General features: G+C 43.0%; 1 protein-coding gene across 1 annotated transcript; it reads left to right on the top strand.

The window, feature by feature from the left end:
* Positions 1-48,270: 48,270 nt before the first annotated feature.
* Positions 48,271-132,720, top strand: MAP1B (microtubule associated protein 1B). The gene is made up of 7 exons (XM_066615252.1): positions 48,271-48,448; positions 60,191-60,292; positions 111,721-111,803; positions 118,137-118,277; positions 120,662-126,938; positions 129,766-130,004; positions 132,565-132,720. Exons 1-7 carry the CDS (start codon positions 48,271-48,273, stop codon positions 132,718-132,720), a joined length of 7,176 nt encoding a protein of 2,391 aa, XP_066471349.1.
* Positions 132,721-144,179: the final 11,459 nt, after the last annotated feature.

Raw genomic sequence — 144,179 nt, 5'->3', positions numbered from 1 at the left:
TCCTGAAAATTTATAGTGCCCCTTTTAGATCAATGTAAGCTTGCCCTAGAGTTCACAGGCGATTCAGTGTCCAAAATGAAGAGACTGAACAAGGTTTTTCACTAGTGGCAAAGCAAAGCCCCTACAAATAAATGTCAAACCCAAGTCATAGCTTGACATAAGGAATGCATTGCTCTTTACTTTGGAAGTTTTTCCAGAAAGCTTTGAAAAGAACTTACTTTTATGTAAAGCTCTTTGCTTGTAAAGAATGCACATTGATGCTGTGAACTTGAGGGACTCACTACTACAAAGTAACAATAACAATCCTTGTTATTTTATAAGAAGGCATAAAACAAGGTACCTTTGACTACACTCAACCTACACTCACTACACTCCTCGTATCTATAGCAGAGTGCTGTTGTTTCACAGTCTGTTAATCAGTGTCCTTATTTACCTATTCAAGCCTTTCTTTCTTTTAACAAGGCCATTAAGGTACTTTACATTTATAGAATTTCTCTTGACTACTGGTATTTGATTACTCTTACTTGATTAGGTAGTAACCACTAGCCCATTTGCCACCTGAAACATTTTGCCCTTTGCATAAATGTTAATATCTGCAGGAATAACTATGCTAGTGATTAAAAGATATATTTTTGTGCAGGATATAATATAAACTTGGCCCTAAAATTCTTTACATAGTTTTACATTCTTGACTATACTCCTGTACATACAGGAATATCATAGTTTATGATGAGTCAAAATCAACATTCTGCAACTCAGAATTTATTACTAAAAAAAGAATACTGTATTTGGGATGAGAAGTAGATTATATCTTATTCAACTAACAGCACAATCCTAGGCATGCCTACTCAAAAGTAAGTCCCATTGAGCTTCCTGGAACTTACTCCCAGGTAAGTGTGATTTCGATTGCAACCTAAGTGCCATCCACAGAAGGTTTGTAATATTTCCTATAGTGCAGCAGTTGAAATTTTGCAGGTATTGCATAGCATGTTTCCTAGCTCTGAGCTGTGGTTCTCTTTCCCATTATGGGACACCAATTATGTTTTGCCTATGCATGTGATGTGGTGTGGTGTCTGTGCATGTGTAAATCAGCCTAAAAAAAGAATAGAGTCCTTCCAGAAAAGAAGTTTCTCTTTGTATCTATTTAACAGCCCAACCCTATGGACCTGTAGTGCTAGTGAAACAAGCATTCCTTCTGTGCTACCAGATTTCCAGCTACTGCAAAAGTGCTCCTGGCAGCACGCAGTGCACTCCCTGAGCGCTGGTTCACTGGTTTGCATTGCTGGTTCACTGGCCACTCAGGAATGGGAATGGGACAAAACTAGGTGAGATGGGGGAGGAATGGGGGGGGGAAGAGGCTGCAGGACAGGATGGATCCAGCAGCAATAGTCCATGTTGGATTGTATCCCCTCTGGCAACAGCCTCCCCACCCCCTTTCTTTCCTCTGACATACACCAGCAAAATTGCTGGCACAAGTCCAAGGAGACCCATTGCAGAACAGGACGTGTACAGAGGGATAAGGGGATTTAAATCCCCTTTCCCTTCCAAAGCCTCCTGATCCTCTCCCCCGCCCCCCGCCACTGGATACCATGTGTGCCTTTTGGACATGGCTGCCCCAGCAGGGGTGGTGGTGGTGGTGAGGATAAGATTGGGCTGTTAATAAGGAATAGTCATAAAAACTTAAGAACATAAGAACAACCCCTCTGGATCAGGCCATAGGCCCATCTAGTCCAGCTTCCTGTATCTCACAGTGGCCCCACCAAATGCCCCAGGGAGCACACCTGATAACAAGAGACCTGCATCCTGGTGCCCTCCCTTGCATCTGACATAGCCATTTCTAAAATCAGGAGGTTGCACATACACATCATGGCTTGTAACCCATAACAGATTTTCCTGCAGAAACTTGTCCAATTCCCTTTTAAAGGCATCCAGGCCAGATGCCGCCACCACATCCTATGGCAAGGAGTTCCACAGACTAACCACATGCTGAGTAAAGAAATATTTTCTTTTGTCTGTCCTAACTCTCCCAACACTCAATTTTAGTGGATCTTGAAATAAGGAGCACATGAAGTGCATCAAACTTTTGATGAATCATTAAACAGAATAATACTTTGGAGAGAGCAAGGTGGTGCAAGATGGTTCTCTTCTGCTGATGGCCTGGGTATCCACAGCATGAGATTGCACTGGCAAGTCTGCTGAAAACAGTGACAGCCCATATACCCCGTGAGAACCCTTCCCAAAATGCCACCTCTGGACATGTGATTATGACTTCATCATAGGTTGCAGAGCTCTACTGTATAGAGCTCAGAAGGAAGGTGTGAGGCTGCTTGGCTGCACATCTTAGGGCGCAATCCTATAGTTGACTTGGGTCAGCCCAAGTCCCTTGGGTTGGCCCAGGAGGGTCGCAAACATGCTGTAAAGCACGTTTGCATCTCCATGGGAGGGAGCAGTGTCAGTGCATCTAGATGGGCAAAGCGCGGAGGCTGACATAAGCCTCTGTGGCAGCTTTCCCACAGCCGCTTGTGTCAGCGTGCCTGCGCCAACACAAGCAGCAAAGATAGGTGTGGGGGATGGGGAGGAAGAGGGAAGGAGGGCAGGGGGAGGATGGGTGATGGGCGGCCCCGGTGTTGGACATGCAGGGAACTGGAGGTGGGACTGGGACCTGGCAGTTATGCCAGATCCCAACCCCCATCCCCAGGGAGAACGGAGCGGCTTCAAGCCACTCCGCTCTCTTCGGTCTTGCGCTACCTCCAGAGGTGGCGCAGGTCGAAGGAGACCCATTGGGGCCAGCAGCCCTTACCCAGGGGTAAGGGGAAGAGTTTCCCCTTGCCTCAGGCTGAGCCGCTGCTGCCAATGAACCTGTGTTGGATGCAGCACAAGCCTCATGGCTTGCCTGCTTCAGCACAGGCTTGGATCGCACCCTTAGAGGGAACAATGGTGGCAACAGATACCCAGGAAGTTCCCTTTATACAGAGTCAAACCATTGGTTCACTAGCTCAGTACTGGCTATGCTGATTGGCAGAGGCTTTCCGGAGTTTCAGACAGTGGTCTTTCTGAAAGAGAAATAACAAATGCTTCCATCCTAAACATAAATGGAAGTGAGCCCATGGGGAATGGCTCTTTATACCAATGGTCTCTTATCATCATCAATCTATATAAGAAAGAAAAGTGCCTTTCCATCAAGTAATCACAGGAGTCCAGCAATGAAAGGGTTTCACCTTGTTGGGAGAATACTTGATCCCCCTTGCCTGCTCTGGCACCATCTATGGATGAGAACTATTTTTTCTTTTTAGAAAGATAATAAAACAAAAGATGTTGCTTAAAACGCATGATGAGAGTGTGTCAAAGATGCTGGTAGGAGTGGTGCCTCTATCCTCCATATCCTTTCATCAGGTGCTGACACATTATATCTGACTTCTCATTTAAGGAACAGGATAATGCTGAGTTTTGCTTCTGACACTCTCTTTAAAAGGCAGCAATCCTATGTACATGATTTATCTGGGAGGATGCCCCACTGAATTCAGTGGAACTTGCTTCTGAGCCAACATACATAGGTTCAAGATATGGGACACTGTCTTGTTCCAAAGCACCTCTCTAGCTAGAGAGAAAGTTTACATGTTCTAGCCTATTTTTAAACAACTGAAGTACAGATGCAATGTTTACTTGGCTCTAATGCCAAACCAATCTGAATCATCCCTTTCTACTGAGAGTCTCCCTACAAATGCATTCATTCTCCGCAGATATGATGTTAGAGAAGCAAGTCTGATACAAACACAAATGGACAGCGTTCGACCCACCGTGGCGGCGACAACGGAGAGCAGAAGTTGGCAATGCAGTATAAATATTGCTCTGGAACTAACAAAGTTTTTCAACTAGCTCCGTTGAACAAATCATGAAAGAAAGATTATGCTGGGCAACCAACCTCGGCTGTATTAACAGGGCTTCATGACCACAATGGAATAGGTTTCTGCTTGCAAGGGACATATTTCATCTCTTTGCCTTCCAGGGACAGCCCTAAAGCTGCCCCTATGTTTCCCCACTCAGTTTCCCCGATGAGGCTGTAAGTGATATGACATGTCAAAAGGGAAAATGAAGTAATTTGGGGGGGGGGGGGAGAAGAGGGGCAAGGTTAACCTAGTGATTAATTCAGTGGGAAGGACCTGAAAGCTTGCTGGCTAATATCACTGTCAAAACCATATTTATGGCTTTTGAAATGTAAGCACATTAAGAACTGCAGCTGAATTCAGTTGGAATATTCAGGTCAGATCTATATGTATATCAAGTGCATATTTTGGACCAGATCCAGCACATTAAATCTCGGTGCACATAAGAGGGTTTTTTTTTTTCCCCTGACCAACAGCCTACCCTAATGGCATTGGAAGATGCTATTTAAAGCCCTCAAGTTGCAAAATCAGCTTTTGATAGTATGTACACATGGATTATATGGCTGCTGTTTTGAACAGAGAGTAAAATGCCCTACTAAACACCAGAAGAGAGAGGATTTAAAAGTTCCTCCCTGCTGCGCAAGTCTTCTGAGGTAGACTGCAGCCCCTGATGCCACATTTTAAAAATAAACATGGCAGAACATGCAACCTAGTGTCACATGAAGTTGGCCCATCAGGATTTTGTTCAAACTCTGCTCTTCATATGAGTTGAGTGTGCTTGAAAACCTCCCACAGTTGCGGTGCTTTTCAAAGGACCACTATCCTCACCTGCCTCCCCACCCACCTGGCATTTCCCTGACCTGTAATGAAGATGCTGAGGAAAGATGGACTCAACAGGCAGACAGAAATATACACCTTTTCCACATTATTAGTTTTCTTCATGGACAGCATTTATTTCCAGCTCAATAGAAATCAGTTCGACTGCATGCCAGTTGCTCCTTACCTAGAAGCCCAGCCTGGAATGTGTGGGATGGCTATAGAATACTCTGGGGTGGTGGGGGGGGGGAAGGGAGTAAGGCACTTTGCACATGCTTAGAGGCACTCCCTTTTTATATTCCTTTGTATGCTCCAAAGCTAAGCCCTGATGCTCCAACAGCTTCCCAGGTTTAAACTTAATGCAGATGATAACAGCACTGTTATGAATTAAAACTGCAAAAGCAGTTTGCGGTGCTGATTGCTATAAGCAAGGGTGTATTTACTACAGGTTGTCATATTATTACATCTTATTTTAAAGCCTGTAAAAATAAGCAGACAATATTGAATGTTACAATTATCTTATAAGTTTATGAAATCGATACAGTGATATCCACTTCCTCTGTTTTGAAGCAGCCTTTCCCAATAATTGTTAGCCTTTCCCAATAACTGTCTGGGTATCGCACCACTGCTATCTGTAAACTCAGTCTGTCTGTGAATTTCCTGCTGGCTTGTGATTCCTTTTCACAAATTTATCTCAGCATCTGTTTGCTTATGCAAAAATTAACATAACTGTTTGTTAATTAACAAATGAAAGATGATTATGTTCTTATGTTCTTATGAATAGACATTGATGCACAAGGGCAAAGGTTTGCAGGTTACTGTGAATATCTAAAGCCGTCTTGATTTTATGTGCCCGTATCAACACTTGTGGTGTGGGATTTATTGTCTGATCAGATTAAATGATATTGAGATAATTTCAAGTATCATAAAGCAAGGCACATAAAACTCAATATTTGCCACACCAATGGTGATAGTACCTGAACAAAGCATATGGGATGTGACTTTTCATGGGTTTGGAAATCTTTAGTTTTTAATTGTACCCAATGGAGTTAACCATAGCAATTTTAGAATTTTTTTAAAAAGTATTTTCACACATTGCACAGTTGATCAGTGGCAAACTCTGCTACTTACAGTACTGAATTTAAAAGACAGAAATGTTATTCACTATATCCTAAATTCAGTGTTTAAATGGTTTAATTGGGACATTCTATGGCCGCCATGGTAATTTGTTCTGAGAAATTTTTAAAACCCATAGAGTTAAATACATATTTAATAATGAATTAATCCTTCACATTATACCTAACCTGTGCTGACCACACTGACTGAGCTCAATGGCAACTGTTTCTGAGTAAACTTGCATAGGGTTTCACTGTAACTTCTCATTTGGTAAATGGGTTGTTAGCATTTACTCACAGTTCAGTTGATACCTATGTACGAGCCCACCTTCCATGCTCATGATATACACCACAAGGCTGGGTGTCACTTGCAATTGCGTCCATGGAATTCATGCATAGTTGGAGCAGGATAGCCACAGAATCATTAGCAGCACCATGGCAAGTAACCACGACTGTAATTGCAACCACTGAATGAGTGAATGAAAGTTCTGATTTCCTTTTTTACCTATTGGTGCATTTGTGCAAGACAGAAATCACCCTTTCACAATTCATTACTATATTGCAGCGATTCTCAAAACTTTTTAGCACCAGGACCCACTTTTTAGAATGGCAATCTGTCTGGGACCTATCAGAAGTTATGTCAGAAGTGATGTCATAGCTGGATGTGACAACATCAAACAGGAAAATTTTTTATCACACTTATACAACAAAATCAAATCAATTAAGGGTGCGATCCTAACCCCTTATGTCAGTGCTTTCCAGCACATGGGACATGTGCTGCATCCTGCACTTGGGTGGCACTCACGGAGCCCTCCTCAAAGTAAGGGAATGTTTGTTCCCTTACCTCAGAGCTGCACTGCCCTTAGTGCTGGAAAGCACTGACATAAGGGGTTAGGACTGCACCCTAAGTAAATAAATTAAAAATTTACAATAAGTTAAAAAATTTATTTAAAATAAAGAACACTCCTAACCCTTCCAAGCAGTTGCTGGTTTTAAAGAAATTCCCCAAACATACTGAAGTCTACAGTCCAATCCACACTGACTCAGGAATAAGCCCCACTGACTATAATTGTTAAAAGCATATACATAGTAACCTGCTGAAAGGACAGATCTGTAACAGATCTGTAAATTTCCCCAAATTGAGTCACATATTATGGTTGCATCAAGTCTAATATACTAAAAATAAAAATATGTATTAAATGAAAGGGGACCCACCTGAAATTGGCTCATGACCCACTTAGTGGGTCCCAACCCACAGTTTGAGAAACACTGCTATATTGCCCTTTCCAAAAGCCACAGGGATGGCAGAGTGATCCATTTCTAGCTACATGTTTCTACTTGTAAGAAGCATCATAGGGCGCAATCCTAACTGCGCAGGTTAATCTTAATGCTGCGCAATCCTAATCTTAATGCTGCGCAGGCGGGCGGGCGGGCAGGAGACGGGACTGGGATCTGGCATTCTCCATCCCAGGGAGAATGGAGCGGTTTCAAGTTACTCCACTCTCCTCGGACTTGTGCCACCTCAGGAGGTGGTGCAAGTCCAAGGAGACACATAGGTGCCAGCAGCCCTTACCCGGGGGTAAGGGGGAAAGTTTCCCCTTGCCTCTGGCTAAGCCGCTGCTAGCCACAGTCCTGCGCTGGATACAGCGCAAGCCTCCTGGCTTGCCTGTTCCAGTGCATGTTAGGATTGTGTCCTTAATTAAATATTAAATGTATACTCTGGCACACGTTTTTTAAATCCTTCAGTGTTCTGCATTATACTGCCAAAGGGTTAACTTTGTCACTCCCCTGCTTTTCTGAATTTTTTATTTGGCTGCAAATATGTGGTATAGCTTCTCTCACCATCTGGCAGGACATTATGACCAGGTTGCTATGTAATGACCTGCAGAGCATGATAAATTTACTGCTTGGTAAATGGACATCTGAATTCACCCCAACAGCCATCTTGTTCAAGTTCACCCAGCAGCAGTAAATTACCACTTGATAAAAGGGCAACAATGTTCCTCTTGCTAACAAGACAGATTTAAATTCTAAATGTGGTCAAAAGATTAATGACATTACAGGCAAAAATCTCACATGTATTTACTGCACTCCTTGCAGAACAAGGCCCTTTATAGGTATCTGCAACTGAAAACTTAATTAGCTATTTTTGTTGTAGTGCTGCCTAAACGTTGCCATGAGTTTAAATAATGATCATAATTAACTTGCAAGGTAAGGAAGATAATATCATCTGAGGGATATGCTTACATATTGGAAAAAACAATTCCTTGCAAAGTACTTCATAGTGCAGAAGAGTTAGCAACAATGTCATTAGAGGTGAAGCTGGAGCCACAAGCTTGAAAGTGACCTCATCCGTAATGCTTTTAGCCAAAAACTTATTTTAAGCAATACATTTGCAAAAGCTATTTTAAGATAAGCTACTCTCTTCCTGTCTTCTTGTTTACTGCTGTATAATGCATTATAGCTTTGTTTTATGAAAATAACACTGATAATAGTCAAAATTAATTAACAGGCTTATGGTTCAATCCTGACATGTGGCTTCACCGCCTGAACTATCATTCAGGTGGCTGTTGACAATTTACAACTTCATGAAAGCCGCTCTGGACATGCACAGAGCCATGTGCTTCCAGGCCAGTGCAGCAGATGGTGGGGAGGACCCTGGATGTGGCAGTGGCATAGAGGAGCCCTGCCGATGCGGAGAAGTCAGTGGGGTTGGAGGAACAGGGCGGAGATGGGGGGGTCAAAGCAGAACAGGGGTGAGCTGGGAGGAGCTGGAGGTGGGAGGGGTGGCACTTCGCATGAATGACTTGCAACGGATGCTATCCCAGACTGAGCCAACATCTCCCCTATGTCTCCTTAGACTTGCGCTGCTAAAGAATTGGCACAGGTCCAAGGAGACCCATTGGTGGTTGAGGGGCTTATGGAAAAGGAAAATATTTTCCCTCTCACCTCCCTATTGCCCCACCACCACAGCATGCAGCACAACATGTTTTGGTGTGGCTGCATGCTATGGTGGGGAAAAAGATAGGATTGGGCAGTCAATTCATCAAAACCAGAAATGATTTCTGAGCTCTCTCATGCTCCTCTTTAAATGTTTTTGAAGATGAGTGAATTGAAAGCATCTTAAAATAGAGGCTTTATAATTTTGCTCAATAATGTCTGTTTACAAGCACCTCTGGAACCACACGAGGATTAGAACTCACAGTACCAAGTGGATCTGCTTATATGTCAAACACAGGATGATATTGATTATATTATATTGATCTGAGGTGGTCTGAAAGAGACGTGGTGAATACAATAACTATGCACTTAAAAGAAGCTGAGTAATGATAACCCCTTAAAGATTAATGAAAGAGGTGGGTATCCTGACGGATATCAGAGACAGCATCAGGGGTTGGCCAGGTTGGCACTGACCCAGGGCCCATACCCACCAAAGGGCCTGCCTAATTGGCCAACTCCTCAACCTTCAGCACCAGGCACAATCAGAGCACCCAATTCACTATTGGGGGAGGTGACATGGAGGACCCACTGCAGCACTTTGCCTCAGGGCCCCCCAGGAATTGGTGCTGGATCTGGAAAAGACAAAGGAGCCATTTGGTCAAATACATCAAGCAGATCATTTCTTATTTGAAAAACATTATGCTCTCTTCATTGCACCTTTGTAAGTTGATGTAATCCGTGAACTTGCATGTACCTGGTATATCTGGTTTTCATCTGGTTGCTGTGCCTTGTGGGTTCACTAAATATTTTAAGGCTTATGTGACACTTAATGGCCACATGTCTAACTGAATTGTAGACATGCGCAAGAACTGAATTGCACACACCTTACCCTAATCAGTATCATTCAATGGAATGGAGGAATTGGAAGGGAAATAGAAGATAAAATCTCTGTCTCTACGATTGGCAGCCCTGCTTGATATGACGGACACACTTGATTAATGTGTAGCAGTTATTTGCACATATGATCCTCATCCAGCTAGGGTTGGCCTCGTTGGTCTATAGTAAATCAGTTCAAGTGCTTTTTTATTTTTTGCTCCGTGGTACATACAGTAGTATCAGAAATGGATCATGATTTGAACTAATTAAAATTGCTAATATAAATTATTTATAAGAGCATCGTACTCACTCTTAATGTACATCCAGAAAATGCTTTACAGGAATCTAATAATTAAAGATTAAGGAGCTGTAGCTGTATTCATTTAGTAATTTCAAATGAACATGTTCAGTCTGTCTCTCCCCTCCTCACCAACACTCTACCGCTTCTCTTTCCCTTGGGACTGTATGAGCAAAGGCATATCTAGGGCAGATCCTGAGGGGCACATGCACCAAGTGCCACGCCAGGGGAGGTGAAGACTGCCCCCAGACTCTGCCCAGTCACCTCAGGATACTATAGGCTGCACCACACTTCCTGCCAACATCTTCCCAACATCTTCCTCCCAACATCTTCCTCCCAACCACACTTCCTTCCTGGGAGAAGGTGCACAAAGCCAGGCAATGACGACGTTGTGTGATGTCATGATGTCACCACCCCAGGTGCTGGGGAGAGGCGTTATGCCTCTGCATATGAGGCAGTTATTACCATCCAATTCACCTTCTGCTTCCCTCACAACAGCCGCATGTTTTCTTAACTGATCCTTTTGCCTCCACACTTCTTTGAATTCTGTGACATCACCGCTCTCAAGCCAATGGCTGGAGGGAAGGAATTTGCAAGCAAGTAGCCAGATTTTATCCAGTCTATATCTATGACCTTCACACAAACTTGTACTTCATCATTAATATGATTCACAAAAATGCAATATTATTGTTATTTAAATGTACCCAATGCTCTCCCATTGTCATTCTGAAGGGATTGCTTAAAATAATAATAATTTTCAAAGCAATATAAAAATTCTCCCACAGTACAAACACCATGAGATTACGTAAAAAGAAAAGCCTTGAAAAGCTACCCGGTACAAACCAGTCAACTGGCTTAGCTAGTATGTCCTTGAGTCCTTTTGTTGCTGTTGATTGATAGAGTGGTCTGCTGACAGTTTCTTCCAAAGTTAACATTAATTTCTAACATCAAGAAAATCAATCAGGGATGGCAAAACTACCAGGTCCTGAAGTCTTGAAAAAATATTTACATTGAAGAGCCCAATCTCCAGCCTATTGAAAGTCTGGTTTTGGTATACTTTCTTGTAATATATTTTAATTTTTGTACGCCATTCCGGCTTTTATTGGAAAGGCAAGGAATGAACCCTGAAAAGAGAACGTGAAAAATAGAGCTTTTTAAAAAAAAATCTGGTTCTTACATTCATACAGAACTTTTGGGTTATTACAGCTGCTCAGAGAAGTTTCCTTATCGGGGTCCTGATTTCATATTGTATATCTAAGGGCGCAATCCTTACCCTTTATGTCAGTGCTGGCAATGCAGCTCTGAGGTAAGGGAACAAACATTCCCTCCATGAGGCCTCCGTGAGTGACATCCAACTGCAGGATGCAGCACATGTCCCATTGGCACCGCTATGCCAGTGCTAGAAAGCATTGACATAAGGGGTTAGGATTGTGCCCTAAAGGTCCATTCTAGCACCACAATGCTTTAAAGCAAAAGACTTATCTCAGGCTGGGTCCCAGTGACTCTGTCTCACACATAAAACGGACAAAGTAACACAATTATTGATATATCATATTTCCACAACATATCCAAACATGAAACTTTCTATGTACATCCTGATATTATAAGTCTGAAAATTGGAGTTTTGCTTTCTTAAAAAAAATGAAAACTCTCAGGACATAAAGTCTGCCTCATAACATTGGTCAGAACTACAGCCAGGGCAAACCAACCCAGAAATGTGACACTCGAAATTGAACCAGACCAGGAAAAGGCAGGATGAGTCAGGAATGTAAATCAAAAAATTGAAAAAGCCCTACATGTGTGAGACATTCTCCTTCATAGTTGCCAACAAGCCTTGTACTGTTTTCTGTGGCAGCCAGAAACATATCTTAAACTTGTAGAATTCAAGATGTATTAATGCAGCATTTCTCAAACTGTGGGTTGGGACACACATGACCCAATTTCTGGTGGGTCCTAAGGCACATCCAATGAAAACATGGGTGATCAGTGACGTAGCTAGCGAGGGGTGGGAGAGCGGTCCGCCCAAGGTACCAGCCTTGGGGGGGGGGGTGTGACACCATAAGTGACCAAAATAGGGGTTAGGAATAATACCATCATGCTATATACCATTGGATGTGGAATTTACAGCAAAATGCAATTTTAAAAATTGGAGTGAAATATCTCAATTCTATCAAAAATCACAAGAACACAAGAACAGCCCCACTGGATCAGGCCATAGGCCCATCTAGTCCAGCTTCCTGTATCTCACAGTGGCCCACCAAATGCCCCAGGGAGCACACCAGATATCTACAAGAGACCTCATCCTGGTGCCCTCCAGTCATGACCAAGAAACCAGAAAACAAAAATGCATGGAGCTCTATGGAAAGTGAAACTGAGCCATACCACGTGTTTACTTGTGAGCAGGCAAACTTGCCTTAGTCCTTCAGAAAGGGCAAGCTGAGGGGAATCCAACAACACCAGAATGGTCCCAATCTGATAAATGCAGCCCCCACAAAACACCTGAGAAGGAAGTCCCTCCCTCCAAGCTGACGAATGTATTGAGCCCTATGGAAACCGAAACTAAGCGTTACTCGTGAGTAAGCAAACGTGCCTTGGCTCATCATCAGGTCAAGCAAAGGGGAATGCGAAGCCACCAGAGTGGTCCCAATCTGATGAATGTGGAGCTCAACAAATGCTCCAGAAGGCAGTCCTCCCCCCCTCCACAAAAGAATAAAACAGAGACTTGAGGTGGTAAGGTGAATTTTTTCTATTTTAGACTCGTAAAGTCAGGTGAGTCCTGACAGTGATATGTCTGAAATATAAGAACTTAAATTGAACTGGATACTGTGTAGGGCTGAAAATCTCGCCAATTTTTTTGTTGGGGAGGTGTTATTGCAGGCAGGCTACAGAGAATATTCACTTGGTGGAACAGGGATGGCTTCCCCTTATTTAATTATTTGTTTTCCTTTCATTTAATTATTTATAATTATTTATTTTAATTTGCTTGATAATGCTACTTCCAGCCATGACATCACTTGAAAAATTAATTATGTAATATGGGGTCACAAAAATTTATAGGCCCCGGATATCAAAGGACCTAGCAACTCCACTGTGGGTGATGGAAAGTTCAGATAACTACCATATTTTTCACTCCATAAGACGCACTTTTCCCCCCCCAAAAAGTGGGGGGGGGGAAGTGTGTGCGTCTTATGGAGCGAATACTGCAAAGCTGCAGGCGTTCTCAGGGCAGCAGAGCCTCCTTGGCAGGTGCTTTTGCCCCTGACCAGGGTCCTGCCTGCCTGCTCAATGGTAATGCAAATGTAATGCTTAGTGACAATGCACTTGCAGAAAAATACTGCAGTACCTCATTCTATCAGTGCAAGGATGATAAAGCAGAAAAGGCTAGCATATAAAATTCCTTTTAAACTAGAGGTAGTAAAATATGCTAAGGAGCATGGAAACAGAGCAGCGGAGAGACATATTTTATTACACTATTTGGTTCAGAATATTTTTTTTCCTGTTTTCCTCCTCTAAAAACTAGGTGCGTCTTATGGTCAGGTGCGTCTTATAGAGCGAAAAATACAGTAAATGCCTCAAGCCCTGCTGCTATTCAAAAATCAGATAGCTGCTAACTGCCTTGCAAAGAGCTGAGCTCCAGAAGTTTGCAAGCTTGTGAAAATATAGGGAGATAAATGCTTGAGGCCCAAATCCTAACCCACTTTCCAGCACTGACATAGTGATACCAATGGGACATATGCTGCATCCTGCACTTGAAAGGCACTCACGGAAGACTCCTCAAAGTATGGGAATGCTTGTTTCATTACCTAGGAGCTGCATTGTCCTTATGTCGGTGCTAGAAAGTGGGATAGGATTGCACCCTGAGTGTCTTTTTTCTGGGTTTCCCCCCCCCCCCCAAGCCAATGAAAAATATTGGGGGCAGGTGAAGATTGGGTCACTAAATTATGCTCCTCAAGCCTTGAAACTATTCATTAGGGCTGCCTCATTACAAGAAATGGATCGAGGATTTTGCAGATATAGGTATTGGCAACCTTCAGTCTCGAAAGACTATGGTATCGCGCTCTGAAAGGTGGTTCTGGCACAGCGTCTAGTGTGGCTGAAAAGGCCAATCCGGGAGTGACAATCCCTTCCACACCGGGAGCAAGTGCAGTCTGTCCCTGGTCTATCTCCCTGGCTATGGGCCTTCCTTCTTTGCCTCTTAGCCTCAGACTGTTGGCAAAGTGTTTCTTCAAACTGGGAAAGGCCATGCTACACAGCCTGCCTCCAAGCAGGCTGCTCAGAGGCCAGGGTTTCCCACCTGTTGAGGTCCACTCCTAAGGCCTTCAGATCCCTCTTGCAGATGTCCTTGTATCGCAGCTGTGGTCTACCTGTAGGGCGCTTTCCTTGCACGAGTTCTCCATAGAGGAGATCCTTTGGGATCCGGCCATCATCCATTCTCACGACATGACCAAGCCAACGCAGGCGTCTCTGTTTCAGCAGTGAATACATGCTAGGGATTCCAGCACGTTCCAGGACTGTGTTGTTTGGAACTTTGTCCTGCCAGGTGATGCCGAGGATGCGTCGGAGGCAGCGCATGTGGAAAGCGCTCAGTTTCCTCTCCTGTTGTGAGCGAAGAGTCCATGACTCGCTGCAGTACAGAAGTGTACTCAGGACGCAAGCTCTGTAGACCTGGATCTTGGTATGTTCCGTCAGCTTCTTGTTAGACCAGACTCTCTTTGTGAGTCTGGAAAACGTGGTAGCTGCTTTACCGATGCGCTTGTTTAGCTCGGTATCGAGAGAATGTGTGTCGGAGATCGTTGAGCCAAGGTACACAAAGTCATGGACAACCTCCAGTTCATGCTCAGAGATTGTAATGCAGGGAGGTGAGTCCACATCCTGAACCATGACCTGTGTTTTCTTCAGGCTGATTGTCAGTCCAAAATCTTGGCAGGCCTTGCTAAAACGATCCATGAGCTGCTGGAGATCTTTGGCAGAGTGGGTAGTGACAGCTGCATCGTCGGCAAAGAGGAAGTCGCGCAGACATTTCAGCTGGACTTTGGATTTTGCTCTCAGTCTGGAGAGGTTGAAGAGCTTTCCGTCTGATCTGGTCCGGAGATAGATGCCTTCTGTTGCAGTTCCAAAGGCCTGCTTCAGCAGGACAGCGAAGAAAATTCCAAACAAGGTTGGTGCAAGAACACAGCCCTGCTTCACTCCGCTTCGGATGTCAAAAGGGTCTGATGTGGAGCCATCGAAGACAACAGTGCCCTTCATGTCCTTGTGGAAAGATCTGATGATGCTGAGGAGCCTGGGTGGACATCCAATCTTGGGGAGAATCTTGAAGAGGCCGTCTCTGCTGACCAGGTCGAAAGCCTTTGTGAGATCTATGAAGGCTATAAAGAGTGGCTGTCGTTGTTCCCTGCATTTCTCCTGCAGTTGTCTAAGGGAGAATACCATATCAGTGGTGGACCTGTTGGCTCGGAATCCACACTGCGATTCTGGATAGACGCTCTCTGCAAGTACCTGGAGCCTCTTTAGTACAACTCGGGCAAACAGCTTTCCTACAACGCTAAGGAGAGAGATGCCGCGGTAGTTGTTGCAGTCACCCCTGTCACCTTTGTTCTTGTACAGCGTGATGATGTTTGCATCCCTCATGTCTTGAGGTACTCCACCTTCTCTCCAGCAGAGACAGAGGATTTCATGCAGCTCAGTGACTATGATCTCTTTGCAGCATTTTAGGACTTCAGCAGGGATGCTGTCTTTTCCAGGTGCCTTGCCAAAGGCAAGGGAGTCCAGGGCCACGTGAAGTTCTTCTAGGGTTGGTTCACTGTCAAGCTCTTCCAGCACAGGCAGGCACTCAATGTTGTTCAGTGCTTCTTCGGTGACTACATTTTCTCTGGAATATAGCTCAGAGTAGTGCTGCACCCAGCGTTCCATCTGCTGCGCCTGATCCTGGATGACCTCGCCTGTGGCAGACTTCAGAGGGGCAATTTTCTTCTGTGTTGGACCTGTTTATCTGTTTATCTGGACCTGTTTATCTGTTGGACCTGTTTATCTGTGTTTATTTGCAGATAAATAAACAGATAAATAAGCAAATAAATAAAATATTACTTGTAAATAATTAAATAAATAAAAATATTATTTCTTTCTAGATCACTTTTTGTAAAGACTTGCAAAGTTAGGTGGGTCTTGGTAGAGTGTCATTTTAAAATGTGGGTCTCGGTGCATAAAAGTTTGAGAAGCACTGTATTGATGAATATGGGGGCTACTTGTGGGGGCACCCACACTTGAGGAACATTTTCTGGGACAGTAGGAGAGAGAGAACCAGGTTGATTGGGCCTGTTTTTCTCAGTGTGTCTAAAATCAAACTTTTTATAGCATGTTCTAGAAAGAATGCTTATGCCTCAATCCTAAGTGCTCCTGCCTTCACCCAAAGTCACCCCAGAATTTTCTTTACTTTTCCTTTTTCAAGAGTGGTATCTGAGGATTCACAGTACCTTTGGGGCGGATGGTTCAGAATGGAACCTCTACAGATGCACAGGTATACCTGTAAATACTTTACATCCCCAGTTTCCCATTTCAGTCTAGTAGGTTCTGTTCTGGTCTGAATCACTTTTGTTTAGACTCAGGGTCCAATTCTATCCAATTTTCCAGTGCCGGTGCAGCTGTGCCAATGGGGCATGCACTGCATCTTGTGGTGGGCAGGCAATCATAGAGGCCTCCTTAAGGTATGGAAACTTTTGTTCCCTTACCTTGGGGCTGCATTGCAGCTGTTGGTGCTGGAAAATTGGATAGGACTGGGCCCTCAGTTAAGAGGCCTCCATTTTAATGTACATCATTTATCAAGAGTATTCCGGACAAACTGTAGAAGCCCTATGCAGAGCATTGAAATGGAGCTTCTCCAGTTGGCCACACTGAAGCCTAACTATGCTTAAGTTAAGTCCACAGTCAGGGAATTAGAGGACAGGTCCTCTCGTGGATTGAGAACTGGTTGGAGGCCAGGAAGCAGAGAGTGGGTGTCAATGGACAATTTTCACAATGGAGAGAGGTGAAAAGCGGTGTGCCCCAAGGATCTGTCCTGGGACCGGTGCTTTTCAACCTCTTCATAAATGACCTGGAGACAGGGTTGAGCAGTGAAGTGGCTAAGTTTGCAGACGACACCAAACTTTTCCGAGTGGTAAAGACCAGAAGTGATTGTGAGGAGCTCCAGAAGGATCTCTCCAGACTGGCAGAATGGGCAGCAGAATGGCAGATGCGCTTCAATGTCAGTAAGTGTAAAGTCATGCACATTGGGGCAAAAAATCAAAACTTTAGATATAGGCTGATGGGTTCTGAGCTGTCTGTGACAGATCAGGAGAGAGATCTTGGAGTGGTGGTGGACAGGTCGATGAAAGTGTTGACCCAATGTGCGGCGGCAGTGAAGAAGGCCAATTCTATGCTTGGGATCATTAGGAAGGGTATTGAGAACAAAACGGCTAATATTATAATGCCGTTGTACAAATCGATGGTAAGGCCACACCTGGAGTATTGTGTCCAGTTCTGGTCGCCGCATCTCAAAAAAGACATAGTGGAAATGGAAAAGGTGCAAAAGAGAGCGACTAAGATGATTACGGGGCTGGGGCACCTTCCTTATGAGGAAAGGCTACGGCGTTTGGGCCTCTTCGGCCTAGAAAAGAGACGCTTGAGGGGGGACATGATTGAGACATACAAAATTATGCAGGGGATGGACAGAGTGGATAGGGAGATGCTCTTTACACTCTCACATAATACCAGAACCAGGGGACATCCACTAAAATTGAGTGTTGGGCGGGTTAGGACAGACAAAAGAAAATATTTCTTTACTCAGCGCGTGGTCGGTCTGTGGAACTCCTTGCCACAGGATGTGGTGCTGGCGTCTAGCCTAGATGCCTTTAAAAGGGGATTGGACGAGTTTCTGGAGGAAAAATCCATTATGGGGTACAAGCCATGATGTGTATGCGCAACCTCCTGATTTTAGGAATGGGTTAAGTCAGAATGCCAGATGTAGGGGAGAGCACCAGGATGAGGTCTCTTGTTATCTGGTGTGCTCCCTGGGGCATTTGGTGGGCCGCTGTGAGATACAGGAAGCTGGACTAGATGGGCCTATGGCCTGATCCAGTGGGGCTGTTCTTATGTTCTTATGTTCTTAAGTTTTCATAGCAGCTCCCCCCTGCCTGCCAAGAGTGAGGCATTGCCTTGCTTCCTTTCTTCCACAGAATTCACTGAGAAATGGCGCTGTGTCTTGATGAATATCCTTGCTTCTCACTTCACCCATGGCTTTCTCTAGAGCCAACAGGCTTTCTGGCTGAATCATGTCTTCACCTGACACTTACTGGATCTCTGATCTGGTATTTCCTTATTTCTCTCTGGCACTAGGCCTTTTGCCTTTCTGTCTCTACTTGCAGTTCCATGCCAAAGAAAAGGATCTTTCTCTGTCTGCAACAGTAGCAGCAAAAGGGCTGCTTCCCCTGAAGCACAATTTCGAGCAGTCCATAGTAACCCACCAACAAATACTTTCCTCCAAAGGTAAATACATATAGCAGGGGTTTTTTTTGGGGGGGGGGGGTGGGCTTGTTGTCAAGGCTGCAGTGTTGGAAGAAGGAAAGATTATCCCCTTCCCCCACTCCCCAGTGGCTCCCAGCTGATCTGCCCCTGACTGCAATAATGCCTGAGAAATCTATGCATTTAATGTAACATATACTTCAGTCCAAGGGAACAAGGTCAGCCATGACAGGTGGAGCTGTTGGTACTTCCATCCTCTTCCTAAGCACTTCTCCAGCTTCTTAGGATGTAAATCACATTAATCTGAAGAAAGACCTATACTCTTCAATGCAGGTGCTATATTTCTCAGTAGAACACCCTTTCTAATATTAAACCATTAAATATTTCATTAACTATTTCATTATTTACAATGTAAATAATGTTTACATTGGGTTGTTTTTCTCAGCAAGATTGCCTGCATGACAATGCTCATGCTGTTGCTTTCATGTCTTCATAATGTCATGCTTTCAAGCATTGTAAAGGTGTGGTGGCTGTTTCCAAAGAACATTAGAATCCATCTAAGAATCCATCTAAGCATCCATCTAAGCAGAACTTTATTTTAAATAAATACAAATTTGAAATGGCCTTTAAAGAAAAAACAATTTCAAGAATAAAGGGTCTTCTGCTATCTGCAAATAGCATAGCACAGGGGTGACAAACATAAGGCCAGGGGGCTGGATGTGGCCCACAGAAGTTTTTTATCAGGCCCTTGGGCTCTCAGCTGCTGAGCAATGCTGAGGTGGCACTGCTGAAAGGGCAGCCCACATGAAAATTGGGTTCTCCCATGTCTTGAAAGATGAAGATTTGTGTGTTTTCTCTTCTGTGATTTGCAGCTAATTAGTTCCTAAGTGAGAAAAGGTGCTTATTTTTGGTTATGACCTGTTTAATGACATCACTTCCTGCCTAATGACATCACTTTTGGCCCGCAGCAGGCATCATGAATGCTATTCGACCCTTGGTATGAAACAAGTCTCACACCCCTGGCATAGCACATCCAGGACCAAATAGTAGCTTAACTCTTCTTCCAGAATGACCAATAGCCCAATTCTATGCCTATCTACTCAGAAGTAAGTCCCATTAGAGTCAATGGGGCTTACTCCCAGGAAAGTGTGGATAGGATTGAGCAGTGAGGGAGGAAGGGGGAGAAAGAGAGAATAGTTTTTGTCTATTCCCCACTTGCCACACTCGTAAGACTTTTGTTTTATAAACCACTCTCTGATCTACCCTGTCCATTTCTTGTCTTTTTCTTTCTAAAATGGAAAGCCTCTTTACAGTTTCCCATCTGTAAAGCCTTAATAAAAGTGATCTGACTCACACAGTGCTGGGAGGGTGAGTAAGGTAAAGCTGCAACTTATTTGGCTAATAGTGGCAATATTTTATAGCTTATCACCACATTTCTGGGAGTTCATATTTGTGTGTGTGTGTTGCAGGATGAAATGAACACACTGCTGCCTCTGACAAGAGCCCTGACTTGTGTGCACCGCAGAGATACTTTTCTTGCAGCCTAGCTGGTTTTAGCTTTGCTTTATCATCACCGCTGAGCTTCCAGTTGGATGGAATCCTTGAGATAAAAGCCTGGGAACTTCTAGAGGAGGATCAGATTTGGCAGCAACTGCTAACAGTATAAAGCCTTCCTGGCCAGTGTGCTGCTGGGTAATCAAGCTGAAAATGTCTTCAAAGAGTAGTGTTACAGTGATTGTCTTTCTCAGACACCTGCAGAGTTAAAGTTTTACATTAGCCCTGGAGGCCAGAACTGTGGCACAGCAATGCTGTGAGGATGTAGGTGTCTTTGTTAACCCTCCCAGCCACTTCATGCTACCAAACAGACCAAGCATTCCATTTCTTTTCTTAATTGCAACTGTGGATTAAAATGGAAGATGTAGCTTCTGGGTCATTTATCCTCTGAAGACAGACTGCTTGTTAATTCAGGGGGGGGGGGGAATACCAGAAATAGAAAGCTCACCTCTGAACCATCAATCTCCTGCATAATATCCAGAGCAAAGGCCTGCTGAACTGCAAGCAAAGTTAGGGGCAGTTCGAAGTTTGTGACTTGCCTTTGAAAAGAGTAGAATCAAATGAAAGAGAACAAAAGCCTGGCCAAATAGTACTGGGTTTCCTTTGCAATACCCTTCTGAGCCAAGAGGGCTATAATATTGATCTTGCAATATAGACTGTGCCCTATATGTGAAATATGTTTTTCAGCATGCAGCAATTTGCAGAAGGAAATTCTGTGAAATATGTGTTCTCTGAGGCAGCTTTATAAATAGTAGGCCTGGAGCCGTAACTAGGGTGGAGCCTTAGGGTGGTCACTTGCCCGAACTAGGGTGGTCACTTGCCCTGGGTGTTACACCAAGCAGGGGCACATGACTGCCCCTGGGTTCCACCCTAGTCATGGAGGAGGTGCTGGCAGCTTTGTGTACCCTGTTCCTTCTCCTGTGGAGGCTCCCAGCCAACAGAACACACAAAGCCACCACAGCATGCGCCTCTTCCAGGGAGAACCCAGAAATGACTGCCCTGCACCACAAGCAGTGCAAGGCAGTTACTTCCAGGTTCTCCCTGGAGGCACTAGCAGCTTCATGTGTTCCATTCCTTCTCCTGTGGAGGCTCAGCTGTGTGAGGCTGGGATAGTAATTGTCCTCTCCTCCAGAAATTAACATCACAATGTCACGTGATTTAGTCACAACGTCACGTGACTAAACGGAACCTCCATGTTCATGTCTACTTTTGGATGTCTGTTTCTGGGAGGGAGCATGGGAGGAATGGGCAATTGCCTTCAAGCCCAGAGCTAAGAGTAAACTCAGGGGGTTACTTTTTGTTGGCAACCTTCAGTCTCAAAAGACTATGGTATTGCACTCTGAATGGTGGTTCTGGAACAGCGTCTAGTGTGGCTGAAAAGGCTGATTCGGGAGTGACAATCCCTTCCACACTGGGAGCAAGTGCAGTCTGTCCCTGGTCTGTCTCCCTGGCTATGGGCCTTCCTTCTTTGCCTCTTTGCCTCAGACTGTTGGCCAAGTGTCTCTTCAAACTGGGAAAGGCCATGCTGCACAGCCTGCCTCCAAGTGGGCTGCTCAGAGGCCAGGGTTTCCCACCTGTTGAGGTCCACTCCTAAGGCCTTCAGATCCCTCTTGCAGATGTCCTTGTATCGCAGCTGTGGTCTATCTGTAGGGCGCTTTCCTTGCACGAGTTCTCCATAGAGGAGATCCTTTGGGATCCGGCCATCATCCATTCTCACGACATGACCGAGCCAACGCAGGCATCTCTGTTTCAGCACTGCGTACATGCTAGGGATTCCAGCTCGTTCCAGGACTGCGTTGTTTGGAACTTTGTCCTGCCAGGTGACAGGTGCCAGGGTGTTAGCACCCATAATATTGGAAACAAAACAGACCAACTCAAAAATCAAGTAGTGATTTCTATATACTGTATTTGGGGACACCTTAGTTCATCCATAAATGTGTAAATAAAAAAAATTACAAAAAACCTCAAAACGGTCCTATTAAATTTGAGCATGCTCAGTAGCCCTCGAGAGCCAAAGAATGCTGAAAGTGTCCATTAAAAAAAAAAGAAAACCAAAACAAACGAAAGCAGAACATGGGGGAGGGGAGAAGGAATTAGGTTGTTGGATCCTTTAATAGCTTATAGCATCCTGGAGGTGAGCATTAGGGTTGGGGAAATGCAATATTTTGTTACAGGTCCCACTTGTATTCCCATAATAGGAATTATAACATTACTTGTTTCAAACATTTATTAAACTAAAACATTATTGATTAGTTAGAAATAAACCATGTCCTTCTAAGGACAAAATGGGCAAAAAATTGTTATGTTAGCACTCAGCAAAATGACCAAGTGTAGCCAATCAAACTGCTGTTAAATATATTGTCTTATTTCCCATTTTATTATGACTCAGTGATTCTTAAAATTCTATTGCTTGTTTTTGCTTCAAATCATGCACACAGAGTTACCCATCTCAGAGACATCTAATAGCTGAGATATTATTGAGCATGGAGTCATACCTGAGTTAATGGCAGTTTATCATCAGAAATAATAATGTATCTTTAATCTGTGGGATGATTTTCTTATGAGAGTTTTGAAAATACATTTAACCTTTAAGGTGTGCTGCTGGTATATGCATAAAATTAGAAAAATACTTAGATATTGATGGGCATCTAGGGTTCAATTACATATTATATAGATTAATGAGTCAATATTTGGAGAATGTTTTGCAGTATATCAACACAAAAACCAAAGCCCCATTTCCTCTTTAGGCTTCGCAGGTGTGGAGCACTCTCAGCACGACAGATACACTACTGACTTTGCAGAAATTGTAGTGTAATGGATTTTACTGTTACAAGCTCTCTTTTCATTCTAATATGACTTACAAATCTATCATAACTACTTACGTGGGAGTTAGAAACTCATAACTCCTTGTGAGGCAATTCAACAATGCCATCCTGCTAGCCACTGTGTCCCATGTTCCCTTGCACCATGGAAGGTCCATTCCAGCCCGGGAGGTCTACTCAAACCTGCACCAGCGATATCACTGGCGCAAGTCTATTTGAACCCTTGAAGGTGGATTGAGTGCAGGAAGGGACTTAGAAAAATTTGGTGAAATTGTCAAGTTTTGTGGAACGTACCATATATTAAATTATGACAATGATGTGCATGATGATCTCTTTTTCAGGGGAGTGAGCTTACTCTATGTGCAGGAGTGAGCCCTATCTGAGGGCTGAAGGGAGAGAAATAGGCACCTTCCCTGAATTTTCAACTTTCTGCATCCCTGAGGTAAAGGCCAAAGAGAAGCCTAGTCAATTCACACCGTCAGTTGCTACAGCAGCCATTTTCAACCAATGTGCCATGGCACACTAGTGTGCCACAAGCGGTCCATAGGTGTGCCACAGGAATTTGAGGGAGGTCCTTTATTAGTAGGGCCAATGGGAGATGTGCCCCTTCCATTGGCAGCATGGTATGCCGTGTCAATTGTCAAAAACCTGATGGTGTGCCTTGACCATTTTAGTGCCTTGTCAGTGTGCCGTGAGATGAAAAAGGTTGAAAATCACTGTCCTACAGTTCATTCTTTACTTTTCCAGGGGCCACCCAAGATCTGCTTGCCCTGAGAAGATGGCAAAGGAAGAGAGCTCCCAAGATAGGGAAAACACTTAAATACCTGGCAGTATATAAGTATATCCTTACCTGATGGAGAGCAACATGTCTCACAAGATTTTGGGGAAGAGAATGCACACGTGACTATCTGGCCAATTAGGTCCAGCCTAAGACCTCCTAATGCCTGAGGCAGCATTGGCAAATGCTGCCCCTCCAATGATGTGCCAGTCTCTGCTCCTTCCATTCTCCAATGTTCTAGCTCAGCACTTACATTTGAGCAGACCAGTCCATTGGTTTATCTCAATGAGAAAATGCATTTTAATCTGCATTGTAGCTCACTTTAAATTCACAGTGCAAAAGTCACTAGGGCAACTATTATAATCCTGAGCTGTAATGGATCTTCAATGTTGTCTTATTGGGATACAATGTTGTCTTATCTTCCTTTCTGGTCATTACATTGCCTCTGGAAATGTTTATACTAGTTGTAGCCCTGTTCTGTATCATGCATCATTCTGTATCATGGGGCTGGTGACTCCCTGGCAGCTCAAGAGGCAGAAGCAGCAAGCTCCCAGACAATCTTGCAAGACCTCAGGACCAAAAGGCTGACCACACTCAAGGCCATGAGAACCAAGGGATTGAGGAGGAACGACAAAATGGTGAAGGGAGGCAACTCAAGTGCCGGAGGAGACATCCACAGAGTCCAGGCATCAGGGCATCTGCTGGGTGCCACCACAAAAATGTCCAGCAATATTAGCCTAGAGTCCATCACTGCCTGAAGCACAACTGAGCAATACCTCTTGCATTTTAGGTAATTGTTGATCAGGCACATGATAGGAATGGGGCTTCCTTCCAGGGCACCAATGCAATTCATGAATCCTTTTGAGCAAAACCTTTCGATGACAGAGTATCACTCAGCCCAATGACCAGTCCAAGCATGGTCTCCATGATTGCCTTGCAAATCTCTGCAAAGACAGTGGAAGCTGTAGAAATGCCAACCACGTACAATACTGACAGTGTCCTGTTCCCAGCATCTGACACCAGTCTAAAAATAGCATGATGACTTATTTTTCAGAAGTAATCGGCTCCCACATAAGATTGGACTCCCAAGTAAGTTGTGCCCTTACCTTGTTTTTGATTCCTATAAGGGTAGATCAAGACATCCAGTGATAGCATCTCCACATTGTCCCAGTCCTCATGCACAGCAGTTTCCCACCAAAGGGTGCCACAGGGCAGTACCCAAGCAGTTTTGAGCAGAAGTTCATCGACTGGTCCATGCATTGAACATTTTGATTTTCCATCTCTGTGACTGCCCTCATTACTGCCACCACCTTCCGATGGCAAGCCAAGTGGGCATCCATGCACTGTCACATAGAAAGATTGCAGGAGTTGCAGCAGGACAGGATGGACAATGCAACTGCCATCTCCTGTTCTGCACCACCACCCTCTGTTGTGGTGACTGTGGCAGCCAGAATTGATCCAAGCTGCTCCAAATATGTACAAAGCATTGTGTGGTTTGGCAGCAAAATCTGGTGCAGGAAGTCTGCTAGGCAATCTATGATGGAAGCTCTTGCAAAGCTCCAGCGTGGGGAGGTCAACAGAATACATGCAGATCCAGCAGTGCTGGCACTCTGCTGAGACACTTGGTAGACCTGGAATTGTGGTGCCCCCAAAAAGCAATCTGTTACGCATGCTGGCAAATGCATGCCCAATAAGCAGGCTGAAGGTGCCCGCAAGGGGGGCTTGGGACATTTTTTTCTCAAACAACAAATTCATACAAAATTGATATATGTAGAATGTTAATATTTCACTCATTTCTCCTCCCTTTGCTCATGTTTCCCATTGTCTTGTTTCAGTTCCCAAAACTGAAAGTATGGGGAAGGAAGCAGAGGGGCACTTGACTGACTGGCTTCCATTGAGCATGAATGAATTGTGCTAGGGCATAGGAATTGATTGTTTGCATGGCTACCCAACAGCTTCTTTCTTTAAATCAACCTTAAATCAAAATTGAAAGTTAGCACCTAAGGGAGGTACATAGGGCTACTCTGAGCAGGAGCAGAGTCCTACTTGTGAGTAAGAGCAGAGTCCTACTCGTGAGTAAGAGCCCAAGGGTCAGGCATTTAAATCAAAGTTGAAAGTTAGCTGCACCTAAGGTAGCACTTAATCGAAGGAAGGGAGGAGGTTAAAGTGGAAAGCAGGTTTTTTCTACTTGTTTAAATTAAACCTATACTTAACCCAGGTTAAATCTAATCTAAGTTAGAACATAACCTAAACAGGTCAGTAAATTGGGACACAGGATCTAGAGAGCAATAAATAATTAAACAAACCCAAATAAAAACTAGCTTGAGGTTACAAAAAAACAGTCCAGCCTAAGAGAACAGAACTAGGAGGGAAAGGACCTAGGAAGGGCCAATTCCCAACCCATTAAGAGCCCCATTAGGCTAATCCAAGCAGTCCATTCAGGAGCCTGCAGAGTAGGTCACGCCCATCAGCAGCCATTTGCCTTCCTGAGCTTTTGTAAACTCACCTGGGAAGGCCAGCCCCCTTTCAATCAGGAAGGAAGGAGGGGGGAGGAGCCAGCCAGGAGTATAAAGCTAGGCAGGCCATCGTGTGAGGCTCTCTGCAGACGCGTGTGGCCTCTGGGAACCCAGTGCCTTGGGAACTAAGTGCCAGGTAAGGCACAAGAGTTTAGCATCTGGGTGAGTTCAGCAGCAGGGCAAGGAGGCCAGGGCCCCATACGCTGCCCTTCCTCTTCCCTTGAGAAGAGGGCTGCTATCCAGTGTACGGTTTTTAAAAGGACCCCTAAATAAAACAACAACAACAACAACAACAAAAAAGCTATGCAGTCAGACAGCCAGCAGCAGGGTGGGGGCTATCCAGTGTTCTGCATCGAGTGCCACATGTATGATTATATGCCTCTGGGGCATAAGTCATGGGTGTGTCCTCGATGCAAGGAGCTCCAGGCTCTCAGGGAACGCGTCCGCTCCCTTGAAGCCTTGGTGGCCGACCTGGAGAAGCGCAGGCAGCCAGAGGAGGACCGTGGGGAGACTTCTGGGGACGATCAGGCTTCGTCCCAACCTCAGGTGTGCAGCTCCTCGGCTGCCCGGGTGGGAAGTCTCAGGACTGGAGGACGTCATCCTGGAGAGGAGGGAAACAATCCCCTAGGGGGGATCCCTTCTCCAGGGGATGGGCCCGTATCCGAGCGCACTCGGGATACTCCTCGGCGGGAGGGGGGTCGGGGGCTTCTTGTAGTGGGGGATTCGATTATTAGAAACATAGAGAGGGGGGTTTGCGACGGATGTGAGGACCGCATGGTGACTTGCCTGCCTGGTGCGAAGGTTGCGGACATCACTTCTCGTCTAGACAGGCTGGTAGACAGTGCTGGGGGAGAGGTAGCGGCTGTGGTGCATGTCGGCACCAACGATGTGGGCAAGTGTAGCTGGGAGGTCCTGGAGGCCAAATTTAGGCTTTTAGGCAGGAAGCTGAAAGCCAGGACCTCTAAGGTAGCGTTCTCTGAAGTGCTACCTGTTCCGCGCGCAGGGCCAGCTAGGCAGGCGGAGATCAGGGATCTCAATGCGTGGATGAGACGGTGGTGTAGGGAGGAGGGGTTTAGATTCGTTAGGCACTGGGGAACGTTTTGGGACAAGCGGGGCCTGTACAAGAGGGACGGGCTCCATTTGAACCAGAATGGAACCAGACTGCTGGCGCATAACATTAAAAAGGTGGCAGAGCAGCTTTTAAACTGATCCCTGGGGGAAGGCCGACAGGAGCCAAGGGGCATCCGGTTCGGGACTCCTCATCCCTATGGGATGAGGATGGGGAGGTTAGAGAACAACAAGACAAAGGCAGGGTAGGAGAAGAAATTGGGAAAGGTAGGGTGATGGGATGTGATAGACGGTTTGGCACAATGAGAGGATGCGGGGACAAAGGAGCGAATAAGCAGCCCATCCTGGGGCATTCCGTGTATAAATGCTTTTATGCGAATGCCCGAAGTCTACGAGCAAAGGTGGGAGAACTGGAATGTCTGGTGACAAGGGAAAATATTGACATAGTGGGCATAACGGAAACCTGGTGGAATGCGGAGAATCAGTGGGATACCGCAATCCCGGGCTATAAACTCTACAGGAGGGACAGGCAGGGGCGTGTTGGAGGTGGGGTGGCCCTTTATGTTAAGGAAGGGATAGAATCCAGCAAAGTAGAGATTGAAGGTGGGTCCGACTCCACCGTAGAATCTCTGTGGGTTAAATTACCAGGCTTGTGCAGCGATGTAATACTGGGGGAGTGCTATCGTCCTCCAGACCAGAAATCTGATGGGGACCTTGAAATGAGGAAACAGATCAGGGAGGTGACAAGGAGGGACAGGGTTGTAATCATGGGGGACTTCAATTATCCTCATATTGACTGGGTCAATTTGTGTTCTGGTCACGATAAGGAAACCGGATTTCTTGACGTGCTAAATGACTGTGGCTTAGATCAGCTAGTCACGGAGCCCACCAGAGGACAGGTGACTCTGGATTTAATTTTGTGCGGTACGCAGGACCTGGTTAGAGATGTAAACGTTACTGAGCCATTGGGGAATAGTGATCATGCTGCGATCCGTTTTGACGTGCACGTTGGGGGAAGAATACCAGGCAAATCTCTAACAAAAACCCTTGACTTCCGACGGGCGGACTTCCCTCAAATGAGGAGGCTGGTTAGAAGGAGGTTGAAAGGGAGGGTAAAAAGAGTCCAGTCTCTCCAGAGTGCATGGAGGCTGCTTAAAACGACAGTAATTTCGTTTTCGAGGCCCAGCAGAGGTGTATACCGCAAAGAAAGAAGGGTTCCACTAAATCCAGGAGAGTGCCCGCATGGCTAACCAGCCAAGTTAGAGAGGCTGTGAAGGGCAAGGAAGCTTCCGTTCGTAAATGGAAGTCTTGCCCTAATGAAGAGAATAAAAAGGAACATAAACTGTGGCAAAAGAAATGTAAGAAGGTGATAGGGGAGGCCAAGCGAGACTATGAGGAACGCATGGCCAGCAACATTAAGGGGAATAATAAAAGCTTCTTCAAATATGTTAGAAGCAGGAAACCCGCCAGAGAAGCGGTTGGCCCTCTGGATGGTGAGGGAGGGAAAGGGGAGATAAAAGGAGACTTAGAGATGGCAGAGAAATTAAATGAGTTCTTTGCATCTGTCTTCACGGCAGAAGACCTCGGGCAGATACCGCTGCCCGAACAGCCCCTCCTGACCGAGGAGTTAAGTCAGATAGAGGTTAAAAGATAAGATGTTTCAGACCTCATTGATAAATTAAAGATCAATAAGTCACCGGGCCCTGATGGCATACACCCAAGAGTTATTAAGGAATTGAAGAATGAAGTTGCAGATCTCTTGACTAAGGTATGCAACTTGTCCCTCAAAACGGCCACAGTGCCAGAAGATTGGAGGATAGCAAATGTCACGCCTATTTTTAAAAAGGGAAAGAGGGGGGACCCTGGAAACTATAGGCCGGTCAGCCTAACATCCATACCGGGTAAGATGGTGGAATGCCTCATCAAAGATAGGATCTCAAAACACATAGACGAACAGGCCTTGCTGAGGGAGAGTCAGCATGGCTTCTGTAAGGGTAAGTCTTGCCTCACGAACCTTATAGAATTCTCTGAAAAGGTCAACAGGCATGTGGATGCAGGAGAACCCGTGGACATTATATATCTGGACTTTCAGAAGGCGTTTGACATGGTCCCTCACCAAAGGCTACTGAAAAAACTCCACAGTCAGGGAATTAGAGGACAGGTCCTCTCGTGGATTGAGAACTGGTTGGAGGCCAGGAAGCAGAGAGTGGGTGTCAATGGGCAATTTTCACAATGGAGAGAGGTGAAAAGCGGTGTGCCCCAAGGATCTGGCCTGGGACCGGTGCTTTTCAACCTCTTCATAAATGACCTGGAGACAGGGTTGAGCAGTGAAGTGGCTAAGTTTGCAGACGACACCAAACTTTTCCGAGTGGTAAAGACCAGAAGTGATTGTGAGGAGCTCCAGAAGGATCTCTCCAGACTGGCAGAATGGGCAGCAAAATGGCAGATGCGCTTCAATGTCAGTAAGTGTAAAGTCATGCACATTGGGGCAAAAAATCAAAACTTTAGATATAGGCTGATGGGTTCTGAGCTGTCTGTGACAGATCAGGAGAGAGATCTTGGGGTGGTGGTGGACAGGTCGATGAAAGTGTCGACCCAATGTGCGGTGGCAGTGAAGAAGGCCAATTCTATGCTTGGGATCATTAGGAAGGGTATTGAGAACAAAACGGCTAGTATTATAATGCCGTTGTACAAATCGATGGTAAGGCCACACCTGGAGTACTGTGTCCAGTTCTGGTCGCCGCATCTCAAAAAAGACATAGTGGAAATGGAAAAGGTGCAAAAGAGAGCGACTAAGATGATTACGGGGCTGGGGCACCTTCCTTATGAGGAAAGGCTACGGCGTTTGGGCCTCTTCAGCCTAGAAAAGAGACGCCTGAGGGGGGACATGATTGAGACATACAAAATTATGTAGGGGATGGACAGAGTGGATAGGGAGATGCTCTTTACACTCTCACATAATACCAGAACCAGGGGACATCCACTAAAATTGAGTGTTGGGCGGGTTAGGACAGACAAAAGAAAATATTTCTTTACTCAGCGCGTGGTCGGTCTGTGGAACTCCTTGCCACAGGATGTGGTGCTGGCGTCTAGCCTAGACGCCTTTAAAAGAGGATTGGACGAGTTTCTGGAGGAAAAATCCATTATGGGGTACAAGCCATGATGTGTATGCGCAACCTCCTGATTTTAGGAATGGGTTAAGTCAGAATGCCAGATGTAGGGGAGAGCACCAGGATGAGGTCTCTTGTTACCTGGTGTGCTCCCTGGGGCATTTGGTGGGCCGCTGTGAGATACAGGAAGCTGGACTAGATGGGCCTATGGCCTGATCCAGTGGGGCTGTTCTTATGTTCTTATGTTCTTATGTTCCTTGGTTCCAACTGGGGAAGTTGCCCTGGGTGACCACCCAGTCAATTAAACCACAGTGAATTGGGAATCTCACTTCTTGAAAGCAGCAAGAAAAGCCCTTTTTCACTTTCTTGGTTAAAGAACAGAACTTAACAACAATTTTAAAAACTCCCCTGGTAAGGTTGGAGCAACGAGTCACATGATATGCCTGCACTACAAAGTTTTCTAATCTCAGAAAGGCAAGTCCTGGGGTGGGGGAGGACTCTCATACCTTTTGGTGAGCAATTGCTGCTGGGATACTTGGAGACATAGGAAGTCTGCCTAAGGCTGACTGGAGGTATTGAGAACAAAACAGCTAATATTATAATGCCATTATACAAATCGATGGTAAGGCCACACCTGGAGTATTGTGTCCAGTTCTGGTCAACACATCTCAAAAAAGATATAGTGGAAATGGAAAAGGTGCAAAAGAGAGCAACTAAGATGATTCCTGGGCTGGGGCACCTTCCTTATGAGGAAAGGCTATGGCGTTTGGGCCTCTTCAGCCTAGAAAAGAGACGCCTGAGGGGGGACATGATTGAGACATACAAAATTATGCAGGGGATGGACAGAGTGGATAGGGAGATGCTCTTTACACTCTCACAAAACACCAGAACCAGGGGACATCCACTAAAATTGAAAGGGTTAGGACAGACAAAAGAAAATATTTCTTTACTCAGCGTGTGGTTGGTCTGTGGAACTCCTTGCCACAGGATGTAATGATGGCATCTGGCCTGGATGCCTTTAAAAGGGGATTGGACATGTTTCTGGAGGTAAAATCCATTATGGGTTACAAGCCATGATGTGTATGTGCAACCTCCTGATTTTAGAAATGGGCTATATCAGAATGCCAGTGCAAGGGAGGGCACCAGGATGCAGGTCTCTTGTTATCTGGTGTGCTCCCTGGGGCATTTGGTGGGCCACTGTGAGATACAGGAAGTTGGACTAGATGGGCCTATGGCCTGATCCATTTGGGCTGTTCTTATGTTCCTATGTTCAGATGAGGAAATTGCATGGTTTTTCAATTAATAAACCTCCAGGTTGGAGTGGATCTGTGGTTGCAAATCCTACAGGTGTTGAAACTCATGAGTGTGTTCATGGATGTAATTTCCCATGAATATCTGCCTATCTGGTGCAGGCCTAATGCTAGGCAGGGTTGTGTCTCATAAGCTGTCTTAGCTGTTTATTGTTCTTACTTTGCCTCTAGCAATGCAATTCTATCTTGTGCTGGAACAGGCAGGCCTGAGGCCCGTGCTATATCCAGCATAAGACAGGGGCCCAAAGTGGCTAAGCTGGAGGTAAGGGGAAACTCTTCCCTTTACCCCTGGGTAAGCCACTACAGCCCCAATGGGTCTCCTCAGACTTACACTACCTCTGGGGATGGCATAAGTCCGAAGAAAGCGGAGTGGCTTGCAACTGCTCTGCACTGCTCGGCAATGGGGGCTAGGATCCGGCATATCTGCTGGGTCCCAGCCCCACCTCCTGCTCCCCGCCTGCCCTCCTGCTTTGGGACCACCTTCCACCTGCCCCCCCCGCCCTGAAATGCCTCCCTCCTGTCTCCTCCCCACCTCCTTTCCGCCCATCCCAGAGCCTTACGTTGGCCAAGCTCTGCTGATACAAAGCTCCCTGTCTGAGTCAGGAGGCTGGATTCAGCCTCTGCAGGCTGGCACACATCTCTGCTCCGGCCCAGCCAAATCTAGAAGAGGTGCAAACATGATTTACAGCACATTTGCAACCCTCCTGGCCTGGGCAAGGGACTTGTGCTGGCCCAAGGGCAAGCTAGGATTGTGCCCTAACCTCTACGACGTGTTTTGCCTAGTTGCAAGTACTGTTGGGGAAAAAAAGAGCTAGAAATACATATACAATGGAGATGTAGTCCTAGGCAATCACTATCTGCTCTCCAACTGGGAAGCAGGAATACCTTACATTTCACTGAATGTTGATTATACAAGTGTAAAAGGTGTACGCGCACATTTTTGGTGTGCTGGTTAGTCCCACTGGGATTGAGTTGGGGCTGGGGGTGGGGCCAGAGGTAACTGAATGGCCGTGCTTTTCTGAGCTCTTGAAAGCTCTTGGGAAAGCATGCTATTTCCTGCCGAAAAAACCGTGGGTCTGATGAGATCCGAGGATCTGTGATCAGGAGAGATTCGATCCAACAGATGGTGTATGGTTTCGGAGAGGAAGGGTCCAGCCAGGGGCTGTTTTTTCTCCAAGGGAACCCAGCCATAAGTGTCAGTGTTGGTGAGGATTCATGTTGAAACTAAGCTGAAGGCCCCAAGCAGGGAAGGGTGTTGGAAGAATTAAGTGAGTGTTGTTCTACTGTGTTGTTCTGACTGGCATTGATCGATTGATTAATTGACTGCCTGATTAAGCTTTCGCCCGAGGGAAGAAGGAGGGGCAGGTCTTCCCCATCTGGGAAGAGGAAGAGGGGGGAGGCTTTCTCCGCTCATTTGTTTACTTGTGTGAGAAGAAGCTTTGGAGGAGACCTGCTGAGCTTGTTATGGAAATATGAGAGCATAACTCTAACTTTACAAATCTAAAACTTGTTGGATTACAAATTACTCATTTTGGAATATAAACTTTGCTTTGAAACATTCAGTTTCGTTTTCCTGTGGAGATCTTGGAGTGCCTGTGGAGAGGGCTGGAGATCTTCATTTCTTGTTTTGCAAAAGCTGTTTCATTGTTTTGAATTCCTTGGACTATCTCTTGGAACAGAATGTGGTTGATATAGCAACAAACATAAGCAATAGAACCAAGATAACAGAATAAGAAGAGTAGAACATCGCTGACATCTAGTGGATTTAAAAAGACATTGCAAGGATAAGAACAGGACTTGACAAGTGAAGTAAGGAGGAAGATACCCTGAGAACATCTAGTGGCATTAAAACAACATTGTAAGGCAAAGGTTTATTTGATTTAAAATTTCCCTGTGTTGGTTTTTATGGGTGAACAGTTGAATTTTTTTGATGATGTGATGTATGGGTAACTGATAGTGATATATGTGATAACAGATATTTGAGTTTTACAGGAAAAAAGATATAAGAAGGAAGAAAAAGGATGACAGGAAAAGGAGCAAAAGTTAGGGGTTCTCCCGCCCTGGAGTCAAACTTGGGAAAACTAACACAAGAGGAAATGAAAGGGAAAGATTGGAAGCAGACATTACAAGACAATATAGAAAAATTAGTGATGATGGGACAGCAGCACACAAATCAATTTTTGCAGGTTGAAGCTAGTCTGGATGTTTTAACTACACAACTAAATGATCTTAGTGTGCAACTGAAAGCCGTTAAAGATCAAGCAGATGAGAATACACAAAAGGTTAGAAAATTAGAAAAAAAAGACAACAAAAGATCAGTCTAGAATACTGGAAATAGAACAAAACCAATATGATGGAGAGGCAACTTTAATGGAAATTCAGATGGAGAGTGTAGCTCGAGTGGTGAGAATACAAAATGTACCAGAACAGAAAGGGGAAGATACACAACGTCTGACTGGTGATTTAATATCAGAGTGGATCAACACGCCAACAAAGAAGATACTCATGGATCTGGATTCAGCGAGAAGAGTGAGCACTTTCTATCTAGGAAAACATGAACTACCAAGAGAAATCCATGTGAAATTCATCAGAACTTTTTACAAAGATAAAATATTGAAGATCTCACAGGAAAAGGAATGGATGGTGGAGGGTAGCAAAGTGAAAATTCTGAGACATGTCCCATGGAGAATGAGAAAGAAGAGAAAAGAATATGAAGAGCTAGTAAAATTTTTAAGAGGAAAGCAAATACAATATAAATGGCTTCTCCCAGAAGGTATGTTTTTCAATTCCAGTCACAAAGATATAATATAAATTCAACAATGAAAGCAGAAAATTTTTTGAGAACAGTGATGAAAGGTGAGACGAGAAATGAAGAAAATGAGGAAGAGGAATTGAGAAGAAAAGAACTAGAAAGTGTAGAAATGGAGCTGGAAGAAAAGAAATCAGATGATTCAGACAATTGAGGAATCAAAGAAGGAAGAAACTAGAGGGGCAAGGAGGCACTCACCAATAGCAACAAGAAGACAAAAAGAGAAGGTGAATAGAAAAAAGAAACATGACAGTTAAGGCAGGATGGAGTATTTACTCTGTCAACATAAATGGCTTAAATTCACCTCAAAAATGAAAGAAAGCCTTCAATTGCAAAAGTTATTTGCTTAATATTATCTTAGATATTATAGACAAAGAAATATTGTATAATAAAGATATTATAAAGAAAACGATGTGTATTTAGTTATTATGATATTAACTGCTATAAGGATTTTATATGCTAGATGCTGGAAAGTTATTAAAATTCCAACAAAGATGAATTAATAGAGAAAATAATGAATGTGGCGGAAATGGATAGGCTTACAGAGACTTTGGATCAACAGCATAAACCGACACAGATAGAGCAATGCAGATCATTTTATGCTTGGTTGAAAATGAAGTTGTAGATGTATAAGATAGGGCATTTAGGTGAATATATTGTATACATGATATATTATACAAGACATGATATGATAGATAAATGATATTAAGAGGCTAAGTTAGAAGAATAAGATTAGAAGATATGTATTGATTGATTAGATATATGATTGCCTGCAACCTGCAACAACGGTGTGTGTGTGTGTGTTGTATTGTTATGTGTTTATTTATATTTGTTGTTTGTTTTTATTTTGGAAAATAATAAAAAATAAATTTTAAAAAAAGAATTGAGTTGAGGGTACATTCATAGCCCCATCCAATTCTGGGTTTATGGTGGTGAATCTTGTGACAGTGCAAATGCTGTGCTGCTGTCATGCATTCTGGTACCACCAGTGCAAATGGCAGGAGGCCCTGTGCACATGACAAAGGCTTGCATATGCCTCACCAGAGCAGGTAAGCGAATGGCGGGGCAGTTTAGGGGTGGACAGTGGGCAGTTTGGAGCAGGGAGGGCCAGTTGGGGAGGAGAAGGGGAGAATCTTGACAGTAGCAGTGCATGCTGAGATTCTATCCCCATTTCTCTGCCCTGAACTGTCCCCTGAGCCTCCTTGGACTTACACCATCTAAATAACTGGTATAAATCCAAGGAGATCTGCATGGAGGCCAGGCAGCCTACAAGGAAGTAGGTTAAAATTTTTATTTACTTCCCTTGTGCCATTTAATTGCCTCCCCATAGCATGGAGCATGTATTCCATCAGCTGCACTGCGTGCTATGGGCAGACAGGGGCAGGATTGGGCCCCCAGTCAAGTAAACATAATTGCAATGTATATAGATTGCACAATGAATACCACTGATTGAAAGCAGTTAGTCAGTATGGCTAGCTGCAGCTACTTTAATCCCGTAGCTACTGCAAACAGTCCATTTTCTCCTGGTCATTGACATCAGCTATAGCTATAACTTTAATGAGCTAGAACAAAAGTTGGATAATGTGATATAGAAATACATTGTTGGAGTAATGCCTAGGGCTACTGAATACTGCATAATTGGATGCAATTAGAAGTTAGAAAAGAGGAACAGTAGTTCTTCTAGCTCATACTTTCCCTTCATCTCTCATAACAGAAACTTTTTAACTTCTATTCTGAACTCTTGTAAACTCAGCTTGTCAAAATCTTTGTTTATTTTTTAAAGAAAACGTGTTAATTTATGGGAACCAGATTTTGCAGAAAGTCTTAATTACTTATTCCATTTTGGAAAGCTTCAGGAGACATACACTATGGGATCATAGACAGTGGAGCACAGTGATTCTGTTTATTCCCTAACATCTCCAGGTAGTACTGGGAAAGACCCCTACCTTAAACCCCTGGAGAATCACTGCCAGTCAGTGTAGCACATACTGAATTAGATGGCCCAATTGGCTGACTGTTTAAGAGAGCTTATACTTATGATGCCTGAGAACTGATGGCCAGATGAGGTTAATTGCCTTTGGCTCTGCTTATGGCCATCAACTCTTCCCATCCATCCTTAATTCACAAGCATACCCTCGATTGTTCTGCTCTAAATCAATACCAGTTTTGTCATTAAGCAGATGAGTACCAAGCAAAGGTGGCTAAGAAATGGTAATTGTGGTGTTGCAAAACAAATGAGGTTGTTCTTTTTGATCCATTTTTATAGTGAAATAATTCCTCTGGCTGGTTTTCAGAAATTGGCTTTGGGACTAACCTGTTTTGGCATTTTGTCTTCAAATTTAACACCCCATCCTCTGAACAGGCTAACCATTACTGTTGATTGTTAGCAAGTTTGAGAAACAAAGTAGGACACAGTGATCCTATCCTGACTGCTACCTTTCTTTTTGAATGAGAACCCTCCCTTCTAAACTTACCCTAACTTCTGGACATCATCATTCAGCACAAACTGTTCATTCCAGAGATCTCTGAACAGTCATCCTTGCATATCATCAGGTGCAAACTGATTGATAATGTATACAAGAATCTGTGCATTAGGATAGTAATTCCAGACTGAACAAGATCTCTTTCTGAAATCAGGCAAAAGGAGACTTAGGGCCCAATCCTATACTTATGGAGTGCCAGTGCTGGATCGCGTAAACATGCCATAAAGCAAATTTATGGAATCCGAAGAGTAGTGAGCACAGGCACAGGACCCAGTGCTGCCAGGAGGAGGCCCTGCCATTGCTGGGGGGTAAGTGAGACCCCTGGGTGGTAGTGTGGCCTCTAGGGGTGGGGGGATGGCATAATGAGGAGGAAACAAGGGTGGGGCAGGGGGAGGAACCAGGACAGAGGAGAGTGGAACCAGTGGAGCTCTGCTTCCCCAGATCCTAAAGTCCATGTTGGGTTGGAAGGCCCGACATGCAGGCTCACATGTCTGCGCTGGCAAAATAGCTGGTGCAGATGTGAAGAGACCCATTGCTGGGGGTGGGGCTTTCCTTGGGGAAGGGGACAAAAGTCTTTCCCCAAGGAGATTTCTGGCAGCTTCCTGGTGCCCGCTGGATACATTGGTAGCCACTTTGGTGCCGCTACTCCAGCAGGTGCTGGAAAGCATACGACTGGACTGTTACCTTCTCAACACCTTACACTCAGGGATTGTTTCCCAAGATACTGCAGTAGGGAAGGTGGGTGGAAAAGTTCACTTGCACAACAGTCCTTCTGAGTCCTTCGGATCACACATCTCCATATCCAATTCATGAATAGCTTTTTCTTATAAGCCTCTGGAATAGTCTTGCAAAATCAATGGTGCTTTCCACCTGGACAATTGTCTTCTAAGGCTGTCATTCTTGCTTAGAAGCAATACTTGCTCAGCAGGTTCTAATCTTGCCCTGGCTCCTAGTCAGGTATCCCTCTTAGAGTCATATTCAGTAATATGGAATCTACTCTATACATTCATACCGAAATGTTTTCCATCACTTGGACTACTTCAGGGCCCATTGCAACTATTTGCATACCAGGTTGTCTGAAATTTTGTTCATCCCTCCAGCCTTGAGTAGGTCCTCCAGTATGTGAATTCCTTGTATCTTTTGCAATTCATTTTGGACACTTATGGCTTGCCTGAAGTAGTTGCAAAACAAACAATTCTCATGTGTCACTGCTACTCCCTCCCAAAAATACAGCTGCTGGACAAATAGTTGTACTTCTTTATAATAATAATGTGTCCTTCCTTCCTCAGGCCTAACATGCAAACTATGGTCTTTTCTGTGCACCACTTCATTTATCACACTTGTATACCGCCCTCCCTCCAAGGAGCTCAGGGTAATGTACATGGTCTCTTCCCTCCTTTTGTCCTCACAACAACCCTGTGAGATACCGAGAGATAGTGACTGGCCTGTGGTCACCCAGGAAGCTTCATGGCTGAGCAGGGACGTGAACCTGGATCTTCCAGGTCTAGGTCCAATTCCCAAACCACTAGTACACCATTCTCACTCTCTTTAGCAAGACAGCAAAATATTTCACTGACATTCGAAACAGTCAGCCCTCTGCTAGTGGGCAAAGATAAAAGATCAAAGTAGGGCAGTGGTTCCCAAACCTTTTAGCACAGGGAACCACTTTTTTTAAATGACCATCTATTAGGACCTACCTAGCTTTATGAGACTTATGGCACAATCCTAATCAGGTCTACTCAGATGTAAGTCCTATTGTGTTCAATGAGATTTACTCCCAGGAAAGTGAGGTTAGGATTGCAGCCTAAAAATTTTTTTAAGTTACAACTCATGTAAGAAAATTAATAGTTGCCCAGTTCTGTTTATTTTCTCTTCTGTTTCTTTTCTTACATGAGTTATAACTTAACAATAATTTTAAGATTTTTTTAAAATTCTGCCTCCACCACCCCCTTTTATCTGCCCCACTGCTTCTTCTGCAGGGGAGGCCTAGATGCCTTTAAAAGATTTATGGAGGAAAAATCTTTTGGAGGTCAGAGGCAGAGCATGCTGGGAACAAGCAGGTGGCAGAAGCATGGAGGCAGGTGTAGGAGGGCAGGACACTCCAGAATTACTACACTGCCACTGTCTCTTCTTAGCCCATCCTGCTACTTATTTAATCAAGGCTGTGCAAGCATGCTTGGAGCCCAATCTGTGCTGATGTAATGGCTGGAGAGTCGAGGAGGAGGGCACCTGGGCATGCAAACTAAACAAACAAAACAAAAAAAGAGGGTGGAAACTTAGGGTTCTTGTTCAAGGCACCACTTCAACTTGGGCCACATCTGCATCTAGGACTAGACACCAGGCTACCCTTAGGAGCTGTGGGTCTCAATGCAAAACATTTTTGCATGGGGCCCCCACACCCACAAGGCCCTCCTACCCACTAAGATGAGTAGCAATGGCTAGGCACCCAGTAGTAGCGTCACCACTAACTGCTTCTTTGGGGGGGGGGGATTTCAAGCCAATTAGACCCAGGGGCAGGTGGGAGGGAGGGCTCACCATGCTCTCCCTGCAGTGACTTGGTATGGAAGATTCCATGCCCTAGCTTCAGCTGCTGAGCAAGGTGATGGCTGCAGCTGTGGGCTGTCCATTTGACGCCTCCAGAGGGTGTGGAGCCCCTCTGGGAGCAGAGCCCAATTTGGCCAAGTTGGTCAAATTGTCCTAAGGCCAGCCCTGACTGGACATGCCTTAATTCAAATAGTTTCTCAGACATGAATCTCTTTGTGACCAGTCATTATTTCTCAGTCTAAACTAGCCAGTAGTGGAAAGAACCATACATACTACCAGGGTCTCTTGAAGAAAGAGTATAAGAAAAATGTAATAAAACCTGAGTTGTTTGATCTTTGATGGCTCTTTCACACATACAAATTGTTGAGGTCTGAAACCTGAGAAATCCCTCAGGTCTTGTTCACAGGAGGAAAGTTACAGGCACCCTACCTGATGTAGCCTGTTGGTGCTCCATGTATCTAAGTGGCAGGTGATGGTGCAAACCCTGTGCACCTGAGTTTGGGCGTGGCCCAAGCTCGGATGCAGAGGTCCCCTGATTGGTACACCAGATATGTTTGACGTATAAAGCAGGCCTGCAAACCAATTCTTTTCGGGCATAGGAGATGGTGGAGCCAGACGTGAGCTTTTGTCTGTTTGACCGGCTATGTTGCATCATACAGCTATGTTGCTGTAAATATCTCCTGTAAATATCCATTGGTGGTGGATCCCAGCCTTCTGTCTGGAGTGGTTATTTGCAACGGTCGTGCCTCCAGTGGGACAGCCTTGAGTACCGGCTTCATGGTTTTGCTGCGCAGCCGTTTATTTTGCTCTGCTGGAAGCTCCTACACTCCCCATCAACCTGATATAGCAGACATGTGTGTGTGTGAATGGAACCTGAGATGTCATATTCATTCCATTCAAGAATGCCAAATTCTTGTCAAATAAATACCTAGATTTAATAAACCAAAACAGTATTAAAAGCACAGGGGAAAACACAGGCAAGATTTAGGGTACAAGCCTATTCATGTCTTCTCAAAAGTAAATCTCATTGTGGGGCTTATTCCCAGGAAAGTGTGCATAGGATTGCAACTTGAGACATTTTTAATATGCTGTTGCAAATCAGCAGATTTGCTTCTTCTTAACAGTAAAAGGATGTATTTATATTGGTGGAATTGCCCCCGGCATCAGACATAGGCTTTATTTGCCTCATCACTTCTGCTTTGTATTCATGACCCACTGGTGTTGTTCCTTCAGGTCTTGCTATCATAACAAACTTCAGCTTTTGCCTCAGACATTCAGTGTTTTCTTGTTTGCTTGCTTTTTTCCCCCTGCCTTTCTTTTGTTTCTAGAAATAAACTAGCCAGTCTAGGGCACTGAAAGTTTACCAGCCAGCCCATAATTATGGTACTGAATGGAATTCTTTATGTGAGGATGAGCTCTTGGCTGAATTGTATCACAGAGAGCTATACTGTATAAATATAGTGCTCCGGAACATCTTCCCCAGAGCTCAAATATGTCATTTGGCGTCTGGCTCTGAAAATCAGTGAAGTCGCTGCCATCCATAAGAGTTCCCAAAATCAGGTATGCTGTGATCTAAACTGAACTCCAATCCCTTGGGGAGGGATTTTTGAAGGTCAGTTGCAAAACTAAGAATTCCAAGGAAGTGTGAATGACCAAATGTATTGGAAGTGATTGCTTGTCCAACAGTGAACATGAATGGTGCACAAGGCAACGAATGATGAAACTTCACATCTATTTCTTGACTTCAGCCTGACTTTTGATATTGGGACTTGAGCAAATCACTGAAGCTTCCCTCTTTTAAAAAGGATTCTGGGTTGTTCCTTCCAAATAACTACCAGATTAACTCATTTCCATTTAGACTTCCTTAAGAGTTTTCTCCTCTAAGAGCACATTCACCCAAGTATCTGACGCACAGCTTGACAGCGAAGTTAAGTTCTGTTTGATTCGCAAGTCAAAGAGAATAAAATCTCCCAAGTTAGACTTGTTCATGTTTTAATGCTGAGAATGCAAGAGGCAGGAGGGGATTTTGCTGGTCACAGTCAATATATCCACTGGACACACACAGGACTGCACATCCTGGTTGCAGATCTCGAAGGGAATTATAAATTCTACTTCTGCTATTCTGCTGAATTTTTTTTCACTGCTTTGTGAACTACTCTTGTTGAAAAACGTTCTATTAGTATTCTTGATGATGATGATGGCGATGGTAATAACAGCAACAATAACAACCTTGAAGAGCACATGAACAGCATAGGGCCACAGAAAGTACTATCAATCACCTGCAAAAAGTAGCATTACTGGGTCCAGCTTACATTTTGCAATGGTATTTATAGGATAAAAACCAGGCATCCCAGGTCCTTGGGAAGGACTCGATGCCTGGATAAAACGAACCAGTCAATAACACCTACCTGACTGTGCAAAAATCTCATACTAATGTAAACCATGAGACTCATGATGGAAAAAAGGATATATGTGACAAATAAATAAATGGGTGGTCTTTTACAGAAATTATCTGTTACTTTTATGTATTGCATGGTATAATTTAATAGCAGTATTTTAATATTTATTGGTTTAAATTTATTTGTTTATGCAGCACTATCAGTGTACTGTACATGGCATTTTACCCAGAGGAAAAAAGTCAGATCCTCGCCCTGAATGCATACATTCTAGATATTGACAGGAGGGGAACAACAGTGGGAGGGATAGGGATGGATGTGCAGGTGAACGGGGGAAGCTTATGTTATTCGGTCAGGTACACATACAGCTCAATCCTAACCAACATGAATGCTGCTGGGACTATTGTTTCAACAACAGAACATGCTTTACAGCATCTTGAATGTTCTGGAGCCACATGCTTCTGGGCCACTGCTGCAGTGGATAGGATGGACCCCATGTGTGGTGGCGACAAAGAGGAGCCCTACTGATGTTGGTAAGTTGGTGTGGTGGGCTGAACAGGGGGGTGGAAGGTTGATCAGGAGAGGGCTGGGAGTGTATCAGAATTGGGAGGGGTGGTACTTGGCTTCGAGCAACTTGTCCTGCCCTATATGGAGCCAGCTGACACATCCCCTTTCTCTCCTTGGACTTGTGCCCATTTAAAGAACTGGCACAGGTCTGAGGAGACCCACTGGCAATCAAGGCGCTTGTGAAGCAGTAGAGGAAAATATTTTCCCTTACCTCTCCTAAGCCTCCTGATCAGCCCCCCCCCCCATAACATACAGTGCAGCATGTTTTTTTGCATGGCTGCATGCTATGGTTACAGTGACAGTAAGGAATGTGAATATTTTATATATTTGACAGCCCAATCCTAGTTGCCTGAGTGCTGAACGGCCACTTGGCCTCCACTATATCCATCATAGGTTGGAAGGAGGCTGGATGTCTCCTTGGGGTAAGGGGTATTTTCCCCTTATGCCAAGTAATGATCCAGCCTGCCTTATGGGACTACTTGGATCTGTACTTGCTAAATAGCAGGTGCAAGTCTGAACAGCCCCATGTAAAGCTGGGAGGCCCGGGACAGGGATTAGGATATAGTGGAAGCCTGTTCCACCATCCCACACACCTCCTGTGCCTGATCTGCCCCAATTCCACCCAGAAACCACCCTGTTTCAGAACCACCACCCCCGTCTGCCTCCCTGCATATCTTCTGCCTCCCTGCCTCCCTCCCTCTCTTCTTTACATCCGCCAGTAGCCACTGTAGTAGATGCAGCATCAGCGGGATGGTGCAGGCCTCCCCACCAGCACTGCTTGCTTTCCAGGTGTGAGCATCCTTTACAGCATGTTCACGACACCCTTGGCTGGTGGAGTGGCTGCTGCGCTAGCAGAGTGGTAAGTTAGGATTGTGCTCTGAATTTTTCTATATTGTGTGTGTGTGTGTTGTGTGTGTTTATTTTATTGTGTACATTACTCTCACTTGAAAAGCCCAGTACTGTTGCAAACTTATACAAAATTTGCGCTGAGGAATAAATTCCCCTTCCTCTGAGTTGTGCTGCAACCCAGCCAAACCCTGCAACCCAGGGCTCTGTATGCAGTGCTGGCCAGCCAGCCTGCTCCAGGGCAGGTTAGGATTGGGCTGCCCATCACATATGAAAGCCACCTTGAGGCTGTTTACTGCAAAAAGCAAGATAGAAATTTTCTAAATAAATAAATGCAAAGAGAAATGGATTGCATTCAAAGCAATATTTTTACTCCACTCACCACCATTATGTATGCACATAATGCAAAATCTGTAATTATATAGTTAGATAATATATGGGGTTTGCTTTCTTTCTCAAACACTTTTTCAAGTTCCAAAAGTTTGAGAGACACTGTTCCTAATTATATAGTATCCAATTGCAAATATCAAGTTACATAAACTAAAAATTGAAACAGATGCATGTAATCCCCTTTTTCAGTGTCTTGTTACTACACAGACCTTGTTGTAGGTTCTTTGAGAGCCTACTAATGGATCTGGAAGCAATTGAACATAAAATTAATAGACTTGATTTCAAATACCACTTCTTCTCTGGATTCATTTTGCAGCTTTGGGAAATACATTATTAACAATTGTATGTATGTAAGTATGTATGTATGTATGTATAAAGATTTCTGTATGTATGTATGTATATTTAAAGATTTCTACCTCTACCTTCCACCAAGATAAACCTCCAGAGTGGCTTTCAATCCATTTTAAACAAAAGAAGATATTAAAACAGTAGATCCCCAACTGGTGGGTTGTGACCCACCAACCTGGGAAGCACTGGCCTATGCCCCTTTAAGGGGTGGGCAGGGAGGGAAGGCAGTGATTTGACCTCAAGGATCACACTGCTGCTGGGAACACAAGGGGTGTTTCCCTACCTTTAATGAGCAGCACTGGCATCTGGGGAATGCAGGGAGCCTCACAGATGCCTCCATAGGACTCCCTAAGCCCCAGTATGAAAAAAAGCAATTGGAACCCACTTTTGGTTTTTTATCCCAAACCCAGAACTGGGTTCTGATTGCTTTTGTTCAGTTACTGAGGTTTGGGGAGCCCTGTGGAGGCGTCCCTGCGGAGGCATACTCGTGTAGGCCTGCAGATACTGGTGCTGCTTGTAAAATGTAAGAAAATCCTTACAGACAAGTTCATTATAAAATGCATTTTATTGATTATTGAAATTCAAAATTTAATGATGATGTACATTCACATCGATTATTCTCTCTTCTTTAGAATTTTGTTTTTATATAAACTTGTTTTGGCTGTGTTATATTACATGTATTTTGTGTACTTTCTTTTCTTTTATAATAATAATGATGATGATGATGATGATGATGAAGGTTTGGCAACACCAGTATTTCTGAGGCAAATGGCTCATCTTTTAGCTGATTATTTTTAGCTGCAACTGTAAGCCACATGTTCTGGTTGCTGCCAACCAAATGCCATAATGCCTTAATAAGCAAAATATCATATTAGAATAAGCAAAATATTAATAATAAATCACTGGAAGCCAGTGACTAAAATAAAACATTGTACTGCACAGACAATACAACAAACACAAGGAAAAAATATATAAAAAGCATTCCAGTTATCAACACAATTGGCATCAAGAGTTGATTACCTTGGGCAGCTGCTAAAGGATCACTGCTGATCTTTGAGACCACCTCTACCCATAGGCACAGTGGTAGCAGAATGACTCTCTTGAACCCCACTCAAGTAGAATGGAACCCATGGAGAACAGTTTGCTGAGGCCCTTCTGAAATGTGGAGCTGTCCCTACTTGCAGGTTGAATTCAAGGTATTGATATTGACCTTTACAACCTCAACAGTCTAGGGCCTGCATGTCTCAGAAAATGCCTCCTTCATATGACCTTCCCTTTTGTCAAGATCCCCTAGTGATTTGCTGTCTGATCCAGGTTTGATGGCCATAAGGAACACATTATTTCTGGCATTCTTTCCTTTTGATCTCTCTTCTTTAAGATATTCCAGCAGTCTTCCCATGCTATTTTTTAGGAAGCACTTAAAAAGCCTTTTTAGTCTCTCATGCCTTAGGAGGAAGACAGGAGTTATTGTATATCAAATATCTTGGCCAGTCTTGGCATCTTGGTTCCTGGTTCTCAAACATGTGTGTTTATCTCTGTTAGTAGGCACTGTTACCATGGTGAGCACAAATCCATTCCAGATAAATCTTTCCCTGATTTGGTTGTGCAAAGAAAGAGATAGTGCCAAAATTCCCATTCGCAAGCCATTATCAACATTGTTCAATTGCCTGTTCTGCCACAGACACTAAAGAGGGCTCACCTCAGTAAAATACTGAAAAAGTATCACTAAAATGACAGCCCTAAAACACAAAATATCACATCCAATGCTGAAATACTTTATTTATTGAAACAATTTATATCCCACTTTTCCTCTAAGTAATTAGAGCACTCAAGGCAGAATACAATATAGTAAAATACATTATAATAACAAAATATAAAGTATAATAACCATAACATAATCATAAAAAGTAGTTCAATAAAACATTACAAAATATTCAGCTAATAATAATAATGAAGAGAGAGAGAGAGAGAGAGAGAGACCAGCCACTGGCATAGATGCCATGCTGGGGTGAAGAGGGACAGTTCCTCTTCCCCTGCTAATTATAAAACATTGCTGCAGCAGCAGCAGCAATAACATCAATAAATACCCTAACGCAGCTACCACAAGACTCAAAAAGCAACTGACAGCCCAATCCTAAAGGTACTGCAGCTGCCAGGGGTACCAGTGCCAAAGCGGCAAAGCAGCTACAGCAGCATCCAGCGGCTCCTTGGCAGCTGCTGGAGGTCTTCTCAGGGGAAGCCCCAAGCCCCGCAGTGGGGATTGTCAAGTATGTGCCCGCTATTTTGCTGGTGCAGACTTGAGAGACTCTGCAATCTTAACCACACTTTCCTGAGAGTAAGCCCCACTGAACAAAATAGGACTTACATCTGAGTAGACCTGGTTAGGATTGTGCCTTTCATGTCTTTATGCCAATAAAGGTCTTACTGACTAAGGGTGCAATCCTAACTCTTTATGTCAGTGCTTTCCAGTGCTGGCATAGCAGTGCCAATGGGACATGTGCTGCATCCTGCAGTTGGGTGTCACTCACGGAGGGCTCTTCAAAGTAAGGGAATGTTTGTTCCCTGACCTCAGAGCTGCATTGCCCTTATGTCAGTGCTGGAAAGCACTGACATAAAGGGTTAGGATTGCGCCCTAACTGACTGACTCCATGTCAGGCCTTCTAGGGGACGACCATCCAAGGTGATGGGTTTCGAAATGGCTAGAGATGGCCTTTCTACTGTTGCTGCAGCTGCTGCTGCTGCTCTGCTACTACCACTACCAATAACACTGGTAAAGAGTTCTATGAGTGGAGGGCAATAGCAAGGCCCACTGCTGATGTTCAGCAGTTGGAAGGGTGGGCAGTGTCTGCTTGTCAGTGAGCTGGCTGGGGAACAAATACTGCACCCTGGAAGATGACAGCCTGAGGAATGAGTTTCCACTGGGCTGAGGATGGTTGTTCTGCTGTCTCCACAGCTGCTCTTCTTGGCTTCCCCCCAGCACAAGATGGAAAGCAGTGGCAAGGCCCTCCACCAATGCCCAGCTGCTGGGGGGTTCATCACTGTGTGGCTCAGCAGCTACCATCAAGCAGAGCAATTTTCAAATTCCAGTTGAAATACAAATGTTTTCACTTGTAACATGAAACCAGATAAAGTTGGCATAGATGAGCCTTCTCCCACCCCATGCTGCAGTGTCCAACTGGGAGTACCGGAAGCTGCCAGTTGGCCACGCTCGAGTTGTCACTCCCCACCTCTTTCTTGACAGGTGCCCTCCAAGTTCTTTTGCAATGTCACACAGAGGATGCACACAGCTCAGCTGCATGCGGTCCTAGAAGTGCACCTCTCCTGTCCCCTGTAACATTGCAAAGGGCCTTGGGGGCACACCTGTGGGAGTGTGCAGTGCAGCTGTTTGGGGCAGGGCTGTATTTGTCCTTGGAGTAGTTATGTTTCCCACCTGAGATGAGGTAGGGCTCACCAGTCGGTGCAGCACAGATGGGGCTTTGGGTTTCACTCTGACAAGTCCTTGCCAGGGATGTGTGGTGGGTGGGGAGGCAGGTGAGGCAGAGCCTCCCCACCCTCCCACTCCATGCGTGGGTTGTGGGTGCTTGGGTGCCTCACATGGAAGCAATGCTTTTCAAAGGACCCCGGTGGGGAGGCTCTGCCTCACCTGCCTCCCCACCCACCACACATCCCCAGTTCTGGCATTTTTGAGAAACCAAACCCAAGCCACAGCAGGGCTAGCAGGAGAAGATGCAGTCACCCATTTTATGTTCCTGGGTTAACAAAGGGATCCCTGATGGCAAATAAAGGCAAGGCAATATGGCAGAGGGGGAGATAAAAGAAGGCCAGCAGCCCCACTCCACCCAGAGCTCTCCCTTCAGTGCCAGCAAAGAGTGGCTTGCCTGGCCTTCTCTTGGCTGGGCGGGCTGCAACTAGGGGGCCTGCGGCTAGGCCGTGCATGCCCCTTGTGGGGCATTGTTAGCCCACCTCGTCCTTTCTGCTTCCGGAGGGCGAAGCTGGGAATGATTTGCTGCAGATGACATCAGCTCCATGTGGCGGATGGATGCTGGCAAAGCAGCAGCGCAGCAGCGCGCGTGGCTGAGGCTGCGCCTGGTCTCCTCCTCCTGCCAGGTCCCAGCCCTGCACCGTCTCGGTATAAAAGCGCCGCCGCCTCCCCGCCCGCCTTCACTCCCTCGCCCAGCTGTCTGGAGCCTGGTGGTGCCTCTCCGCTCTGCCCAGGGAGGCGCCTTTGGAACTAAAGCTTCCCCTCCTTTCGCTGCCCGCGGGGAGAAGAGCAGAGGAGGCGCCCAGGAGGAGCGGGGCTTGCCAGGATGGCCACGGTGGTGCTCGAGGCGGACACGGAGCCCGCCTGCAGCCTGCCCAGCGCGGTGCCCCCCTCGCCCAGTCTGTCGCACCGCTTCCTGGACAGCAAGTTCTATCTGCTGGTCGTTATAGGCGAGCTGGTCACCGAGGAGCACCTGAGGAGGGCGATCGCGAATATAGAGCGAGGTAAGGGCTGCAGTCCTCGATTTCCGGGGAGTAAGCCCCATTGACTATCATAGGGCTTGCTTCTGAGTAGTCATGCCTAGGATGGGGCTCTAAGGCTGCAATCGTATCCACACTGACCTGGGAGTAAGCCCCATTGACTATAATGGGACTTGCTTCTGAGGAGACACGCCTAGGATGGGGCTCTAAGGCTGCAATGCTATCCTCACTTTCCTGGGCGTAAGCTCCATTGACTATAATGGGACTTGCTTCTGAGGAGACACGCCTAGGATGGGACTCTAAGGCGGCTGCTCGCATCCCTTTCCCTCCCTCCGCCCCCTTCTCCATCAGTATCCCTGAGAAGAGTCCCTCCCGCTTCCACTGGCTGGCGGTGGGAAGGGCGCAAGGCACTGGAGGCGACCTACAGGTTGCACAAAAGTCCTTCCCCGTCATCTCCTGTGGTGTCTTTCTCCGCCAGCCAAGCCAATGACTCTGCATAACCTTGGCACAACCTCCTCCTCCCCGCCAGCTGGTCATTGTCTCTTTGATATGACATTCATGTGGAAGAACTGTGCTGCCTTCTCACCTGGCTACCGAGAAGGCGGAAAAAAAGGGAGATCTGATGCAACCACTCCCTTTTCCCCCTCTTTGTGTGTGTGTGTTGGGAGGAGGACCCTCGCCTAGAGCTGCAGTACCAGACTTGGCAGCAGTCTCCACTCAGCCCCAGCTCTGTGGCCAGCCCTGATGTCTCCTTTTCAGAGGCTCACTCACTTCTTGGAAGTTGCATTGCGCACAGAATAAAGGAGACGCTGCAGCTGGACTCGCTGAAGGGTGTGTTTTCCTCCCCGCCTGGCTGCAGTTCTCCAAGTGCGTGGAAGACATGGCTCCCTTCGAATCAAAGGCTTTGTTTAGTGGGATGCGGTGCGAGCCGTGGCTGAAACCACTCTGAGATCCAGGGCAAAGTTGATTAATTCCCCCCCCCCCACTGTGGTTGGGCGGGGGGGGGGCGTGTGCAGTGATGCTCTGTGACCTCTCATCGCTTGTAACCTTCCCAGATTGCAAACCTAGCCATACTTTCCTGGGAGTAAGTCCCATTGAACACAATGGGACTTGCTTCTGAGTAGACAATGCATAGGATTGTACCTTAGACTGCCAAGCACGTAGGAGAGAAGGGAGAAGAGAGGAGAGGGAGAAACTGCAGTCACAAAAGTGGGATGGGGAGGGAGGGTCCAAGGGAGTTGGAACCATCTGTCTAGAATGCTGAGACCGGCATCTGGAGAGCTACAGGGCTCTAAGGCGCCTGCAGTAGTAACCGAGAGGCTCTTTGGCTTCAGCACACAAAGGTCTGCAGTTGGCTGTTGGCATTTTGCTGCGCCAAGAAGCACAAGAACGCATCACTCCCTATGCAGCTGATCAGGGGTTTGCTCCGCTCTTTCCTATGAGTCATTCCTATTCTCCCTCCCTGATCTCAGTGCAGACCCCCCCCCCCAAACCCCCCATCTGGCTCAGAGCAGAGATCATCTTGGCTTTTTTTGCAGTGCCTCTTTTTCCTTCCTCGCCTCTTGGTGCTGCTGCTGGTGAGTCTGCCCAGAGATACCGGCTTGTGGGCGTGGTGCAGTCCGCAGTGCGGTCCCTATGGCAGCCCACAGCGGACAAAGGGCGTTAACACAAGCAAGGAGAAAAAGAAAATTGCATTAAATATCCCTTTGCAATCAGTTTGCCTTTGCTCCCTGGAAATGGAAGGCAAAAAGATCTGGAGAGCTCCCGTGCTGCAGAATGCGCCGCTTCTGATGAAACAGGCAGTGGCTTCCTTTGTCTCCAACTTTAAAGCATATGTGATTTGGGTTTGCTTCAGGAACATTGAAGCAAAATGGAAACTTTGCAAGAGATTTTTTTTTCTCAAAAAAAAATCTGCAATAGCAGTAGTTTTGGCTATGACGTATTAAGCACTTAAATTTTGCCATTGCCTAGCTGCAGATAACTACTATTGCAGGTGAATTGGCTAACTTAGCCAATTTATTCTAGAAAAGTTACAAATACTTCTCAGTGGGAGGTAACAAATGGATTTCGTAAATATAATGCTGTGTTCATCAGACTGTGTTCCTTCAGACTGTGGCAGTCTGAAGAATGCTAATGTGCAACACAAGTGTCATAAATGCTGGCTATTGTGATTATTAAAAGGTGTAAGTCATAGATGTTATACAAGTAGGCTTTAAAACTTAACTTTATGAACAAATGCATTTTGTTGCAAGAGGGTTATGGCTTCATTGGAAAAAGTAAGAGATTTCAGGAATCTGCCATTGTCAGACAACCCTTAAGAAGTGTCTGGATTACATTCTGGTATTTAGGTGTGGTTCAGCAGATGGAGGACTTAAATTAAGTCTTTGTTGCTTTACTTGCTATATATGGTTCTAATTTTTAGTTTCTTTGTGCATTTCTTCTTGTAACTATGTTTTAGTGTAGGCAGGGCTACTTGTTCTGGTAGTTACTAGTTTTATAATGCTCCTGTTTGTGTTCTTCATTGTAGGGTTCCTGAAAACTGGTGGGGCTGACAATGTTTGCTTTAGACTCCTCTGATGTTGGGTTTTATCTAAAGTTTTTAGGTTAAGCCTGGGATTTTACTTACTTACTTTTTTTACTTAAAGTTATGAATAATTATTATCTTATATGGATGTGGTTTATGCCCTCAAGGCAGCTGATGTCATCCTTTTTTCAGAAGAAATAAAAGTTCAAGTCTGAGAATTTTTTCTCGCTACATTATATTTTGGTTATTTCTTTGACTGTAGTTACTTAGAAACAATGTCAACTTCTAAATTTTGGATTAGAAACAGGCAGTGGTAGACAATATCATTAGAGGTTTAGGGTGCAATCCAGCACCAACATAAGGGCAATGCAGCTCTGAGGTAAGGGAACAAACATTCCCGTACTTTGAGGAGGCCTCCATGAGTGACACCCAACTGCAGAATGCAGCACACTTTCCATTGGCACCGCTATGCCAGTGCTGGAAAGCACTGACATAAGGGGTTTGGATTTCGCCCTCAGGTTGCAATCCTAACCATACTTTCCTGAGAGTAAGCCCCATTGAACAAAATAGGACTTACTTCTGAGTAGGCCTGGTTAGGATTGTGCCCTCAGTGACTTGGCATATTAGTGGTTCAGTCCTGAACATGGATTGAAGAAGTATGTAGACTCCCTTGAATTATGAGTTCTCAACGAGGCCTTCAACAGTTCACAATTTATAGTACCTTCCCTGTACTCTTTACTCTTGGTTTTGGTCCTTGATCACCACCATTGATAACACTGGATTTATGATATCACTGCATAGAAATTGAAGAAGGCCTCATGATGAATTACTAAAGGTTTATCCTGAATGGGTGAAGATTGGTTTTCTTTAAAAGTTATTAAGAGGAGTCTTGAGGTTGCAGTCTTATCTAGTGTGGTGTTAAGTGCCCATCTTTTTTTAAAACCTATTTATATTAAAACACCAATCATCTAGCTCTCCTTCAGTACTTTAAAGGATGACTCTTGGATTTGTATGAAACTCAAGGTTTGTGGGTGTGCCCAGATTGCTAAGGGACAGCCTGCTGTCAGAATTACCCCTCACACAAGGAATAAACATTCCTATCTCAATTGGTCACTCACATCAGTGACAAAATGTATAGTGTTTTGTATTTTTACAGTCTTTAAAACACTCCCCCCCCCCTTATCTGTGAGTTTTATGTTGTGTTTCAGTCAGAACTGCTGAATCATGGAGCTGCATTGTGGAGATGGACTTGTGTAGGATTGTTAATGTTTTGTTTCAAAGCCATGGATTTGGCTAGGATCCATGCTGAAAGATCTCATTTGCTTCAAGAGAATTGTGTACTATATCGTGATGGGTTTTTATTATTATATACTTGTTCTTAAGAAGCCACCTGTGACGTTTTTGAATTTGACTACCAAATCCCTTATAAACTCATAGCCCACATCCAAATGACTATGTTTCTGGAAAGGCTCGACTTATCAGAAGCTGATATTGCTTACATTTCTGCCTGTACAGAAGCTAATGTCATTTCTTTGTTTCATCATTCGTGATCAATGCAAGCTTGTCTCTTCAAGAACACACAAGCACATATATGTCAGTTCTGCCTTGACTGATTCTGAATATATTAGCTGTATGATTGTTGCTCAGTCGGTTATGATAACTTGAAGTCATGAAACATGAATCTTGTTACATTTATCTCACAAATTCCTAACATACTGTAGGAGCAATGAGTTCAGAGGTGACATTCAAAGTGAAAATCCATAGCCCAAGACCATATGGTTTGAGGACTTATCTTTCAGTTGCTTTTCTGAAGTTAAACAGTTATGAATCTGATTAGTGCCTGAATAAGAACCCCCTGGGAACCTCATGGCTACTGACTTCAGTTCCATCATGGATGAAAGGTGGCATATAAAAAAGCTGTTTGTTCTAAATGAAGCAACTATATTGGGTCTGACCTGCCTGTCTCAGATGGAGCAAAGGAATGCTGGGAAGTAATCCATTTCCCTTTCATCTTTGGCTGTATTTGGTTCAGACTCCAGGATCTAGGCGTGGCTGTGTAAATGACCTTGACAACTGCATTCTTTTATGTTGCTGTGTGAAGGATTTCATTCTAAGAGCTTTGATAACTGTGTAGGATTGCAGCCTTATTTTAATATGTTTCAAACTTTAACAATAATGTTCAATTTTTATGAAGAACTTTGGAACATTTTAGATAAACCTGTTCAATTACAGGTGTGCGCCACTTGATGACAGGGATATGTTCTTTGATCCCTGTTATGCAATTATGTCATAAAGCAAACATTCAGCCCAATCTAGTGCCCTTGTGTAAACAGACACTCCTGCCAGACACTTGCTGGCTGCACTGGCTACTGGAGATAGATTGTCTCTTCTTTGCATTAAGAGCCTCTTTGTTGTGTAAACAGACACTCTGCTGCAGGCTATGGGAGATATGACTGCCTCATTAAGAGTCTCATTGTTGTGTTTTGACCACTGTCCTATGTGTGGTCCGTCATTAAGCGGAAGGTCATTAAGTGGGGCATGCTTGTATTGTCAAGAATAGGTACCCCATCTGTATTAATGACTTAAGGGGCAATGTGAAAAATTATCAAGACAACTTCCAAGACTTTTTTTTGACTAATTTAACTGCTGCAGAAGGAGCAGGGAACTGTAACTGGCATCAGTTGAGCAAAGTGTTTTTTGGAGTGGCTGTATTTAATTGCCTACTAAAAAAAATTACTCCCAAGAATCACATTAATGGCACAGTCCTATTTGGGCCTTTTGTCACTAGAACACTTGTTGACTGTTTCAAAAGGTGATATGCAAGTCAGCATGGCCTGGCTGCTGCAGCAAGCAAAAAGTGACTGGCTCAGGGCCCCAGTGGACCAAGGACACCTGCCAGCATCAGTAAGTAAGTGCAGGTAGTGGGAGGAGAAATGGGGCAGGAAAGGGGAAGAACAGGGCAGCAATGGGAGTGGGAAGAAGGGTGGATCAGGGCTGGCAAGAGGGCAGCATTCATGCTCCCTCTTCCTAGCCTTGAACCCCTGACCTGGGTCAGCATAGGCTTGTGCCAGCTGTAGAGCTAATGCAAATTGTGCACTAGTGGGCCTGTGTGGGCTTCCTCTGGGGCAAGGGAACAAATATTCCCTTACGCGAAGGAGGCCTCCAGAGGTCAAAACTCTCCCACAGGATTCAGCATGCGCCATGTTGGCACAGCTGCATTGCTGCGCAGGAAGCTAAGCAGGATTAGGCTGTCGGAGGGAAAGCAACTGAACATTATTTTTTCAAATGATATTTCATTTAATTTACAAGCATGCCAAGTTCAAACTAATCTTAAATGCTTGAAGTTCAGATGGTTCTTGCAGAACCTTTAAATGTTCTGTGTGATTCACTAGGGCAGTGGTTCTCACACATTTAGCACTGGGACCCCCTTTTTGGAATGAGTGTCAGGACCCACCGGAAGTGATGTCATGACCAGAAATGACATCATCAAGCAGGAAAATTTTTAACAATTGTAGGCTGCAATCCTACCCACACTTACCCAGGAATAAGTTCCATTTACTATCGTTGTTAAAAGCATATACATAGTAGCCTGTTAAAAGTACAGGTCTATTTCTCAAATGCAATCGCATACCATTGTATAATCAAGTACATATATATTAAAAATAAAATATTGAAATGTATGGGGACCCACCTGAAATTGGCTCACGACCCACCTAGTGGGTCCTGATCCACAGTTTGAGAAACACTGCACTAGGGCCATGAGGATCTCAAACTACAACATGGTTTTTTTTTTTGGGGGGGGGGGAGTAAGGTGTAACAAAGTCTTAGTCCTAAAGTGTGGGATATGTATTGCTGAGGAAAGTGGAAGGACTTGGGCTACAGTCCTGTATTTTCCTGGGAGTAAGCTTCACTAGACACAATGGAACTTACTTCTGAGTAGGCATGCCTCAGCTTGTGCTGCTAATGTTCCAATTAGAGTGGGAACTCCTGTTGATACTGTGCAGTTATATTTGAGAATGGGTCTGCCCTTTGACTTAGCCACTCCCTCTTCCCAAATGAGATAGACCAAAGTTGCACTCCTGTTCATGGTTACCTAGAAGTAAACCTCACTGAATATGTATGGTATAAATATGGTTATATCAAAACTTAGTCTGAGTGAAAGGAAGCTCAGAGGAACTTTCTGTCCTTTCCACCCCACAGCTACCCCCTGCATCCACTCAAAAAAACCTACTGAGGGTCAGGTGGGTGGGTGTGGCATGGGTACAGGAGGAGTGACCAAAATCAAGTGAAGTATCTGTCAGCAGCCTCCACTTACAGAAGGTTCCTTTGCCCAGTTTGAGTGCATTCTCTCAAATCTCTACCCTATCCGAATTCTAGAATGTTTTCCAAGCTTCAGGAAAGAGTCCTTTCTGAGGATACAGGTGGGAAGGGGGTGGAAAGGTTTGTACCCAACCCACAGTCTCTTCAGTTCTTTTCTTTCTCCTTTTATGTCAGCCGGTTTGGCCATTTGGAGATTGTGGGCAATCAGTGCCACTAAAACAGCTGCCACTGTATCCAGTGTGGGCAGAGAGGCTGCCAGAGGTCTCCTTGGAGTAAAGGAACATTTGTTCCTTATCCTGTGTTACATTCCAGCAGCTGCTATGCATTTACAGATCTGCACCAGCTCAGTTCCTGGCACAGGACCAAGAAGACCTGGGATAGGATCTGATGGCAGCCTCTGTTGCCATTTCCACTCCCCTCCTGTGTCTAAATTTCCCACAGGCCGCTCTCCCCGCCTTCCCCTTTTCTCCCCCATGCTTCAGAACGCCTTCCCTCTGCTGAGCACTGTACTTACCCCATCCAGTGGCTCCTCCCTCTCGCACTGGTGGGAGAAGCCAGTGCCTGCCTGCACCAGGCTAAGTGCCAGTAACAACTACTGCTGGGCCATTGCAAAGTGCTTTATGGCACTTTTGTGACAGCCGTCACTGTGCAAGAGCTGCGCTGCAGCCTGGTAGAATCAAGTACTCTGAAAATACTCTCCTACATGAACATTCTCCAGATCATTCTCTTCAGAGCCCACTGAGAAATTCCTGAAGAATTTCATTTCATGCATCTGATGAAATGGGTCTTTATGCAGAAATAAATTGGTGCTGCAAGAGTGTTTGCTGAACAGACTAAGGGCGCAATCCTAATCAACTTTCCAGCACTGACATAGCTGTGCCAATGTGGTGCACACTGCATTCTGCAATGGGGAGGCAGTCAAGGAGGCCTTCTCAAGATAAGAGCACGTTTGTTACCTTACCTTGAGGCTGCATAGCAGCTAGAATGTTGCTGAAAAGTTGATTAGGATTGCGTCTTAAGGTAGCTACCCGTCTGGAAGTTCTAACTTTCTTATATACCTGAGTTTTGTTTAAACTCTTGCCATCTGAAAAAAGGCAGCTGACCTTTTGAAATATGACATGGCAACTAGTGTGAACTTGTTTTTAAAATATCTGTATTTACTCTGCCATGTAGAACAATTCCTTGAAGGCTTTTTACTTAAAAACAATGCCAAGACTGCCCATGTTCATTACATCTATTTAACATATAGTATTTGTGACTTGTAAAGTTACATATCACAGAGAAGCTTTTGTCAAACAAATGATAAACTTCTTACAAATAGGATACTTCAGTCCGAATTTTTTTCAGTGCAGCGTACTCAAAATAATGGGAAATGTCAGGGTGCTGTTTTCAGAATTTTTCTTTAAAAAGACTTCATGCATAACTCTCCAAACACACTCCCATAGTCCAATTTGTTTATATACTCACCTCATGTTAATGGCTGCAAGTTGTGAGCTGAAATCTAACAGCTATCTTAGAGCCCTTAGTAGTAGGGAAACCCATTCAATAATGATGTGTACTGGTGATGGTGAAAGGCCACAGAGAGCAAAGAATGTGAATTCTCAACTATACAGACTTGGCATAAGGTTCCCAAACAAAGGCTATGGAGCATTGTTGGATTGCCTTCATTAAAAGTTCAAGAATTGGGGGTAGTCAGCTGGACGCCTCCATTAAAATACAAGCTATTTTGGCCAACAGACACTTACAATGAGACTGCAGATCAAAAGAAAGCTCAGAATGAAATGGTAAATTGGTGCATTGGCATACTTATTATTACTATTTACAGAGTTTTGGTGCATACCTCTTTATGCAGCTGCAGATGCATAACATTGGCAGTTCCGAGTATCCTCTTGAGGAAGGAACTGAATAACAATATCTTCTTGTGATATCTGGGTAGCTAAAGGAGTAGGATCTCAATTCATGGGAATAATAAATGAAAGAGGGTGACAGTGAGAGAGACCATGATTGGTGTTGCTGCTTTAACCATCATTTCAAGCACTGTACAATAGTTTCAGAGTAGATGAAAATAATCTACAGCTTGGATTTGCACAGTTTTAGCACTTTTCCTGTGTGAAGAAGTGGAGATTCTAATGGGAAGCGCAATCTAAACCGCCCTCCTGAGCCAGCACAAGTCCATTATACCTTCTCTCAACTGTTGCAAAAGTGCTGTAAAGCATGTTCGCAGTGACTTAGTAGTAGGATAGGCCAGCAACTGGACATGCACTGGCCTCACAGAGCCAGCCCTGCAGCTGTAGGTGGTAGGTTTGTGATGCCTAGGCAGACAGGCACAGAGTGTGGGAGAGGGTGGTGGGAAGGAGCAATGGGGGCAGGGGACAAGGAGGGCAGCCTGGGGGTGGATTGGGACTGGGAGGGGGTGGGACCGGACACAGCAGTGCAGGCCAGATCATAACTCCCATCCCTGGCCCAAGTGGCATTACTCGGGCCACTTGAATTTGTGCCTGCGAAATTGCAGATGCAGATTCGTGTAGCCCCATTGGGCTGCCTGGGGTATTTCTTGGGGTAAGGGGAAGGAAATCCCATTACTCCAGGTTGTGCCCCAGCCTGTATCAAGCGCACTGCATTGGATACAATGCAGGCTGGTGAGCCTGTCTGTTCCAGTGCTGGTTAGGATTGTGTCCTTAAGATAATAAGGGTGAATGAAAAATTTGGGGCGGATTCTGCTTGAGACAGAATGTCCCAAGTCCAAAGTATTTCAGTGTAAAACAGAGGTTTGTATAAAAAAAATTATTTGTCTTTGCTATCCATTCAGTGTTAAGAAAATTGTTTTCATATTTTATGTTTTTACCAAAAAAAATCCCTAAATATTTATTGAAATTTTAACTTCTAAAAATAAAGTGTGGCTAAAGTATTATAGGCAGGGAATATTTTGAATTTTCTGGTTGCAATGCTTAATGATTTCTAAAAAATGATAGGTACCGTGTTTCCCCGAAAATAAGACACTGTTTTATATTTTTTTTGGCTCAAAAAAAAACAAAACACACTAGATCTTATTTTTGGGGTAGGTCTTATTTTTTTTAATGTACAACAATCCACAGTCATTCACGTACAAAAATATACCTTACAAAAATATTCCCTCAGCACCCAGGAGGATGCCTGTCTTCTCAGAAGTCACTTCCTTTATAGTTAATGGAAAACTGGCTTGCTGCTTCCCACCTCAGCTCCTCCTCAGCATCCTCTGCCCAAGGCAGCACAGCAGGCGCTTTCTAGGTGGTGCACACGGGAGATGCCTGCCTGACTACTCAGAAGTCAGTCCCTTTATAGTTAATGGGACTTACTCCCTGGAACGTCTGGAGACCCTCAGAGCCCAGTAGGCAGGGTTGCCTCGCTCGCTGCTTCCCGCCTCAGCTCCTCCTCAGCATCCTCTGCCCAAGGCAGCACAGCAGGCGCTTTCTAGGTGGTGCACGCGGGAGATGCCTGCCTGACTACTCAGAAGTCAGTCCCTTTATAGTTAATGGGACTTACTCCCTGGAACGTCTGGAGACCCTCAGAGCCCAGTAGGCAGGGTTGCCTCGCTCGCTGCTTCCCGCCTCAGCTCCTCCTCAGTGTCCTCTACCCAAGGCAGCACAGCAGGAGCTTTCTAGGTGGCGCGTGGGAGTGCATTGTTCCTGGTCACGTTGTCCACCCACCCTGCCCAAGGACCCCTCCCGCCGCCCCCCTCCTGGCCCTGATCACTACTAGTTCTTATTTTTTGGGGTAGGTCTTATATTTCAGCAATTCTCAAAAAACACACTAGGTTTTATTTTCGGGATGGGTCTTATTTTTGGGGAAACACGGTAACTATGTTGCAAATTGATTTAAGAATACAGGCGTGTACCCCTTAACAACCTTCTGGCAAGCAACAGGTTGCATATGTGCTGGCTGCTGCTAGTCAAGAGGTCACACCCCCAAGCTGAGGGGAGTTCCACTCCTCTCACCTACAGAGGCTTTTTTGAGCCTCCCAGAGGCAGCATGCATGTGTGCGCTGCCTTTGCAAGGCTCTGAATGCCCCAATCGTGCAAGAGACACAATTTTCAGATTCCCAGAAGTTGCATTTCTTGCGTGATTCCAGCATTTTTAGGCTTGCAGAGGCTGTGCAAGAAAAGTCTCACATAGTGTTAAGCTCCGCTTGACGTCAGGGATGCTGGTCTGCATCCCTGTTGTTAAGTGGCACACTACTGTATATGTTAGTTGGCTTGCCATAAGTATATTATAATGAAACTATTCTAATAATTGAACAGTAAAAACTTCTGAAAGAAGTGCTTACAAGGGCTGAAGCCTGTCAAATCTGTTGTCTCAAAAGCAGTAAATGGTCTAATATTATCCCCCACCTGTGTGCAGGATACAGGACTACCAGAGTAGTGGGTACTGTATCCTGTGCACCAGCAGGGGATCAGGCTGGCCATGAGAGGTAAGAAAAGAAAAACTTTATGTACCTCCCTGGCCACTGCCTGGTTCCCCTATGGGACTCATCAGATCTGAGCCAGCTCTTTTGCTGGAGCACGTCAGGCCTGGGATTGGGGGTTTGGTGGACATCAGTGCCACTGCAGTTTGCCCTGTCCCACCTCTGTTCTGCCCCACCACTGAGAACCCTGCTGATGGCCAGTCTGTGGTGCTGCTGATGCTAGTCAAGAGGTCTGTGGTGTTTAGGCCTTTGCACTGACAGGAATGTTGCACAGACCACAAGAGTGGCTCCAGCATTGGCAGACCTTGTTGTATGGTGGCATACCTTGAGGATATCACTGAGCCCTAAGAATATTTAACATATTGACAAATCAGGCAACAAAGCTTTTTAAAAAAATCTGTGGCTAGTTTGTAGAATCTAAGAATTTGTATTACTGTACTATCTTTTTCAAAAATCACAAGTTCTTCTATTTTCCTTCTAGGAATCCGATCATGGGACACAAACCTAATTGAATGCAACTTGGATCAAGAACTTAAACTTTTTGTGTCTCGTCACTCAGCTCGATTCTCTCCTGATGTTAGAGGTGAGGCTTGTTTTACTGACTTTATTGGCACTTGGCATACGTAAAATGTAAAATGGCCATTGGCATGGTGATTTAACTTTAGTCTGTTCAATAGATGTGTTTTCTTAGTGGAAAAATAAACCTTAGAGATCACAATTTGTTAATGTTATATTTTTTCCTTTCTTTTTTTCCAGTTTCTTTATCTTTTTTGTTTTGATGTCGATCTGTCCAATGTTACTGTTATGTCTATATAATTTTATCCTTTTTTGCCAAACGAAAAATGTGCATGAATGCAGACTGTTTTCTCTTCTCTAGTAAATACTGGGAAAAAGTCAATGTATGTGCATATATTACTGAATATTTAGAATAATTTGTGGTTAACAATGGAATTCTAAATATATATTATCTTGGAAAGGAAGGTGACAGTGGAAAATATAATCAAATATGTATGGTTCAGGATCACAGCGAAAGGCTGTAATTCTAAACATGCTTATGAGGAACTAAGTCCTATTGGACTCGGTGGGAATTAATTCTCAGGATAAGTCCTGTGAGTCAGGCAGTGAATCTAGTAAGTTACTGTGCAGCATATTGTACTCTAAATACGATTCAGTTCTGGAAGCAATTCATTTTCACAGTTCTGCATTTTCCCTATATATTCCTTTTGCAATAAAAGCATAAATAAGAGGTGGTGGAAGTTATTTTTTTAGGTGCTGTAGCTCCCTTTTCCATATATTAGTTAAAGCTGAAGTACTTGCAGCCCAATTTTACCTAACATCCCATGTGGCAATGCAGCTGTGCTAGCATGAGCTATGCTGTATCCTGCAGCAGGTTTTTGGCTGCTGGAAGTTTCATTAAGGAAAGGGTCCCTCACTACAGGGTAAGCACCAGCTGTGGATCAACTCAGACCTGTGTCAGTGATATTACTGGTCTAAGGCCAAGTTGATCTGTGCAGGTGGTTCAGGCCAGAGAAAGGGATTTGGATTCGGCACACGCTGCTGCCAAACCTGCCCACCCCACCCTGTCTCCTCCCCATTACACCTTCCCCCATCCCTTTTGACTCCTGCCCTCCCCTTGCCCATTCTACCCCTGCACAGGGCTTACCTGCTCTGGCAGACCTCTGTTGCTGCACAGGTGAATGTGGGAAGGCTGGGGCGCTGGCTGCTCTTACAGAACATATGTTCGGCTGCCGCTTCCCTTATTCAGGATTGGGCCATTGGACTAAGTATTGTAGCCTAACTGGCTTATTGATGGGCATAAATGTTTGAAAAAGCATGTAGTACCATGACAACCATTGTTGTTTTATCTGTGCCTTGAGAATTCAGGATGCATTATAGAAATTTTATATGAAATGGAAAAATCTATGCATCTTCAGAAAATGAAATAGTTATGAAACTATTCTGAGCGTCCCTGGAGGTCCCAATGAGGGCAGAAAGGTGGAATAAAATAATTATATATTTAATACTTAAATAAAATTACTAATTTTTTGACCAAGATCCAAAGAACCACACAAATAGTTTTGCACGACTTTGTGTTAGTGTACCTTGGGGACAAACAAGAACAAACATATTGTTCAAACATATGGAAATATATTCTGGAGGAGTGAGTAAACCCAAAAAGGAGGGTCAGTCTTGGGTTAATTGTTTGAAGAACTGCTGGCTGGACTTTCTGGAGACTACCATTTTTGAATGGTTGCTTCTGTACAAAAAGAGACCCTTTTTAGAGCAAGTAAAACATGAAACATTGCAGCAGAAACAGTAATTGGTGTGTTCAAGCTCTTCCAAATTTAGAAAAATGTAATGGTTTTGATTATTTGTTCCTTGGCTTATTTAAAAGATCAAAACAAGCTAAGTATGCATAGTCACCTAAATGGTTATTCGCTGCAAGTACAGAAGACTGTTTACAGTATAGTGCATCATGTGCATTATACAGAGTTGTTTACATTCTTTCTGCTGTACTGAGAGTACTTGGATGAGGGAGGCTAGGGAAGACTTTACAAGGGACTTGGTATAAAACTTGAGTAATCATGATTTTTCCAGTATCAGTGCAACATTCTTGTAACCAGATCCTGAACATTTGGACAACTTAATTTTATCTGCAACATCATTGCAAAGCCACTCTCTTCTGGCATAACACAGATTTGTGGAAGAACAGATTTTAAGATTAGGAATGGGTAACCAAATGGACTTGATCAAAGCTCTGTGGGACCTCTGACACAATGGGAGATTAGTGTACAAAGAGGTTGTCTTCTTTTCTGACACGGGAGAATTATTTTTATTTATTTATTTAAATATATTTCTAACCCTCCTGTAAAAGACAATATAATAATTATTTTAATGATATTGTTATTTTTCATGTGATTTTGATACTAACTACCCCGAGAGCTGATGGGGCAGGGGTGATGGGGCAGGGAGCAGGGCGAACTGAACCTGGGAAGGGGACATGTTTGGTGTCAGTGGTGTCCATCAAATTCAAACACTTCTCCTGGGTTCTATCAGCCTTCATGGATCCACTCAGACTTGTGCCACTGATATCACTGTTGCAGGTTCAAATAGACTCACTGAGCAGGCAGTGGCTTATCCCAGGACAAGGAAACAAATATTCCCTTGACCTGAAGTGAAGTCCTGAGGCCGAAACCCCCCCCCCCCACAGGATGCAGCGGGTGCCACGTTGGCACTGCTGCTTCACTGTATGGAGAGTTATGATGGATTGGGCTGCTTGAAATGTCTGTACTAGCTAGGTGCTAACATTAACTAGGTGTGACAGTTCAGGTGCTAGGGGACCAACAAAGGAGGTGTGTACATTTACTGTAAACAGGAAGATAGGAGATGTGATATTGAGAGATCCACTTCAAGTTTTATATGTACCCTTTACATGCTAGAATCTGGAAGAATCCCAACCCAGGTTTTATTAAAAGTTTAGTCCCCTTAAATACAGGCCTCATGTCTATTACTTATTTGCTACCCATATTCTCACAATAAAACAATATTTTTTATTGTGAATGCTTCTCTTGTTTCTTCCTAGATCCCTGCAAAATCTTACAGTGGGTAGTAAGAGGTTACTGCAACATTGAGCTGCAGCAAGATAAATATATTTTTCCCCATTTCAAATATGCAACTGCTTCAGCAAATCAGAAGAGCAGTCTGTAGGTTTATAAGGCTAGGATCATATATTTCCTTACATGGGAGTAAGCCCTGTTTAACTCAGTAGGAGTTCTGAGTCAACATATATACAGAACTGAAATGTAAGCTGTTTAATGGAGAAACTGTTGTACCTAGAACAACTTCAAGCATAGCTTGACATGTTTCTGAATTATTTCCCCTTCTAGTTCAATACTTGCTGCTCTTAGGGAGAAAGAAAATTGAGACAAAGAGGCAAAAGTTTGATTCATTTAGCTGACTCATGCAGATGGATCCTTGCTTAGTTTTCCCCGTGGAGACGCTGCTGTTGGCAACAGTGTCATAGCATCTCTGTCTTGCTGCATAGCAACAATGAGGGAGGGAATATAAATGTCTTAAAAGGTCCTTGGTTTGTAGGCAGAAACCCTGTGATTTCATAAAGAATAATTAACTGTACTTGTAAAAAGAATTGGATAGATCAACAAGGAGTCAACTAAAATTCCTTTTTGTATACAGAAGCAGAAATATTAATTGCTACAATTGATGGAAGTCAAGTTATTTGTTTTCATTGACTCAGGATTGTTACAAAACCTCATACATTTCCAGAATGGAACATGCTTTTGTGTGGGGAAAAAGCATGAAATCCATGAGACAGGTTCACAGGTATCTTTATCATTCTATGTTCATATAATGAATTATGTGTAGAAAATGTATAACACTTCAAACTACTGCCATGTGGCTCTCTTATATAAAAAAAAATCACCTTCACAAAGTCTGCCATGTAAAACAAAAAAAGGAATAAGAGGACAATTGAAATATATGCTAATATATAGTGGTAGTATGCTTGTGGTGTGACTTTTCTTTTTTATTTTAAAATGCTTTGACCGAAAGACCTTTGCCCTAAATATTTATGCTGCTATATCTGCTTTTGATGCTAGTGCAATGTCAGTGTGATACTGATGTGTGGTATTGCATTAAAATGCCTGCTGGAATACCTCCTGTATCCAAAGACGTTTGTAAGGTTTTCTTGAATTTTATCATGTTAAGAACTCTCCTTTTGAAATAACCTGTCTTTTCACTGGCCATTGGAAGGCAAGCAATAATGGAGCCAGGCAGGACTTTCCAGAGTCATGGTGCCATGACCAAAAAGACTGACCAAGAGGTAGTAAGAAGCAGTATAATAGCACATACCACCACAAAGGCTTCACATCCAAGTTCTTAATGACATAAGCCCTGATCCTGAACTGACTAGCTTTAAATCAGCACCACCCTGAAGAACAGTGTCACTTCTCCTGTGTTCTTCAGTTGCTTGGGGAACTTGGAATTATTTCAGTTTTCTCCTCTATCAACTATAATGTATCAAACCTGAGTGAATATTTCAGCTATATTCTTTGACAATTTTCCGTTAGATGCATATAAACTGTCTGAAAGATATAATGGAGAGCATAAAAACCCATTTTCTCTAATGTGTCTGCAGACAGGATTTAGCAATCAGCTAATTTAATATTACTCATAATCATTTGTCCTAGTCTTTTGAATTTTTAAAGTCTTCATTGTCAATTGTAAGCTGCAGAGCTCAAATTCAGTGAAGTTCATTAGACTTAAAAAGATTTAAATAGTCTTCAGTAGGTAATAAGGTTTTGCATATTTAGTGTTTTTAGGAGTTCACAATTGTCATTCTTCTGTCATTCAGCATCTTTTGTTTAAATTGTACTTTGTTTTTTTTGACAAACAAAATATAGTAGTTAACTAAAGAATAAACCTTTTGAAAAATTCCAAAACCTAAACAGAATTTAGTTATTTGTTTATCTAGTATAGCAATCATGACTTGTCTCTTTGGGACTGAATCACAGTGTGATCCTAAAATTGCATATAGGGTTTGTGGCTGCCCATTTGTATTCATAAAGAAACCCTAGTGGGAATGGTTTCTTTGCCCCTAACAACTCCCCTCTCCCCATTAAACCCTGTAATTACATCAAGAATTATAATTTGTCTTTGGCTTCAGTGGGATAATGTCATTGGATGTCAAGTTGGGGATTATCAAGTGGAAGGAGAATCTGCTGCCACTGTCACTTTATGTTAAATAGGAGAATCTGATTGTATTCATCTCATAATAATTCAAAGGGCTACAAGCATTTACTGAATATGTTAATAAGAGTGCATAGATAATAACCCGTTACCACCAATTACAGGCAAGGCAAGAGATGCATAGAATTTCTATAAAATCATTAATTTGATGAATAAGAATACCAGTGTTTTGTCCATTACACTTCAAGATGCAGTCTGAGGGTGAATTACTGTAACTAATGCTTAAAAGATGGGACCTCATTTGTCTCCCACTGTATAACTGAGTAAATAAACTGAATACAAGACAAGTGTTGCAAATCTTCAACAGATCTAATAAATAATGGCTCAGGATGAAACTACATGTTATGTGAAATATATAACATGCCCCCACTATTTTTCTTTCTGTTTTTCAAAACTGTACACCAGAGAGAGGTCGCAAAATGATGTAGAATGGCAATGGGGGGTAGGGGGTCTTTGCTCCTGTAGTAGCCCCCTCATTAGCAACTAAAATTAACATGTAAGCTAAAGGATAAGAACAAGTTCGACTTTTCTACCTGTCCATCTCAATTTTGTAATCATAGTGATGCTTAAACTTCTTTCCTTGAGGAATGAGTTGGAGAGGAATTTTACCACCATCATAGTTCTGTCACATTTCAATGATTGTGTATGTGCAACCTCCTGATTTTAGAAATGGGTTATGTCAGAATGCCAGATGCAGGGGAGGGCACCAGGATGAGGTCTCTTGTTATCTGGTGTGCTCCCTGGGGCATTTGGTGGGCCGCTGTGAGATACAGGAAGCTGGACTAGATGGGCCTATGGCCTGATCCAGTGGGGCTGTTCTTATGTTCTTATGTTCTTATTGTACTACTTTGGAAAACAAAAAGAGCATATTAAAGGCCAAACTACATGTTTCATGAAACACATAAGAGTGAAGCAAACTTCCTCAAGTAGGAGCTTCATATTAAAAGCTCTAGTCATGTTAAATGAAATAAATTATCAATAAATATTTATCTTGCCCTTCAGTTCAGGAACCTGTCTCAAGGCAGCTAACTGCATCAGAATAAAATACAGCCAACTGCAGAATGAAAACAAGACACGACGTTACTGCTGCTTCTCCCTCTCCAGTATTCATCCCCCGCCCCATCTCAATGATTGCTTCTGTTCTTCTCTATAGCAAGTTACAGCAATTATCTCCTTCTCCACCTGCCTCCTTCTTTTAGTTCTGTTGTGACTGAAGGAGGAGGGATGGAGATGAAGGCAATTAATTATTGCATGCTTACCACATGTGTAGTATGGACAGCTCCCATAATGAAGTATTTGAAGGCTGTAACTTGTTTGGCCTTCCTGACAAATAACTATCTGCAGATGCTGCTATTTGTTGCTAAATGGAAAATAGAGAGAGAGAGAGAGAGAGAGAGAGAGAGAGAGACACTCAACACTAGCTGGCTTTTTGTCAGTTGCATAGCATTTGAATGACTTTCAGCTTTGTGCCTTAAATATTTAGATTAGCTTCAGCTGAGGTTAAAGGTAATAACTCTATTGCATAGAGTCATGCTTTGTATGAAATTTAAAATCATTTATATTCTCTGTTTTCACTTATTTGTTGGCAACTAAAATGAGTATGTATACTAAAGAATGTGTCAAACTTTCCTACCTCATCTTCTCAGTTTTAAAACATTATGATAAAATACTTGAAATGTTTTCCTTGAGGAATGAGATAGAAAATGTGGTCTCCTTTAGTCCCCTTTCTCTAAACTTAAAAAAAGTCCTTGAAAAAATCCTTCTAAATTTCTTAGGGTCCAAACCTGTGGTGTCAGTGCCAGCCCAGTGCCAAGTGTAGCAAACACTCTGTAAGGCTCGCCTGTAACGCTTACCACTGGGCGGGCGCTAGCTAGTGTGAGCCTGTACTGAGCCAGTATTGAGCAGAAGCTGGTAGCATGTCGCCTGGAGCTCTGGGCAAGTACGCGGCAGCAGAGTGGCAAGTTGCGGTGGGGGGAGGCATTCTGGGATGGGGGAAAGGCAAGGTGGGGCAGAAGGGGGTGGACAGCAGCTGTACTGCCATATCCTAACCCCCCTTCTGGCCTGGGAGACCTGACATGAGTCTGCTTGATTCTGTGCCTGCTCAGTAGTGGTCACAGGTCCGAGGAGACCCATCAGGGTGGGGTAAGGGAGTATAAGATCCCTTTCTCCCTCACTAGAGATATTCAAGTAGAGGCTCAACAAGCACCTGTTGGAGATGCTCCAAGAGGATTTCCTGCCTAAAGCAGGGGGTTGGACTAGATGATCTATTAGGTCCCTTCCAACTCTATGATTCTAGACCTAGTGCTGCTGCCCAGTCCAATGGGATGCAGCGGTCACCATTTTGTTGTCGCTGACGTCCTGGGCTCTGGGAAACCTAGGACTGGGCTGCCCATCATTTTGTCTGTCTTTTCTGCACTTTTGCTTTGATATGTCCATCTCATAAAGGATATCAACCAGAAACATACACAGTAGTACAAATGTGGCTGTGTAGATCAATATAAAAGCTTAATATGTTTGGCCATTTTTGTCTGTTGCATTTATGAATTGCATACCCACTAAAAGTGTCCTTGAAAAATACAATAAAAATTACTTCTGCTTTGTAACCAACAGATGGCATTGGGAAAAAAACAATTTGTTACTCACAAATATTCCTTAATAAAGTCAAAATTCTTTTCCTATTCACATCACTGCAAATTTTAACTATTTAACAATTTCTTCCAATCTTACAAAAATGTAGGTGGCTAACAAGTCACTTGCAATGCTTCAGTCATTAAATATTGCCCAAAACAGACTTTTTGAAACCTAGAAATTGTACAAAACCCACACCATCTACAATACCTAAACTGGCCTCCTATAAAACTATTTTTACACTTTTCCAATTATCTCCAGTAATTAAGGTTTATTCCAGTAGATGACTCAGAAGGAGGGGAATTGAAAAGGTCTGGCCCTAAATCCTAGTCGGTATTGCCTCTTGTTCTCACCGAGTTTGTTCAAGCCTCTCCATTAGCTGTTACAGAATATGTGAACTTGTCTGGAGAGAGAGCCAGTGCATTGTAATATTGAGGAGCCCGGGAGCCCAGGGCCTGCCTTGGCTAATATCTTGCTCTACCACCTGTGGTAGGCGATAGGGCAATACAGCTGATTTGGCATTAGTGGCCAGATAGAACAGAGATGATTTGGGGGTGGGGAAGCTAAATTAACTCTTTTGTCAGGGTTACATCATTTCCTGGCAGGCTCTAGACTTTCTTTTCTTTTGGACCTCCATGGGGTAGGAGTGGGCTTTTAGGAAGTCCTACCCTGGAGACTGATGGATCCTGAAGGATTCCTGAATGCCCTGGGGAAGTTGCCATGACTGGCAGTTCTGCCAAAGCCTTGGTTGAGGAAATGACTAAGCGATTGTATTAATTGTTACAAGATGCCCTCTTTTCAGCCAAAGCTTCTTGGTTTTCTGAGGAGTTGAAGGTAATAAAACATGGGATGACGGCTAGAATGATGTTGAATATGAATGAAATGCATGATGAATCTGACAGAACACAAGTTAGTTCATTCTATGGTAGTAAATAAATTATGCTTCTCTGCTCTGCATCATCCAGGGCCTCTGAGAGGAATTTTTTTGGGGGTACAAAGTTTCTTTTGGGCCCCTTTGCAATGGGGGAGGGGTGAGACAGAGTGGTGACCGGAAAGCAGAATAGGGGCAAGGAGGGGCAAAACAGGGGGGAGGGTAGAGACAGCTGGAAAAGTATTTGGAGCCCAGGTCTACCAACCCATGTGGCATCAGTAGTGTCCCCAGCACCCCCAGTCATGGTAATGTCCCCAGCATCCCATGCAGACAACCAAGTTTGAGTAGATAAGAAAATGTAAGATCTCAGGAAATTTCTGGGCCCCCTCCTTTGGCTCCAGGGCCCCCCTTTTGACCCTGGGCCCGGGTACAAATTACCCCCTTTACCCCCCTCCCCTTGGTCCTGGCGCCAGCCAGTGGTGTTGTCTTGAGGGTGGCCTCTTGAAGATGGGCCTTGTACATCTTGCCACATAAGGAGGTGAGGAGGAACCATTGCTAGCCCATTGTGAAATTTGTGAGGCACTTTACTGACAAAATTACTCTGACAAAGTTTTGTCAGTAAATAGTAAACTACTGGCAAAATTATTCAGATCTCTTCTGACTGGCATTCAAACAAATTCTTGGGCGAGAACTTTGAAACAGATTGTGGTGAGGGTCATGTTGAAAAAATTCACATACAGTTCTGCTCGTTTGCATAATCACAGGCTCATATTGAATTGATATGGGAGGTCAGCCTGTAGGGTAGTATTTTTCCAAAAAGATCAGTTTTACAGTCTGAGAGTCTTCCAGAATCCAGCCCTGTCTTTGAATGGTCAGATGGTTGCTATGGCCAGGAATGCTTTTTGCCAGATTTTGACTTGTACACCAACTGAACCATTTTCTGTGGAAGACAGATGTGACTAGTGCAAGTTATGCCTTAACCTGCACTCCAGTACACACTTTCATGTCAGTAAGCCCCACTGAATAAAATGGAACTTCCTTCAGATTAGATATTCTTAGGGCTGCACTGTTAGTTATAGCTAGATTGGACTAGAGCAATGTGCTCTGTGTGGGTCATCCAGGTCAGTCTGGTATACTTGTGGAGCTGCTGGCCATTTCTGATGGTGGATTGCCATGTGCCATGATGTGACATTTGTGCCATTGTGGGTCCATTTACGACAGCGAATCACTAGATCCACTGATGTAAGTGGCCCATAGGATTGGGCCATAAGTGGCTTTGCAATGCAGCTATAAGCGTTGGGCAGCCTAATCCTAACTAGTGCTGTCGCAGCAGGGCCGCATGACCACCACTGTATCCAGCGCTTTTCAGGAGCAAGCTGGAGGTCTGCTTGGGGTAAGGAGTTATATTTTTCCTAGTCTGCAGGCACAAGTTCAAGCAGCCCTGTGTAAAGCCAGCAGGAATGGGACAAGGGTTAGATACAGCAGAGGCCTGCTCTGCCGATCCCACCCCCTCCCAGGCCTAATCTGCCCCCATTCTGCCCTCCCCACCCAGAAATGCCCCTCTTTTCCACCCTCCTGTTGCCCCTCTGCAACCCAGTGCAATCCTTACCTTGTGGGTGGCCATCCTTGTGGATGTAGCATTGGTTGGGTGGTGGAGGTCTTCCCGCTGATGCTGCTTACTCTCATGGTGCTGCCCTTGGCTGGTGCAGCAGCTGCTGCACTGGTGGACAGGCAAGTTACGATTGTGCTGTTAGAATCTGAAATGTGCAAAACAAATTCTGTGATGAATCATGGGCTACTGTCTACTAAAGTTTCACTTTGCAAAGGAATTGTATGCTTTAAAGTGCTGCCATGTCTTTCTAAAAATATGAGGTTTGTTGTTTTTGGAATCTGTTTGCGACCCTTATAACTAGAAGTGCTTTCAGGATAAAAGTTAGAACCATACGGAGACAAAATTAGATGTATATTCTGATTAAACCTCAGCCTTTGACTTAGTACGTGGGGTCACCTACAACTCCTGGGGTGAGGAGATTGACTAGCATTTGCCTTTTGTCACGTCTAATTCACCACCCCCCACCTAGCATTGCTGCACATCATGTTGCAGAGGGTTAATTAGAAGACTCTGAAGCTGAAGTTGTAGAGGTTGATTTAAATTCCATCTGTGTGGATTATGATGTCGTGGGGTGTATGCAGACAGAGTTCCCATGCATATCTTTCAAATGACATGTGACTTGAAGGCACATCACAATCTGGCAGATCTGCTAGGCCTTATAGTGCTGGCTCACACAGTCCTATTAGCACAATTTAATTAGGCAAGAAAGGGTACTGTATTTCTACCAGACAAGCCGATACGATAAATCAATATTTATTGCAAAGGTTCTTTCAAGTAAAATCTGTGCCTTGCTAAACAGGTTTTCTCATTTTTCAAATCCCTAACAATTAAGCATTCTTTGTTCAAAGCCTAGTATTAGAAAGGATTTACTTTGATGGATTAGATTGTCCTCTTGGTTTCTTTTCTTATGTCATGCTGCTTTAGTGTAGCATTTAAGCATGGGTAAAACCAGTGTTGTATTTACAGTTTTATCAAGAGTGGAAACATTGAAATGTTAAGAAAATGAAGAAAACTTTCCTTGTGAGACAGACATACAATAATTGGGTAGGTCATCGTTTTTATGTAGCTTGATTCCATTGCTCAGAAGTTATCACAGCTGAAATGATACAGTTAATATAGTATGTACTTCCAGAAGTCTGAAGGGTATTGTATATGATTCTGTATGGGGTATCTGCTTTGGAAAACAGCTTTGCAGTTGTTTTACCATAGCTAACATATGTATTACTGGACATTCCTATCTCATACTTGATTGCTTAAGAAAAAGGATGGCACTACATATCAGTACAGGTTGTGCATCAGTGGATCTGGTTTGGTCCCACCTGAGCCTTCTAGAAGCAACCAGAGGATAGTTCCTGTCCCCCTGGATGGCTTTCTGAAGCCCATAGAGGCTGTGGACAACACCCGTGGACTTCAGAATGTGGCTGTGGACTTCAGAATGGCCTTTTCAGCCAAAAAAACACACCTTCCGGTTTCCCGCACAGCCTCTGTGGGTTTCAGAAAGCTTGCCAGAGGGGACTAGAGTGCAACTTGGGTCCTCTTTGGAGGGCTTAAGGGACCAAAGATCACAGATTTGATTATCCACAATTTTTGGTATCTGTGGGGAACCAAGAACAGGTCCTGCATGGATACCGAGGCCCCACCTGTAGTCAACTTGCACTCTGAAATGCTTGGCTGCTACACAATCCGAAGAAAGGAAGTTACAAGGAAGAACTGGCAGGTGGATGGACAAGATGTTTAACTCTTTCACACCTGCTCCTTATCTTTGCAACTTCCCCCAGCTGTTCCTCCTCTCCAAGCTGGGGTTCCAGGCTGGTATTTTGTCATCTGTGTGCATAGATGAAATGACTACAGAGTCTTGTCTTTGTGTGACTCTTGATTACACATCAGGAGTTAAATCAGGATGAAAGTATTTAAGTGTGGCTCTCTTAGCAACCCCACTGAATTGAACTGAGATTGTGTAGGAGCAATTGTTTGGGGATTTATGCCATGATTCAATAGAAACTATTGCACACCAGTAATTATGCCCCTTCAAAATTGCATGCTTCTCATTTCTAATAATTTTTGATACTCGTGTGCATATTCACATTTTTGTTGCTGTTCTTCTCAATGCAATTTTGTTCAATCCTGCTCAGCTTTTGTTTGTGCACGCTGTTGCTTGATCCAATTGGCTTTGGTGATCCACATGATTTTGTCAATGATGTCATGATGCTATTCTGACTCGATGACACCATGGCTGCTTGTTAATGAGATCACTTGGGTTACCTCAGCAAATTTGATACAATCATTGTTTTTCTTCTCCTTGTAAGACTTCAGTTTAATGCCACCACTCGTCTGCCAAACTGTATCATAAACCACTGACTTAAATGTTTAGATTCAGAAAAAATAAAAATGACTGCAGTATCTTTTGTGAGGAAGCTCCCAATGGAAATACTGGATAGTTGCTATCTTACTATATTACTTTTCTGAAAATAAAGCACCACCAGAAGCTTTCTAAGCCCCACTGTATAACCCCAACCCAATAACATGAAACACACAGTTGCCTTTTTTTTTTTTTGACGGAGCATTAGAGTTTCCTTGTAAAAATCAGCATTCACCAGTCATTCATCAGAGTGACTTTTTTCCCCTCCTGACTGATGGTGATCTTAAAAGCTTACAGAATATAATTTTTTTTCCTAAGTAGGTTTATAATCTCCCCAGTGCTGGCACCTTGTCAATCTGATGGGATATAGTTTATGAAACTAATTACACAGTGTATGTATAAATCTGCAAAGGGTGGGTTGCACACACAAAATCACACTTCTTATGTGTGCCGCCATTTAATCAAACCTGATTATTTCTTAGCAAGATTGAAACCTTTTCTCCAAGAAACATCTGAGTATTTCTGTCATTTTGGGGCAAAAGTGGCAAAGGCTGAAAAAAGATTGGATTATAATACTGTTTCTGATCATGTTGACATAGTATTTATTTATTTATTATAATAGTGATATATTTTTGATAGTTTATTTTTTAAATAAACACTCAAAGCAAATGGTTTTTTAAATAAACACAATCTAGAATAAATATCATCCATACGTAAATCCAAAAAGCAATCACATAAATTACAATCAATGTGAAAAGCAGAAGACAAAGAAAAATGTCTTTACAAAGCATCTGTATGCTAATTTGAGCTGGCCTGATGGGCTTCATTGTGAAGCGGATTATAAAGTTAAATGCAGCCACTCTTAAAACCCTGTGCCATGTTTCAGATGTTATGCAAACATACAGGAAGGACACAGGATCCCATGAACCTGATCTCCGTGTATTCATTGTAAGATCTGAAGAAAACCTGTGACTTATAACGGTAGACAAACCATGAGAAATTGCAAACCCTGAAAAAATAGGGTTCCTGGTTATGTGGAGGTCTCTTTTAGACTTTATAATGAACATGAGATGAATAGGCATTCACAGTTTTGCTTCATGTAGAGAGAGGCTTTAGAGCAAGCTTTCTTCATCAGTTTTTAAAACTTGGCAAGAAACTTTTCCACAGATAATAACACTTTGGATGCCTAAGGATCGCTTTGTCCCTATGGATGCCAAATATTTCTTGGTATCTGTGGGACCTTTTTATCCACGGGTTTGGAACCCATGGATTTGACTCAACACAGATTCTGAACCCATGCTTGAGGGCCCCACCTCAGCTCCCAGACATGACTAGAAGCACTTTCCAATTGTGTCTGGGAGGCTTTTTGAGGCCCGTGGAGGCCAAGCATGGCTTATCTGGGATTCAGAACACCTCCATACCAACCAGAAGGTGCTTCCAGTTGTGTCTGGGGGTCAGGTGAAGGCCCCAATCCATGGATTCGGTTATCCACAGGTTTTGGCATCTTTGGGGGTTCTGGGAACAGAACCCCCACAGTTGCCAAGAGCTGACTATATTTTTATAATAGTTCTCTACATCACCCAAACATGCATAAAATAACTTAATTCTTCTGCATAGATGTCAGTGCACACCATGCGTGGAGTTGACAGAATGGCTAGTGGTGGTTGAAAGGTGACAAAGGGATTGTTGTAGTCATGCCTTTTCTCTGCCATTTTAATGATGCATTTCATATTTGAAGTAGTTCTGTATTAAACATGTGATTTTTCTTTTAGTCAAATCCTGTTTAGCCAACCCATTTTAAGAGTACTTGTATTATGCTACAGGGATAGCAAGTACTTACTATACAATTAGAATAAATTTATTGTACCTCAGCATGGCACTTAGGACTGTGAATTTTAAAAACGCCCAAAGGCTTAAATTCAGATTAAAGCAGCTCCCCTACTTTTTGAAATATTGCTTTTTCCGTTAAAATAAACTAATAATGATAATTTGAGACCCACAGCAACTTGCCCGTTTTCTGTCAGGCCTCAGAGGTTTCTGACTGGTATTTGTAATACATAGCTTTGCATTTTTAAACCCAGTTATATGTTTTTACAATTTTCTGAACAATTTTCATCTTTGAAGAAAAATGTATTTTGAGTGTCACTTTTTGCGCCCTGAACAGGGCTTTACTCTGCACCGGTTAAATAGCTGGTACAGTCAAGTAATTGCATTGCGGGACTTCTTACCTTACCCAGGGGACTGGGACAAATGTCCCCTTCTTCCAAGGAGAGGTTGGTTGCCGGTGATGGCTGTCCAGCATCTGTAGGATGCAGCAAGAGCTATTTTGGAGTTGCTGCAGCCCTGGGCACCAGGCAGCTCAGGATTGGGCTGTAAAGCCCCAGAAATGGCTCAGCTACCTTGGTACCAGCAGGACACTTGCATATTCTTCTATCCTGAGGGAGATAATCTTCAATATCACCCATTATGTTGGCCTTATCTGTTAATTGAACTCCTGGGAATGGAATGAATATGAACTGGGGCTTCTGTGATATCTTGAGGTAAGCTTTTACCTTGGCTCACTTGGAAAATTTGTCAACTATCACATAATCTCTTGGTATACTTGGAACATTCTTATTCATAAAGTCCAAGAAATTTCACCATCTAGACATCTATAACTTAGAAAACTTAAAGGGCAATTCAAATTGATAGGAGAATGGAAGCCTCAGTGAATTAAGGAATTGGAGAGGCATTTGAGAACATCTGTTGTATGTCTTTTTTGTGTGTCTTTAGTCAACTTCTGTCTGGATATGCTTAGATGAAAATTCACACAAGTTATCCTGAAAATTCTCCCACATCTTCAACCCCTGGCATTGCTGTAGCAAACAAAGCAAAACTGCAGCGGATATTGCATGGTAATTTCACTGATGCTCTCTCAGCCTTTAGTGCAGGATTTTTCAGTCTCTCAAGGAAATATTCATTTAAAACCTTAAAATACTGCCAGGAAATGTTGTTATGGCTAAATGTGGTATCTGAATGTACCTAACCTGTTTTGATGCATTTTTGTTACACTAGGACAATGGTTGTCAAAATTTTCAGAGGCCCTAGAAGCTGCTGTCTGATTTATAAATGCAAGGGGGATTGCTATAATGACGATTGGGCAGCAGTGCTCCCCGCAAGTTGCAACAACAGTATTTATATACTGCTTTTCAACCAAAAAGTTCACATTGCGGTTTACAGAGAAAAATCAAATAACTAATGGCTCCCTGTCCCAAAAGGGCTAGCCTAATCTGCCCTGTCATTCACAAACCATTAAAAGTCGGGTCATGATCCACTGGTGGATGCTGGACCCACAGTTTATAAACTGCTGCACTAGGATATTGTTTCCTAAATAAGAGATGCATTGTGGCAAAATACTCAGAAATCGTATTTTTGATATACAGTATGTGTTAGTTAATGATGAGGATACATACCCCGAAGCCTGTTGTTAACTGATGGTGTCACTATACAAATGAGCCTGGGAGTCCCTCTGAGAATGCTCTGAAAACTGCCCTGCCTCAGCCACTCACAAGCCTGAAATGCTGCTCCCTGGTGGCTCCTGGTTGCTCCACTGTGCACTTGGAAGTGCTGGCTGCTTCACCGGCTGGAAATCACCCCAGCAGGCATTGCTCAGGGTCCTCTGATGGGCTGGTTAACAAGCCAGAATGCTGCCCACCAGTGTACCAAGAGGGTTGCACCAAATGAGAGTGATACAGTTGTGTGTCGCTTAGTGACAGGTATGCAGACTGGCATCCCTGTTGTCAAGCAGGGCTTGACACTATGTGAAGCCTCCAAAGGCGAGGGGAAGCTCTGCTCTCCTTGCCTTTGGAGGCCTTCCTGAGCGTCCCAGAGGCAGCGTGCATCCAGGCGCTGCCTCTGCAAGACTCAGAATGCCGGAATCACACAAGAGATGTGACTTCCGGTTTCCTCTGGGAAACTGGAAATTGCAGCTCTCATGTGATTGGGGCATTTTGAGCCTCTGGGAGGATCAGAAGCCTCCAGATGTGAGGGGAGCAGAGCTCCCCTCAGCTTTAGAGGCTTGGGGGTGTGCGACCTCCTGACTAGTGTCAGCCGTCGCATGTGTGACCTGTCACTGGCTGGAAGTCATTAAGGGGCACACACCTGTATACTCTCTTCTTAGGGCAAAATTTCATGTTATCTCTTCAGAATGTTTTTCCTGAGGCAATGGAAATGGCAAAATATAATAGATGGGGGAGGAGGAAGGATAGAATTAACCTCTTAGACAACAGAGGATGGGGAGGAAAATTGAGTCAGGGTTAACCAGTCGAAGCATGCGTTGTGGTCTCATTTGTATGTACTTAAGCTTAGAAAGAACGAGGACGTCACATCTTTTTAGCCTCACTGCATTGTTTATTATAGCATTGCATACTAGAGGCCTAATATATTGTTGGGGCCCTTTCACTCATTATTGGATATTCTCAAGACCTGGGAATGCTCTCAACCATCTTTCAAGAGCTTTGAGAGTGCAGTACATACTTTTGTTTCTTGAAACACAGGATTGGTGAAAGATAAATACCCAGACTACATAGGATCCTAAAATGGGTCATAAGATTTATTTGACACATATAAGGTGAAATAGCATATTTTAAGTCAAACAGTGTTCTTCTGTTGACAAGAACTTTAAGAAAGTGGATTGAGGCTGCCCAAGCATTAGTACCACCCTTGAGGACATGCAGTCTTGAGAACGTGCTCTCTCTGCAGCCATAAACATCTTGTGTCTTGCCTCCAACTCAGATCCACTGTGCAGTATTGTGTGACAGCAGAGTTTCAGCACAAATAATTTAATGTGCAAGAGCCTTGTGAAAAACGTGTGTATATATGGTTTTGTGTGTGAGAGAGATTTACAGCGCAATCCTAACTTGTACTGGAACAGGTGGGCCTGCGCTATATCCAGCACAAGTTCAGGCACTTAGTGGCTCAGCTTGGGGCAAAAGGAATCTGTTCCCCTTACCTGGGGAGAACCACTGCAGCCTCAATAGGGCTGCTTGGATCTGTGCCACCTCCAGACGTAGTGCAAATCTGAGCTGCCTGGGGTGGTCCAGGATGCTTGGGAACAGGGTTAGGATTCGGCATAACTGCTGGATCTTGGCCCCACCTCCTACTCCCTGCCTTCCCCAGGAATGCCCACCCTCCCCCTGCCCTGGAACTCCTGCCTCCCCAGACCCCTGCACCAGCCAAGCTCGACCAGTGCAAACTCACCTTCGCTGGGGTCCGTGACAGCCTCTGGAGTGGCATGAAAGTGCTTTACAGCACTTTTGCGACATTCCTGGGCCGGCACAAGGGCCTTGCGTCAGCCTGTCATGTTAGGATTACATCCTTAAAAGGTTTTAGGATTGTGGTCCTAATTTAATATGTTTACCTATGTTGCCATGGAAACATGGGCAATTAAAATATAGGAGCTCAGAGGATAATTACTCATAATGACATTTGTTCAAATTCTTGTAGCTTACTACTCTCATTGAATATATTTCACTATTTGTTCAATACACTTTGTAATGAATAGTAAATCAAAGAGTTTCTTTTTCCTGTGAGAAGAGAGTTTCAGTTCTTCCTGTTGTATCATATAATCTACAAGAATGGGTTCATCATTGTACTTCAGTAAATGTTGACATTTCATGATGGTCCTACCATTGTCTGTTTATGTGGGTAAGTCTCTTCTTAACTATATTTCCCCTTTGAGTCACAAATTACTGGTTAGCATGTTTGTTTATATGCTTGCTATTTTTAATTTGTTTATTTGATCAAGACCAATGTTGTGCAAGTGATTTAGATGGCAAAGTTATGCTAAATACAACTGTTTCAGGTCTTCCTTTGTCTGTAGTTAAGAACATAAGAATAGCCCCACTGGATCAGGCCATAGGCCCATCTAGTCCAGCTTCCTGTATCTCACAGCCGCTCACCAAATGCCCCAGGGAGTTCTTAGTGAGACAGTAGAATTCTGCAGAAGAATTTGCAAGAATTTCACAATCTTTTCACACACACCCCTCCTTCCACTGCATGCAAAGAAGAGTGGCTTCCTTAAGAAGTATGATATTACATAGAAGGCAGTATCTCTGTGTGGCAGAGTAGAACAAATAGGATTAAGTTGTACTAGAGAGGCTTTTGCGACCTGCATGACTGAACACTGCTTTTAGCTACTAGTTTGAAAGGACTAGTGCAGTGTTGTTCAAACTGTGCGGCACGGCTCTTTAGGGAGTCGTCAGGGACTCAAAGGCGAGGCGTGGGATGTCCTCTCAGCGTTATAGTCACACCCCTGGGCGGAATACGAGCCTTTCTGCCCGTCTGTGCTTTTTTTAAAGCAGAAGAAACAGGAATTGCTCAGCTGCTCCCTCCCAGAGTGACTGTGAGAGTGGCTGCTGCTGCCCCGCCCTCTTCTCCCTCCACTCTGAGGCTGCCGCTGCCTTCTGTGTTCGCTGCATGTTGTTTCCAAAGCTCTTCCACTCCGACCCCCATCTGGCAAGTACCGAGCATGCTCAGCTTGCAGTCCTTAATCCTTGCTGATCCTTGTCTGGTTGGTTCCTAGTTCCCAGCCTGGGATTGCTTCTCATCAAAGTGAAATCTCTCTTTTCAACCCCCTCCCTCTTCCACTCCCCCCTTTCGATCTCCAAACCTTCTCACTTTCCTCCCCCTCCCCAAATAAAACGCTTCCTATTTTACCAGTTTTTAAAGTGATGTTTTTAAAGTGATTTATTAATCTTGTTGTTTGACTGAAGAGGAGAGGCTGTATTTTTAAAGTGATGAATTTTGCTATTTGAAGGGAATAATCAGCCATTGATGAAGTGATTGCCAGCCCAATCCTATCCACACTTTCCTGGGAGTAAGCCCCATTGACTCTAATGGGGCTTACTTCTAAGTAGACATGCATAGGCTTGAGCTGTGCATCTCCTAGTATAGGAGACAAATCAGCTTCCTAACCAAACCCTTATCAGCTCTGATATATTTTCATGGTCTATTTTTGTTTTCCTCACCAGCTGCTGGAAAAATTTAATTTCATTAAATTAATAAAGGGTTCAATCCTATCCAAGGAGAATGGAAGAAATGACTAGTTGGATTGGGGTCCACAGGGGTGTGTGTGTGTAATGTTGGTCAGACCGGTTGTTCACAGAGTTCATTTGATAAAACAATTCTATTCGTATGCTTACAAAGTTTAAAAAAATGAGTTCTCCTGGACCAGACAAAATCTACCTACTCCAGCATCCTGTCTCCAACAGTGATCAGCAGCTGATCATTTATAAAGCATGTATATTGCTGTGTATTAATAATATATTTTTAAGATCTGCATATAATTAATGATAGGATTAATATAATTAATATAGTTAATATATATTTAATATTTATTATATTATAATAAATATAATATTATAATATATTTACTAGTTAATATTTCTGGCCACTTCCTGTTTAACAACAACAACAACAGGTATTTATATACTGTCTTTCTTGGTCTTTATTCAAGACTTTATTCAAGGCGGTTTACATAGGCAGGCTTTATTTAAATCCCTTATTAAATAGGGATTTTTACAATTGAAAGAAGGTTCTTTCTTTCAAGAACCACTACATTCAGGTGTTTAATGATGTTACTTCCAGCCCTCAGGAACATGATGGGGAGTCATGGCCAACTGCCACGGGGGTCAAGGGAGCCACTGGCCAGAAAAGTTTGAGTATCACTGGACTAGTGGATTGTTGCTAGAAAGAAAATGTGGCATGTATCTCTCCTATAAAGTACAAAAACTATGACACTAGTTTTTAGATACCAGGTTTCTGCTCTAAAAGACATGGTGTTTTAGAAAGCAGAATGGTGAAGATAGGTCTTTGTAAGTGAAACCTTCCTTTACTTATTGACATGTTATTTTGTAACAATGTGATCCTATGCATGCCTACTTAGATGTATGCCTATTTAATTCAGTGTACTTTCCAGTAAGGTTACATCCTTAAAATAAGACATGGGAAAAACTTTGAATTATGTAAGGCATTGCTTCCCAAACGCCCTTGTAGGAGGGAGTTGGAAGAACTGTAAATGGGGGGGGGGGGGCGCTATGGCAGCTATGCAATCCTCAGGATCACACTGTTGTGGGGAATGCGATTTTTCTCTTACTAGCCTCCAGTGCAAGTATTCTTTTGATAGAATACAGATATTCCAATGAGGTTTGGTTCATTGCATTCTACATTAAATTGCCTTTCCAATGATATATAACATGATGGTGGTATTGGTACATACCAAGGTTTTAACAATCTTGGCCACTAGTGTCAAGCTCAGGTTGTTGTCCACCTAAAGCTTGTTGCACGCTGCAATTGCTATGCTACTGCTATACCCACAGATCCTGTATCTGCTGTTTCATTTATCTGTGGCTCGCAAATCTCCCCTTCCCCATCGTGCAAATCTGGTCTCTGGGTGCGGCCCTCCTGTTGCTGTCTCTTGTGTCTTTTCTGTGTCTGTGCTGTCTGCAAATACTAGCTAGAAGCAGGTTGGAGGACTGAAAACAACATGACACTAAGCTCTATGAACTCTGTGATAAATGTCACATTGTTTTCAACTCTCCAACCCGCTTCCTGTTAGAGCTTCCTGCTGGTATTTGCAGACAATACAGAAACAGTGACAGGAGGGCTAAACTCAGAGACTAAATAAGTAATTCGTGCAGTGGGGGGATGATTAGTGAACCACTTCTTGTAGGGTTCACTGCTTTCTGTGGTTTCTGGTATCCATAGCTGCTGCTAGAACCTATTCCCCATGAATAAGGGGGGACACCTGTATCTTTATAAAAGCCAGTTTCACACGTCGGTCTCTTCGGCTGCACTCTTAAATGCACTTATCTGGGAGTAAGCTCCACTGAACATAGTGGGACTTGCTTGTGAGTAAACATGTACAAGAGTGTGCTCTTGCTCATACTGAATAACCAGTGCAGAAGCACTTACATGACCCGAAGAATTCTTTCACATTATGTTATGATTAAAGTAACAAAAAGAGCAGTATTGGTATCTAGAATAATAACTATTTGAGTTTCCTCTGTTACCCTGATTGCTTAAATTTATGCAGCACCTGCATCCTTTAGGCCAGTGTTTCTCAAACTGTGGGTTGGGACCCACTAGGCGGGTCGCAAGCCAATTTCAGGTGGGTCCCCATTAATTTCAATATTTTATTTTTAATATAGTGGTTTGATGCTACCACAGTATATGACTGGATTCGGGGAAATGTTACAGATCTATACTTCTAACAGTGATAGTAAATGGGAGTTTCTCCTGGGTAAGTGTGACTAGGATTGCAGTTTAGGATTGTTAAAAACTTTCCTACTTGATGACATCGCTTTCTGTCATGACATCATTTCCGGTGGATCCTGACAGATTCTTATTTTAAAAAGTGGTTCCGGGTGCTACATGATTGAGAACCACTGCTTTAGGCACTTCAGAAATAATACTCTCCTAAGTGAATCCTTCTCCCTAAATCTTTGTATCTGCTACCTGTCAGTCTTGGTATCAACAACAACATTCTACCTAAGGTCCTCCAGTCTCTTGCCCTGGCAGTGGACTAATGCAAATTAAGAAGCTGCCAATAAGATGCTATTTTTAGTTGTTTGTCATTGTGGTTTTTACCATCATGTAGGTCAGCATGTCTGCCATGGAGCAGCTGTTGATGCACATTAGGCATTTTCTCCTTTTTTTTTCTTGTGTTTTTCTTGCAGTGGTGAGGAGAAAATTGGTAGATCTACATGGTAAGATGCTGCATATAAACAGATTAGTTCATGCAACCAGGAGTACTTAAAAGCAACTGGCATATCGGTATTTATTCAGTTGCAGCAGTATGTTTAGTCCTTCGTACATGTTCGTCTAAAATCAGCACCCCTTCATCTTCAGCTCCTTCTCTCTGAAGCAGACTTTGCTGCTCAGTTTCTGGAATTGTATCTTAAAGCACTAAATCATCCTAACATTTTTTTAAACTTTTAGAAAGTATGGTAATACTTGATCTGACTGAAATATTGTGTTTGTGCTAAATGACCAGCCCAATTCTATCCATCGCTAGTGCAGCAGGCCATGCTGAATCCAGTGCTGGGATTGAGGAGGTTGGAGGTTTGGGGGAATATTTGTTCCCTTATCCCATGTTGACCCCCACCCTGCTCAAAAGAACTACTCAGATTGTGCCAATTCTGCTGGCGCAAATACCAAGAAGTCCCGTATTGGGGGAATGGCTCAGAAGGAGGAATAGGATATGGCGTAAGCCAGCACTGCCAAGCCTTACCCTTGGGAGGTTGCAAACATGCTTTATGGAAGGTTTGTGACACCCTATGCCAGTGATTAGGATTGGGCCATTAGTTTGTGATATCCAGTATGAATGAATGAATGAATGAACCTTTATTAGGCATAGACAGAGAAATCATAAAAGCAAACATAATTGGTCCTAATCCTGTTTATACAAAATGGAGTTAAGGTACTAAATTACTAATAAAACATTTACAGTTCAACATAAAATATCAACATTTTTGACAAATTACATTAAGACGGCTTAGAAATCGCAAAAAGTAAAAATTTAGAAACTCCCTCTAGCACATCTGGTGAGCAGTCATTTAGGAGACACTTCAGTTTTGCCTCATCCAAAAGCCCATTCATTTTGCCGAGAAGTGGAGTCATGTAAGTGTGGCGGGATCTAGTGTGCCGAGGACAATAAAAAAGAATGTGTATGATTGATTCAACATTTCCCAAATTACAAGGGCAGAGGCATTCTTTATATGGTATTTGCCTATATCTGCCTTCTGTGACCTTGGATGGAAACACATTGAATCTTGCCAAGGAGACTGCACGACGTTCAGAAGGGTTGATCAGAATACTCAGATAAGGAGCCATTTGCCCATACTTTAGCGGGATAGAGAAATTAAGAGGAGAGCAAATTCTAGAAGCAAGTTCAAAGAGGTTTTGTGCCTCAATGTCTAGCATTCTTTGCTTTACCCTTTGATGAACTCCAGTGAACGGATAGAAACTTAAAAAATCCAATGAAAAACCAATTGATTCAATTTTTGATTTAATTTGGCTATACCATTTAGAAGAACCAGACTCAGATAGCATTCTGGATAGGAGACTGCCTGGTTTCACGTTATAATGTAATTGGAGCCAATAGCGTATGGTTAAAAGCCATGCTCTTGATATCAAGAGCGATTGTCCGGTCTCCAAACATAATGCAGAGTATGGTACAGATTTAGGTAAACCCAGGATAGCCCTCAAAAATTTAGCTTGGATACTCACAAGGGTGTGATTTATAGCACTAATCCAGATAGGGCACCCGTACAGGAGTGCCTTGGCATTAAGTACCTTGAGAACAGCTGGTATATAACGATTGCCCTGACTAAAAAAGAATCGATTGGTGCTCTGCAAAGTGACACGGGCCAAGTTGGTAACCAATTTTTGATGAGTACCCCAGCAAAGATTGTAGTGGAAGTGAATTCCAAGATATTTAAAGCTTTTGACCTGTTCCAGTTTCTCCCCTCCAATAGACCAAGTGCCTGGACTCCATGATTTTGAAAAGACCATAACTTGGTTTTCTGAGAGTTCAGTTTGAGTTTGTTACATTTCAGATAGTCAGAAGTTCTATTTAAAAGTCGCTTAAGTCGATATCCAGTATGCCATCAACAGTTTTGAATTCTTTGTTTCATTGCTTTACATCAGGGGTCTCCAAACTTCTTGGCCAGAGGGCCGCATCAAATACCTGGTGTGGTGTTGAGGGCCGGAAAAAGAATTTAAATATAAAATATAAATAAATAAATTAGAGATGGAATTTAGATGAATGAATGAATGGGATCATTCATTCAACCTCTCTGGCCCTCCGAACATCCTCCAGACACAATCAGAGCACAGTTCTGGTCATGTTCAGCTGAGTGGGCCAAAGACTTTCAGGGGATAAGAGGTGGTCACTGGCCAGAAAGAGGCTTGCTGCGGGCCGCATCTGGCCCCTGGGCCAGGGTTTGGAGACCTCTGCTTTACATATTAAATTTCTTTTAAATCTCAGTTCGAGAATACTTTATATATATATATAGATAGATAGATAGATAGATAGATAGATGCAATTCCTCTTTTGGCAGATCTTAAGACGCTTTGTTTCCAAATATGGTCTGTGCCCCAAGTCCGATATAGTGTATTGTGCAAATAATGTTTGAGAAGGTACCAAAACAAGGATAAATTGCATACTCCTTCATTTTGAAAAAGGTGGCTATCCATGAATTTGTGTGTAAGCATTTTTGAAGATTGCGTTGTCCTTTTTTCAGTGAAGGTATCAGAAGGAACCATTGTTCACCCAGTGGCATGTTTTAGTATTTTATAAATTGGTTATGACTTCCAAGTTCCAGTAATGCTGCTTTTCTAGCAGTCCCCCTTTGTTTAAATCTCTTGTTTTAAATAAAGAACCTTTGATAGTGGGAATATTTCTGGACTTGGATATCTGTTCCAGTTTTTTATAGAAATCTTCAACCAAGACTATTCTATTTTAGATATGTTACAGTGCAATCCTAACCCACTTTCCAGCACCGACATAAGGGCAATGCAGCTCCGAGGTAAGGAAACAAACATTCCCTTACTTTGAGGAGGCCTCTGTGAGTGCCCCCCCAACTGCAAGATGCAGCACACGTCCTGTTCACACATCTATGCCAGTGCTGGAAAGTGGGTTAGGATTTGGGCTTTAGTCACAATGGAACCAGCTTGTGCAGACTGGATACCATTTTTTGACTGTGGATTTCCATATTTTGATACATTTTTTTTAAAATAACAGAGTTTAATGCTAGGCTCTTATTTCTAAATGGCTTTTGTTTTCTAGTTAGATCTCCAGTGCAATTTTTTTTTCATTGTTTCCCTATTGGCATTTACAGTATTTCAAACCGAAAAAGCAATAAACACAAGGTCAGCATCTCCAGCTGTGAAATAGAGATACTGACATTCAAGACTATAAATATGGTTTCTGTGAATGGTTTCTGTGAAATATGGATGCTGTTTTCACAACTTTGGAATAAACTGAGCATGATCTCTGAAGGCATCTGAATAGAGGGATGCAATTTGGATGTAATAATGAGATGAAGCTGTATATAGAATAACTTGATCTTTCATGGAAAGGAAGGAAACTTGATTGGAACTGTACATTCAATTCACACATTCTGAATGCATAGCTTGTTCTGGGTCAAACTCATTTAGGTATCAATTCTGTCAACCTGTACTGCATCCTGCGGGTTGGGTCGGGAAAGGAGACTGGTTTGGTGGCAGCAGTGGCCACCAAATCCTAATCCTTTTCCTGGACCTGATCCCGCAGTGTGGGTACATGCAGACCTCCTCTGGCTATTCAGCTAGCAAGGATTCAAGTAGACACTCCTGTACCATGGAGGCTTATCCCTGGTTAAGCATGATTGATTGTTCCCATACCCACAGGCTACCTCTGCAACTGCTCTCTCCCTCCTGCAGGATGTAGCAATAGCCATTGTGGTGCCGCTGCATTAATGGGGGGGGGGAATAGGAATGGGCTCTGTCCAAACAAATACTTGCAGTGGAAGAATATGCTGATGTGGGATACAAGACACTCCTTTGGAATATCAGGTGGGTTTGAGAGAGTGGTTTGCTTGCCAGGTAAACATACAATATGAATAAGCATTTATTTTCCAGTGCCTCTAGTTATTTGTGAGTGCCATTTTCCCTCCATGACAAACTCAGTCTACAATATGGCACATGTACAGGTCTACAAACAACTGAACAGTGTATAAGCACAATTAGTACAATTTCGCACAACAATTGAAAAAACATCCTTCAGTTATATTCACTTGTACAAAGTATAGCAGGGAAAACCCCACAAAATGTCTCTTGAAAGTCTACAATATTATAATTATGTATTTTATAATTAGGTTCTGGAACTTATTTCCTCCTTTAGCTACCAGCTGGATGAGCAATTGAAACAAAAACCAATGTGACTCTTCATTTTTTTTAAAGGTTAGGTGGTTTCAGTATTAAATGTTGTTTCTATAAGCTGTTTGGCTAAAGCCAGTTTTGTAAAGCACAAATAAGTGATCCTTGCTATCTCTAAGTACCTCAGAAAATCAATTTAGAATATTCTGAGAAGACTGACAGAAAGTACCTTTATAAATATATTAAAACAATGTGAAACCTTCAAGGGCTTTGTAATGTATTATTTATACTGCATAAAGCCAAGTGTTTCAATGTATGAGGGCAGCAAAAATGTAAATGCAACTGAATTATAAAATTGTTATGAACTTCACACACACAAATAAATTGCCTCACCATTATGAGGGGGGCAGTCTAAGAGGTCTACTTGGGGAAAGGCTTCTCTGTCTAAATGGGCCTACTTATACCTGTGCCAACAATTTAGTTGGTGCAAGTCCGAATGGACCTGGAAAGGAGGATCAAGGCCAGGAATTGTTTCCACCAACACTGTCCCCTTCCTGTTCTCCATCCACCCTCCTCCCTGCCTCATTCTCTGCCTTATTTCTTCCCTTCTCTGTCCTGTTATGCTCATCCCTGCCTCCTTCTTGCACCCCCAACGCTGATTTAGGGTGCAATCCTGAAGTGCCATTGGGCTGGCGCAAGTCCCTTAAGCTGGCCCCAACATCATTGAGAAAATGCACTTTTGTGCTGACACAACTGCACTCAGGCCATGGGCCCCAGGGAGGGTGAGTTTGCACCAGCTGAGCTTGGCTGGTGCAGGGATCAGGAGGGAGGGTGGGGTGGAGGCGGGAGGGAGGTGTTCTGGGGTGGGGAGCAGGAGGCGGAGCTGGAACAAAGCAGTTATACCAGATTCTAGCCCCATTCCCAAGCAGCCCAGAGTAGTCCTGGGCTGCTTGGATTTGATCGAGGTGGTGCAGATCTGAGTAACCCCATTGGGATTGCAGTGGCTCTCCACTGCAGCTTCCTGGGCTCCACTGCAGCCCAGGTAAGGAGAAAAGTTTCCCCTTGCCTCGGGTGAGCCTCTGGCTGTCTGAAACTTGTGCTGGATACTGCGCAGGCACATCGGCCTGCCTGTCCCAGCACAAGTTAGGATTAGGTTATTAGTGGTGCCAGGGCTCCTGTCCAGGCCACTGTAGCACTACTGCTTGTGACTGCAGTCTGGCCATTTTGAATGGTGTGTCATATTTTTTGACAGCCATAAAAGACCTTGCACTGTGTAAATGCTAGTTCTGGCAGCTCAATGCCCTCATAAGATTGGGCCACAAATTATATTCCCTCATACTATATTTATTGGTCCCCAAGCCTGATAATTTTTTTAAAATACAATATTTTATCATTTTTCAGACTTTAGCAGCTATTTTTTCTTGGAAGGTAGAGTTACCTTCCCAATATCTCTCATACACCATTCTGGCGATACTTAACAAATGTAAGATGATATCCTGATAGTTTGTTTTGACATGTTTGATACAAGATATGCTGTACACACTGGTTAAAAATAACACAGCTGTGTCTCTTGGTAAATATAAAAGCAATGTTTCAAAGACAGTTCTTATAACTATTAGCCAGAATTGTTTAGGTATTCCCCCCACATATGAATATAATCTCCTTGAGGACTGTCACGGAACCAATATTTTCCATTCACTTGTTTTTTAGGGCCTGGGAATTTTCAAAGGAGATAAATCACATTTATGAAACATCTTGAGATAATCTTCCTTCAGGTTCAAAGCTAAACTCAAAGCAAGTTTAAATACAGCATTTATTTTTCCTGAAGAAGATCAGAGGAAGTCAGGTTTTGATTTTGTAAACTTTAATATTTTCTCTCCTGTCAGAGACAAAAATATGTATTTTCTATTAACAGTTATCTGATCTGACATGAAACTCAAGGCTTAGTTTTGTTTGACGTATCAGAGACGTCATTTAATGCCACAGTACTTTCCTCTTGTTCTGGATACTCACTGACACAGCCTTGCCTCATATAAATGTTGGTGACTACAGATGATAATCCTGAGTATTGCTAGTCTGTTGTTCAGCAGATGCCTAAAATACATTTGCAATTATGTGTGCTAAGGATATCCTCTTTCTGTTACATAAAGGTTTACACTGGCGCACGCCCACCCACCCACCAAGAAGCACATGAGACAGAGGCTTGGGATGATTTTATTTTATTGAATTAACAACAGTAACCTGCTTTATTAGTTTTTATTTTTAGTTTTATATTATTCTGAGGTATCTGGTTTCTAATAACTAGTGGTCAAACCTGGCTATGGTTCCTTTATTTGGATACGTCTTTGAGTGGTGATTTACTCCATGTTTTGGGATGGTACATAAATGGAGGTGTTTATAAGACCATTCTTTGTGCTATTATTTTAACTCTTTTGGCTTGAAATGGGCATGCTTAAAATGCTTGCTGGAGTCACTTTTATCAGTTGGTTTACTCCTCCAGTCTCCTGACTTGAGAGGAGTTACTGGCAGTTGTAAAAATGCATCTGGGTTATATCAATACAGCACCATAGTAGAGATGTAGGGAGACACTGAGTAAGACCCTGAGGGCACCTTCTCTATGAGGAAAGGCTATAGTGTTTGGGCCTCTTCAGTCTAGAAAATAGGCGCCTGAGGGGGGACATGATTGAGACATACAAAATCATGCAGGGGATGGACAGAGTGGATAGAGAGGCACTCTTTTCCCTCTCACATAACACCAGAACCAGGGGGACATCCACGAAAGTTGAGTATTGGGAGAGTTAGGACAGACAGAAGAAAATATTTCTTTACCCAGTGTGTAATTAGTTTGTGGAGCTCTTTGCCACAAGAGGTAGTGATGGCATCTTGCCTGGATGCCTTTAAGAGGGGATTGGACAAATTTCTGGAGGAAAAGTTCATTACGGGTTACAAGTCATAGTAGATATTTGTATGCTCTTGGTTTTAGAGGCCAGGCTGCCTCTGATTGCCAGATGCAGGGGAGGGCATCGGGACACAGATTGTGTCTGTTGTCTTGTGTGCTCCCTGGGGTATTTGGTGGGCCACTGTGAGATACAGGAAGCTGGACTAGATGGGTCTTTGGCCTGATCCATCAGGGCTCTTCTTATGTAATAATTAAGGTAAAGTATGTGACATCTGGCCTGGAATGTCACCAAGGAATGACACCAGGAACATGATACACTACATGTTCCAGGTGGTGTGATTCAGCAAAAGCAGGAATTTTCTGATTGGATCCCAGTAGTAGAGTTTTCTCAGAACCAGAAGTTGTCTGCTCTTATCCCAAACAGGTGGTTGCTACATTGGTTTGTTTTGTGAACTGACTCCACATCTTTCCATGTTTGGAACTTAGAAGTTGGTATTGGAATGTAAGTTAGATTCTAGTTTAGCTAGAATTGTGGTAGTGTTGAAGATGCTTATCCCCCTTTCCTTGCCTCCTGGGCACCCTTGCCCTTTAATTATTAATGCTGGTTTTATTTTTCAGTAAAACCTATTTTACTTTTACTGAGTGTGTTTGTTTGAATTTGAAAAGGGTTGCTCACCTGAATCTATCCTTGGATCATTTGTTCATACTACTAAAGAGGAAAGCGCATGGGGAGAGTAAGGAATGTGCAGAGTACATGTTACACCTGGACCCCTCTCCTTTAATAACTCTGTGGGGCTGTAGTTCCTGCTAACTGGGTAAGAGGCACTTTTTCAAGTGGGTGCTGCTAGTTTATTTAGCAGTTTATTTAACTGGCCTGACTCATCCCAGCGCTGTCTTTTCTAGTGATTGTCTACTGGTGGTCTTTTGCATCTTTTTAGATTGTGAGACCTTTTGGGACAGGGAGCCATTAGTTATTTGATTTTTCTCTGTAAACCGCTTTGTGAACTTTTTGTTGAAAAGCAATATAGAAATAGTGTTAATAATCATAAAGGCTTTCCAGCCCCTTTGGAGACCATTCTTGGTTGTAAGAGTGGCATAGCAGGGTCAGCTAGTTCCCCTTCAAGACATTAACTCAGCATCTTACTCCACCGTGGTCTATTCTCTTTGATTAGAAGAGAAGAAGCATGAGTTGGAGTTGTTCCTGGCAGGCTGTGCACAGAAACATGTTGGAGTGTGCTTGTAGCTGAAGAGAATGCAGGGAGTGGGTGGTTCACCTGTGGGAAGCAGCAGTGATGGCCAGGGAAACCCAGTCCCCTAACAAGCAGGATTGGAAAACTTAAAAACACCTGGTTTCAAGTTCAAAAGCTGCCTACAGCAATAGAGCTTTACTTAATGTAAGATAGGCGTGGTCAACCTGTGGCGCACACACACTTTCTGAGTGACACATGCAAAGTTGCTACATATTTTTGAAACATTTAAATAACAAAGGAAGTTTGTGATTTTTCTTTTTTTGGTACTCCTCACACAGCATGCCCTCAAGTCTCTACCACTGCATTGGGCACACTCAGGGCAGCACAGCTAGCTAGCTACTCTGCTTGATTTGCTCTGGTTGGAAAATGGGGAGAAAGGCGGGAAAAGTTTGGTAGTCAGGAGAGAGAGTCAAAAATTTTCATGGACTTCAAACTGCGTTTGAGCAGAAAATTCTTTTTAGGGTTCATTAGATGCTAAAACAACTTTTTACTAAAAGACATCTGTTGGCTTTGTGGTGAACCTGAGGCAACATTAAGACACATGCTTTGGTCTTGTGCAGTTATCCATCTTTTTTGGACTGAGGTTCTTAGTTCTGTTAACCGGATTTTGGAACAATCTTTTTTTTTTCAGATAAGTACATTCTTCTGAATTACATGCTTATTTTTTGGAAACTTTCTGATGGACAGTGGAGCTGGTTTCTCTGCACCGTGACTAGCTAAAAGTCTTGTATTGAAAACATGGAAGGAGAAATGCCCATCTACCATTTTGCAGTGAATTGAGGATCTCTTAACGCTATCTACTTTTGAGTCAGTTATTTACAAAAGATAACTTCGTATGGATAAATTCTTGGATATTTGGAAGCCTTTCTTAACTGCTTATTTATAATGCATCAATGATTTACTTTTTTCTTCTTTCTTTCTTTTTTCTTTTCTCTAACACATAATGATGTATTGATACTTTGATTTATAATGTATTCAATGTATTATGTGTATCCCAATTTAAAAAAATGAAAAAGAGAAAGTCAGTAGGAGAGATGCTAAGAGAGCTGTATTCCACTAACTGGCAGGTCACTTGCTTACCCAAGAAGCCCTGGGAGGGCTGTGGAGCCAGTGAGGGCTAAGTGGGGCAGTGCAGAGATGACTGATGAGATCAGCAAAGGCCAGGTGATCCAACCAGGCAGACATACCATCTATGGGAATATAATTTGCAAAGAGATCCCAGCTAAGATAACCTTTGAGGATGAGAAGGTGGGCAGGCAGAGGGGGGCTGGGCTGGGCTGTGCAGACAGGCGATGAACACACCTTATATAGACTTAAGAACAGGTCCTGGAGGGCCAGACTAATATGCAGGCCACCTTTCTGGCCTCATCAGCAGTCAACCTGGTATCTTTGGAAAACCCCAAATAGGCAACAGCACTTCCATGTTTTGCATGGACAACATGCAAACACACTCCTTGTTCTGTACCTTCTGGCACGCAGAGATAAACTGCCCTTGGAGACTCTATGTAGCTATTATGGTAATAGCTAAAAGCAATGTTAAGGTGGAGTGGCACATTAAAGATTCTGTGCATACAAAGTGGCACATGGTGATGGGGTGTGGTGTGGGTGGATTGGGTCCATGAAGGAGGTGGGTTTGGCGCAGCAACAGTTGCCAAATTCTAACCCCCTTCCTGGATGTGATCCACTTTTGTGATAGGGCTGGTTCAGGTCTGGGTAGATCCACCGGTCTAGCAGGGGCTCACCCAGGGGCTTCTCTTCTCCTGAGGAGGCCTCTCAAGGTCAAAACCCCCTCATGGGATTCAGCAGGTACCATGATGGCACCACTGCAATGCTGTACAGGGTGTTAGATAGGATTGAGCCATAAGTATCCCTTTTCCTCTTGAACCAGCATAGGAACATCCACATATTCTTTCCAAAACATTTTCTTGCCACCAACAGTCTCCTGTTCCTCAGTGGTTCTCAAACATTTTAGCACTGTTGATTTGGGACCCACTTTTTAGAATGACAGTCTGTAGGGTCCCAAGTCATGTCGTTGGTGCGTTCACCACGTTGGGGCGTGGGTGAAGTGTTCCAGGGAGGGGGAGGCATGGTCAGGAGTGTTCCAGGGGGTGGGGGAGAGGCGGATCCGTGGAGCCGAGCTTTGCAGGATCCTAGGCACTCGTGGAGGGCTGCACGCCCTACACAAGTGCCTTCACTTTAGTGGCAACCAAACAGTTGCTGCTAAAGTGAGTAACCCCTTTGTGGGGCTACTTCCCTTACCCGGGGGAAGGGAACGAACATCCCCTTCTCCTGAGGAGCCTCCCGCAGTAGCACGGGAGGCTCTGGATCCGGCTGGAGCCCGCCAGGGAGCCGCCGGGTCCCGCAGCTTCAGGCAGCTCAGGATTGGGCTGCCAGTCTGTAAAAAGTGCAGATCTATCACATTTCCCCAAATGCAGTCACAGACCATGGTAGCATCAAGTCTCTTAAAAATAAAATGCACATTGAAATGAATGGGGACCATCTGAAATTGGCTTATGACCTACTAGTGAATTCCAACCCACAGAAACATTGCTCTGTCTGTATCATATACATATACAAAATCTTTGAACAGTCATATTGTATTGGTCTGTCTCATCAGGCGGTGGTTCTTCAGCATTCCAGACAAACCCTCAGATCCTTACTTGAATTTTTATTCAGTCTTCTCCAAACTGTTGGAATTTAAATTGGAACAAAATCCCACAAGATAGTGTATATGTAGAAAACTCATACTCTTTGCCCTGGACAACCCCCCCCCCCCCCCGATAGGTCAGAAGCCTCTTGGTCATGGCATCCATTGGGCAGTGGTGGCTTTCGCTGCCATCCCTGCAGGTCCACTCCCTTAAAGGGGAATACTTTACTTCAGGTACCCCTGGTGGCTCACAACCCACTGCGCTAGAGCATTGGTTCCCAAATGTTTTAGCACTGGGACCAATTTTTAAAATGACACCCTATCAGAACCCACCTGTGTTTGAGACTTTTAAAAAAGTTTCACTTTACCAACCTGCTCAAGCCTATTTTTTAATCCTTTTTACTATTGTGGTGGTGGGAACTGCCTTCTGGAGTATTTGTTGAGTTCCACGTTCATCGAATTGGGATCATTCTGGAGATCTTGCATTCTCCTTTGCCTGGCCTTTGAAAGAAGTCAAGGTGCATTCACCTACTCATGAGTAAACACACACGTGTGACTCAGTTTTGCTTTCCACAGGGCTCAATACATTTCCCTTGTAAGGGTGGGGGAGGGCTTCCTTCTCAAGAATTTGTTGGGGCCTGCATTCATTGCATGCCCCTTGGCCTGACCTTAAGAGTGGACCATGGGTCTCAGTACATTTTCCTTGCCACCTATCAGCTTGTAAGTTTCACAACCCACCAAAAATCAGATCATGACCCACTGGTGGTGTGTAGTAGCTAGGCTGCTGGACAGTGGTCACCAAATCCTGCTCAATTGCAAAGCTTACTAGGTGGCTTTGGCCTGAAAGTATTCTCAACCTTATCTTTATAGAGTTATTGTGCAAACAGAAAGGGTTGGAGGAGTGCACTGTCCTGAAATTATAGGAGGAAAAATGAGTTAAAACTCATGGTCTGTGGCCTTGCAACCTAATCCAGTGAATGTTTACTTACAAGTAAATCACACTGAGTGTAAGAGAACTGAGTGTGCATAGGGTTGCTCTGTTTATTTTTTGCCCTTAATAACCACAGAGATGGTCTCATTGCAGATACATGCAGATACATGTTGCAGATACACAACATTACTATTTTGTAGTCCATTTTAACTTGAACATGGGAAATAATTGTTGTTAATACTTTGTTAAATTTGAGTAATCTGTTAAAATCATTTGCTACCTACCCTTCCAGCACTCAAGGTGACCTATAACAATGAATAAAACAAAACAGAAAGATAGGAAGAAGAACTAACCATGTCATTATTTAAAATATTTACATTGCTCAGTGTTTCTCAATGTTTGTCCTCCGCTGTACCACTTCACATGGTCCACCTATTGGAAATACCACCAGAAGTAACTGGTAATGACACCATCACCAGTCACTTCTGGGTTGAGAAGCTAGATGTGATGCTATAACACCAAGAGGCTCAGAGGCTCAGAGTGGTCCAGAGGAATTTTTCAAGCACAGAAAAGCTAGCTTTGGAGCTCTGCCTGTCAAGCCAAGCCTCCTATCGCTATTTGTTGTGCCACATTCCTAGTCTTGCAGCTGGGTTGCAGGTGTCCAGGGCTCCCACGAGTACCACCAGACACCATCTCAGGTACCACTGCTGATACCCATACCACTGGTTGAGAAACACCGACATAGCACATTTCAACAAAATTCACAAAAAGGTTTACATAGCAAAATAAACGGGGAAAAATATGGTTCCCTTTCTCACAGGAAAGGGATACTGTATCTGCAAACAGACACTGGAAGGATGCTATGCTGAGATGAACAATTGCTCTCCCTCCTGCAAAATATGAAAGAAACACCACTTGAAAGATGCCTCTTACAGCCAAATCTTATTGGCTCTACTAATACTCTGGCAGTAGTAGCTGCTTTGTGGCTGTTGCAAATGATGCTCCAGCATGCTTGTGGAATGCCACCAGAGAGGCCGGCACAGCCCTATGCATGTCGCTGGGGCAAGGATTTGGTCAGTGGGGAGAGTGGAATGGGGGGAGTTTGCAACGGGGCAGGATGAGATGGGTGGGAGGCATGTTGGAGGTGGGAGAGGTTCCACCCAGCATGAGCTTCTTGTGCTGGTTCTGTCCCCTTCCTTATCCTCCTTGTCTCGTCAGATTTGCACCAACTGTTACCCTGCACATGCCCGATCTGATCTTGGAAGCTAAGCAGGGTCAGGCCTGGTTAGTACTTGGATGGGAGACTGCCTGGGAATACCGGGTGCTGTAGGCTTATACCATAGTCTTTCGAGGCTGAAGGTTGCCAGCCACTTGCACCAGAACTGGTGCTGCTCCAAGGAGAACTAAAGAACTGACCTTGCTCCAAGGAGACCCATGAGCAATCAGAAGTCTTACGAAGGGTGAGGGAAAATATTTTCCCCTTCCTCTCCCATGTCTCCTGATCTGCCGTCCCCCCACCACAGCATTCAGCATAGCCCATTTTGGCATGGCTCCAAAGGATAGATTTGGGCTCTTAGTCTTGTTCACACAAGATACACAAAGCTCTATCAGTACAATCCTATGCAGGTTTACTGAGAGGCAAGTCCCACTGCTTTCAAGGCAGCTCATTCTTTGGTATGTGTGCATAGGATTGCACTGTAAACCAGTTAGGTGACCAAGGTAGAGACGAAGTAGAAGAGATGCATTTTGCACTTAAGAGACCAAAAAGGCCTCCACAGCCTTGTAACAATTGATGTGAAGCATTACTTTTGCCATGACTGTTCTTACATCTCGTAAAATCGGAACTGGACCCAGGCCTGAGAAGATTGTCACAGCTGTAAGAATCTGTGAAATTTTGTGATCCCTGAATTGATCCTGGAAGCATGTTGCCGGCCAGTGCACTTGGAACAGTATTGTACAGATTGGTATTATCTTGCATCTAGAAGGAGATTTTCAATAGCATTTTTCCCTAGTTGAAGCTTTAGGATTGTCTTCAAGGGCAGTCCCACATACAGCACATTACGTACTTAACTGCAGTTCCTCTTGGAAATGCATAAGCCTGGTTGTATGGCTTTAAACAGGGCTGGCTTTAGGAGCTGCGAGGCTCAATTGGAAATACTTTTGCAGGGTCCCCTCTAATTTTGTGGGACACCCTCTACTAATTTTTTTTAGCTCTTGAACGGAGCCAGACCAAGAAAGAAAAAAAACATATTACTTCTGTGTAGGTGGATAGGACTCCTAAACCTTTAGTGGTTGTGCAGACTAGGCACCAGGGAGGTCAGCCAGAGGGCGGGAGGGAGCCACGCGCCCAGCCTGCAGTGTTCCCCAACTCTCACCCATCGCTGCCCCGTCCACAGCAGCCCACTCCAGAGCGAGACAAGCAGAGGATGGTGCTGGGAGATGAAGGGGAAGGGAAAGAGCATGGCACCAGTTTGGGGCCAGTTCGAAGCAGTGGTGGGCAGAAGGGCAGTGCGGGGCCCAATTGGGCGAATTGCCCCAATTGCCTAAAAGGCAGTCCTGGTTTTAAATACAACCAAATTTGTATGTATTCAGCTGTCCTGTCTCTTATGAAGACTTTCTTGCTATTTTAGATACTTACGTTTAATTTCAGTTAGAGTCTTTTGGCTCTGATGTATTTTTGGTTAACATGAGTTTGCACTTTGTTCTTGTTTAAATTGGCATTCATGTATCCTTTGACTCTGGGTAGTCAATACAGTGAAAGGAAAACTATAAAAATAAGTGGTTTTTATATTTTCCTCCTTTAGGCAAGATATAATCATCCAATTATATAACAGAGGAAAAAAAGATAATTATACGTATGCTTAGCATTTCTGGAAAATTGCCAGAATTTCAGTATTTTAATCAGAATTTTCTGTCATACACATTCCCGAATAAGAAGACATTTCTAAAAACTGCTGGGAATTTTAATGCAACTTATCTCTCTCAAAAAATATGAAGTTACAAAGTAAGGTAAGTAAACTTGTTGGACCATTATACCAAAGTGGTGCTAAATTTGTCTCTGTCAATTCTGTTATTTCAGCAGTTTGAATTTGGCCCCCTTTGAGATACTTTACTTGGGGATAGCAGAAATAGCTATACAATACTGTATAACATTTTCCATTTCATTTCCTCCAGAGACTATCAGCTCTCTCCATATCTTTGTTTTGAGCCTGTCACAGACAACCTTACAGCCTAAACCCTTGTGGGGAGGGGAATCATCCCTGGAGTCACACTGGGCAAACAACCAGGCACACAAAGATTCTCAAAAGAAATTCTTTCTCAGAGACAAAGAAACATTCTTTCCTTTGAATGGGAGAATATCAGACTTCAACAGAAGTGATCAAGGGCTATTTGGGATTCGAAAAGACTGGCAGTATTTTCGCAAATAATGCTGGAATGTGTCTCAATCTAGAATACATAATTTATGAAGGTTGCTAATGTTAGGTAGAAAGACATTTTTAAGTTGAATGCACATCTGTTCATTGAAGCATTTTCTTTTGGCTTAGACTGTTTGTTCAGGTTCCAGCAAATCCAATAGCCTTCTTGCCTGTGGCAGTCGCAGAGAGGCTATATGGTAAGTGGGAAGGCTGTGGGAATCTGTGGCAAGAAGAAAAATTTTTGCCACTGCTGAATGGGAGTTGCGAAAACCAGAACTAGATCTTGTGAGAAAAGGAAGGAGGCTCTTTTCTCCTGCATAAGCCTAACCAGACTTCTGGAAGGAGAAACCACCTCTATTCTTCACATGCAAGTTGGGGAGGGAATGGAGAAGGTGCTTTCTCCCTTACCAGTATGGACTATTTTTGCTCCATTTGTGTAAGTTGGCTGTTTGCAGGCTGTTTGTTTTAACATCAGCCCCTGTGTGATGGAAGCACCAAGACACACATCTTTCCTGGGTGTACCAGCATAATTATCTTACTTCTGCTGTGCTGCCTAAGCCAGGACCAGAAGAGCAAATCAGCAGGAAGGCTACTTGCAGAGTGTGTGAGTAGGTTTAGTGCTTAGTGTTCTCCTGTCTCCAGTCTGATATTGCCAACAATCCTAATCTTCCCCCTTGTACCCTGCACGCTTCCATTCAGCCTATACACGTCAGAGAAAAAAAGTTACAGAAGCACATGAACTGGGTAAAATGCCATCATAGAAAGCCAAACTTAACTGAGTGTCAAGTATTTTCTTGGAGATAGACTCATGTGAATCTTTCTGCATTGCTTTATGACAGTTGGATTTCCTACTCTGGAAAGTGGGAAAAACCTCAGATTTTGCACCAGTTCCTTCCATGTGGTCTTCTCAGGGCTAATTAAAGAACCAAGAACCAAACCGCTATGAAGGGGTGGGTGTGCACAAAAATTTGGAGTTGACTTCTTTTGTGAAGGGAAGGATTGTGCTCTCCAGCACTTTTAGTTTTGGTGTTGAGAAACAGATTCCTGTTGCCCTGTGCTGTGGTGCAGATGAAGCTCTGTGTCTTGGTCAGTGCCAAAAGTGAAGAACCTGCTACCGGCAAGAGAACTGGAGAGTTAGGGGAGGAAGAAAAAGGTATCGTAATTTGGAAGAGTTGTTGATTGCTGATTTGGGGGAAAAAATCAGTGCATTTCATTGTACAGACACTCAGGCTTGTAGAGAAACATTGCCACAAGTTGTTTAAGCCCCTTTCCTTGCCTCTGTCTGGGGAAGGGCAAGCTGCTCTAGCTCATTGGAAAGAAAATGGCACTGTTCCTCTGCTTGGAGGCATTTTTAGTAGATGCCCACTGAAATCATGCATAACAAATAACTGGCCCTGTGGAGTTGGGAGTGTGCTTTGGACAATTTGGTTCACGTGTTTCTAGAGGTGCTGTGAGAGGTTTGGAGGCACTTTGGAGAGTGTGTGCTTGACTGAATTGGGGTGTGTTTGTTAGGGACCACATTGACTCACATTTGAGACTCTCTTGTGCTATTACTTAATGTGCTGTTATGTCTGTTTATATTGCTGTGGATATTTTATTTGCTGTTTGTCATTCTATTTCTATTGTATTTGTTTTTACTGTACTTATTTGTATCTGTTGTGAGCTGCCTTGGGTCGTAGGAGAAAAGGCGGTATACAAATATTTAAAAACATATAGGCATGCCCCTGTATCTGCGGGGGTTCCATTCTAGAACCCCTGTGGTTAAGTGAAACCGCATTTATGGGCGAACGTCTCCCCCACCCCCCAGAGGGGAGGGGAGTTCTCCTCCCCTCACCTCCAGAGGGTCCTCTTAACCCAGCAGAGGCCGCAGACATCTATGAACAGCAAAAAAAAGGCATTAAAAACATCACTTCCAGTTTAATGGTGAAACTGAAAGTAGCTTTTTTTCTTTTCTTCTGTCAGGCTCAGTTGAGCCCAGCAGAGGCCATGGATGGACATCCACGGCCTCTGCTATGCTGAGAGAACTCTCGAAAGGCGGTCCATGGGGTGGTGGTGACTATGGGCCTGACTCATGGATAAGTGAATCTGCAGATATGGAGGGCCCCCCTGTACTCATATACAATCACACACATATACACACAAAAAGGCAGCCCAAACCTGTTTGGCACAGCCAGGCAGCATGGCCTGCACTGTCTCCAGTGCATGTTAGGAGGTGGCTGGAGGTCTCCTTAGGATAAGGGGATATTTTCTTCCTTATTCCAAATAATACCCCAGCCTTCCTTATGAGGCTACTCGGATCTTTGTCTGCTATATAGCTGGTGGAAGTCAGCGTGGCCCTTGTAAGGCTGCCTGGCCCAGGAGGGAGGATAGGCTTGGGTGGAGGAGACCTCCACTGATCCTGCCCTCTCCCAGACCCGATCCGCCCTCTCCTTGCCTGGAAATGCCCCTTCTCCACTGGTGCCTCCTACTTGCACAGTGTCACAAATGTGCTTTACGGCATGTTCATGATACATTTGGCCAGTGAATGGATCACTGTGCCAGCAGAGGCTCAAGTTAGAATTGCAGTGTATATTTGTGCCAAAATTCCCCTATTGCAGTGGTTCTCAAACTGGTGCGTCGCGACCCACCAGTTTGTGTAACGCTTCCTCCATCCCTTTAAGGGGTGGGGGAAGGGGAGGGAGGCAGTGACACGATCCCCAGGATTGTGTCGCTACGGGGGTGAGGGGAGGTGCTTTGCACTTACTTTCAGAAGGCAGGACTGCATCAGGCTACAGGAGGTGCGGGGAGCCTTGCACAGCGCCCCCTGAGACTTGGAACTTTCACTAAAAGCAAAGCAGGAGGTGCTTTGCACTGGCTTTTAACGAACGTTTCAAGCCTCTAGAAGCTCTGTGCAGGGCTGCGCAGGGCTCCCTGCAGCTCCTGTAGCAGCCCTGCCTTCTGAAAGTAAGTGCAAAGCCCTTTCCACTCTCCAGATGTAAAGTAGAAACAGAGATCAGAGATTATGTAAAGTAATGCAGATGGTGTTAATTTTTTTGTGCAGTTTTGTGTAGTGCATGAACAAAAGGCTGCTAGTCTAAGAGTCACCTTTAATTATGTATTGGCCAGAAGCCTGTGTCATTTAATGAAGGTATACTAGCAAATAATATTTTGCAATGAGTTGATAATGAAACTTATGAAATAGCTGACATGCCAAGAAGAAAAATATGTGAAGGCTAAAACATAGTGACATCCCACAGTTTTCCATATCTGTGCACTGTGACAGGTTTAGATGTATGCACAATATCCGTTTATTTGCAAAAATTATTATCCAGTTCTTTCTAAATAGCTGGTAAGAATTTGAGTAACTATGGCTACATTGCATCTTGAGGTTAGGCTCTGCTCCCCTGGATGTGTTAATTGGAGTCTTTCTTTTGCAGCACCTTTTCAGAAGGCAGTCTGAAGCCATGGGGATAGACTGTTGAACTGTCAAAACAAGGGTGATTTTCTGCATCGAGAAAAAGATTGTCGTGTTCATGAATATATTTAAATAGCATTGTAGTTTCTGCAAGATGTCTTAAGTATCATATTACCTGAGTATGAATGCAAGACTTCTGACTGATTTATAAACTTGTGTTAAACTCTTGTCTGATGTGTCGGTTTGTGCCCCCAGCACAAATGATAGTTGTGGAGGAGCACACCACTAACTGTGTATTGGAACTGGTGTTCAGAAGCATTTTGGACCATAATTAAGACATTATTTGATGCCTTATTATGTCCTGAAGAATTGGTCTCTTGTCTATGAAAGCTCATATGTTAATAAAATTAGCTGTTAGGTGTCACAGGCTTCATTGCTGTTCCAGTCTTCTGGCTGGAAAATTGCCCAATTATGCATATGTGCCACAGTAGAATGCTATGTGTATGGAATCTGTTGCCTCTGGGATAGCTGTAGGGATATATTCTCATGCTCTAGTTTGTCTGGAGTAGTAGACAGTTTTTGAAGATACAAAATTTCACTGTAAGACCTTTCCAAATATCTTATTGCAGAATAAATTTGAGGTTGTGATTCATAAATAACTTTTGATCCAGATGCTTTTATAATGTCATCATTTCTGTTGCTGGGATGTTACATTTTCCACCGGTGTGAAACCATATCATCTTGTTGCCAAAAGGAATGCTACTCTCTCAAAGGTAATGCCACTGTTGCAATTGCAAGTTGTCATGTGAAAACTGTGAATGTGATGGGCACATGTTGTTTAGAGCTCATGGCATCACTGAAAACAATCAAGAAAATTCCTCATACCCATTTTATGAACAAGTATAAAAATGTATTATACTGTATTATACATCCCCCAAAAGGGATCGTTAAGATCTGTTAATAATACCTCGTTAAATTATTTCCTAATTGATATATTACTAATTAGGGGACAGTTATGGCAAACTTAACTTGGACACACAACTCTTCCATTTCAGTCGATGGGACTTGAAAATACTTAGGTTTAGCTCGTGCCCTCCTGATCCATACACAGTAAAAATCTAAGAATCAGTATTTTCAATAACTGGAAAAACTGCTTTCTCGTAAGTGTTGTACTAGACTTTGTTTTAGTTGTGCAATTTTTGTTGATGTAGCTACTGTTGTTGCCTTTGCCTTCCTGCATTATTAAAAATGAAATGGGAAGCATGTTTCAGGTTTTGAGATATACGGCAGTTGTGGGGGAAAGTTTGTCCCCAGTGGTAACAAATGGGGGGGGGGTAAAAGGTCAGCCATTTGTCCGTACTTGATTAATGACAGTCATTTGACAGCAAATTAAATGTCACATAAAGTTGGCAAATGATACAACAAATCAATATTTAGTGAGAAAAGCTGATACAATTATTTTGTTAATCAGCACCATTAGGTGTACACACAACTTGATTTGAGGTATGTGCTTTACTGCAGAGAATTTCCCTGAAATTTTGCTGGAAATGTCTAACAGGTTCTCCAACATATTCAAGTAGGGAGGTGATAATTACAGCAGTCCTTGGCTTTCATGAGGTAGCTGATGCGTTTGTTGAAAGTTTAGAGTGGACGACAGTCAGTCATCTTTTAAAACACATCAGCGAACACCACGACACTTTCACCTCTCTCTTAAGGTTCAGATAAAGGTCTGGTTAACCTAGCATGACATGCAATAATAATATACAAGTCTGGCCCAGATAGGTAGTGATCCAGGTGTATTAGTGTCTTCATTTGAAATAGGTATTCCCGACCCTTTTATTTGACACCTGCAATAACCAAGTCTCAAATTGCACTAACAAGGTGTCAGCACTGAGGTGCCAAGGATAATCAGGCTGGCCAATTTTTAAAATTTGCTTTGCTTTAAAATTAAATGGCAAGCTATTTGGAGAGGAAAGCCACTTCTCATATTTTTCCTGCATATGGTCATAGTTCAGTGACACACACACATTCCTACAAACTTTTTCCTGAATTTCATTACTGGATTTTATAAAGAAGCTTTTAGACCATGTTTTGTTTTAGCCCAGCTTCTTTATTCAGGTTCAAAGGCAAAACAGGAAGACTTTATATTGCTCCTATAGGTGTGCTAAATGGAGCCAGTTATAGGACTGCCAGGTTGAATGCATCCAAAAACTTGAGGCTGGGCCTGATGAGATTGCAATACTGCCAACCCTTGAAAAATTATGGAGAGGGAAAATTTTAAGAAAGGGCCAGAGCCACTGCCAGTCCCCAAATGGCCTGAAATTCAGTTTTACTGCCTATTTGCCGGAGGGGGGGGGGAAGGAAGGGGGTCAGCAAAAGGCAGCAGTTGCACTTTACATCTGCTTGACTTCTGGACAAACTTCTGGAATGGAACAGGTACATACCTTGGAGACTGATAACCCAATCCTGAGCTGCCTGGCACACTGGGCTGCTGCAGTCCCAAAATGGCTGCTGTGGCATCCTAAGAGCGCCGGTCAGCTGCCACCAGCTCCTTGGGGAAAAGGGACATTAATCTCCTTCCTCTGCATAAGGTAACATGCCCCGCAGTGGGGCTGCTTGACTCTGCACCAGCTATTTAGCCGGTGCAGAGTCCCATGTTGGACCAAGAGGCCCGAGGTGGGATCCGGATCCGGTGGAGCTGAGCTCCGCCAGTCCCACCCTTTCCTGCCTTACTCACTCCCCCGGAATGCCTCCCCCGCCTTGCCCCATGCCCCCACTTACCTCTGCCGCCCAGAACTCCATGCAGTGGTTGCCTGTACTTCACCTGGTAGTGACTCAGTGTAACGTGTGCTAAGCCAGCGCCCATGTTGGCTGGGCGGAACATGTTGCAGGTGTATCTTACTGCACATTTGCAACACTGCGCAGTGGTGCTGAGCTGGCATGGCCAGGTCAGGATCAGGCCCTGAGTGTACAGCAAGTCCTCTCTTAAAGTTCTTGATAGATTCTTGGAAACTGCAATTTCAACTGAAATGACTTATAATGACACCAATTTTACTGTGGATAATAGATGTATATAAACAAGAGTTGCGTTACTCCAGTATATTTCTCATCACAAAAACATTACCAAATTTTTAAATGAAGACCCAAAACACTTCTAATATTAAATATTGAAATACATGTGAGTTTTCAGGGCCAGAAAAATCTCACCGAGACATGGGGAGAATGTGTGAACTCCATAGATATTGGACCCGACTGGGAATCAATATTTTTTCCTCATCAACTTTATAATGAAATGACCTTAAGTGAGATCTTTCTGTATAATTTAACTTTCTATTTATGTTGACAATTATATGTGCTCAAAGAATAGCCCCTGTGCCTGATAATTTTAAGAACATAAGAACAGCCCTGCTGGATCAGGCCATAGGCCCATCTAGTCCAGCTTCCTGTATCTCACAGCGGCCCACCAAATGCCCCAGGGAGCACACCAGATAACAAAAGACCTGCATCCTGGTGCCCTCCCTTGCATCTGGCATTCTGACATAGCCCATTTCTAAAATTGTCATAGCCATGTCAATTTCTACATGTCAAAGGACAGAAATGTATAATGCGTTAAGTAACAATAAATAACGACCAATATTACCATATTGGTATAAGAGTTGTATACTTATTAATGTTCTGTGAAATAGCAATGTTAAATATTAAGTATGTTGAGAATTTTTTTAAACTCCTAATTAAGTGCAAGTTTAAACTCCTAATTAAGTGCAAGACTTATGGAAAAATGTACCAAAATGGGTAGTTTGAAAGTACAGTTAAAGTTAAATTTTGTACATGTATTTTAACGATTTGGCCCTGTAAAAGTTACCCTAACTGCAAAGGAGTGACTCTTACTGAAGCAGGTAGCTTATATGTGATCCAGCTATATGCAGGAATTTGGTTGTGTAAGGGCCTGATCCCGTCTGGGCCTTATGCTGCTAGAACTCGCATTCTGGTAGTGCAAAGCCCTTTGTGGTGGTATGAAAGCCAGGCTGCCATCCTAAGCTTCTGGTATGCTGCTGCAAATGGGCAGCAGTGCTGTGTGTGCAGCAACTTCCTGGAGTTGCTTAGCACTGAGGTTGCTAAGTTGGTGGGCATGATATGGACAGGGATGGGGAGAACTGGGAGTTTGGGTGCAGGGAGACAGAGGGAGCGAGTAGATCCTGGGGGCAGCGACTTGCACCAGGATCCAATCCCCTTTTTCCCAGGTTCCCCCTCCCTCTCCTTGAACTTGTCACCTGCATAGCTACCATGGGTCTGATGAGACCCATCTGAGGCCTGTCCAGAGGTAAGTAAAAAAAATACTTCTGGCAGGCCTCTTGATCACCTCCCCGCCATGAATATAGTGCATGCTCCATCAGTGTGGCTGCATATTTGGCAATGATGGGGGAAAGGATTGGGCTATGAATCTTTCCTGTTGAATTAATATTTCCTCTTCCTAGTAGGGTGTCAATTCAGTGCATGTGCAATTAGTAAATGTTAGCTCTGTCATATGGGAGTCACCAACAAAAAAGTGGGTTCTGCTTAGCTAGGTCAGCTCTTGTTTGGCAATAAGCCCAGCTGTAGTTGATGGGATTTAGAAGTTCCAACAAATTTAGTACAGTTTTTCTCAAGGGTATATGAGTTTACTCATAAGATCAGAATGCAAATCTGTATTTCTTTTCCATTATTTATCACTTGCTTTTATTTGGTTTCAAAGCTCTATCCACATATTCTATGCAGTGCACATACAGTGGGTGTATAGTGTGTATGTGATGGTTGATTGGTGCTCATATGTGGTTATTTATGACCATGACCAAGAGGATACTTGTCCAAGCGGTTCCTCGTCATGTGATGAGGAAAGGAGGACATCATGAGTGTGCATGTCTCATCTCCCTCCTTGTAAATATGGGTCCCATTGCCTTATCATGTGTGTGGATTATTGATTCTGGTATTATGCATGAAGGAACGGTTCGGATGGTCCTGCCATTCAGTTAACCAAGAGCGCCCTAGTGTGTCAGGAGGGAGGTGGAACATGCACACTTCTGGCATGCTTCTGCCCTAATTGTGTGGGGAGGTGCAGGTTAGGCAGGTATCACCCAAATTGGCCCACAGTCTATGAGCACAATCCTAACCAGGTCTACTCAGAAGTAAGTCCTGAGTAAGTAGGTAAGTAAGAAGTATTTTGTTCAATGGGGCTTACTCAGGAATGTGTGGTTAGGATTGCAGCCTATGTTCTATATTTTCCTGAGGTTCAGTCTAGATTGACTTTTAAAATGAGTGCATGTACAGCCATTTACATGTAGAGATTGTGTGTGTGTGTGTGTGTAGAGACACCTGTACCTGCTTAGAACCAAACAAGTGAAGATCCCTGTGGATTAGGCTACAGTTCAGTGAAATTTGCTCATTATACCTTTGCAAAGCAGGTTATTTGCATTTCATTGATGAAGATAGGCTACTGTACTGCATGGTCATTGTTATGATACAGGGCGATAGTTCCTATTATGCTGATGAGTGCATGATATTATTTTTCCATTCATGTCCTCCCTGAGTACTTTCCTTTTGTTTTATCCTACACCTAGAGCTAGACTTTCGGTAAGATACATGTTTTTTGCTTTTGTGCTTTGGGGGATTGAAGAATTGGAAAGGCTGTCCGTTTGGACCATGGGGTTGAGAGGAGGGGTTGCTTTCTGTCACTTTGCAAGTGATTTCAATTTCCCTAGCTAATTCCTTAGCTGAAGGCTGTGAAGCTACACTACAGGGATACCAGGAACAATGCTTTTTTCACTGTCTGAACCCTCTCTGCGGTTGTCTACAGAGCAACCATCCATAACACATGGAGTTTGAAAGACATATTCTACAAGCATTCTGATTCTGTGCTCATCTGACATTAGAGTTCCAACTTTGTTCCCACCTGAGCACTGCAATTTCTAGCAGGCCAAGTTTCATAAAATGTATTGAGGGGTACGCACAATACACAAACTGAAAAATTCATTTTAGGGCTTTGTTCTATTATTCCCCCAGTAACAGTGGCACACATTCAAGGCAAATTTTCCTTTTAACATAAAAATGTTATGTTAACATAAGGATTTCAGACTGATGTTCATCATACAGAGCATTTATTTCAACATGTATTTTCTTTCCCTACCCACTTGTCCACACACAGTTATTTTTGTACTATTTGAAGCATCTTAAAAGGGAGACATGCGCTTACTTCCAAAGCATTTTACTGCTTATGTTATCACATAAGAACAGCCCCACTGGATCAGGCCATAGGCCCATCTAGTCCAGCTTCCTGTATCTCACAGCGGCCCACCGAATGCCCCAGAGAGCACACCAGATAACAAGAGACCTGCATCCTGGTACCCTCCCTTGCATCTGGCATTCTGACATAGCCCATTTCTAAAATCAGGAGGTTGCACATACACATCATGGCTTGTAACCCATAATGGATTTTTCCTCCAGAAACTTGTCCAATCCCCTTTTAAAGGCTTCCAGGCCAGATGCCATCACCACATCCTGTGGCAAGGAGTTCCAAAGACCAGTCACATGCTGAGTAAAGAAATATTTTCTTTTGTCTGTCCTAACTCTCCCAACACTCAATTTTAGTGGATGTCCCCTGGTTCTGGTGTTATGTGAGAGTGTAAAAAGCATCTCTAGCCACTTTATCCTTCCCATGCATAATTTCATATGTCTCAATCATGTCCCCGCTTATGGCATTATTGAAACATTTGCACAAGGCAAGAGGACATATAGAGGTCTGTGTACATCAAGCTAATTTGCAAGTACATAAGAGGACTCACAATCTGCTGACAGTTTGCTTTTCTATTCGCTTGTTGTGAGCAGAAGATTCATTAGAGAGCTTTGCTGACTCTGACATCTGTTAAGCCCCTTGTGGTGTAATGTCTGCAGTAAACATTATTCACGTCATCAAAAATGATACTTGAAGTAATAGGTAAATAGGTATTAGAAACAGTCAGGTAAAGATGTGCATGAAATAATTGGACTCATGTGTTCAGCAATCTTCATTTCAAAATTTTTCTCATCTTGTGATTATTATCTATTTAACAAGGAGCATCACATTTTTCCTAAGCTTTGTTCCCTAAATAGGAAATAATTTCTTCCAAAAATTCTAGAAGGTATTTTAACTAGGAAGGAGAGAAGCGAGAATTAGCAATTAGCACCATAATGTTGAGGTGAAATTTCAGTTGACTCCTCCATCAAAGAGATCACAGTCTGTGATGGAGTGTGCAACAATTTAGGTAACAAATAATGTTTCAGTAACTGCTGTTGTGGAAACAGGCCACAGTAAGTCCATCCTTATTTTACCAATGCTTTTATTTATGATCCCAGTATGTAAACTTTATACAAAATGGATGACCATGTCTACAGAATAAATGATCCATAGAGCAAGAGCAGCATAAAATCAATAGCTTTGTAAAGGATCACTAAGTTGTCTGACTAAAGTGTCAGAATCTGACATGTGGAAATTAACTCTGAGTAAAAGGGGCAGTTCAGTTGATCCTTGGCATCCTTAACAGGGTGTATGTGTCAGTAGAATAATATGCCAGTAGAACTAATTGGCCACATCAGATTTCACATTTTACCACTGGCAAAAGGTTGTGTTGTTGGGTTTTTAAAATAAGAGTTGGGCTAAAGAAAAGAAAGAAAGAAAATAGGTAGGTGTCTCTCAAAAGTTATATACTGAATAAATTACTTTGAACAGACCTACATTAAAAAAAAAAAGTGACTCCATCCTTGTGTCTAGCAAGTGGAGGTTCTAGGTAAGATGAAAGAATGGGACTGAGAGGGGAGTGGAATTGGCAGTGGCAACATACACTTTTTCCTAACCCCCACCTCCAGGACTTGGAACCCAACATAGACTGCCTGGATCTGTGCCAGTTAAATAACTGGCACAGATCCAAGTAGCCTCATAGGGCAGGTAGGGTTGTTACACAGGGTAAGGGGAAAAATATCACCTGAGGCCACCTCCAGCAGCCTCCGAACCTGCACAGAATACTGCACAGACCACTGTGGCCTGTATGTACCAACGCAGATTAGGATTGCACCCACAGTTAAAAATAATCAGACTAATTGTTGTGATGTAATAAGGTAAAAATTTCAAAAATGTAATGAATTATTTTTATAGTAAATAGTATAATAGCACTATTGATGAATTACTATTTATGTAATATGTATGCAATATTATGTATAGACCATTATGTAATCTATTATATAAAATTTATTAGTGACTCTTTGTAACTAATAGTGATTATATGAATAATAATAGTTTTTTTATTTTTATACTGGACCCTGCTGTAAGGTCCCTGTGGTTCAGAGGGGTCTGAAGTGAATTGCTTGGTCACACAAGCCCATAGCTAGGGTTCAGAGGAGACAATGGTGCAGAGGCAGACAACATTTCTAAGGTGGGCTGGTGGTTAGGATCCAAAGCAGGCTAGGCCAGGCTGCTTAGCACCTTCTCTCAGAGACAATAATAATAGCGTTTGTGTAGTATTTTCTGGGTTCATAAGGCACTTCACATGTATTACTTTGATGGAATCTTACAACAACCTTATAAGTATTAGTATTGCATATTGCAGCTGGAAAGCTGAGGCTGATGAGATAGTGGCTTTCCTAAGGATAGCAAGACATTGGGCTGGGGAGGAAGCACAGGAAAGTCTTTGTCTAGCTCCATCAGGGACCCTTTTGGCTCACAAGATCACCTGATTCTTCCTTGACTAGTTGGCTGCAGTTCGTTTTCTGCCATGGCCAAGGCAACAAGGCTGTGAAGCAGCAGGGCTAAGATCAACCTTGTGTTGTATCACTGAAGTATCACGTAGCCCAGTTCTATCCATTATGCCTGCTCATAAAGTGGCATCAGAAAGACTATGGGGGGCAGCCGTGGGGGTCCACAAATTCTCTAGTGTATGGACCTCTGTCACAGGATCAGGACCAGGAAGGGGGCTAAGATTCAGTGGCCACCATGGCTCTGATCCCACCCCTTTGTGGACAGACCTGACTTTTCCCTGCCAGTCACCTCCTTGTTCCACCTATTCCCATCCCACCTGCCCCATCCCACCTGCCCACCGCCTTACCTGCATCACTGAGTCTGAATGGCTGCTGCAGCGTGTGAGGGAGGTGTTTTCACAACTTCCATAAGTCAGCACTGAGGGAATGCTTGTTCTGCCAGCACTAAGTGCCTGTAGGATTGGGTTGTCCGTGGCACAGAGGATAGCCATCTGAGCTTGGTTGCCAGAGTCCCTGACTTGAGATCTCCAGTGCCTTATGTTTCTCTAAAATTCCATACTGCTAGTCTGTGCATCAGCATAGAAATGTATGCATAGCTGTCTTCCACTTTTTTGAAATCTTGGGGGACAGGAAGAGTTTCTCTGCTGAATCAGTGTTTCCATCTAAAGGGTGTATTCAGCTTTTCAGAACACTATTGTTTCAGATTTGGCCAAGGATGTGCAGCCCTGACATTTTGTCAAGGTTAATGAATGCAATAATGTTTTTAAAAAAATTAATTTTGTGCCAAGTTCTTTTCTGGATGCTCAACTAATTGCCAATCAGGGTGTTGGGATGACATTCCCTTCACAAGCACAACACAAGTGCTAATTAATCTCACTACTCTTCTCAGAGAAAGAAGCACCAATACAAATGCTGCCAAATCCCATGAAAAAGCAATTGTTAAAAGCCTGTTGTAGGCACCTGCTCCTAGGCTGATGAGCATCATGTGGAAAAATGGAGATATACTGAGTAGCAACTCTGCAATGTGGATCAAAACCTCACAAAATTTGTTCTTTTCTGAACTTTTACATTGTCATGTTTATTCATCCTTGTTTAATAACACCAAGCGTCAAACTAGATGTGTTGGTCAAAATTGCCTTGAATTGCGTACTTCGTATTCTGTCTTGGTGTCAACCAAATGAAACTTCAGGGGAACCCAATCTGGATTGGGACTATGATGTATCGGTGTTAACTTTTTCCCCATGCTGTTTCTTGACAAAAAATTATCCCCCAAGTTGCCATATGCATTGTATTACACATAGAATGTTTGTTGGGGAAAATGGCATGAAGGGAAGGGGTAACCCCCTCACAGTCCCAGTCTAAATCACTCCCCCTGTAGCTTCACTTGGTTGGAAATATGATTGGAGGATCCCAATCATGAGGCTTGAGCCTAAACATAATAATTATTAGGACAGAGAAAATGCAGTGTGGTATAGAACGGAGCCTGTTACATAAAATATATTTAGGAGAGAGAATGTCTTAAGGCAATAAATAAATAAATGGCAGGCCTTGTGGTTCATTTTCCTTTCCATTTTTGCAGGTCAGAAAATCCTTCACCACAGAAGTGATGTCTTAGAAACTGTAGTCCTGATTAACCCTTCAGATGAAGCTGTCAGCACTGAGGTAATGTTATCAAAAAATTGTGTAATTAAGCTAGAGGGAAACCAGATACCCTCAAAACCCAGTCTTGAACCCGTATCACTAATAATGATAAATGTTGTCGCAGCGAAAGCAGGTTTCCTGTGTTTCACTTGTCCTTGAAGTCCTTTGTCTACATCCCTTCCAAGTCCAAACACCAGTGAAACTCCCAAGCAACCTTTGTGATACTATATACTTAAGAAGTCCACTTCAGGACTAAGTTCAATGTGAGGGCACCAGTTGCATTTTTGTGCCTGTGGCAGAGACCTGAAGCTCAACACAATGTTGTCTGGGAACACAATACAAGTCTGGTGACGGGAGGCAGAGCAGTTCATAAAAGAAAGCTCCTATGTACCAATTTAAAGCATTATCAAACCACATGCATATATCTTTACATTTTATAATATGTGCCAGTACTCTGTCCTAAACAAGAAATTTATGGGGCAGAGAAAAATGAAGGGAAAGACTGCATTTATTTCTTTGCCTTCCTTCCTTTTCTCATCAACGAATCACAAATCGTGCGTTCTTTTCCCCCTTCTTCCCCCAACCACTCCAGTGATGAAGGAAAGTCTTAGGTAGAAAGAACCTGGGTGAAATGGGATGTGTGGAGAAGTGAGTTGCTTATGCTTTCCTTCAGCTAACATAACTGACTTTCTCCTGATCCCCCACTCCCATGGGCCCAGGGCTAATAAGGGCATGCCACTTTCTACTGCTAATGCATAGTGTGTGAGTGTCCTTCTGTATGATCATTATCTTCTTTTTTTCTTTTTTTTAAGGGTGGGGACTAATGATGGTCTGAAGAATTTTGCCAAAATAAATTTAATAAAGATGTGTTTAGGGGAGGAATGATGGGGGTTTGGAGGAGGCACAAAATAAAGCGTTTGCCAGAATTTTTCATAACTCAGAGGGGATGGCTTACTGGAAGTGGTAATGGGAGCATAGGCTCCTTTAAAAAAAAAAAAGAAAGAAAGAAAAAAGTCGTGCCATAACATTGCATCATTTCCTGAATATATTGAGGAAGGAGAAATGGCAGCTGGCAAGAGCTGGCTGCTGGGAAGATCACTGGCACTTCCTGTGTTCCTCCTATACTTGTCAGTACATCAAAGCATTAAAGAAAAAGGACACCTATATTATTACCACCAGTAAATGTCTCAAAAACTTTGGAAATTTGTCCCCACCCTAAAAAAGAAACCTTTTTATTTTGGTCACTCGTAAATTGGTGCAGAAAATGAGGTGGAACCAATCTTGGTGGGGGCCCTTTCCCATTTAGGCATCCAAGATCCCTCTGTATGAACATTGTTGATTACAAATAGGCAGGAAGTATGCAGCAAGAAATATTTAGCAAGAATTTCTTAGCTGTTGCTGCTGTCCCTAGCCTCTATCTCTTAATATCATCTATAGCCATCAATAAATAAAAAGGTACAGGAATATAATGTAATAATCATATATCAGTGCTTCATAAATCAGCCAGAGCTGTTTTTTTTTCTTTTCTTTAAAAGTTAATGGCTTCCCACAGCTTCACCACCAAACAGGAAACAATAAAGCAAGAGAATCCAATTCTTTAATGGATTTAATGCAATTAAAACAGACAAGAGTTAAGTGACATTCATCACACTGTTAAGAGCCCTCCTCAGTGTTGTCTTCTCTAAGAGACATAGTAAAAGGAGTTGACCCATCAAAGATAATGTTACACTTCAATATCCCAACACAATTAGTGACAAACCAGCATGGGATTTGCTTCTGATTACTTGATTTTAGTGCTGTTCTATGCTTTTAGTGATACCCTTGAACTTACAATGGAAGGTGAGTCCTTGGGAAAAAAATATAGGTCAGTACTGCTTTTTTCATGATGTGACATGAGATGAAATTATTGAGAGCAATTAATTGTTTGACTGCTGATGTACATGCAAGCAGCCTAGCATGCTGTGAACACACCATTGAGTCAATCAGCAGAAAGAGTTTGTATACAAAAAAAGGAGTGTATTGTTAGAAGCTCCTGAGAAAGTAACCGCATAGGAACTGACTTGTGAGACCTGCAATTGAAAGAATGTATTATTATTCGTCAGTTGTGCTTCAAAAATAGCCCTAATGCAACCAAGAAATCTGCATTAAACAGCAATTTTATCCACTAATTCCTGGATGTATATTTGGAAATGTATTATAGTGACCCTCTTGAAACTTCTTAGAGTACGCTTTCAGCATGACTACAATATTGAGGCCCAGACACTGACTTGAAACCCAGACCTTGTTGCATGAAACAGATTTTTTTAGGATTCTGATGATACTGTAACACTATGATAGGGAACTCCCCCCTCTTTTCAATTCTTAATTGTCACAGATGCCATGCCAGGTTCTGGATCTGGCAATTCTAAGCATCACACATGATTTGTATATTGCCTGAATCTGTTCTAATAGCCCAATCCTAACCCCCTCCCTTTCTGGCATAATTAGCATTGTGCTGGCGGAGGCTGCTTTACGGCTGTCACAAATTAGTCTCTGCCAATGTGCACTACAGGCCTGCCGCCAGCTAGACCGCACCAACCTCCTGCACTCTGGTGGGCCCATGAACACCTGCCAGAGCAAGTAAGCTCACACGGGGTTGGAGGGAGGTGAATGGAAGTTTGAATGGGGCAGGGAAGGGCGGAACAGGGGAGGGGCAGAATGGGGCAGTGATGGGGTGGGAAGGAGGGTGATTCAAGCCCAGGAGGGGTGGTGGGATTGTTGGCACACTTCCTAAGCCCCTTCCCAGGCCTGATCTGCCTTCACAGAGCAACATGAACTTGTGCCAGCAGTTGAGTTGGCACAGGTCCAAGTAGCCGTATAGTGGCTTACCCTGCAAAAATCTCCAGCAGCCAGAAATCCCTTGTGGGAAGCAACAGAAGCCATGCCAGTGCCGCTGCATCACCATGCAGGGATTTAGGTAGGATTGGGCCATCTGAGTTTGGTCTTATATGGTTTACAGCCCAATCATATTTGGGATTTACACTGCTGGAATGTTCATTCCAGTGGTGTAAGGCCCTTTACGGCTATCTCAAAACATGACACCCCACTCAGTGTGCCCTGGTCACCACTGCAACTGGTGAGTGGCAGGGTCCTTGCACCTGCAAATCAGGGATGCCAAACAGCACTAGTAGGTCAGCACAAAAGTGGGAAGGAGGCAAGATGGGGGCAGAACAGGGCCAGGAAGGGAGTGGTATCAGCAGCAGTGGTGCACAGCAATATCTTGCATCCCTTCCTTGCCTTGATCTCCGAACCTTGGTCCACACAGATTTGTGCCAACAATATAGCTGGTGAAAGTCCTCATAGACTCAGTGGGCTGGTGTGAGCTTAACCCAAGGCAAGCGAACAAATTTTCCCCTTACACGAAGCAGGTCTCCAGGGCCTGAAACTCCCCCTTGCGATATAGCAGGTGCCATACTGTTACAGCTGCACCACCGCAAAAGTAGGTTATCTGGTTATCTTAGGTTTAAAGTTCAAGATTCAATTCCAGAATTAAATGGCTTAGGCCCAAATCCTAACCAACTTTCCAGCACTGACACAGCTGTGCCAATGGGGCATGTGCTGCATCCTGCAAGTGGGGGGGCCGTCACAGAGGCCTCCTCAAGATAAGGATGTTCTTTCCCTTATCTTGGGGCTGCATTGCCCTTGGGGCTGGAAAGGTGGTTAGGATTGCACCCTTAATTATTGTGTTCACACTATGACCCAGTCGTATACCCCACCATCTTCTCCAGGCACCTGTGCTGATAGAGCGCACACTGCATGTTGTGGTGGTGGGGGATCAGAATTTCTTTACTTACCAAAGATCAAAACTTTAGTTGCCTGCCAATTGCCTATGGGTCTCCTCTGACCCACTCCAGCTATTTTTGCTGGTGTAAGTCTAAGGAGTGGAAGAGGTTGTTGAGGAATTTAGTGTAGTGCCAGTTCTTAGCAGAGCGCAGCAGAGTGCTAGCTCCAAGGATGCCAAAGGTTTCCCAGTAAAAAGGCAACACAGACAAGGCAGATGTCCACCACCTGTATTAACAAAACTATTTGCAGATAAACAGTCCCTTCGCAGCAAAACAGTGTTGGTATTCACAGCCACAATCTTCAACTCTTCGACATAGACTTCTGCTCACTCCAGCTCCATACAATGGCCCTTGCAGGTGGACTCTACCTGCCTTGCTTATATATTACTGTGCACCAGTCACAGTGGAGATGACCTCATAGCATTACCTCATTGTCTCATGACAGATCACACCACCTCCCATGGTGCACCAGCTGTACCTTTAACATTGACTTCTATTACAAGTGCTTTGTCACTATGACTTAGCATTTTTTCATGCACTTATATCGGTCACATAAAGTTACAGAGAGATATACACATGCTCACGTTCAGGCCTTGCCCTACTCAGACTGCAAATTTCCTCAGGGGTTTTTGGGCAGAATAGTCCTGACTATTAGTAGGCTGGAAAATCAGGGATAAGATCCAGTAGGTGCCTTTGCCACTGAGATCCACCTCACAGATCCTGCTCTCTACCCTGGCCACCCCTCCCTACCTCAGACTTTCCCCTTCCTTCCCATGGCTCAACCACTCTGCTGCCTTATCTCCTCTGGTACAGTCCAGGTGGGCTGTTAGTGTGTATGGGGAGCTGCCAGCTGCATCCACTGCTGGCTCCCTTGCACTCAGCAGCGGCATGCCATTTAGAGCAGTGCCTCATTGTTTATTAAAGCTGTTATGACCAATCCTATGCTATTGTTACAAGTCCCCTACAATATGTACATGTTAGATTCCAGGGGTCTGTATATACAGTGGTGCCTCGCATAACGAAATTAATTCGTTCCCGCGAGTCCTTTCGTTATGCGAGTTTTTTGTTTTGCGAAGCGCGTTTTCCCATAGGAATGCATTGAAATTTAATTAATGCGTTCCTATGGGCAAGAAAAGTCAGAACAAAGTCAAATTTGGTTTACAAAGTGCTTATTAAGTGCTCTTTAAAGGCATACATACTGTACAGAGGATTTCAAAAACGGGGGGGATGCTGAGTGGGGAGCTTGAAGGCTGTAATCCTGTGCACACTTTCCTGGGAGTAAGCACAATGGGGCTTACTTCTGAGGAGACACGCACAGGAATGTGCTCTAAGCTGGGGAGGACACAGCAGCTGCACTCAATTGCTTGCTTTTGCCGTGATCATGGGGGGAAACGTGAAGGAAATGGGGCAGTGAGAGAGTGAATGAGCGATGGGGGGATGCTGAGTGGGGAGTTTGAAGGCTGTAATCCTGTGCACACTTTCCTGGGAGCAAGCTGACATGAAGATCCTCCCCTTACTAGGGTGGACAGGATCATAAAGTGACATGAAGATCCGCCCCTTACTAGGGTGAACGGGATCATAAAGTGACATGAAGATCTGCCCCTTACTAGGGTGAACGGGATCATAAAGGGACATGAAGATCTGCCCCTTACTAGGGTGGATGGGATCATAAAGGGACATGAAGATCCGCCCCTTACTAGGGTGAACGGGATCATAAAGGGACATGAAGATCCGCCCCTTACTAGGGTGAACGGGATCATAAAGGGACATGAAGATCCGCCCCTTACTAGGGTGAACAGGATCATAAAGGGACATGAAGATCCCCCCCTTAAGACAAACCAGGACAATAAAAAAAATTCGTTATGCGAAGCATAAGTCATAAAAATTCGTTATGCAAGTTACCAAACTTCGCACACCGCTTTCGTTCTGCGGGTTTTTCGCTGCGCGGGGCATTCGTTATGCGAGGTACCACTGTAGTTTGAAATATATGTAGCTTGAAAAATCTGGCTCTTGCTGGTCCAGCATTATTGTAAAAGCACCAGTACAGCCACCTGTAACTCGAATGTCTGTAACTTGGGGAGCGAATGTATTGGGATCACAACAAAATGTGCAGTTTTAGGGTTACTGTGGATATGCAGTGAAATCTTCGACTTCTTCCTTTTGAATTACAGATCCCCATGCCTTATCACAAACTTGCTTTGAACTTCAAAAAACTGTGATATGGCATGGGGATCTGACCCTAGAAAATTGACTGTCAACGATAGCCTAGGCACATCTTTGGATATAGGTCAAGGTCTGGATCCAACTCAGTTTGCTTCCCTTTGCTTATACATAAGCTTTTACAAATACTGCATCTCAAGTTGAGTGTCCTTTTGCTCTTGGATAAATAAAATACAAAGTCAATAATAGCCTTCTTTTTTTAAGTCCCTGATGATTTGTATTTGATTGAAGGAAAAGTGATCCACTGGTTCCTAGAGAAGACAGGAGGTATAGGTGATACTTTAATTACATGGTTCTTGTCTCTTTATCACAGGTGCGGTTAATGATTACAGATGCTGCAAGACATAAACTCCTGGTTCTAACTGGGCAGAGTTTTGAAAATACGGGAGAGCTCATTCTCCAGTCAGGATCTTTCTCATTTCAGAATTTTATTGAGATCTTCACAGACCAAGAGGTTTGTTTTTATCACTTCACTGCTCTCTAACCCAGAGTGACAACATCTTATAAAATGTCTTATGTTCTATCACATTATTTGTTCTTGTTTCATTATTTTATATACTTGTCAATAACAAGGATAATAAAATAACATAACAAAGCATACAATAAATACATTGCTTGAATCCAAAGCAAGAATAAAAAAAATTATTTCTCCAGTTGAAAACATGGCTGCCTTATAAAAAAAATAAATTAAGTTCTAGCAAGGCAAATCTCTTTTTTTGCCAGCTTTCTAAATGTGGAAAGGGAGGTTGATAGGTAGGCTTCTCTATAACTGTGTACTAGCACCAAGACAATCTTGGATTTCATAACCACCTGCTGTATGTCAGACAATAGGGGAACCTGTCAGAGGAACCCCAGAGAAAACCTTAACTCATAAGGAAGGACATGTAAGAGGAACATTCCTTCCAAATACTGTAAGAAGGACCATATTGGCTTTCAAGAGCCAGCACCTTAAAGTGTACTTAGAAACCAACTGGCTGCTAATGTGGCTCTTGTTAATATGATTGTGTTACTCAAGACTCTTGCCTGATGAATTACAAACACATTAGGGTTACACAGAGATCCAGGATACATTGGTGGAGGCCCTGAAGTTGCACTTGGGGTTTCCCAAGGCATTTCTTACCACAACCCTTTATTTTTCAACTGTACATTTAATTCAGATCCCTGTACCTTACACGGCATGCTTTCAGAGCACATTTAAAGCACCTTTCTTTCTGAATTTGAGGAAGCAGCTTGAAGCAAAGTCGTTCAGATGGATGTGGAAGCACCATCGCACTCTTTTCCCAGCTGTCATTTTTATGCATATTGTGGGGGAAAATAGCTATTTAAACTTGTGTGTGTCATTCACAATTGAAAGTGAATTTATTTTCACATGTGAAAGTGAACATCACATCAGTAGTGTAGCTAGAGAGCATTTCTTCTAAAGGCCCAGAATAGCTCCAAAGGGGAGGGGGCTGCTTGCATGCTTTAGTGAGGTGCCATGCAAAACTTACAGCCCAATCCCGTCCCCAGCAGTGTCACCAGGTGTAGTGGTGCCAGAACAGATACCGCTGCATTTAACAGCACTGCTGAGGTCACTGGAAGTTTCCTTGTAGAACGGGACTTCTCAAGTCTGCGCTGGCTGTTTTGCTGGCACAGACTTGAGAGACTCCATGTCAGGCTTAGCAGCCTGGCAAAGAGGATAAGGTATGTTATGTCATATTTCAAACATCCCAGAGCCGTCAAAATTCATGTTAAGCACCTACAAATAATTTTAACTGGTTAAGCAATAGCTATGCCTGTTCTGATTCTTCTTTTTTGAACCCTGGCCTCTGAGCGGCCCGCTTGGAGGCAGGCTGTGCAGCATGGCCTTTCCCAGTTTGAAGAGACACTTTGCCAACAGTCTGAGGCTAAGAGGCAAAGAAGGAAGGCCCATAGCCAGGGAGATAGACCAGGGACAGACTGCACTTGCTCCTGGTGTGGAAGGGATTGTCACTCCCGGATTGGCCTTTTCAGCCACACTAGACGCTGTGCCAGAACCACCTTTCAGAGCGTGATACCATAGTCTTTCGAGGCTGAAGGTTGCCAATACAAATACAATTAATGTATACTGTCTGAAAATTCCTGTAGGGCAGAAAACCTATGGTAAACAGACTGTCAAATTGAATTTGTGTATTTTTGTATCTTAAACATAGGCTGAATCTAAAAAAGATTTTAACACGTTTAAGTCCCATTTAAATTAATGGGATGGTCAGCCTAGTTTCGTGGGATAATTTTGGACAGGTTTGTGTCACTTCAGTGAAAGTGACATCCTCTTCAAAGTGACATCTTCTCCTTGCTGGCCCTCAGCTTAGATGCACCACATTCTGGGGCCCTGCTGTTATCCAAGTTTCTCTGTTTGATTATTTAGCTATTTTTTGAATATTTTTGTTGTGAAGTAATATTGTACATAATCACTATAATAATATTTGTGCATGTAGCTTCGAACAACTTAGAATAGCTTTTAACAGCCCCACACCTGAAGGTTTCTGCATTACCCATAATGCACTAGGCCAAACTTTGCCCACTAGCCTGAATGGTGACCAGTCATCAGGGGTTCAGTGCTCCTCCTGTTTTTTGTTGTGAAACCAGGAAAATTGTCAAAAGGCTAACAAGCCACAAAACATGGTTATGAAGACTTCTTTTAAAATTTCTCTCCTAAATACTATATTGAATTTCTTTTTCAAAGAAAATAATATTCTTTATGTTGAGACTGGGGTGTGGCCATGGTTCTGCAGGGACAAACGTATCATTTTATGAAAAGCCAATGTGATTCATTGTAAATTGCCAAATGACTACTTTCTTTGTGTTTTGCAACCCTAGATTGGAGAATTATTGAGCACTACGCATCCTGCCAACAAAGCCAGCTTAACACTTTTCTGTCCTGAGGAAGGGGACTGGAAGAATTCAAACCTTGACAGACACAACCTTCAAGACTTCATCAACATTAAACTCAACTCTTCCTCTATCTTGCCTGAAATGGAAGGACTATCTGAGTTCACAGAGTACCTGTCGGAATCAGTGGAAGTGCCATCGCCTTTTGATATTCTGGAGCCACCAACATCAGGAGGTTTTCTGAAGCTTTCTAAACCCTGCTGTTACATTTTCCCAGGTGGAAGAGGAGACTCTGCATTGTTTGCAGTTAATGGGTTCAACATGCTTATTAATGGGGGATCAGAAAGAAAATCCTGCTTCTGGAAACTCATCCGGCATTTGGACAGAGTGGATTCAATTCTGCTCACCCATATTGGAGATGATAACCTGCCAGGGATTAATAGCATGCTGCAGAGGAAAATAGCTGAACTGGAAGAGGAACAATCTCAAGGCTCCACTACCAACAGTGACTGGATGAAGAATCTGATTTCACCTGATTTAGGAGTTGTGTTTCTGAATGTCCCTGAAAGTCTTGGAAGCCCTGATCCTAATTTTGGGTTAAAAAGAAGTGTAGAGGAGGCTTGTTTCACACTGCAGTACCTCAATAAACTGTCTATGAAACCAGAACCTCTTTTTAGAAATGTGGGAAATACCACTGATCCAATAATCCTTTTTCAAAAAATGGGAGTAGGCAAGCTTGAGATGTACGTTCTCAACCCAGTCAAAAGCAGTAAAGAGATGCAGTATTTCATCCATCAGTGGACTGGTACAAATAGAGACAAAGCTGAACTGGTGCTACCAAATGGTCAAGAGATAGACATCCCAGTTTCCTACTTGACTTCAATCTCATCTTTGATTGTATGGCACCCTGCAAACCCTGCTGAAAAAATCATCCGAGTTCTTTTTCCAGGTAACAGTAGCCAATATAGCATACTAGACGGATTAGAAAAACTCAAACATTTAGACTTTCTTAAACAGCCAAGTGTAACACAGAAAGACCTAGCTGGTAACGTGGCAAGTCCAGCAGTAAAACAAACAAAACTTAAACAGCGAACAGAAAGTAAGGAAAGTCTCAAGCCTGCTGCAAAATCTGTATCTAGCAAGACGGTCAGAAAAGAATCAAAAGAAGAGACAACTGAAATAGGCAAGTCTAGTCCACCTGAAAAGACCCAAAGAGTAGAAATTAAAGAAAAACCCACGGTAAAAAAAGATAAACCAGCAAAAGCAGAGACTAGGCTTTCTGTGACAGAAAAAGATCTCACAGCTAAGGAACAGCAGTTTCTGAAATCTGAAATGGGGGAAAAACAAGCAGCAGATGTCAAGCCAAAAGTAGTAAAGGAGAAGCATGTGAAGAAGGAAGTGAAAGTAAAATCTGAGGAAAAACATGAGGAGAAAGAAAAGCCAAAGAAAGAGGTGTCTAAGAGAGAAGAAAAAATCCCAGCTAAGGAGAAGCCTAAAAAGGAAGATACCAAGAAGGACGTGAAAAAAGATGCTAAAAAGGAATCAAAGAAAGAGGCTCCACCAAAAGAAGCTAAAAAAGAAGAGAAAAAGGAAAGTAAAAAAGAAGAAAAGGAACCCAAGAAAGAACCCAAGAAGCTTCTTAAAGAAACCAAGAAAACATCTGCCTCTTTGCCTGACTCAAAAAAGACTACCACAAAGCCTAAGCCACAAAAGAAGGAAGAATCTGTCAAAAAAGAAACTGGGCTTCTTGGGAAACCAAAGGAAAAAGTTAAAAGCAAGCCAGTGAAGAAAGACATCAAGATTACCGAAACACCAGCTGCAGTGGCTGCTTTGGGAGCTGTCGCTGGTGTAGTAGCAGCTGCAGCTGTGGGAGCTAGTGGGAAGGAACTGGAAGCTGAGAGATCACTTATGTCTTCGCCAGAAGATCTAACAAAAGACTTTGAAGAATTAAAGGCTGAAGAGGTTGAAGTAGTGAAGGAAACAAAGCCTCCGGTAGACGTAATAGAAAAGGAAGGAAAGTTAACTGATTTAGAACCAAAGGAGGATTTTGAAGTTCAAAGAGAAAAGACAGAAGGACCTGCTGACTCTCCTGATGAAGGCATTACTACTACGGAACCTGAAGGAGAATGTGAGCAGACTCCTGAAGAGCTGGAGCCTGTGGAAAAGGACAGGGTGGACGACAACGAAAAGTTTGAAGATGAAGGAACAGGTTTTGAAGAATCTTCTGAGGCAGGTGACTATGAAGAAAAGGCTGAAACCGAGGAGGCTGAAGAACAAGGTGACAAAGAGGAACTAGAGGGACCACTAGGTCTCAAAAAGCAAGACAAGAAGGATATAACAGAAACTGGAGAGAGTGAAAAAGAACTGACTGGTGCACAGGAGTACGAGAAGATGGGAAGTTTAAAGTACGGTGGAAAGGAAGAACTGAGAGCAGAGGATGAAGAACAAAATGAGGAAAATGTTGATGAAACAGTTGAAAAGGCAGAAACAGAAGAGACTGAGGAGGAAGTTGAGGAGGAAGACAAAACAGAGGATGTCCGAGATGAAGAGGAGGAGACTGAAAAAATAGAAGCTGAAGAGGATTACCTTATGGCTGTGGTAGACAAAGCAGCAGGGGCTGGTAAGATTGATGATAAATATGACCTGCATATAACCACTCCAACTAAGCCCTCAGAACTTCAGTCTCCAGCCAAGGAACCAGCATCATCAATACATGATGAAACTTTACCTGGTGGTTCGGAAAGTGAGGCAACTGTTTCGGATGAGGAAAACAGAGAAGACCAGCCTGAGGAATTTACTGCTACTTCGGGTTATACTCAGTCCACTATTGAAATATCCAGTGAGCCCACGCCTATGGATGAAATGTCAACTCCAAGGGATGTGATGAGTGATGAAACCAATAACGAAGAAAGTGAATCCCCTTCCCAAGAATATGTAAACATTACTAAGTATGAGTCAGCACTGTACTCTCAAGATTATACTAGGCCTAAACTTTCACTTCCAGATGCTTTCAATGGGTTATCTGAAGGATCTAAAACAGATGCCACTGAAGGCAAAGACTATAATGTTTCAGCATCTACAATTTCACCACCTTCTTCTTTAGAGGAAGACAAATTTGGTAGATCTTCCTTGCCAGGGCTATACCACCAACAAGAAGCTGAAGTAAAATCTACAAGTAAATTAGAAATTTTAGAAGCTTTGGATGAGAAGCATAGCCCAACTAAGAGTCTAGATGAAAGTCCAACCCCTCTATCACCAGTTGCTAGAACACCTTTAAGTGAACGTAGTGTGAACTTTTCCTTGACTCCCAATGAGATTAAAGTGTCATCTGAACCAGCAGCTCTCACAGCACTCCCTGAAAAGCATCCTGATTCCCACGAGGAGCACTGTACTAGCCCAGATGACAAAACTTTAGAAGTGGTGTCACCTTCACAGTCAGCTGCTGGTAGTGCTGGACACACACCTTATTATCAGTCTCCCACAGATGAAAAATCTAGTCAGCTTCTATCGGAAATGCCTGGAAAAGCAGCAGAAGCACCAGTCTGCTTTGAAGTTAGTGATGCCAAAGACGATGTTACAAAACACAGAATCAGCCCAATGGATGAACCAGTGCCTGACTCTGAATCACCATTTGAAAAAGTGCTCTCACCTCTGCGAAGCCCACCACTGATAGGTTCCGAGGCTTCCTATGATACATTTTTGAGTGCGGATGTAAAAGCTCCTTCCAGGGAAACTGAGAGTCCCTTTGAAAAGCAAAGCGAAACAGATGAGTCCCCTTTGCAGAAGAGCCCAGTTTCTGAAGCTGCTACACTGAGTGATTTCCAAGAAAAACAAGTTGAAAAAGATGTACCGTTTACCCCACTGAAATCTGAGTTTGTCCTAGAAAATAAAAAGTATGATTTAGAAACTCAGCCTGCATTGGGTTTGGATGAAAGAAAACTAGGAGATATTTCTCCAACACAGGTTGATATTAGTCATTTTAGCTGTTTTAAGGAAGACACCAAAATGTCAATCTCTGAAGGCACAGTCTCTGATAAGTCTGCAACTCCTGTTGATGAAGTTGTAGCAGAAGACACTTATTCACATATTGAAGGAGTTGCCTCTGTTTCAACAGCATCTGTTGCTACTAGTTCATTTCCAGAACCAACTACTGATGATGTATCTCCTTCCCTTCATGCTGAGGTTGGATCCCCTCATTCCACTGAAGTTGATGATTCTCTTTCTGTATCTGTTGTACAAACACCAACAACTTTTCAGGAAACAGAAATGTCTCCATCTAAAGAAGAGTGCCCAAGGCCTATGTCCATTTCTCCCCCAGACTTCTCCCCTAAAACAGCAAAATCAAGGACACCTGTTCAAGATCACAGGTCTCCTGAACAATCAACTATGTCAGTAGAATTTGGACAGGAGTCCCCTGAGCAGTCTTTAGCAATGGACTTCAGCAGGCAGTCTCCTGAACATCCCACAGTAGGTGCTGCTGTGCACCATATATCTGAAAATGGACCGACCGAAGTTGATTATAGCCCTTCAGATATTCAGGAACACTCTTTCCCACATAAAATATCACCAGTGGAGCAAACGTGTTTTGGCCACGAAAAAGATATTTCCGAAATTATTTCAGTATCTCAGATAGAAGCGTCACCTTCTTCTTCAGCTCACTCACCATCACAGGAAAGTTTCCCGTTACAAGAAGATACTATGTTAGGTGTTACACAGGCTGATGATTTACCACTACATTCTGCATTTCAGTCAGAAAAAATGCCCAGTCTGGGAGAAAAACTTTCACCAAAGTCTGACTTATCTCCGTTAACGCCACGGGAGTCTTCTCCTCTATATTCACCCAGTTTTTCAGATTCACCTCCTGTGGTGAAAGAAACGGCTGATTCCCACTTGCCTTCATTATCATTGCACATGTCCTCGGATAAATCATTTGGCTATCATACCTCAGTAGCTCAAGACCCTTTAGCAAAACATAGTCAAGAGCTGTCAGTCTATACAGAACAGGAAGATACTGAGGGAGCAACCAGATCACCTGAAGCTTACTCTTATACTGCAACTGAAAAAGCCACCAGATCACCAGAGGCTGTTGCTTATTCCTGTGAAAAGACAGAGAAGGTGACTGGATCTCCCGAAGCTCTTGACTATTCCTATGTCGCAACTGGGAAAACCACAAGGTCACCTGAAGCTGATAATTATTCATATGAAACAGCTGAAAAAGCACCCAAGTCACCAGAAGCCTTTGATTATTCCTACGACCAAACTACCAGATCATCAGAGTCTGTCAGTTACTATGAGAGCATTGGAAAAACAAGTAAATCACCTGAAACTGTCAGCTATTCATATGCAACTACTGGAAAAATGAGCAAATCACCTGAGACTGTCAGTTATTCATATGAGGTGACCGGGAAAACCAGCAGATCACCAGACACTGCTATCTACCATTATGAGGCTGATAAGTACTTTGCTTCCGAAAAATCAGAAACCCGTCAAGATGTGGATTTATGCCTTGTTTCTTCCTGTGAATACAAGCATCCCAAAACAGAACTTTCACCTTCCTTTATCAATCCTAATCCCTTAGAATGGTTTGCAAATGAAGAACAGTCTCAAGAACAAGAGAAGCCATTAACTCAGTCTGGAGGTGGGCAGCCACCCTCAGGAGGGAAACAGCAAGCGCGCGTGTGTGGTGAAACTCCTCCGACCTCAGTAAGTGAATCTGCTCCATCTCAGACCGATTCAGATGTGCCTCCTGAAACAGAAGAGTGCCCTTCTATTACAGCAGATGCTAACATTGACTCAGAAGATGAATCTGAGACTATCCCAACAGATAAGACCATTACATATGAACATATTGACCCTCCACCAGTCCCAATGCAAGATCGCAGCCCTTCGCCTCGACACCCAGATGTCTCCATGATAGATCCAGAAGCCTTGCCTATTGATCAGAATTTAGGAAAGCCTTTGAGGAAGGATCTGAAAGAAAAGACAAAAACTAAAAAACAGGGCACAAAGACCAAGTCTTCCTCTCCTGCCAAGAAGAGTGATGGAAAACCGAAGCAGGTGGCTTCACCGAAACCTGGTGGCTTGAAGGAATCATTGGATAAAGTTTCAAGAACAGCTTCTCCAAAGAAGAAGGAATCTGTGGAGAAAGCACCCAAAAATGTCTCTACTCCAGAAATAAAATCTTCCCGTGCTGAAGAGAAAGATAAGGAGACTAAGAATGCAGCAAATTCTACAACATCAAAGTCGGCAAAGACTGCAACTGCAGGTAAGACTAACTCACAAGAGTAATCCATAGAGGCAACGCTGTTTGCTTCAACCACAACTAATACTATGAAATTGTGAATGAAACAGAATGTAATATTGACATATAATTCTGTCATCTGTCTTTTTGTAGCTGTGTCTTCAGCTGAGTGGTAGACATGATTGCTGTGGGTACACTGCAATTTACAAATAAAGTGTGAACAGGATTTCAGCACCTTTAAACATCCTTGTATTTATTTGGCAGCCCCAGCCCAACTCAGGGTTCCAAGATCTGTATACACGTGTTCAAAGGCGTAACGACGGTGTACATACTTTTGTGTGGTAAAATGCTGCTGCTGTGGTTTATAGCATGATGGTGGCATCTGTTGAGGACCTGCCTTACATTTTCAGAGAAAAGGCTTAGCTGCCATGTCTGTCATATATATTGTTGCTATTTTTGGAAAAATAAGAGGGAAAATGGGACAAGTGTGAGAGTTACATTATTTAAATGCACTTAAGCTTCAATCCTATAACCACTTTCTTGGGAGTAGGCTCCATTGAATACAGTGGGGCTTACTTCTGAGTAGTCATGCATAGGCTTGTGTTGTATAAGGAAGTTCAATAAGGAAGTAGAGAGTAACGTATTGGTGGAGAGTGGTTTTTGCTTACCAGTGTATAATCTCTCTGCCTCCACATACATGATAAGGACTTCCAGAATGTCTTGAGTCCTGGCTTCTCTCATTTTAGAAATTAATGCACCATGAGCATTCCACAGACAGCACAGCTGCTAGCAGAAAAGATGCCCATCAAAACATTACTATATCATAATTGGTTATTGGAGGAACTATACTGCACTCTGGATTCGGGTGGAATATACATAATAGCCATCTACAGTTTACATGTGAAACCCATGGGAAGATCCTTCTGAATTTCCATGATCACCTAGTTAGTACAATGAGAGTAGCAAAGAGCTGAGTGCATGATAAGTATACAGTACAAATAGATATCGCCTATGTTCGTGATGGGCTGCAGTTGGAAAACAAAATGCTTGAAACCCAAGCATTAGATATTGTTGATAGTAAGCAGTTTCTAACATAGTGACATTCTCACAGTGCCTTCAAACAATTATTGGCAATGGAAGGTAATCGGATTGGTTGGTATGACTCAAAAGCATTCTTTTGGCCTTCTGTAAGCATTAGTAGTAGAAATGCTAATGAGGTACTAGTCAGAAAGAAGGTAATCTGATAATGGGTCTGCACTGGTTTTATTTCAAATTATCCATTGTTCATACTTGTGTTTCAATATTGCATCTTGATAGCCTGCCTTTCTTCAGTCCTGAAGCAGTGTATGGGATTAATACTGCATTTCCTGTCTCTATTACCTGTATTTCCAGTTTGTTTTTTTGACCTTCAATTTAAAAAAATGCAACAGTGACATATAATATATACCCATCCAGTGCAGGCCCCATTGTATTTTCTTCTGCCATTTAGTCTGTGGTCAACATGCACCCACTATGCTACTCAATCTCTTGGTTTTCCACCTTTCTTGTAAACGGGGGACAGCCACATGGATTTCACAGGCCAATCCCAGTGTATCCTCCTTTTTAAATTTTGGGGGTGTCTTTGTGCAACAGCTGCATTGCACCAGAGCACCCAAAAAGCATTTTTTACCTGAATACCAACAATGGAATACTATTGAATCAGGAATATTTATAATTGGTATTGAAAGATGCCAGTTCACCAATTCTCACCTCACCTGCAGTCAGGGTGCTGCACAAAGGGACGGTGAATTTAGAAAATGATAGTGTTAATACATCTGAATATTTTTGCACCAACCAAATATTTAATCTCTTGATTCTTTGGAAACCCTACCTCCTTTTTTCTCCAGATTATTTCTTGGCCTCTTTTGGGTACTGCTGCTTTGATGTTCTCTTCCTGGTGTATCACTGTAGTAGTCTGTTCAGTAAGGGACTGCTGGTATGCCATGATTCCTCCTAGGAGCTGTTCCCCCTTGTAGTCCAGTCTTCTTCGTAGTAGCCCTTCACAATCTTTTCTTCGTATTGAAGTCTCTCTTGCATTGGAACTGGTATTTGTAAGAACTGGACAGTTATTTCTGTACTTTAATGTTTTGGCAGTTGCGTAGCAAGCCATGTCATCGTACATAGAAGGATTACATCTTAAATCCTATTGAAGAATTTTATTGGAGTTTATTATTATTATTAATATTAAATTATATATAAATTATAAATTAAATAATAAAAAATAAATATTTATTATTATAAATATAAGAATATTTATATACTGATTTTGATGAAAAAGTTCAAACTCTACATAGCAAAATGGTTCTCTATTTAAGCGTTCACGATCTAAGAAAGACTGTGATGACAATTCAGTTACAATTTTTGCACAATTCTTGCAGTAAAACATTCTCTTATAATATTTTAAGCCACTTCAAAAGTTTACTCATAAGGCAGAATATATGTTACATAAATAGATATTCTTTGGCATGATTGGAAGTACCTGATGATGAATGTTTTTTATTACCATACAGCTACCATAGTATGTTGATAGTATTCAAGAAGGCTTATTTTTCATCTCTTGTTTTCTTAATTAAGCAGACTTTTAGGACACAATTATCATATGTTAGCAGGTCTTTTATCATCATCAATAGGATGATGAAATAAACACATCAGGGGAATGCATTTGAGTACCATAATCAAAGTGTGAGAAGACAGCTCTGTGCAACATGTCACTTCTCAAAGGTCACAGGAACAAATTATAATATACACTGGCCTTTTCTCAGTCGTATCTAAGACAAAACTCTCATGTTTAATGTTTTGTTTTTTAAAAAAGGACCTGGAAATGGAAAAACAACAAAATCCGTAGCTGTGCCTCCGGGACCTCCTATGTATATGGACCTGGTCTATATTCCGAATCACAGCAATAGCAAGAATGTTGATGTAGAGTTCTTTAAGAGGGTGAGGTCGTCCTACTACGTGGTGAGTGGGAATGATCCTGCTGCTGAAGAGCCAAGCAGGGCTGTCCTGGACTCCCTACTGGAGGGCAAGGCTCAGTGGGGAAGCAACATGCAGGTAGGTGCTCCAATATTTAATTTAAGTCTGAATGGAAATAAGTACAAAAACAGGGAGGAACCTGTTGAACCAAGATTTCGAGAAGTGCCTTGTATTTGGTAGCAGTTTGTCATGAACTTTTGTCTTGTTCAAAATGGAAAAAGTGCTTCATCTTAATTTTAATCTTTAAAATCTTTAAAAAAAAAATTCAAGAAAAGCTATTTTTAGAGTGCAATCCTATGCATCTCTGCTCAGAATTAATGACCCAATCCCATCCCCCAGCGGGAGAAGCATCCCGCTGTTCCAAAGGGCCCTGTGACAATGCACAGAGTGCACCACTACAGGGTCAGTCGAAGCTACCAGAGCTGGTATTCTTCTGCATCTTTTTAGATTGTGAGCCCTTTTGGGACAGGGAGCCATTTAGTTATTTGATTTTTCTTTGTAAACCGCTTTGTGAACTTTTAGTTGAAAAGTGGTATATAAATACTGTTAATAATTAATAATAATAATGTGGCAGCAGCATAACTGTGCTGCCAGAGACTCCAGACCACACCAGGGCAGGTAAGTTGGTGGGAGGGAGGGCACATGTCATGGCTGTGGAGGGAAGTTTTGGGCAGATCGGGGAGGGCAAGGAGTGAGGACGGACTGCAGGGGGTGGGTTTCAGTGGCAAATACTCATGCTGGATCCTGTCCTCCATTTTTGGGCCCATCCTGCCTCCTTTTTCTCTTTGGAATTATGCTGGCTACATACCTGGCGAAGGTCTGAGGGCCAATAGGACCCTATGCAGAGGTAAAGGAAAATATTTTCCCTTACTTGAGAAGACCCCCTGATTGTACCCCCCAATATTGGAAACTGTGCATGCTCTGTGAGCGCAGCTCCGTCTTTGTCAATGGTTGGGGATAGGATTGGGCAGTAAGTCTTTTTGGACTTATTTTCAGGCAAGTGTGTATAGGATTGTAGCCTTAATGGACAAAGCTCTCCTCTTGCTTAACAGGAACAGATAAGAGATGTTTTATTATCAAACTTCTGGTCTTATTTGTGCAATAAATAGAGCTGTGAGTCAACAATTTTTAGTTAATTAGTCATGCATATAAATTACTAATAAGATATTTACATAAATGTGTGTCTTACTCAAACTTCACTATAGATGCCCTTTTGAGACACTGAAGGAAGTGGAACTAGATGCAACAGAGTCTGTCGGATGTCTTCAAATGAGAGGCACCACCAAACAGGTGTTAGAAGAGGGTGCAGGATTGTAGGTGATAAAATGGTGGGAGGGGGTTGTTGAACCTTCATCTGCCCACCTTTCCCCCTTAATTAACTCCCCCCACCTGCTTTTTTGTAATACTTCTACTCCCCACAGATTTTTAGCTGCTGAGTGTGTCGGAGGCACTGGCACAAATGGATGGCAGCTCCACACACCTAGCACTGATTGACCAGGCCCTGTATTGATTTAATCAGTAAATTTCAGCCCAGTCCTATTGGTCAGAGAGGCAATTACAACACTGGAACTAAGGTTCACTGTTGTAAATGCCCAATAGGATTAGGCTGAAATTTACTGATTAAATGAAAACACATCTGTAGCCATAGTTTTTATAAACAGAGTACACAGAATGCTCTTTAAGAAGCTAGGTACAGTTAAGTCAATTTCTCACATTAATTTAGCTAAATGGGATTTAGCATTTAACTAAGTTCTTGGTTGTTGTGTGTCTACTGTATTTATGGTTTCACAATTTGTATTCAAGATTTTGATTATGTTACGGGCTCTTTAAATGCTACCATAAATGTTTCAGAGTTGCTTTCCTGTTAGCAGTTTTGCACAACTGGTTTAATGTTTAAATGAGCAAACCCATGGGCAGGATCTGATAATGGGATAGATTCACATAGAATTGCAGAGAGCCAATTTTGTAATCCAGGCCAATACTGTTGGTGCCCTCAACTACATAGTTGGACCATTTGAATGATATCCCAGTCATACAAGTGTCAATCATGAAAAAGCAGCCCCACAGCTAGGGCATTTTTTTTCAGTAGTTCTTCATTAATGCATATGTAGCAAAGGTACCTAATATAGTTAGATTTTGAAAAAGTCAGACATTTTTATCTAACTTTACTGTGCCAATTTCAGCTCCAAGGTAAGGGAACAAATATTCCCTTACCCTGAAAAGGCCTCTGTGACTATCCCCCCACTGCAGGATGTAAAGCGCGCTCTGTTGGCACAGCTGCATTGGCACTGGAAAGTTGGATAGGGTTGGGCCTCGAGACAGCAGAGGCTCTTAATCACTGTGGGTTTGTGGAGGTTGTGGAATTGTAGCGTATCCAGTGTAGGTGTGGGGTTTAGCCAGTGTTTAAGTACAGATCATGTTCCATTAGAGGAAGCTGAGGTTTCATAACATCTCAGGATCCTTTACTTTCTTGTGATAAGTTGTTTTCTTGCACCTGGTCATTCCCCATGTTCTTCCACAGAAACATGACATATCCTTTCAAAAATGGGTCAGTATTATGTAATGAGACTTTCCTCAGGATTTGTTTGTATGTCCATTCATCTCCCATCTGCTCTTAACATCTCTTGTCCTGTTGCAGGTGACCTTAATCCCAACCCATGACTCTGAAGTGATGAGAGAATGGTATCAAGAGACCCATGAGAAGCAACAGGAACTTAACATCATGGTTTTGGCAAGCAGCAGCACTGTTGTTATGCAAGATGAATCTTTCCCTGCATGCAAGATTGAACTGTAACAAAGCAAAGCGATGCATCACAACCTTAAACTTTGTTTCCAGAAATTCTTCAATTTGAGAACACCTTTTCTAAAAATGTAATCCATCTAATTCAGCTGCTGAACTATATATACCTGCCAAATGCTTTACTGTATCACAGTGATGCAAGTCACTAATCTTTTTTTTTTTTCTAGTCTTTGCTGATTGCTAAGGGAAATAACAGTATTCCCACTGTAGGGTTCAAATTACTGCAAAAACTGCAGATCCAGGTTCATCTCTGTTGAACACTTGGAAACCATGCACTAGCAAACACTGCTGACTTCTGCTAGGTAGGGGCATTTGCCCTTGAGAGAAACACAGGGAGAGAAAGTGAGAGAGAGGGGGGGAAGAGGAGAATAAAATCATTAGTACTGCATTACTCTCAAAGCAATCAACGTATTGCTTCCTGCAGTCTGCCATCACATAAAAAGGACGTATGTTTGCATCAGTCTGAGTTATCACAAGAGTGGGCATTTTTAATTTAGTGGCAAATTAGCTAGGAAATTAACTTAGTATGACTTTGAAGGGACACAACATCCAAAACACTCACTGTTAGCAACTTCACTTTTCATGCTTCATACTCACATAACATAATTCTCATAGGCAATATATGCAAGTAGTTCGAACCCCATTCAGTTTAACATGCAAACATGTTGGTCTAAGGCATGCTCCCAGTGAAAATCCACCTAGTCCACTCGAATTTGACAAGCTTGCATGCGGAAACATCCAAGTCACGGTCAAGTTTACTGAAGCAAAATACCAAAGCAGTTGGGAGTACCTATGGTAGACATTTTGCCTTAGAAAGTGACTTGAATGTACAAAGATACTTGATGCACTTATTTTTTAATGCAAGATAGCAAGTTTATAAACCATCTGTGTAGGATTATAGTTACACCAGTACAGAAGTATGCGTGTGCATGTGTGCTACTGGAAACCTCTGATTGGTCAAACAGCTTGGTGCTATGAATTATGTATGTAAGTTGAACACTTCATTGGTGCACCTGAACAGCAAGTCTTTTCTGCAACTTGTTTTTTTCTCTTTTTTTAAAAAATTTGCTTTATGGAAGCCTGGCAGAAAGGGTGCCCAATACCGGAAATGCAAAACATAGCAAAAGAACAAACAGAATGTCGCTAAAAAGTCCTCTGCAAGTCTGTACAGTCTTTTAAAGCCTTCCTTTGTCTTACATTATTTTGATGTTAATTTAAGAGTGACTATGGGAACAAATGTACAGAAGAATTTTTTTTAGCTCTGTGTGAACTTTTAATAGATGAATTTTTAAACAGAAGTTTCATTTACAGGAAAATGCAAAGAAAAAAAATTCAGGTGAAGGCAATTTTTTTAGTAGTTTTGTAAGACAAATGCATACTGTTTGAGGTTCTGGTGAGAATGAAGTATGATACCGCAGTAAACGTATTTATTGAACACAGTCATCTACCAAGGACTATTTTGCGGGGAGCATGCTAACAAATAATGGTGTGTTTTAGGGAGCAAAGAACTGAGGACTGAAATGCTGTTTGGCTCCCTTTTAAGCAACAGGATGCAGTCTAGGTTCCAAGCAGTTACTTATGGCGGCAATATTTGTGGGGGCACCAGTGAAAGCAGCTTGTGATGGCGAGTCGCACATCATTTGTGACTTTGCATGTGATTCTGCAGCACACCTATCAAAGCGTCTAGCACTGCTGGTTAGGCCAACAAAGTATCTTGATTTGACCCTTCCTAGGTTTTATTTACCCCAGTACTGCCTTAAATAAAATTAGCTCAAGCATTTTGCATCCCCAGTATATACAGATCTCTTTGGGGAAACAAAATCAGGGCTGTGTGTTTGTTGCCAATTCTCTGAGAGCAAAGAGGAGCTGCAGAATGTGGAAATAGCCACAGAATTACATTTTCTCATTGGCTGTCATTAAGAATAAATAAATCAAGGGCACAGCCCTAACCAACTTTCCAGCACTGGCATAGCTGTGTCAGTGGGGCATATGCTGCATTCTGCAGTTGGGGGGGGGGGGCAGTCACAGAGGCCTTCTCAAGGTAAGGCAATGTTTGTTCCCTTAGCTCGGAGCAGCATTGCCCTTATGTCAGTACTGGAAAGTGGGTCAGGATTGCACCCAATGTCTCAACTGTCAGGGCTAGAGGGAGATGCTAGGAAGTGCACGAACAATGCCTGATAAATCTCAGAAATCAGAAAAGTTACTGATTAAGAATTCTAGCAGTCAGGAAGGGTACCCTGTATAGCTCACAGCCAGTGACTAGCTGAAGAGTCAAAAGTGCAAAATAAAGATAAATCATGTATATCTGCATCCTTAATGCAGATTGTTTGGGTTACTGGTACAGAATTTGTTTGTTGTTTGTTTTGATTTTTAAAATAAACAACCCCAAACTGAAGAGTACACACAGTCTAGGTAAAGTCTACTATTATATTATTAAGAAAATTTGGACTCAACGAATTGGAACACTGTAAAAACTTTGACAGCCAAATTGTCCTAGAAATATTAATTTCTGGCGGTAAGACTTTGAGGACCAGGCTGCATGTTATCACTGCATATAACAACATCTATTATGTTTTACTTAGCAGCTTTGTTTGAAATGTGCACCAGCTTGTTTCCTCTATAATAGGATTTTGCGTTGTTCTGAGCCAATAATTTTTTTTGCAGAAGGCTTTAATTCCATTAAGTACTGCATAATTACAGCATTTTTTATTTTCTATTGTTGTATAATTTATTTCAATTGTTAACATTGTTTATTTTTGTTTTGTTTTATAGATGTGCATTTGCACTGCTAATTTTTATATTTTTTTAATACTACAGACCCCTTTTAATTTGGGCTATTTAGCCCCATTAATGCTGTGAAATATTGTTTGTCAAATGTTTTGTGGATTTAAAAAAAAAAATTCTAATACTTTATTTTTCTTTTACATGTTTAGTAATGCTGCTTTATTTATTACTTACCCTGCTCCCTCAAATACTTGTGTTCTTTCAATCCCTTTTGATTTTCATTGGAACAATGTATATAGAAGCGCTAGCTGGTTGACCCAAGTCCTTAAAATATTCCATATGATTGTGGTATAAAAGACAAAAAGAAATGTATAGTAGGAAAAAAGCAGATATGCTGATTTCTTAATCATCTATGTTACATTTCTTTTCTGTTGCTCCTAAAGATGAATTTGCTCCATGACACAAAGAGTGATTTGTCTCAGTATAGCTGCAACAGACTTCTGTGCAGGGCAAGTGAGGAAGCTGAAGCCACAGGTGCTATGGTAGCTGCTATGTCCCCATGTTGGTGTGTAAGTTACTCCTGCCTGAGTTCTGCCTCTCTCTGAGCTGCAGACTGGCTGTTTTGCAGAACAGTTACGCAGCATTTGGTGACCATCACCACCCCTCCTTTGCAGAGGTGGCAATTTTACTAGTCATATGTCCATCAGTAGTCCCATGAAAGTAGATTAATTGAAATAAAAGATAAAATGGGGTTCAAATTTGGCCTTAACACTCCTTCACTTTAAGCGTATTCTTGATCGCTCTCATGTTTGTTTTTTTTAGTAGAAGCAAAGATGTAATCAAGTTTTTCTGTCAGTCATACCTTTTATGTTAATATTATTTTTATTTTTATTATTATTATTTATTTTATGTTTTGTGCCACAGAACTTTTTGAAGTCCCATTCAGCACTTGGGTGTCAGCCAACTTTTTCCTATATGAAAATGTGGCACTCTGCATATTAGGACCCAAAGATCTCATTGAACAGAAAGGGTGCCTTTTATGTTTCCTCCTGTAGCTCTCCCACAGCCCAATCCTAACTATCTGCATGGCTGAAACAGTCTCTGCTGTATCCAGTGTGGGAAGAGAATCTGCTAGGGGTCTCCACAAGGTAAGGGGACAGTTGTCCCCTTCCCCCAGGTTAAGCCCCAGAAGCAGGTATGGGGTTCTTGGGTTTGCACCAGCAAAATAACTAGCGCAAGTCCAAGCAGCCCCGTGCCGGGAAATCAGGCCAAGGAAGTAGCCCCTACCATTGTTTCCATTCCCTCCTGGACCAAATCTGTCCCTCCCCTCCTTTCCCCTCCCTTATTACACCCCTACCCACCTCTGTTCTACCCTTCCCCCACCCTTTCACTGCCCAGTGGGAGCTCACCTGCAATGTTGGGCACTACACTGGAATTTGGCACTAGCAAGCCAGTGAAGGCCTTAACATCAGTGCCAGAAGCATATGTGCTGTCACCACATGCTTTATGGCATGCTTGCAACAGTGCATGTGTTCATTCTGTGGGTACTAGGCCGGTTAGGATTGCACTGCTAGTCTCTTGAAAAGTGGCTCTAGAAGATCAGGGAGACCTCCCAGGCTGATTTTTAAGTGGCATAGGGGGATGAAGAAAGGGAAAATAGGTAATATACACACATGAAAGGAACTGCCTTCCATTCTGACCGGAGGCTCTTTGGATCCAAACTGTGTTATTCACTTCTGACTTCTTGAGAAGAGGGCAAAAGTGGAATATAAATACTATAAAGCTAATTTTTTTTTCCTTATGCACACAGTTTAAATGGCTGCCAAGCTTGGTATCTAAACAAAAGGAGCTCCTCTTGACCAAATTAATGCCTTTCTTGCCTGTGTAACTAACCTAATTGTGTCAGTCACAGCCATACACAATTAGCTTAGCGACAAGTCAGTCAGGAAGTACCATGGATGTTAAACTTGAGCTCTGTTGCTCAGCGCAGATTATTAGAAGCATGGTTCAATATTGAGTAGTCTAATTTTCATATGTCAGTCAATATTTGAGTGTTATGAGCACTCTAGAAAACAATGGCATTACCCACTGGTAACATTCCCCTAATCATGACCTTTATGATAGTACTATACTGCTGAATAAAATTCAGCAACCATTTAGTCAAGCTCACAGTCCTTTTTCAAACTTTAAAACAGACCTTCTTTTGCATGCCTTTTCATTTTCATCTGGTGGGTCTAATTACGATTCCGACCTTTCAATGGCATCTTTTATTTATTTTTTCTTCCTTTCATGGTTTCTTTTTAACTTTGCATACTGTGGTGAATGGATCCAAATGTGTATATGAATGTATTTAACTCAATAGCTTAAGCGGTTTAGGAATCTTCTGACACTGAATTGAGACGATCTAATCATTTTGTTAAGGGAAATGTCCATGTCCCCCTGCCCCAAGAACTGCCGCTCAACGGAGTTATTCTGCATTTGTGTCATATGCCTCGTTTATGTCCACATGTAACCAGAAAATAGTAATATTTCTCAGTAACTATTTTCTCTGAGGAAAATAGTAATTTTTGTGGTCTGGCATTATTGGCAATGGAAAAATATTATGTTTATACTTATGAATAAAAACTCCTGTAAGTGCTCATTTTTTTTTCACTTAATAGTTGAACAAATCACAAAAAGAAATCTAGGGACAAGCAGTTCTTTAAATGCATTTGCAATTTCATCATTTGCATTGTTTAAGATGTCTGCTATTCAAAAAAGAAACTTTGTTTTGATCTTACAAGAGAATAGAATAAAATAAAAATGCAGCATCAAAACCTTGAACATTTAGAGGGAAAACGCTTCTCTGCACTGAATTAGCTTAGGAGCGCCAGGGCTACATGTTATATTCATACAAGACTGGGCTGTAGTCACAGCAGTAAAAGCGCAATTCTGAACTTGCAGGATGCTTTCACATGTTTGCATGCAGCCATATATTCTTCCAAACCATGGAGAGAAAGTCTTGTTGCTGGCTGAGAAGCACCTCACACACTCCTCTCTCTTGTTCTGAATGGTCTTGTTTGTGTTGGTCTGCAGCTGTGTATGGTTTTATGTCTTATAATCCTTCATCACCTCTATTCTATCCAGTCATATCTAATGTAGAAAATTAGTTTCCAGTGAAAGTAATATGTAGTGCTTTTATGATATTTGTGTGCAATATCCCCTCTTCCGTTGAGGATATTTGATGTAAAGGAAACAAGCTCAGTTCCACAATAAAATACAAAATAGTTGAAATGGTGTAAGTATGATTTTTGTCTTATATAGAGATGTACTTTTTCCTCTCTTTTCAAAGGGTTTCCAAAGGAGTTGCAGGACTGAATGATCATGTAGCGTCTGATTGCCAGCCCGGTCCTGGGAATAAACAAGAACAGGCCGTTCCTATCACAACCTGCCTCTGAATGTCCCTGAGACATTTGGTTGCCTTATAGCAGGTGAATCTTTGGTCCAATTGAGCAAGACAATGTAATACTCCTTGTGTGAAGGTGTGTACGTGCAGACAAATGCACGTGCCTTTAAAGGGTGTACTTCTCATACCATTCGCTGTAGGGTGCACCCATTCAAATGAATGTAACTGCTTATAAGAATAAGTTTGTTGTGGATTATAGCCTGAGTCAACACCATGCACGATCCAACTAATGAAACATCCGTTGGTGAATATAAATGCTTTTGTCCTTTCCAATAATGGTACTGTCTGAAGCCTAAAAGTATGTGATTGTAGCCTGCTTTGTTGCTCATCCTTGAAAAGCAACATGGCAACAACAGCTTGATTCAAATAAAGAACTTATGACACAAGACACTGATGCTGAAATTGGAAAGCAGCCGTAAAATCATGGCGGTCAAGTAAAAACCATTTATTCTCCTTAGCTAAACTTCTCACTTAAAGGGACAAGTGGACAAGATGGTGGGAGATCTGTGATTGGATTTCACAAAATTGCTTTTAAATGTTGAAAGCAGGCAGGGGAGGATGGATTGGGCTGTGGCAGAAAGGCGTCAACCCCTTTCTCCTGCACTGTTTTCTGTTCTTAAATTCTTCAACCCCTATTTGTTCCATTGGGAAACCATACTGAGATGCATTCAGGCATTTGTTTTCATACATTTGGATTGCAAATTTTACAGACATGTCATTGTAACATTACTATTATAATTACAGGTGAGCATCACAATGACGGGGGTATGTTCTGATCCCCATTGTTATGTGATTAGGTCATTAAGCGAACATTCAGCCCAATCTAGTGCCTTTGTGTAAACAGGCACTCCCTGCCAGACATTTGCTGGCGGTACAAGCTATTGGAGCTCGATTGCCTCCTCTTTGCATTAAGAGCCTCTTTGTTGTGTAAACAGACATTCTGCTGCAGTCTATGGGAGACCTGATGGCCTTATTAAGAGCCTCTTTGTTGTGCTTTGACAACTGTCGTATATGTGGTATGTCGTTAAGCAGACAGTTGTTAAGCGAGGCATGCCTGTATACAGACAGTCAAGTATTACAGAAGCAGCTGGTCTAGCTGCTAAAATATTAACTTCTTTGCTTTTGAGTCTGGATTTCTAATCGGTTCAAGTTTTTGGCAGTGTTAAATTTTTGCTTCCAGCAAGCTGAGCTATTACTTAATTGGTCCCACAGTGTACTTTCTTTCTTGAGCCACTCAGAAAGCTGTTTTTCACAGTAGCATGCTGAATATTCAGGGTTCCAATCCATATGTCAGTGCTACTGTGTAATTTCCATTCATTTTAGTGGAGACTCTGTGGGACCTCATAACAAGTTATGTTGACATTAATGCAGGTTAGACAACCGAAGTGCTAGGTGAACAGCACTCAAGACAGCTGCCTTAAATTTCAAGAATACATGACACCTTGGAGTGGGTTGTTCTTTACTCTGGTTCTTGTGATGAATTTGCCCCATACAGCTGTGTTACCAACAGTCAGAACCAAGCCTAATTTAGCTGTGCTAGTTCTACATGTTCAAACAGCTGCAAGTTGGAGCAACCCCATCATGCCTAGGGACAGGCCAAATGAGAAATGGTGCAACTAGTGGAGTCAGGCCTTCAAAGTCTCAGGGAGAACAAAAATGGCAGATAATCTTGAATGCCAAGCCAGCACCTTGCTTATAGATCACTAATTTATAATCCTAATTCTTTGGCCAAGTGTTGCCTTTAAACTCTCCTGGAAGTACAGTGGTGGATTAGATGGCTGCGTTTGCTACTAAAGTTTGCTACCAAATCTTCTCTTCTGCTCCTAATCAACTATCTACAACAAAGTAATTATGCCTTCTTGGTTTAAGCCTTCAGTGTTATTGATCATGACACGTTTGTAACGTAACTGCAAGATCTAGCAATGGTCTCAAGTCTGTCCCTGAATCTGCAGTGAAGCTTTTGGAAGAGGAAAGAGCCATACCTCAATAATAGTGGGCCTGCTTTGTGTGTGTAAGAGTTCAGGTTCAGACCTTGGCACACCAGTGAACAGTTGGGAATGACCCCCACCTAAAACCCTGGCCACTCACTGTGAACAACCTTTGGCTAAATTAGTCAAGATTCAGGTAGCAATGACTAATCACTCACATGTGGATCTGCCTTATATGTTCCCTGAAAATTGCAGCCTTGTTCTGCACAGTTCAATTTTTTTTTTTTTAAACTGCATGGCCAAAATAAGGTGTTATAAACATGCTAAATTCAAAGTTTTTTCTCTCTCTCTTAGAATCTCAGAGCTAGTTCAAGTGAGATCTAACAGCCTACTTCCAGAAGCATGGTCTTTTATTCACAAAATAGGTGCTGAGATATGTAAAGTGTCTTCTCTGATGTTATGTGAATAGACCACTTGGAGGACATCATTATAAATGTAACCTAGTGGAGAGATCAACACTGTCTTATTTACAATATTTTCATGCCGCCTTTCTAAAAAGCACAGCAACAAACCATTAAGAAAAAATACAATTATACAAAGCACATTCAAAAATAATTACATTGTTAATGGCGACTTGTCTTTGGTAGCATCCTTTGGGTGGCTCTCATGGGGAGCTTGAGGTGAGGCAAGGTGGAATTCATTCAGTCTGTCCTGGAAGCAGGTATTTCCTTCCCAGTTGACAGGCAGCAACTTATGTTGAGAACCTGCCAGGCAAGGCACTTCAATGTGGCATCTCTCCACCTATGAATGGTCTTCCTGTCGTTCTAGTGGCAGCCCTGGGGACTGATCTGCATCAGACCCACAGTGGCAGGAAAGGATTAAATTCCCCTTCCACTCCCGCTGCAGTTCTGATCCTGAACACCCTGCCTTCATCCTGGCGGTTGCTATTTTAACAAAAAGAAAAACCAAATACAGAGAGCTAAATGTTGGGACTATCATTGCATCTAGTTTGGTCTCAAAAGCTTTAAATACTTTGGCAATTCCAACTTAGTTTTTTGAGTAGGAAATGTAACATTTGCATAGTGTTCCTACACAAATCAACATCTGTGTTCAAAAAAAGGAAAGGGATAGAAAGCACTTTTGACTCCTTCAACATCAAAAGCCAAAGTGCAATGCAAATGCCCAGCTTCCCATTCTTCTTTCCCTAGCTACAGTCAGAAGGCTGAACCTTTCACAGTGGTCTAACTTGAATGCAAACAGACTTATTAGTGTTCTTTTACCAGCTGTGTTACTGTAGCCCAATTCTAGGACAGCACAACACTGAATAACATTAAGATAAAGGAAAATAAATGTATAATTTTCTCCTCTTGAAAATAATGGATACTGACTTTCTCTTGGTTGCAAATGTTTTGAATATTAAAGGGAAGGAAGACATTTGCTTATGTACTTTATTAAAGTATTCTGTGTCTGCTGTGAATTTGAATCCACTTTGCTTTTCAAATGAAACAAATTGGCTTAACCCTTAGGACATAGATTTTTTCCACCTAGAAAATCCTGCCCACCAATGAATGCAAAGAGGCTCTTTAAAAGTAGAATGTGAACTGCAGACACTATGCCTGTCTACTCAGAAGTAAGTTCCATTGTAGTCAATCAAGCTTACTCTCAGGAAAGTATGGATATGATTTTAGCCTTATGCCCCTACCAGTTCAAAACTGCAAGGTGATACTGTGGATGTGTGTTAACAGTGATTATAAAAATTGTTGGTCTGCTGCTTCTGCCCAGAAATCTGGGTGTAAAGTCTGTTAGGGTGTCTGAGGCCAGAAGTGGCTGCACGTGGTGAAGAATAGGGGTGCCCGGAGGTGCTTTGCAGAGGCTTTCCTGCAGAATGGTAAGCGCCGTTCATGCAGAGGAGGGCTTGGAAAGGGCACTGGAGCCAGCCCATAAGTCTGAAGAGGCCTGCTTTAGGGCAGGGAGATCTCCAAACTTTTTGGCACAAGGACCGCATCATATATCTGACACTGTGTTGAGGGCCAGGGAAAAAATAAGTAAAAAATACATGGAGAAACAAAGTGGGTGGGGGTGGAAGGAGGATGCGATCAAAGGGCAATATTGACTTGCACAGGAAGAGGAGGAAAATGAATTTTGAAAGAACATGGGTATATACTGCATTCAGCCACTACAGATGCTGAATGGAATAGAATGGAATTCCATTACATTGCATTTGATTCAGCACCACTAGTAGCCAAATGCAGTACACACCCATGCTTGGAGACCCAGAAGCGCCATCTTTGCAGCTACTTTTAGCGAGAGAGGCTGGAGGACTGCACAGGTTGGATAAAATTTTCTGGAGGACTGGATGTGGCCCACAGGCCGGGGTTTGGAGGGAAGAATAAATTAGCAAACACTACAGACATGAGAAAATGATTTCAGGCCAAAATGCCTGCAGCTTTTCATGGGATCTGTAGCTGTACTGAAGAAACAAAACAGGATGTGAGTCTGTAGATCTTCACAAAGACAGGATCAATAAAAGAAGGCAAAATTATTGCCAAAAGATTTTTAAAAATCAAGAGGAAATATTGGACTGTCTTCGCTTGCTATTTGTCTAACTTGCACACTGTAATTTGGAAATTTCTATTTTAGACGTTGACATTTGGAAACTGCCTCAGTCAGTAAACGTACGTTGCCAAGACCAGCAACGTATTGCCAAGACCCTTACCTATACCACTTACACATACTTATATGTTGATTTTACTATGTAAACCATTTTGTAAACTGCTCTTGTTGAAAAGTGGTATATAACAATAATATAGCTTGTCTTAACCCATGGTAAAATGTTGGGTCACTTTAAACAACCTAAATTTTTACACAGAAGTCATCTCCATGTAGAAACTGTGCAGTTCTCAGTTTTTGCAGAGGTAATAAACAGGGCTACCAGTTTTACAACCTGATCCTACACAAACGTGCCATAAGGCACTTTGCAGCAGCTGGGAGGTGAAGAGCACCCACAGAGCAATCAGTGCCAGTGGGTGCTGGGCCTCTGCACTGGTGGGCGACCATTGGGAGTTTGCGGCGATGAGTAGACCACCAGGTGGTGCGGAGTTGCTCTGGGGCAAGGGAAGGGTGGAGTGGGGGGAGTTTAGGCAGGGGGGGCGGCAACCTTGGCTGCTGCTGAATCCTACCCCTTCTGTGCCTTGGAGACCAACACAGTCTCAGTTCTACACCTGCTGTATAGCTTGTGCAGCTCCATAGGTGCTCTACACAGGGTAAGGGAACTTCAGTTCTCTTACCCCAAGGAGACCTCTGCTTGCTTTCCTGGCCCCACAGGATACAGTGGCAATTTCAGCTATACCAGGGGG

The sequence above is a fragment of the Tiliqua scincoides genome, chromosome 2, assembly GCF_035046505.1.
Source record: "Tiliqua scincoides isolate rTilSci1 chromosome 2, rTilSci1.hap2, whole genome shotgun sequence".
Taxonomy (NCBI): Eukaryota; Metazoa; Chordata; class Lepidosauria; order Squamata; family Scincidae; genus Tiliqua; species Tiliqua scincoides.
The sequence above is the reverse complement of the archived record's forward strand: the minus strand, read 5'-3'. Positions and strand labels throughout refer to the sequence as shown.

Excerpts from the sequence above, each read along its gene's own strand:
- MAP1B (XM_066615252.1), top strand. The coding sequence starts at position 48,271 with ATGGCCACGGTGGTGCTCGAGGCGGACACGGAGCCCGCCTGCAGCCTG. Across the intron at positions 111,804-118,136 it reads ATGAAGCTGTCAGCACTGAG|GTGCGGTTAATGATTACAGA; the intron begins GTAATGTTATCA and ends TCTTTATCACAG. Across the intron at positions 126,939-129,765 it reads GGCAAAGACTGCAACTGCAG|GACCTGGAAATGGAAAAACA; the intron begins GTAAGACTAACT and ends TTTTTAAAAAAG.